This window comes from Lygodium microphyllum, chromosome 26 (assembly GCF_053477565.2).
Source record: "Lygodium microphyllum isolate KBCC chromosome 26, Lygodium_microphyllum_v1.1.10, whole genome shotgun sequence".
In the NCBI taxonomy this organism is placed as follows: domain Eukaryota; kingdom Viridiplantae; phylum Streptophyta; class Polypodiopsida; order Schizaeales; family Lygodiaceae; genus Lygodium; species Lygodium microphyllum.
In genome coordinates this window covers 51,727,544-51,871,722 of record NC_141160.1, presented here as the reverse complement: position 1 = coordinate 51,871,722, position 144,179 = coordinate 51,727,544, and the positions used below count along the sequence as shown (strand labels likewise).

General features: G+C 38.1%; 1 protein-coding gene across 1 annotated transcript; it reads right to left on the bottom strand.

Moving 5' to 3' along the window:
• Positions 1 to 77,460: 77,460 nt before the first annotated feature.
• Positions 77,461 to 81,031, bottom strand: LOC148013262 (O-fucosyltransferase 20-like). Its single transcript, XM_087668201.1, has 6 exons — positions 79,866 to 81,031; positions 79,605 to 79,773; positions 79,388 to 79,477; positions 78,992 to 79,275; positions 78,395 to 78,653; positions 77,461 to 78,298 (listed from the first exon to the last, which is right to left on the bottom strand). The coding sequence occupies exons 1-6, from the start codon at positions 80,546 to 80,548 to the stop codon at positions 78,053 to 78,055; spliced, it is 1,731 nt and encodes a 576-aa protein (XP_087524327.1). The 5' UTR covers positions 80,549 to 81,031; the 3' UTR covers positions 77,461 to 78,052.
• Between the last annotated feature and the right edge of the window lie 63,148 nt (positions 81,032 to 144,179).

Below are 144,179 nucleotides of genomic sequence, written 5' to 3'. Positions count from 1 at the left end.
GCAACACAAGGAGTTTCACGTTCCCCTATTGTCACTACCATTTCAGTGGTAGCTCTAGCCCAATGATTTCTTGTGTAGTGACTTCGAGGAATAAATCCTAGAGTCTCTTCTCCATATTTTTGCATTTGCCTTACTCCACCATGCATATTGCTACAAGACAATGCATTTTCAGCCACTTCCTTCTCTTTTCCACATGCTATCCATTGATTAGTAGCATCCTGCATAGATAATCCAGTACTTACTTCATGCTCATATTCAGCTCGAATACCCAACAAACCAGTTTCCTCTTCAAATTGTAGTAATACACTAGTAGTATCACCAAGAAACTGACACTTCCTTTTAATTATATCAATGATCTCATCACGAAATTCTCGCTTGGCAATACCAAGCACCTCTCCCAAGGTAAATTCCACCTGACTGTTTAAGATCCATTCTTCAAGTACCTTCTTAAGATCTGTGGCTGTCTCAATGTCAGATTACAACTTATATCCTGGCTGCTTGCCCTTCTTTTTTCCCTCTTGTTTGTTATCCTGTTTTTCCTTCTGACTGACCTCTTCTATAACATGCTCAGGAGGTGGCTGATTTGCAGCTTTAGGTTGATCCATACTTCTTTTTGCCATTCTTTTAGATGTCCCTGCAATATTTTCATCTCTTTTTCGTTTTTCTTCCACAAGTACATCTATGTTTTGTACCTTTGCTAAATATGCATACATTGAATATGCATCTACCAATGATTCCCAACCAGTTATGCCACGAATGTCTTGCCCTATATGAGACATTTCACTATCAGTGACCTTTCTCTTTTCAACTGCATGTAAGGCATATGTCCATATTTCAGCCTTTGGACCAACCATCACTTGGCCATGCATTCTATCCAACTGTAGACCAAAAGTAGAAGCATGTACTACCGCATAAGCATTTCGAACAGCCAAGTCTTTCAACAACTTCTGCATACCTCCCTTTCCAAAATTCAAAGCAAGAGGCAATCCCGTTTCTTGTGCATGGATCTTGCCATCTTTCCAAAAGATAAGCTGTCGTGCCAAGGCCTCCTAATGGGCAGCACAATCCTTTCTCTCGTGTTGCAAACTGTCACACCACATACATCTTTTTCCAGGCTTAGGGGCTTCTGCCTGTCCCCTTTCCTCTTGTACTTTTTCATCCAATTTTGCAACCTTCAATTGAAGATCCCGCATCCCTTTGACCAATTCATCTAAGACATATTCCCTAACAGAGGGAACAATAGCAGGTACAGCCATAGGGTTAGCCACAGAAGCGGGTGGCTTACTGGATACTTCAACTGTCTTACCCATAATAGTGGGCAAGCTAGAGACATGCAATCTTTCTATTCTTCTATGCTTCTTCACAAGCACAGTAACAGCTTCCTTGACATGTCTCCACTTTGTTCTCTGTAGCCTGATCCTCTAGCAAATCATCAAGCTTCTCTTGAAGCTTAGGATCAGCTGCCTGTAGAAACAATTCAATTTTTTAACTTGCAAGAGCTTGCTGTTCTGCAAGATCCAACTGCTCAAATCTACTTTCAAATTCTCTTAACAATTCTGTAGCCACAAGACCCTTATTGGGTTGTATAACCCACTCCTGAAAAGTCTTGCGCGTAATCAAACTGGTGTCCTCAATGTAAAATTCTTCCTTGAGTGTCTTCTTGAAGGCTACCCAGTCAGCATTCTGCAAGTATAATTCAGTGATCCATGCTTTCAGTTCATGAACAGTAATACGTACAAAATACCGGCTCCATGTGGATTGAGCCACTCCAAAGAATTCCATATTTTGAGCATAGGTATGTACATATGCAGATACATTCCTGCCATTGAATAACTTCACCTCATGCTCAACTGCTTGCAAAGCATTCATCACAACACTTTCTGTTTGAACTGAAGCTTGCATCACCTGTTGTTGTTGTTGTACCTGCATAAGTATATTCATATTTTGCACCAACTGTTGCAAAACATCACTAGAGAATGTATTCAAATATTCTCCCATCTTATCTTTCCTTCTTCTGTGTCGACCTTTCACGTTGAGTTCACCAATGTCAGAGGGGTTTTTATCGAAAGGTCGAATCCACCGGGGATCAGAAGTAGAAGGAAGTACCCAAGTGGTAAACACGACAAAAACAAATCACAATGAATTGAATCAATATGTATTGAAAGAACCTGGAATCTTTGCACTACTTATAAGCAATCTCCAGGCATTAGTTTTCCTAGAGCTCCTTCGTAGACCAAAAACGTGGATCAGAAAAATCAGCTCTTTCTCTACTGTCCGGAACCCAAATTTGATTGCTCTGTTGGCTCCGAAAGGGGGGTAAAATCAAAGGACACCTGGTTACGGATCTCCTAGATCACTCATTCTTCTTCTTTCAGTTTAATCTGCAGTTTTCAGCCTGTTTATAATGATCACGACGCACGCGATTTTGTCAATTTGTCTTTTTTATGAAAAATCTCCTAATTGGCTAAAAAAGCAACTAGCTTTTTGTATGCCACCCTAATCTAGAAGCTTTTTCTAAAATTTTCAAATTTTTACAATAAATAATATAAAAAATAGACTAAAATTATCCAAAAATCGAGTATTTTTGAATAATCCATGCAACTCACACTAGTATTAATGGCTCAGATCACATTGACTCTCTAGATCAATAGAGAAGTCAGATGATGCATTCCATACTTTTTCACACAATGTCCTCATAACATCACGACACTGTCCCTTAATTCGAAAGGCATATGCCTTACTTTTTGATGTATAGAATGGCTACCTTCCTTTAGAGGAATAGTATGAATAGCTAGGCTGGGAGGATTTCCTCTTAGCTCGTCACATAACTCCAAGCAAAGATATCACATAATTCCTAAATCAAGGACTCTTAGTCCTCCCTTTCTTCAAACTAAGCATGGACCCTGATTTAATTGGCCATGAATCATTCATCATACCAAGGTCGAACTCAATTACAATTTCCTCTCTTATCGTCTCTTGAGCCTCTATTGGCTCATTCAAAGTTATTTAATAAATATCCTTTGTAGTGGACCCCTCGTTGGGTATGTCACATGATAATGACTCACTAGTAGATGGAGTATATAATATAGTCTAGAATGCATTCCACATTAGCAATGATCACATGGACTTTAGTAATGCAACCTTCGAGTTGTCTTAAACTGTCATCAGCCATTTGGAGAATCGTGGAGGCATCTTTTTTAATGTCTAATCCTAGCCTCTTCCTCAATTCTAAACTCATAATGTTGATCGTGGATTCTGTATCCACAAAGGCATGATCCACTAATATTCCATCAACATATGCTTCCACCCTTGGACAATGTTTTGTAGCATGCTTGAACCAATCATCTCCTGCTCGCACAATTCCCAAGGGCTCAACGATATACCCAGTGCAAAGAATCTTCTTAAACTCTTTATGCACTCCTAGAGACAACTTAATCAACTATAGGAGAGGTTTACATCTGGCTTAACTTCGCAAAGAAAACTTACTAAATCAACTTCATAATAGCTAGCAAGAGCTCGCTTTTCTTGCCAAATCATTCTCTCCTTTGGTCTTTAAACATGCTTTGGTGTCTCCTTCTTGGCTTTTTTCTTCTTCTTTGTTGGTAACACCTTATCCTTCTTAGGGTTGGCTTTACCATCAATGGCTTTCAGAGGTTTGCCTTCCCTATCGGGGTTAAGGATTTGCGTCCCCTTATCATCTTGCTTGGGGTTTCCCTCAATAGGTTTTACCTTGTCTTTATTAGCTTCTTTACCCTTTTGACCTCTTGTAACTCGTAGGTTAGAAGCTTTAGTGCCATTGACACAAACAACTTCAATAAGGGTGGTTGCACTGCCACTAGGAAACTCTTCTACCATAGCTTTTCCTCTATGTAGTATTTTTTTTCGGTCCCTCATCTTACTAGATATTATTTCCTTATGCTTGATGATTGACTAGACCTACTTGTTTACTTCCTTGTTGGAGAGACCTAATCTTGCTCCAACAAGTACTAGCTAAGTGGCTAGACTTTCCCATATGTCACATTTGACATTTGGACAATTCATGGGAAAATATTGGCCGTAGCATCACTTACAACTAAATCTTGAGAGGGCACCCTCTAGGGTATCAACTCCCTATCAAATTCTGCTACTTCTTAAGAAAATCAGCATCAATGGCTATTTGTCTATATTGATCATTTCAGTATAGTGCTTCATCATATTTTGAACTTTACCAAGGACATTCGAGGCACTTGACTCACCACGATCGTCTACTTGTTGTTCCATTGGCCTAACCACTTGATTATGAATTGGTTTGTTGATTTCCTAGAACAATGGTAGGATTTATCATTTGTCTTTCAACATTTGGTGGAGCCATCTGACTAGCCATAGGCATGGTCACACTGGGAGGAGTTGGCAACATGGAAAAATTTTGAATCATGCTTCCTCTCCCATGGGAGGTACTTATGGGCATCACTTGACCTCCATTTGTCAATGCTAAGTATTTCCAACACCTAAACTCGGATTCTAGTTTGCTCTAAAGGTATAGGCTGCTTGTAATCTCGATTCTACCTCCTATGCTCTTGTAATAGTCATATCAATGTCAACAAGAGCAACACTGTTCAACTACACTTGAGTGTTAAAGTCTATCCCATTCAAAAAGTATTGCAACTAAGCAGTAGCTGGAATAGAAATATAGGTTTGCAACTTACGAAATAATTCATTTTCTTGGCATACCCACCATGAACATTCTCGTGAGGTTCTTGATGTGTTACATTGAGAACATGTAGCCAACACTAAACTTCCCTTTTAAGGGAAAACTCTCTTCAAAAGGCTAGAAAGAAAAATTCAATCGTAGTTATGGTTCCAATCTCGTCTATGATACTATACTATAGCTTGTCCTTTCAAAGTCATATTAAAGAGCATCATCAAGTGTCCTTTATCCTTGAATTCGTTAGTTAAACATTAAATTTTGGAATTCATTAAGATGAAGTTCTACATCTTCCTTTGCTAACCCATTAAAAATGGGTAGAGGAAACCCCAAGGCTGGCAAGTTTGACATTTCTACTAGGATCGCAATGGGTTGCACCATGGTAACAACTAGATTCGCTAAAGGAGTTTTCATGATGGGAACTATTACTCCACTCAAAGTGGGCTGACTAACTAGAAGAGGAGAAGTACTCAAAATTCCTCCTCTTAATGGACTATGCCTAGGATTAGGGTTGCTGAGACCCCTCCTTTTTAGGGATATTGGACCACTCCTTTGCAGAGAATATCTTCTAATTATTTCAGCCTGTCATCTCACTTGGTTCAGCTCTTTCTTACTTCTAGAGCTCAGTTTGACGGTCTTTTGAATCTATCTCACTACCTTTTGGCATACACTAATAGACCAGTCACTATATTGACCAAGATTTGAAAACTGGCACCACTTATTAGTGGCTCCTAGAAAGGGTACCACTTGTCAAGACCTTGAAAAAACTCAACACTGGCTCTATGGACTTACCCAGCCTCTACCACTTACCTCAAACCACCCCACATGGCCTTGCAGCCAACAGGAGTGTTTAAGGGGTATACTACCCTAACCTCGAATATAGAACTTTGCATTTGTAAGGTTAGTAATCCAATGGATATCTTTCCCCATACTCCTCAAAGGAAATCCCTAAACATATTAATGTTATACACCACGCAAGTATACACAAAGGGAGCACCCCTTGGCTAATTACTATGGCTCCAATATGGCTCTTCTAGACCTCGATGATTGACCCCAAGATGCACCGTAAACATATAGAACAGATTTGAAACAAGATCCACTCTTTTGATTTATCAATCTAAGAGATAATGAATAATCCTCATTGGATATCCCCTGAGGAGTTGAATCTCTAACCCTAGAACTTAGGGTACCTCACACTCTCAACATAGGTCATTGCTCATACAAACAGTTGCTATTCATCCAGGATGATACCATATGGTGCGTTGTTGAAGGGGCTTTTGTTGAAAGATCATATCCACTAGGGATCAGAGATAGAAGAAAGTAGAGATAGGAGATGAAAGAGAAGAAAAAGAATAGACGAGAGGTAAACATGACAAAGACAAAGCATAATGAATCGAATCAATAATATGTATTGATAGAACCTGGAATCCCTTGTCTAGCACTACTCAGAAGCAATCTCCAAGCATTAGATCTCCTAGAGCTCCCTCGTAGATCCAAAATGTGCATCAAAATAATAGCTTCCTCTCTGCTGCTCGGAACCCAAATCTGATGGCTCTGTTGGCTTCGAAAGGGGAGTAAAACCATAGGACACATGCACACTTGGTCTAGAATCTCCCAGTTCACTCCTTCTTCTTCTTCTAGTTCAAAGTATTGTTTTTAACATGTCAACTGTGACCGTGACATGCCTGATTTTGCCCATCTTTCTTTTTTATGAAAAATCCCAAAACTGACTGAAAAAGTAACTTGCTTTTTACATGCAATCCTAATTTAGAAGCTTTCCTAAAATTTTAGGATTTTAACAATAACTAATATAAAAAATAGGCTAAAATTATCCAAAAATCTAATATTTTTGGACCATCCATGCTATGGACACTAGCACTAATGACTCAGATCACATTGACTCTCTACATCAATAAGAAAGTCAAATGATAATGCACTCCAAAGTTTTTCACACTGTGCGTGCATAGTGGCATAACATCCACCCCCTCTAAACCTGTCCATCCTCCGGTATATGCCAAAATTCTAGTTGTCACCAAATTTTGAGTCCTCCTTATATTCTACAACCATATCCTTTGCTTCTTTATCTTCCATATCTTCCTAGCTAGCCCTTGTATCATGGCAACTATTTTTTTCCAATTCTAGCAACTCATAAGCAGTAGATTCCCACCTCTTGAATAATTTGATTCTTTTTCTTGCTATCGGAAGTTTTATGGTTGTCCCATCCAACTCATTTAATGCTTAAGTAGCATTATTAAACACATGTCTTAACACATAGGGTCCAAACCATCTTTTGGAAACTTTACGCATAGCACTATGTTGGTTGTCTAAACTGCTATCATAAACCAATACCCAATCCCCATCTTATATGGTTATTAGTCTCAATCTATGTCTTTTGTCCAACCGTTTCTTGTTCTGTATCCTTGTTGCCCTTAATTTTGCAACTGCTTCCTCTATGTCTTTTGACTTTCTTTCCAACTGTCTAATGTGCAAGGCCAACAACTCCTCTCGATTCAACTCCTCTTCCCAAGGTAGCACACTTCATGTGAATGCCATCTCTTCTATCGGCATGGCAGGTTTTTGACCATACATCAATTCAGCAGGCATATATCCTATAATGACATTATGAGTTTTTCTGTCAACCCACAAAGCATAAGGCACCAATCGTGGCCACTCTTTTACCTTGGGTAAGTTATTCATGAATATATGTGTGCATCACGTGGGTTCAAAATAATGTATTTTTTAAATACCATTTTTATACATTTTTTACATACAGAATGGTGTAATATAAAGGGGTTATTTACAGATTGAATAGAAAAGGGTTATGCTTTATTTAGGAAAAATTCACAAATAAGGATTTATAAATAAGCCTTGAACACACATGATGTAAAGGATATACATATAGTAACTTCCCCGAGTCTTTTACCTTCTCTTCACATGCTTTTGCCAATGCCTTCACAATAGGTGGGTGATCTCTTTCACTTTTACCATTTCCTTCAGGGTTATAAGCTGAAGTCAAAGTAAGCTTTATCCCCAACCATGCAAAGAAATCATGAGCTTCATCTACATTTAGCTCACCCCGATCTGCTGTAAATTTTTCTACACAGCCATATCAGCAAAAGATCTCTTTTAAGAGAAAAGTTCACACTGAATTTGTTGTCTTAGTACACAGAGCTCTGCTTTCTACTTGATTAGTCAAGTCTTCACGAGTAAGTACAAGATATCTCATTTTCCAAAGACCTGTAGGCATTGTGATTAAATCCACCCACTTAAAATGAAGAGACAATGGATATGTGGGCTGCAATCCATCTCGATGTCTCATAGATGAATACATTTGACATGTCATACATGTTTCCACAAAGTAAGCAACAACCTTATACATACCCTGCCACCAATATCTTTCTTTGATCTTTGAAAAAGTACCCTAAAAACCTCTATGGCCACCCCATAAGCTTTCATGAAATTATTGCATAACATTTACTTATGAAGCTCTGTCACCCAAAACTCGCAATGGCATACCCTGTTTCTTTTTAGCGTGTTTCCATAAGTATCCATATTTTAATAAAAACCCATAGGCTTTCCTCTTGATTTTCTTAAACTCCTCATCTCACCATTCATCTCTCTTTGTCAATGTAAAAAGGTATTGACCAATTCTCAGTCACTCTCCTGCATATTTTTCTTCTAGAAACACTTCTACACAAGATACAAAACATGTAAAGTGTCTTCTCTTTGTTGTCCAAGATTTTGTTAATGTTGTAGCAACTCCTTGCATTGCTAAATTCACTCTTACAACATCATTTTCAGCCACAAGAAAGTCATTTTCTTCCTCCTCATCCATCATCCCATCTTCATTCTCATAGCGTGCTCGAGATAACATGTCTGCCACTAGGTTATCTCTTCCTGCAACATGCTGAAATTCAGGGTTCAAAGATTTGATGTATGCAATCCACCGGAGCATAGCAATGTTCGGGGTAGCACAACTAGTAATCATACCCAATATTAGCAAACAATCAATCTCAATGACTACATGAGCACCCATAAAATACTCCTTATCACATTTAAGGGCTGTCACAATTCCCCATAATTCTCTTTTTACCTGTGGATACCTTCTCTGTCGTTCAGCCAATACTTTAGTACCAAAGCAAATTCCATATCTTTGCCCTTCCTCATCATCTTGCCCAATCGCCCATCCAATCCCGATTGGGGGGCTTGTATCAACAATAATAATGATAGGCTTTCCATGTGCATAATCAGCATTTCTCAATGTAAAAGCAGATTTCAAGAGTTGCTTCAATTTTTTCATTGCATTCTGATGCTTCCTTTCCCAATGAAACCTTTGATCTTTCCTCAAGCGCTGATATAGAGCATGAGCTACATGTGCAAAGTGAGGAATCCATATCAAATAGAACACACATGCACCCAAGAATCTATGCACCTCTGATACATTTATGCATAGATCTTGCATTCTATCAATCCCATCTATTTTTGCTGGTGATGGTCTTCGCCCATAGGGCGTGACATATATGCCCAACAATCAAAACCTCTTTAACTCCAAAGACATGCTTTTGTCTAGAAAGAGTTAAATGCACCTCTTCTAGACATGTCAAAATCCTCTCACAATCCACAATATGGTTTGCAACAAACTATCTGCACCCCTGAGCATCCATCTCTTCATTCTTTTCATCCACTACACACCCTTTGATTGGAACATCATCCAAGAAGGGCATTGTCGATTGTGGTATAAAATCCTTGAGTACTCTATTCATAGCACTCGTCATGTGTGTGCCACTGAGTTTGTTGCACCCTGGGGGAGAGTACACATCCTTACTAACCCCAAAGGAGTCTTCATGGTTGTGATATCCCTGCTTTCAATTGCAAGCTGAAACTGATCATATCCCGAGTAAAGATCACCCAAAGAATAGATCGCTCTACCTGCAAAAGCCTCTACAAATTCATTAACCACAAGACCTGCACCCACATTTCTTATGGTCACTTTATTGACCGGTTGCATGTCTTAAATAAATCTCAAAGCCCCATTCTTTTTTGGTATAGTAAACCAACAATTTGAGTACGGGATTGAAGAGGGATCCAAGATCTTCATGTGAATCTTTTCATTTAGCAAATCCATTAGCTTTGGAAAGTAAGCTTTAGGCACTGGAGTAGGCCTCAAGATCCATGGTACATGTGGCATAGTAAATATTACCATAGGAGAGACAACATTTGGATCCACACAACCTATTTCAGTTGGCTGAAATGCAAATGCCTTTCCATGCCTAGCCAACATCTGTATAAAACAGTCTCTTTCAACAGGCAAAAGAAACCCTTCTACACCAACTTTCAATTCCTATAATGTTTTACATGTAAACTGATGACCTATTTCTTTAGCATCCCCTAAGCTTGGCTGCCTTGACACTTTTTCATAGGAACCCTCACTTTCTGGTGGAAGTGGCAAAGCAATTGGTTTCACCTTTTTGTCAACAGTCTTATACTTTTTCTCCACAAGTTCTTCAGCCCATTATAATCTTTCTTGCTGAGTAAACAATGCTAAAACATCATACATGTCCAAGGAACATACTAACAACACTCTGTTTTCAGCCTCATTTCGTGCATCTATAGTTGCTAAAATTTTAGCCATACTGTCATTTATATTCAGCCCATAAAAGATTCCTGAAATGCCTTCATTTTCAGCTAATAGTCCCAATGCTTTTAGTTCCTTAGTAGCATGTTTCATAGATATATGTTCAGCCTTGCACATAGCTTAGGAACCAATAGTAAATACATGCTTCATTCCATCAAGAGGCGAGTACATCCTCTGAAAGCAACACTAATGTAGCCCCACATTACAACAGTGCTTGATGAAAATCCAAGTCTTTGAATTCCCTTGCATTTGGAGGCAAAGGAGACTCTTGAAGCATATCCCGATTTCAAGGATGATTAACACAAACAATAAGAAATTGGACTGCTTTCTTCCCATCCTTGCTTCTGACTCTAGAATAAGTAGAACCATCATCAAGCACCTTTATTTCCATATGCACTCCTATAATATAGGGCTGTCGCAAAATCACTGCATATGAGGAATTATCTTGCATAAAGAAGTGTTTCTCTTCTTGTACATCACCAATTGTCACTTTTACATTAGGATATGCTGTATAGAGCTCTCCCGAAGAATTATTTGCAGCCCTCATATGCCAACCATGATCAGTGTCCACAGGCCATGCACCATTCTCATAGAATCTATGCTTAATGACATTAATCTCAGACCCATGTCAAGCAAAGCAACACAAGGAGTTTCATGTTCCCCTATTTTCACTACCATTTCAGTGATAGCCTTGGCCCAATGATTTCTTGTGTAATGACTTCAAGGAATAAGTCATAGAGTCTCTTCCCCGTATTGTTGCATTTGCCTTACTCCACCATGCATATTGCTACAATACAATGCATTTTCAACCACTTTCTTCTCTTTCCCACATGTTGTCCACTGATTAGTAGCATCCTGCTTAGATAATTCAGTACTTACTTCATGCTCATATTCAGCCTGAATACCCAACAAACCAGTTTCCTCTTCAAATCGCAGCAATGCACTAGTGGTATCACTAAGAAACTGATGCTTCCTCTTAATTATGTCAATGATCTCATCATGAAATTCTCACTTGGTGATGCCAAGCACCTCTCCCAAGGTGCATTCCACCCGACTATTTAAGATCCCTTTTTTAAGAACCTTCTTAAGATATGTGGCTGTCTCAATATCAGACTATAGCTTATATCCTAGCTGCTTGCCCTTCTTTTTGCCCTCTTGTTTATTATCCTATTTTTGCTCCTAATTGACCTCTTCCATAACATGCTCAAGAGGTGGCTGATTTGGAGCTTTAGGTTGATCTACACTTCTTCTTGTCATTCTTTTGGATGTCTGTGCATTATTTTAATCTCTCTTTCGTTTCTCCTTCACAAGTACATCCGTGTTTTGTACCTTTGCTAAATATGCATACACTGAATATGCATCTACTGGTGATTCCCAAACCAGTTATGTCACGAATGTCTTGCCTTGCATGAGACATTTCACTATCAGTAACTTTTCTCTTTTCAGTTGCATATAAAGCATGTGTCCATATTTCAGCCTTTGGACCAACCATCACTTGGCCATGCATTCTATGCAACTGTAGACCAAAAGTAGAAGCATATACACCCGCATAAGCATTTCAGACGGCCAAGTCTTCCAACAACTTCTGCATATCTCCCTTTCCAAAACTCAAAGCAAGAGGCAATCCTGTTTCTTGTGCATATATCTTGCCATCTTTCCAAAAGATGAGCTGTTGTGCCAAGGCCTCCTAATTAAGCAACATAATCCTTTCTCTCATGATGCAAACTATCACACCACATACATCTTTTTCTTGGCTTAGGGGCTACTGCCTGTCCCCTTTCCTCTTATCCTTTTTTATCCAATTTTGTGACCTTCAATTCCAGATCCTGCATGCCTTTGACCAATTCATCTAATACATCTTCCCTAACAATGGAAACAATAGCAGGTACAGCCAAAGGTTTAGCCATAGAAGTCTGTGGCTTATTAGATACATCAATTGTTTTGCTCGTAACAGTGGGCAAGCTAGAGACATGCAATCTTTCTCTTCTTCTATGCTTTTTCACAAGCACAGTAATAGCTTCCTTGACATGTCTCCAATCTGTTTTAAGACTTGTCTCTGTAGTAATATCCTCTATCAAATCATCAAGTTTTTCTTGAAGCTCACGATCTGCTTCTTGTAGAAACAATTCAATTTTTTTACTTGTAAGAGCTTGTTATTCTGCAGGATCTAACTGCTCAAATCGACTTTCAAATTCTCTTAACAATTCTGTAGATAGCCACAAGACCCTTATTGGGTTGTAAAACCCACTCCTAAAAGTCTTGTGCGTAATCAAATTGGTATCTTCAATGTAAAATCCTTCCCTGAGTGTCTTCTTGAAAGCTACCCAGTCAGCGTCCTGCATGTACAATTCAATAATTCGGGCTTTTAGTTCATGTATAGTGATCTGAACAAAATACTGGCTCCATGCAAGTTGAGCCACTCCAAAGAATTCCATCTTTTGAGCATAGGTCTGTACATATGAAGATACATTCTTGCCATTGAACAACTTCATCTCATGCTCAACTGCTTGCAAAGCATTCATCACAATAGTTTCTGTTTGAGCAGAAGCCTGCATCACCTGTTATTGTTGTTGTACCTGCATAAGCATATTCATATTTTGCACCAACTACTGCAAAACATCACGGGAAATCGTGCTCAAAGGTTCTCCCATCTTGTCTTTCCTTCCGACGACCTTTCACGTCAGGTTCACCAATGTCGAAGGGGTTTTGGTCAAAAGGTCATATCCACCAGGGATCAAAGATAGAAGGAAGTAGAGATAGGAGATGGAATAGAAGAAAAAGAATAGACAAGAGGTGAGCACGACAAAGACAAAGCATAATGAATCGAATCAATATTTATTAATAGAACCTAGAATCCCTTGTCTAGCACTACTCAGAAGCAATCTCCAAGCATTAGATCTTCTAGAGCTCCCTCCAAAATGTGCATCAAAACAACAGCTTCCTCTTTGCTGCTCGGAACCCAAATCTGATGGCTCCATTGGCTTCAAAAGGGGGGTAAAACCATAGGACAATTGCACACCTAGTCGAGAATCTCCCAGTTCACCCCTTTTTCTTCTTCCAATTCGAAGTGTTGTTTTCAGCTTATCAATTGCGATCGCAACACACCCGATTTTACATGTCTTTTTTTTCATGAAAAATCCCAAAACTGACTGAAAAAGCAACTTGCTTTTTGCATGCCATCATAATCTAGAAGCTTTTCTAACTTTTTAGGATTTTTACAATAAATAATATCAAAAATATTAGGCTAAAATTGTCCAAAAATCTAGTATTTTTGGACCATCCATGCCATAGACACTAACACTAATGACTCAAGTCACATTGACTCTCTACATCAATAAGAAAGTCGGATGATGATGCACTCTAAAGTTTTTCAGACTGTGCTCGTGTAGTGGCACAACAGCATCCAATGCAATTGTGTATGACTATCATGCTAAAACAAGTTTATTCATTAACAATCAGCATTGTGAAAGTCCAAAAATGGTTCTTTTCATGCTTTTCTTCTAATCCACGATTATTGTGTTGCTTACGACTAGTACCGAGCATTCTTGTGCTACTAGACCCTTTTAATTTTAGACAACAACGTACCCTACCTACTATGCATCATGAAACATTAGGATTTTGTGTATTTTAAATACCCTACACCCCCTTCTCCCTACCGTTTAGAGTTATATATGCGTTGGTAAGTTTAAGGCGTATTTTTTATGTATTTTTCTTTCACAAAAGCAATAAAAATCCACTTTAACATAGAGATATGAATGAAATAAGGCTAAACCTCATTCTTCAACTCTACCATACATTCACAAATATAAATATTATTTTTTCTTATTTTTTGAATATGAGAAACTAATTTTTTTCATTTTTTCTTAAATTTTTTCTATTTATTTATAGATAGTTAATGATATTTAGCGATTTAATGATTTAAATTGATTTATCTTACTAAGAATTATTTTCTTATCATATTTCAACCCATAGGAACAACATACACAGGACAAAACCCCCAAAAACACATAATTCTCCTTAAACTGCATAGTCTCGAGTTTTGCATGTTTAGCATGAAATTATTATATGATTGATCGATAAACGGAGACTTGCGTTGGGTTCTTGGCATCGAACTCCATCTAGGAAAACTTTAGCTCATTGATTTGCAACTATTTCATTTTGCATGAAAATTTGGTATTTTACGGCCTCTCGGGCTCTTTTCCACTTCAAAACGAGCTCTAAAAATCTGCTCTCAGTAATAATATGGCAGAATACAAGGCCTTTCAACATCATATTTGTTGGACATCCCTTGTTATTTATGCAGGGGATTGGCCAATAATTTGATGCACTTAGGGTAGGGCCTAAGTAGCCCATACCCTTGGTCTAATTTCCTGCTTCAGTAGAGTTATGTGGGGATCAAAGGTTTTTTTTCCACAGTAAGATGCTAAATGGTGTGGTTAATGTTTTATTTTATTAGGCCAAGAGATCCAAACAATGTTTTCTTTCATTAGGCCAAGAGATCCATGTGTTTGTAGGATGCAGGTGTGATTAATGTTTCATGTTTTAGTGTTGTACCATATAGATTTGATGGAGTACTTGGAGCGAGCCTCTTGCTGTAGTGATACTTCTTGTGGCTAAGTCTAGGTGATATCCCTCCTTTATTAGTCTTTCATTTATACTAAATGGTTACATGTATGTGGGGAATTTCCTTCTTTTGGGGAACTAGTAGAGTCAAGGCATGAAGTCTCAAGATTAAGTTAGGTGTGTCTGGGGAGGTCCAAGTAGTTGTCTACCTCTTGTAAAGACATTATCGATCACTTTAAGAACTATTTAAGAAGGTAGTCTTTAGTGACCCTGTTTTGCTGGCTCTGTTAGTTGTGAGGCAATTAGAGAACCCTGCCAAACAATGGAAAGAGAATAAACAGTACCTATACCTGAAGACTATAGTATACTGAGGTGTGTAAAAAGGGGTTTTAACCCTGAACAAAAGGAAAAGAAGTGAAACGAAAGAAAAATCAAAGAGTAGATAATCATCGCCTTGCGAAGGCTTGGTAGGTTTCTAGGGACAAGTCAAGACCCAAGGCCAATGCCTTGTTAGACCCAGGTAGGTTTCTAGGGACACGTTAGCCAGACCCAGGGCCAATGCCTTGTCTTCTTGGGGGTGATGTGTGACGTGCCCTGCCTATTGACTATCCAAGCATGTTTTAGCGGTCCATCAAGAAATGAGTCTAAGCGTTGATGCCCGGCACTCCCATGGAATGTTTCGGGGTTTGTCACTAGGATTTCTTGAGTTTGCCTCGCAACGAAACGTTCGCGGACAAACCCATAAGGATCGACCTAAAATCTGGGTCTCTAGTGGATAGGGTCTCCTAATAGCGTTCTGGCGTCAGATTTTGAACATCCAACTTTACATAGGGATACCCAAGCCAAAGTAGATCCATACCACACTTGGTTCAAAGAGAATGGAAAACAAGAGAAATGTGCTGCTCACTCTGCCCGTGTAGGGCATAGTCCTATTCCTCTCCCCTAAAAAAGCATGAATTAGGTCACTGGAGCTTGTACAATTTCATTCCTTGTAAGTTCAGGTTCTCTTTTGAGTCCTGTTGTGACAATTGATGTGGTTATGTCCAAAGTTGTGGTGCTCAGAGCGTCGATGTTTAGGGTGCTTTGGACATTGCCTTTTGAAATGACCTAGCTCCTTGCAATAGAAACATCACGAAGCTTTATCACTTGGAGTCACAAGATTTCTGGTCGTCTTTGGCAGGATTTTCTTCTTTAAACCAAATTGTCCTAGGATCCTTTCAGTAGACTAAAGTGGTCCTTTATCGTGGAAACTTTGTTTTTGAATTGTCCTCTTTTTTAAATCTGGACTGAGGTCCATGGTCAATCAGCTTTTCTTGTAATATTAAAGGATACTCCCAAACTTCGACATTCTGGCAAGACCCAATCTATATTAGTCGAGAAGAACATCGAAGGAAAATTCATTGCAAGTTATAACTGCCATTCCTTGCTAGAGTTTCTTTAATCATTTGCAAGTTCTAGGCTCAAAATAAATGCAACTTATATTACTTGGGTTAACTGTAGTTACAAGAGTAAGTTTTAGCCCAACACAAGTTGTACTACATGTCGATAAAATTTCTAGGATTTCTAATCATCCTGAAGAGGTGTAGTGGGTTCTAGGTCTTCGTCTTCATCTGATTCCTCTATATATCCATAGACTGTGCTTGTGTAGCTTGATTTTCTTGGAGGCTCAATATCTTTCGGATCTTCTAGACTTAAGTTAGTAGGATAGTCTGCTTAGACGTATCCTAGCTCATTGCAATGGAAGCATTGATGGTAGGGACATCTCCTACGGATGTGCCCTATCTCTTCGCACGTGTGGCATCTCTTGTCCTGATCTCAGAAATCATCTTTGTCACAATTGCCCAAATTAAGTTCTTGGATGATTGGCTTTGCTTGAAGTAATGCATCTTGCAAGTCCATTGGAAGCATTGCTTCAAGACGGTAGTCTAGAGGAGTGTTCAGGCCATGGAAAAACGTGGATACTTGCTCCGCAATATCCATAGGTGGTGCGTATTTTAGCAAGGTTACAAACTTCAAGTAGTAGGCTTCCAAGGTTAATTCTAGTTGCTGGAGCTTGAAGAGTTCATTCATCCTCAAAGTTTGGTAGGTTGATGAAAGGTATCATCCGCGTATAGCATCTTTTAGCTAAGCTCAAGTAACAGTGGCTTCAGAAACTCCTTGATCTTTGAACCATTGCTTCCACCATATTCGAGCCTGGCCAACTAACTTAAGTTTGGCTATCATTGCTTGATTGGTAGAGGCAGTTCCCAAAGCAGAGAAATAGTCATCCAACGACTCAATCCATATCTCTGCCTCTATTGCGACATTTATTTCTTCTCTGTCAAACTCGGGTGCCTTAATTTGCTTGAGAAGGAATTTCTTCTCTTGCATGTCACCATTCATAGGTGCAGAAGGTGCCTAACAATCAAGCCATACCACTTAGGTTATTTTGTTTAGGATGTATCTAAGAACCGTACATTAATCAATCACATTACGAAGTTTTGCTCTAATACCTTGCTCTAATACCAACTGTGACATGATCTCTTATCAGCTGTCCAAGCACAACGAGTCTAAGCGTTGCTGCTCGGCACTCCCGTGGAATGTTCCGAGGTTTGTCACCTAGGGTTTCTCGAGTCCACCTCGCAACGGAACATTTGCCGTTGAACCCACTAGTAGCAACCTAAAATCTGGGTTTCTAGTGGACATGGTCTCTTGACAATATTCTAGCATCAATTTTTGGACATCCTACGTCACACAGGGATACCCAAGCCGAAGTAGATCCATACCGCACTTGGTTCAAAGAGAATGGGAAACGAGAGGGATGCACTGCTCAACCTCTTTGAATGTAGGGCATAGTCCCATTCCTGTCCCCAAAAACAGCATGAATCAGTTTCTAACTTAACATTTCCTAGAGATCAAATGATGGTAAAACCTTGTGAGAAGCCTCCTAGATCTCTAGGACCACCCGGATGTATGACAGTTCCGCCAAGGTTCTGTCCACTTGCTTCTCTTGATAGCTTTAGTTTTCTAATTAGTTCCTATCACATTTATGTGCAAAATTTAAAAACAGCTTCCTTAATTAATCCTTTCAGGGAACAAGGTTTGTTTGTGTAATTTACAGCACAAACACGAATACAAAGCAAACAATCCTTTTGACAACAAGTTCCTTAACTTGTTTTCTAGTTAATCTTTGTATCCTACCCATGTTGTAGAATTATGTATCCCTTTTGTCCAACAAAAGTACCCGGTCCAAATCACATGGCACCATAATTTTCATCCGGTATCTAGAATAGGATCTTCCAATGCCCCAAACATTGGACTTACGGCAGTATATAACTCCATCCCGGACTCAGCAAGGGGTGTCCAGAGCTCCACTGACCCCAAGTGATCTAGGATTGAGACACAATTTCTGTGGTTGGCCTTTTCACCACTCAACCTTTGGCCCGTGAATCGAGTAGTGCCCTCTCGGGTTGAAATGCGGCATGACCTTGGAGATGATCCACCTACACAAAATATCCTTCCTTAATTAATCCAATTAAGAATCAAGCATAATCACGGCAATCAGTGTGGTATCATCTTCCAAGAAAACATTCATTTATTTCCCACGGTGACTTATCATCACAGACCCCTGCTATGCATTTACCATCAAGCACAAGTGCTTGGAATAATCATCCAAATCACATCCCAACAATTAATTTAATGCAAAAAGCATTTAAGACCATGTTGGATCAATCAACAAAATAATGATATCCTTTTTCAACATTGCAGGAATAGTCGCGATAACCTTCTATAGCATATTCATTCTCCCCCTTGGGATCAGGAGCCATTCCATGTAAAATTTACTTAACACACCCTTCTTTCGACTAAGGCATATGTTAGGGTTTCAAACACTGTACAAGACATAAGTTCTATTAATCACTTACATTGATTGATAACCCTGCCTTTTTCCCAACAAGTACAAAAGCATCGGTCTTTCCTTCGACTTAGGGTTTCCTAACCCTTGAGCTCTTCGCTTTCCCTAGAGTTGTTGTTGCATGTAGCCCAACCCCACATAGGATTGATAAACATAGTCACTATCGGCAGATCTCAAGGTACCGTAGTTTTAATCCCCATGATTGTTGTTTGTACTAGCTATCCACAGCTTTGAGATCCCAATAAACTAATAGTTCCTGATATTAGCAAGACTTTAATGCAAGATTAATTTGTGTACCATTGATGTATGTTTCATATAATATTTCCCATGCATCCACAGTCTAAATGCATAACCCTTAAGTAGCCTTATATGCTCTTTATGCTACGTATGATTTTTGTCGTGTAACACTGGGATGCGATGATTGTATTTGGAGACAAGGGTTGGTGAGAGCCTCAATGAGTATGAATAAATCTACGCACGGTCATCTATGGTTACGGAAAGAATTTCCTAAAATCCCCTATGAGTTTATTAACTATTGAAAAATAATTTTGGTTACTTATTTAAAATGAACTCATGCATATGCCAAGGTGATATAACCTATGTCCTAATGAATAGCAAGGATGGCAATTAATACCTGGATATTCGGATATGAATTATCCATACCCAACGTTGTATTCGTATTCGCAGAAATGCCCGACCGGTGGCTCCGTTGTTGGATGCGGGATTATGGTTGGTGCGTGTCTCCCTCTGTTTGGGGGCATACTTTTGACTTATAAATCTCTTCTCTCTCTCTCTCTCTCTCTCTCTCTCTCTTTGTGTGTGTGTCTCTCACATCGACGAGGTAGCATGCTGGGGTGATTGTTCTCTATTGCAAAGGGGGTTTAGCCAGTAGAAAAAGGGAATAAGTTGCGGGGAAGGGATGGAGTGTGTGGTCACCCTCTAAGGAGGGGAAGGCAGGAATCTCCTAAAACCTTCCCTCTCTCTCTCTCTCTCCTTCTCTCTTTCTCTCTCTCTCTCTCTCTCTCCCTCCTCTTCTTCTTCTTCTTCTCTTCTTCTTCTCTCCCTCTCTGTCTCTTTCTCTCTCTCTCTCTCTCTCTCTCTCTCTCTCTCCCTCTTTCTCTCTCTCTTTCCTGCAGCGTCTTGGCCCTCTTCCTTTATTGTGATTGGGGGGGGGGGGAACATGATGGAGGCCCTCCCCTCCACGTGGGTGGCCAGGGTGGAGCTGCCGCCATGCAATCTACCCCATCTTGTCATCATTGCCTTCTCCATGTTGGCCTCTTTCTTCCCCTCCCCTGATATCATGGTCATCTCCTTCTTCTCAACATCCATCATCGTCATCCTTCTCCACTCCTTTCACGTCATCATTGGCAGCTCCCTCCACATTGATGACCTCTATCCCCCCCTTGAAGCTATCACCGCCGCCATCCTCCTTTTTCCTCCCCCCCCACTTGTTTGGCGATGGCGGGGGGGACGGGGGAAAGCATAAAAAAAATTTGAACTATTTTTAATTTTCTAAGGGGGGATTCTATGCGGGCAGGTGCGAACATTACATGATGTCTAGCCAGACAAAATAAATAAGGATGGTTGGAGTGAAAATAAAAGTGACCGAAAGGGAAAAAGAGTTTGTATTGCCTTGCAAGGGCTTGGTAGGTTCTTGGGGTACTGACTTAAGACCTGAGGCGGATGCCCTATTCTCCTTGGGTCACAATAAGCTCAATTCCCTCCTTTTTACACACCTGAGTATAAGGTCCTAACATATTAAAAAGTGATGAATCGAAAGTAGTTGAAAATGGAAGATCAGGCTATAGGAGCCCTCACCTAGTAGGAGCTCCTGGTCTAGTTGTCATAGGGTAGGCAGGTAGTTGAGACCACCATTTAGGATGACTTCTTTCATAGTTATTTTCAACCTATCTATGTTGGAGTAGTTGGTTAGTGACTAGATCCAGATCTCTATTAGTTTACATTTTCCTATCCCTTGTGGATCTTCATGCCTTGATTTGGTCAGGGGGTAGGGTGAGAGCTATATTTATGTTTTGTTGTGTATTCTTGTTTGAAGTAGCTTGATAATTTTTATAAATTCTTTATGTGTAGATCAATTCATGGATTCAACAGGCTGAGTCACCCTATCCTGTGGCCACCAATGAGAGTGGAACTTAAACATTGTGGAAATTCCAGACAATTGCCAAATGACGAGAATTTAAGGCAGAATTCAAAGCTTGAAGAAAGCAAAAGATGCGAATCTGACAATTTTAAGTGGACGTGGAAGATGGGAATTCAAATTACTTTAAAAGATGGACCTAGCAATGGTTTCATATTTTTTATAAATTTTTTGAGTACAGATTGAAGTAGACAAGTTTCAAATAGTTTGAGACTTCAAGATGCATGAGCAAAAATCTTTGGATCAGGAATTGGGCACCGGACGTAGAAGTTGGGAGAGGCTAGGCATGAAGAACCAAGGAAGAGTGTAAAAAGAACTTTAGGATTGAAGGGGTCTAGCCTTTGGGCCCTCCCCAAGTGGGAAAAATTCATGGTGGGAGATGGGGGGGAAGCCCCGCGATCAGCATGAAGGCGCCATCATGACGATTGATTGAGAGGGGTTATGGGACTGAAATTATCCAACCAATTTGATCCAATAATCCTATTTCTCCATTTTTTTGCTCTCAATCACTTGTCTCCATGCGGAAAATGATGGCTTGAAGAGGAAAAATAGAAATATGTATTTCTCTCTCCTCCCTCTCTCTCCTCTTGAAGGTGGTTTATGCACAAGTGAATGGGAAGCGATTGGAATGAATACCAGTTGTCCAACTAGCACTTGATTATGATGGGATCATGTGGATAGCTATAGAAACTCAAGAAAGGGTGGTAAGCCATTTTTCAATGAAACTTTAAATCTTTTTTGGCAATTTATGATGCAATTCTCGTTCATGTGTAATAAAAATTTGTTTGATGCTTAGTTGCAATATATTTGAGGGCTATGTGTCGTAAAATTTAGAATCCATACTCGTAATCATGGGCTATTAATTTCTAAAAATCTGAGAAGTGTATTTTTAAAGAAAAATATTATTTTCATCATTTCAGATAATCAAATTGTGTCCATATATGGGGATAAATTTAAATGATCAGATGGACTAAAGTGTGTCTTAAATTGTTGACTTAAAAAAATCAAAGAAATATAGAAATTTATTTAAAATAAACCAAGAGAAAAAATGGGATTTTCAATTTAAAAATAGATTTTACGCACCAAAAATTTATAAATGTGTTTGTGGATGCATGGTAGGCCTAAGGCATGAGGTTTAGCCTCAGCTTATTTCCATTTCCATATTATAGTGTGTGATTTATTGCTTTTTAAACAAGAAAACAACGTGCCAACATTCTCTACACCTATTAGCGCAAACATAACAATAAATTATAGTGAGGGCAAAGGTCATGAGTGTTAAATATAGACTGAAATCTGATTTTAATCATGCAATTTACATATAAGATATGTTTATTTTAAGAGTTAAAGGGTTCAGTAGCATGAGTATGCTTGGTGTTGTCCCTTATGCAATGAAGCAAATACACTAGTAGTATGGAAATCATGAAAAGAATTGGTTGTGCACATCCACATTGTTGATTTGATTAAATAAATTATTTGTGCACTCGTGGGCATTAACCTTTGCATTGCATTCAAAATATATGGTATCAAACGAGCATTAGCTCATGGGTTGCATAACACTTGGTTTCATAAATGCTGACCCACATTGAGATTGTGAGAAGTCCCAAGCTATAGCTTTAGTATGTTCATTTCTTTGGGGATTGATTTAGTGAGGAGTACATCTCTTGGAACGATTTTTATAAAGGGATGACTATGTGTTGTATGTGCTTTATGTTTGAATGACGCATCTGGGGGTCAATCCGGTAAGAGAGCTATAGTGGGGCCGTGACAGTCAGCCACCACCGATGGGTGCTCCTCCCTGTGTATGTACTACAAGGTGCTAGAAACCATTGTGCTTGGGTACTCTTTGTGAGGAGTGGGGGAGGGATCCGTTTGACTATGAACAATACAAATATGTTTATAAAGTTAGATCAATGTGGTTAGCCTCTAGATGCTCTTGGCTATGAGGCCATGGGGTGTTTTGTTTGAGCATAGAGGCCCGACTAGAGCCTTATATCATAAAGTAGCTTATGCAACCAAGCTACCTCACATGCAGCCATTGCTGCACCCCTGTACTCAGCCTCTGTGCTCGACAAGGCAACTGTAGGCTGTTTCTTGCTGCTCCAAGTGACTGCAGCACTCCCAAAAGAGAACACATATCCACTGGTAGATCGTCTATCAGAAATACTACCAGCCCAATCAGCATCAATGTATCCATGCAACTGTATCTGAACCCCAGTCTCATAAAATAGTCCATACTGCAATGTGGACTTCACATACCTGAGTATGCGTCTAGCCGCATCCAAATGTGGTTTCCTTGGAGCCTGCATAAACTGACTTACCAATCCAACAGCATAGCTCAAATCTGGCCTGGTAATAGTCATATAAATCAAGCTTCCTACTATGCGTCTGTACATAGTAGGGTCTTCCAGAAGCTCACCTGCATCTGCGCTCAGCTTCACATTCTGCTCCAAGGGAACTGAAATAGGCTTACAGCCTGTCATCCCATATTTGGACAGCATGTCCAATCCATACTGCCTCTGCAAGAGCTGTATCCCACTTGGTGATCTAATCACCTCAATGCCCAAGAAATAACGCAGCTCTCCCAAATCCTTCATCTCAAACTTCTGCTTCAATAGCATTTTCACATGAAGGATATCTTCATCACTGTCACCTGTCATAATCAAATCATCAACATAAATGACAAGTAGCATAATACCTTTCTCTGTTTTTCTCACATAAAGTGAGAAATCTGCCTTGGAAATCTGAAAGCCAATAGTGACAAGATACTGTCCTATCTTGTCAGACCATGCTCGGTGCTTGCTTCAAGCCATACAAAGCTTTCTTCAACCTGCAAACAAACTCAGGATGAACAGCATGCACATAACCTGGTGGCTGCTCCAGATAGACCTCTTCTTGCAAATCACCATGCAAGAAAGCATTCTTTACATCCATCTGATGTAAAGACCATCCCTTTGATGCAGCCATAGCAATGACTGCTCTTACGGTTGCCATCCTTGCAACCGGACTGAATGTTTCTTCATAGTCAATGCCATATGTTTGTGCATACCCCTTGACTACTAATCTTGCCTTGTATCTGTTCACAGAACCATCAGCATTGTGCTTCACCTTATAAACCCACTTACAGCCAATTGCATTCTTACCTTTAGGCAAAGGTACCAATTCCCATGTAGCATTTGCTTCCAAGGCATCCATTTCTTCATCCATGGCTTTCTCCCATTTTTCTTTTCCCATGGCTTGCTCAAAAGAAGTGGGTTCTGGTTCCTGTATCACCTTGACCATATATGCATAGTGAATGACTGTAAATCCATCATATTTCAGCCTATCCACAGGATACCTAACTCTGGTAGACCTGCGCAAAGTGGGTTCACTCCCAGGTGCTCTCAAAACATCCCTGGTCTTCCTTACTCCAGGTGTAACAATAGAAGGAATACCCAACTCATCATCAATGCTCTGTTCTGAGCCACTGGATTCACCATCCACATAAGAGTGACCTGCATTCACATCAAACATGGGCTGATCAACCTTCTCTTTTCCTTTTCGTGATACCTGCATACCACTATCTGCATTACTTTGAGAAGATTCTCCTGATCTCAATCTGCCTGTCCATGGCGAAGAATGTGAACCACTGTTAGAGGACGCTCCAGGTCCACTAATATTTTGTGACTGCTGCTGTGAATTCTGTGCAGCATTACCATTTTGTGCATCTACATCATCAATCACATTTATTGGTTTATACCAGCTACTCATCTCATCAAAAACAACATCTCTGCTCACTGTAAACTTACGAGTAGAAGGGTTATAGCATCTATACCCTTTTTGCTGCAGAGAGTAACCAATAAAGATGCACTTCTCAGCTTTTGGATCCAACTTGGATCTCAACTCATCTGGCACATGTACATAGGCAATGCAACCAAAAATTTTCAAATGAGAAATATCTGGTTTCCTACCAGTATACCTCTCCTCTGGAGTCATTCCATGTATTGCTGCAGTGGGAGTCCTGTTCATTATGTAGACTGCTGTAGCAACTGCTTCAGCCCAATAAAAATGTGGCAGGTCTTTTTCATTGAGCATGGCACGAGACACCTCTCCAATATGTCTGTTTTTTCTTTCTGCAATTCCATTTTGCTGTGGGGTATGATTGCATGAATATTGCTGCTTTATGCCATGCTCCTACAGGAACCTTGCAAACTCATTTGAGAGGTACTCTCCCCCTCCATCTGACCTTAGGCATTTTACTTGCAGACCTGTTTCTTTTTCAACCATAGCTTTAAGAGTTTTGAAATGCCCAAAAACTTCACTTTTCTTTTTCATAAAATACACCCAAAATTTTCTGCTATAATCATCAATAAAATTGGCAAAATAATGACAGCCTCCAAGAGATGCAGCTTTAGTAGTCCACACATCAGAGTGGATTAATTCCAATGGCTTCTTACTCTCTTGAACATGTGTAGGAAATGGTTTCCTTGCCTGTTTTCCAAACTGATAGGCTTCACATACCTTATGCATTTCTGCAACCTTGAATTTAGGCAATCCAGCAACAATATTTTGGGCCTGCATTGATTTAAGTCGCTGTACATTAACATGACCAATGCGTTTATGCCAGATATCAATATCTGCAACTACATCGGTCCCATGTGCAAACATTGCTGCACTCAATTCAGACATGTCTGCATCCAACGTAAACATTCTGCCCTTCTTCTTTCCTTTTGCTATCAAGCGACCTTTATTTTTCATATCCTCAACAAAGCATCCATGAGGATTAAATCTGACCTGCAAGCCCTGTTCAACCATTTGACCAACAGAAACCAGATTCTTGGTGATATTCGGGACATGAAATACATCGGACAGGTATTTCTTTTTCCCATCCTGCATAGACAAAGGAATTTTTCCAATCTGCACAATCGGATGTGCAGTATCATCACCAGTCTCCACAAATCCTGGTTTTTCCATTTTCCTTGCATCCTCCATCCATTCTGCATGACCTGTCATGTGGTTTGATGCACCTGAGTCAACATACCATACATCATTGGTTTGTTCTGCACTTGTCACAGAATTGTTCATATGCTGCACCATAAACAAATGCTCATTTCTGTCATCACCCTGTCTACTAAAAGATGTATAATTTCCTTGTTGCAGTTTTCCATTCATGATGTCATTCTGCTTTTTATAGCAGTCTTTAGCCATATGACCCATTTTACCACAATAGTAGCATTCAACATTACTGTTTGCATTTTGGCCTCTTTGCCATCCACCACGACCTCTTTGGCTCCCCCTGCCTCTAGAGTTACCACGTCCTCCTCCATAGGACTGGTTTTCTTGAGTTTGCTGCATATTCTGATTTCTACCACGGCCTCCAAATCGGCCTCCTCTACCTCTGCCTCTACCTCTTCCAGCATTTGAGTAGAAGACAGTTTCTTTTGAAGTTCCTCCTGAAGAAGATGCACCACCATTTCTCTGCTCCTCAGAAATTAGAAGAGCAATCAACTCCTCAAAGTCAGGAAATCTTTCACGAACGGAAATGGATGTTCGAAACTGTGCATAATCCTTTCCTAGACCATTCAAGGTCACGGAAACTAAATCATCATCTTCCACTGGCGACCCAATGGAAGCAAGTGCATCTGCAATCTTCTTCACCTTCATGTGGTAGTCATTGATGCTCATATTTTCTCTTTGCACATTATGCAACTCTTGCTTGAGCTGCATTTTCCTGGCTTGCGTATTTGTGCTATACATTTTTGACAAAGTATCCCATGCCTCCTTTGGCGTACTTGCATCCTGAATATGCACAATCATAGAGTCTGAAATACTAATAGACAGCCAGTACATAACTTTCCTGGCTCTCTCATGCCATGCCTTGAATGCCTGCATTTGCTGTTGATTGGGAACATCAGGAAGAACTGGTTCTTCTTCATTTCCTGCAACAAATTCCCAATATCCTTTTCCGATAAGGAAATTCGTCATTCTAAACTTCCATGCTTGGAAGTTGTTCTTGTCAAGCTTTTCAGTGACAATCTGTGAGAGAGAATCAGACGCCATTACAAAACACTGCGAAAAATTCTGTCACTGCAAAAACTCAGCTTCACCCTCACAAGGGCAAATCTGCAAAACTGGCGAAAGTGGTATTTGACCACACAGTCACTTCCTAGTGACGATTTTGCATAAACAGGAACCAAGGATGATTCTGTAACTCCCAATGTCTCTGTGCACAAGCATACGATGCAATTTCTACAGAAACTTTTCATCGACCTGTCGAACAGTGGCTGCACAGCATAAAACTGGGCCTTTTCCTGAGTGCGTGCAGAAAACTTCCGCCTCCAAAACAGGCCCCAAAATGGCCTCAAATCAAAAAAATAAGGTCGCCAAGAGCTAAAGCTCTCTCCCGCAGCATATACTGCCCTCTTGCTTCAACGCGAAGGGCGTCTCAACCAGATCACCGCGAGCTTGGCTTGCTTTCTTGAGCTCCTTACCATGAACAAGGCTCTGATACCATGTCAAGATTGTGGGAGAGAAGGAAGGAGTCTCACTTGTAGCTTTCTTGCTTGCACAATGGGGGAAGACACACAAGGGTGGAGGCTGAAAACAATTTTCCTCTTCTTAGTTGTGTAAGCCAAAAGAACTCTCATACAAAGAAATAGAAGAACCCTAGATATGGGTCTCAAACCAAACTCAACTAACTAAGGTGGCATACTAACTGAGCCACGAACTAGAGTAGATAAGGATAGCTATCATGTAGCTATTATTCAGGAGCGGTGTACCAACCGCATCTGCAACTGACAAGTCGGTGACATAAATACACAACGGTCACCCTGGCGTATCACGAGTGGAGCTCGATATGTCAACATAAATATCAAAAAGCTATAGACAACTTCTAGAATAGGATGACATGTAAAAAAAAACAAGTGGCACCCATTTTTGGGGGATTTTATGCAAAAAGAAGGATTGGCGAAATCACATGACGCGTGATTGCAGTTTACAAGTAGCAAACAATACTCTAAACTAGGAGAAGAAGGAGTGATCTGGGAGAATTCTGATAAGATGTCGTAGTATTTTACCCCCTTTTCAGAGCCAACAGAAACATCAAATTGGTAGTCTAGGCAGCATAGAAGAAGCTACTGTTTGAAGCACATTTTTGGTCTACAAGAGATTGATCTTCTCAGGATGGAGAAATAAGTTGATAGACTTCACACCTATGAGTATTCTTCTACATCTTCTATTTCTTTGAAGCCCTTCTCTTTCATCAATTGCTCTTCTTGAATCTCCCTTCGCCCTACTATCTCTTACCCCCGTAGAAGACTTTCTATCCCAAACATGTCAACAGTGGTAAACTCGATGTGAAAGTCGGTTAACAGGTGTGTAAATATGGGGGATTCTGCAAGTTCAAGTGGTGGTGATCCTTTATAACAAATGATTTCTTTATTGCAGTAACAACAACAATAGCAGTAATTGTTGTTGCAATAGCATATGCGAACTCGCCAGCAGCAGCAGAAAGTAAAAAGAATTGGTTACTTAGCTGTGAATGCATTGCAGGTAGTGGGACATGAATTGAAGTAGTTTAAGAGTCAAAATGTTTTAGCCTTCATCTAGTTCTATGAAGAAAAGATGTTGTTTCATGGGGTACCGTAGTATACATGGAGTCGGTATTTCTCCTGTTCGGCCATGCATGCATTGCATGATCGGATTGATGAGTTACATAGAAGAGATGCTGATTGGGCAGCTTTTAAGAAAGCTTTGAGAGAAGAGTTTTTCTTGGAAGATGCAGCATTGATAACTAAAAAGACATTTACAGATTGGATTGAAAAGCCCAATAAAGGGTTGGCTACTACAGTTTTGCTCCATGAATTTGAAAGTCGGTATGTGCAATTGGATGCCGATGAGCAGCAATCATTAGAGAGTCAGAAAATTGCTTTGTTTTTGAAGGATGGAGATCCTATCTTGCAAGAGAAGTTAATTGATGGTTTAGAATATGCCTCTTCTGAAATGGGGCTGAAATCAGATTGGGCTAATGTAATTGAGGCAGTGCATCTGTTGGTAAAGAGAGAGTAGATGAAATTAAGATGGGATATAAGCACCACACTTGCCAGTGCTCAGAAGGGGGACTAAAATTGTAGCCAAGGAACCTGTGGCTATGGCAGAACAACCAGCTATACCTATTGGTCCGGCTCTTAAAGGTGATGCTCTGGATGAATTAATCAAAGGTATGCATGATTTGAGGCTGAATGTGACAAAAATCTATACAAAGGTCAAAAAGTTGGATATTAGGGTAGAAGAGAAGGGTCGGGCAATAGCCCAAAGACCATAAAAGAAGGACACAAGAGGAGATGCATTTGATGTGATAGTTTACTGCATGAAAAGCGAGACTGTACAGCCTACTGTGAAGTGGAAGCAAAAAGGTTAGTCTTTTGGAAAGATGGCAAAATACATACAATAGAAACTGATCTTCCAATAGAGCCAAATTTTGGAAATGGTGGCATGCAGAAGAGGTTGGAAGAGATGGCATCAAGGACATCATTTGTTGCCATAGATGTAGCCACATATAGGTTGAGAATTTAAAGGACCAAAGAAGCTTGTAAAGGAGGCATGACTAAAGCAAAATATCACATTTGGATGAAGGCATTAGATTGCATGGAAAAAGGCAAAACAACAAAGTTTGAATTGGCTAATGCAAGTCAGAGTATACAAGGGAGAACATGATGGAGTGCACTGGTGAATTCATTTTTAGCCTACGCTTCTTTGACTGAGGTTCATAATCAAGAAGCTCTTGTGGAAGAAAAGAGAAAAAGAGATAAGGACACTATTGGTCCTTCCTCTTTAGGCCTATCTAAATGTATAACACGAAGTAAAATGGAGCAACAAAAAGAGGCTGAAAAGGCCATACCTGAGCATGTTATGGAGGATGCATCTCAAGAGAAGAAATAAGAATGGAAGAAAAGGGCAAGTAGCCCGGTTGCAGGTTAGAATCAGATCTTGAGATTGCCACAAACTTCAAAAAGGTCCTCGAAGATCGCATACTTGGTAGTAGAGTGGAATTCACACTTGGCAAAGTTCTTGGAATCGTGAAGCATGAATTTCATGATGCAATCATTGATATGCTGAAACAAAAAAGACAGTTTGATGGTGAAGTTTTGCAAGCATTGATGCATGTTGACAAAGACATAGAGAAACAACTTCAAAGGGAATATGATGATACATGTAATGCTGATTTGAACGAGGTTGATATTGAAAATGGGTTAAATGGAAGTGTAGTCAGCAAGCTTGTGACCAAAATTGGTCTTATGGGCAGTAGTAAGCATAGAGAGAAGGCTATGTATAATGGGATTGTCCATCAACAAGTACATGAAGAAGAAGATTCTCATTTTATTCCAAGCAATCATTATTCATGAACACATTGGGCTTGTGCTACAACAAAGACAATTGTTAAAGTGGGAGAAAGAGAGACGCCTTGCATAGCTCTCTTGGATCATGGTTCCGAAATCAATGTTATGTCATGCAGCTTGTATGAGAATGGAGGTTAGCCGATTGATGTGGATCTGGGATGGTGCATGTGGGCAACAAATAATTCATCAAGGGATCTTTATGAAGCTTGTCCGAATATACCCGTGACTATTGGAGATGTTAGGGATGAATATCATTTTTTTGTACAGGATTCATGTAGTTATCCGGTGATTTTGGGGCAGCCCTATATTTCAGAATCAAGGCTAGAACAAAAGCCTTGGATGATGATTCTTCATATGCTCGGGTTCGGAGTAAAGACAATACAAAGGTGGTATAGTTTCTGATTGTTTGTGTGAATCATCCCCACAATAATCAAGATAGACTGTGGGATAATCCCATGCCACCTAATGCACAAGAGTTTAAGGGTTTTTAGATAGCACCATTGTAAGTGCACACTATGACAGTGCCTCTAGGAAGATAATTATGCCTCCAAGAAAGGGGGAAACTATGTTTGTGTTTGGATTGCATAAATGGATAGCATGTAGTCTTGGCAGTTTTAAGAATATTTCAGCCATGTGGAGGGCTGAAAAGAAATATGTAGGATGGGTTGAAAAAGAGCTAAAGGCATATGGTTTGATGGTTGCAAATGAAGGTATTTTAGGTCTATTTTTAGGGTTGGTTGATATTGATACTATGGTTGAAATTTCTATATCAATTAATATTGAAAATAGGGCAAAAAAAGAGGTTATTTATGTTGACACTTTAGAGATGTATGAAGTCATTCAAGGGTTTGCTGAGTATGAATGTTATGGGTTGCAATATGGGATACAAAACACGGTTGAAGCAAGGGTAGATACAAATTACAAAACACTTGCAAAGAAGGTTAAGCCTGTGGCTTTTGCCTTTACCACCTGAAAGTGATGGGTTGGTTGAAAAAGTGACTCAAAGGCCTAGTTTACGGGATCCACATGGAGTAGGACATAAATTTACAGTTGAAACTTTAGAAGAGCTGAAAATTGGTGATACAAGAATTTTTTTGCTTGCAAAAAGAGCTTATTTTCAGATGTTGGCAAGGCATGGGAAAGCCTTTCCATTTCAGCTAGATGAAATTGGATATGTTGATTCGACCATAGTTGCACCTACGGTGATCTATATAGTATCTCATGTGCCATGGAATTTAAAGTCTATTCCAGTGCCCAACATATTTTCCTAAGCTAATGGAGCTTTTGAACGAGAAGATCATAATGCGGATTTTGGAGCGTTCTTCAGCTCCATATTCAAATCGGTGGTTTATTGTTCCAAAGAAGAATGGTGCTTTGAGGTTTATACAAGATTTACAATCAGTTAATAAAGACACCATAAGGAATGTTGGATTAGGTGCTCGATAGTGGATGAATTTGCAGAAGTATTTTGCAAGCAAGGAAATTTACTCTATGGGTGATTTATATTTAGGATATGATCAGTTCCAGCTTGCATTGGAAAGCCAGGATATCACTACCACATGAAGACACCGCTTGGATTGGTTAGGATGTGTACGCTTCCACAAGGAGCAACCAATTCAGTGGCGCATATGATGAATGCTATGCGTAAAGTTTTGAGGGAGTATATTCCTCAATTGACCTTACCCTTTCTTGATGATACGCCAATCAAAGGATGTGATATTTATGAGAAGAATGAAGAGTTGAATGAGCATGGATGTAGAAGATTTGTGGCTGATTATATTGCTGATTGTGACATGATTTTGAGCCGTCTTGATTGTGAGAGGATGTAGATGCCCTCACCAGTAAAGATTGATGCCATAAGCAGGATGTGGGAGATATGTTTGAATGTATCCAAGGTGAGAATATTTTTGGGTGCATGTGTCTTTCACTTGATATGGATTCCATATTTTTCTCATGTGGCTAAAAGTTTATATCAACTCTTGAGAAAAGGGCAAAAGTTTTGGTAGGATAAACAGCATATGAAGGCAGTTTAGAAGTTAAAGAGCTTATTGATTTCAGCCCCAACACTGACAGATGATTTTTGATGCCGAGAAGTGCTTAAAAATAGCCAAACATTACGAATATTAGGAAAAATAGACTTCGTCAAAGGTGGCGGTGGCAATCAGTACGATTTTAAGCGGCAAGTCCCTAAAGCACTAATGCTAATTCTCATGGGAAATCAAATGGTGGCGGATGGCCGAGCTGGAGTTTTCCTAGTTGCAGAATGACGTTAGGAATCCAACGCAAGTCTCGAATATCAATTCCAAGGTCATTTGATCCCCCATTTAATCCCCGCAAGGTTCGGGGTTATGAAGTGGCTACTGGATCTGGAAGTCGCGAAGAGCATGACAAAGCCCAGCTTTGTAGATTTCGATGCCATAGAGCCAGCCGTCCAATCGGATTGCGAATCGGAGTCCATTTGCACCCCTAAACAGGCTGAAAACCCTTCCATAGTAGTGTGAAAGTGGTTTTTTTTAAAGTGGACATTTTATAGATGAAATGAAATAAAACTCTAAATGAAGAAAACATGCAAAAACATGTCATTATGCAGGAAGGAGTGTTTTTTGATTGACGCTCCATTTTTTGGGGATGTATGTGCCTCTTGGATACTCAATCATGTAGAGAGAGAAGGGAAGATCCCTGATCCATGCAGAGAGGGCAAGATTTTGATGGTAACCACGTGCAATATGATGAAGGGAATGAAATTTTGATTTTTAGTCTTTCTCTCTCCTCCCTCTCTCTCTTGCATAGAGGCCATTCATGTGCAAGAAATCAAGAAGAAGAGGGGCTGAAGAATGCTTGTCCGGCTGTGATCGGATTGCTTCGAGATGAAGAGGAGGCTGAGGAAAGAGGTTCAGCACTAAAGAATGGTTGCTGGTCAGTCTGTGGGCTGCCTAGAATGATTATTAAAAAACCCGCAACATGCAAGACACGCGGTATGCTCCAATTTTATGAAGAAATTTGCTTGTTTTGTTGTTTGATGGTCCAAATGTTGTTCATATGCGATGAATTTTTGTTTGAACCTTGTTTTCATCATGTTTGAGAGCTGTAATTATAGAAATACAGAACCCATGATGATTTAGAGTCATTATTAATTCTTTAAAACCCGCAAAATGTCATTTTTAATGGAAATTAGTAGTTTTTTCTATTTTGAGTTGGGAAAAAGGAGTGAAAATGAGATAAGATTAGAGAAAACGTTAATTTTCAGTCAGAATAATAAGCCAATACAAATAATTCAGAAAATATCTATTTTCCATGAATAATAAATAGGAAAAATAGTAAAAAATAGAGAAAATTGAAGTTTTTGCGTTTAAAAAATATGGAAAAATAAGATTTATGTACGTGAATGTTTGGTGAAGTTAAAGCATGAGGTTAAGCCTCAGTTTGGCCTTGTCCTTTGTGTTATAGTACATGTTTATTGTTTTTTCATACAAAAATGATACAAAACAATCATTTACACCTATGCATCGCAGCAACACCTAAACGGTGAGGGGGGGGAGGGATGAAGTTTGTGCAACGATCTAATTGCTAAAAAGATACAAATTTTGATTTCCCTCTTTGTGCATAGCATTTAGGGATCATTCCATAATTAAATATAGGTGACTAGTAGCACGAAAGTCCCGGTGCTAGTCCCTAAATCAGCGCAGCACGTAATGCTTAGTTGAAATTCATGAAAGGGCTGTGTTTTGCACCTCACATTGCTGTTTTTTTTTTAATCATAAAATGGTTGTGCACAGTTGTCATACACCTTGCATCAAGCATTCCACATGGTATCTCCTGGAATGCATTGCAATTGATTGATAAACTTTGACCAATGCTGAGAGGACAGGAAACCTACGCTGTAGGTTAGATCGGTGCTTCTGTTGGGAAAAGTTTTCTAAGGCAAATCAAAATCTCCCGGAACGCTGAATTATGAAAGAGTGGAGTTTGTGCGAATGGTATATGTGTTAGCGACTCATCTTGGGGCTAATCCACGAGGTGTAGGAGAGTTGAAGTGGAGCCGCGGCATTCAGCCGAGAGGTGCTTCCCTATGTGTGTATTACGAGGCATTATCCCTATATGTTATGGGATCTCCCTCTGAGGAGAAGCAAAGATGAACGTTGGACTACATATTGGATACAAATGCAAAATTGTCATAACTATTTAGTGCAAAGTGAGTTTTAGACGCTCCTGGCCCGCGAGTCCGTGTGGTGGGGTTGTCTGTTGTATGCATGAGGTCCGTCTAGTGCCATAGCCAGTGCCGGCCCATTCTAGGTCCTATCAATGGTGCATTTGTCAGGAGCTGCCTATAAGTGGTGGTTTCCAAATCTTGGTCTTATAAGGGACCTGTTAGCTTTATTATATAGTTGATAGCCGCCTTGAAGCAGTGGATGCTAAAATAGGCGGGTTAAAGTTTCAGCCATGAGCATGATGATGGAACCAAGGAATCTCCATAACCCTAAAGATGCCTTGTCCATTCTAAATGGTTTAGTAAGATCTTTGGCTAGAAATGTGGCTGATTACTTTACCCTTTGCCTTGAAAGTGACACCATGTTGGAGTTTGGATCACTATGGGAAAATACTCATGGAGTAATCATGAGAGATAGTCCATGGGAGCTAGAGAAAAGATTAGGGAGTAAAAGTGATGTTAGGATGGCACAGTCATTTGTGATCCTCAAAAGCGATAAGTTTTTGAAGGAAAAGACCGTGATGCCATTAGTCAAAGTAATATATGCCTATGAGCAGGAGATACCTCCGATGCTAGGGCCTGATGCAATTGTGTTCCAAAGCGCAATTTTGCAGATCCATAAAGCATTGGATGATATCTACATATGTGGAAAACCTTTATCAAAAAAGAAGGTTCTATTAGGGCCTATCTCCGATTCTAGGGAAACAATAGCAAATGAGGATAGAATTACTAAAACACCAACATCAAGCGATGGAGTAGACTCCTTATTGCGTAGCATAGGACTCCCTAGACCACTCTGTGAGTTGGCAGAAAGAGATAGCAAGGATGATATTAACCTTCCTACACCAATAAAGGTGGAAATGGAAGAGGTTGGAGACCCCAAGACACTAGAGTTAGGTCATGAATATGAGGATTTTAATGGCCCAGTGCTGATCCCGAAGGAAAGGACTAAATGCCCTCCTCCTTATAGGGATCTCCCAGTGTTTCATGGGCTGGTTAATGAGGATCCGATGGTGCATTTAGGAGAATATGGCCTAACTTGCCTTGCAAGTGGGTTCAATGATATTCATTGGATGCTCATATTCTCAAGTACCCTAAAGGGAGAGGCTAGAAAATGGTATTGGAGCCTCCCAAGGGGATCTATTAAATCCTTTGAGGAGTTGAGTGATCGGTTTTTAGATGAATATGAGAAGAAGGTGCCTATGACCCAAGTTTTAGGGCAGCTGATGTAGATTAGGCAAGAGTCCTATCCTTCTGTTAAAGAATATGCTAGAGCCTTTGATGATATTTTGAGGCTTTGGCCAAGAAGAGCTACTACATTGCCAGGTGATGTGCTATGTGAGCTCTTTTTGAGTGGCTTAGAGGTTAACATGCAATTCCAAGTGGGATTGCGGAATCCTAAGTCGTTAAGGGAAGCAAAGATGCATGCCATTGATTATGAAGGACATATTCAGAGATGTTGGGAAAACTTTTGGAGTTTTCCCCGCTCAGTACAAGTACATCCTAGCTTCCAACCATTTCTATAAGGAGACATCTCACTTGTTGATATCAAGATAGCCTATGAGAGGAACCTTGGTAGCCAAAATCTCCAAGCAGGAAATGGAAATAGTAGGGATAATATACCCCCTGGGGATAAAAAGATTCCAAGCCCAGTAAGTCTCATCGAGGCTTGCAACACTTCCATGAGAGGTAGTTGTGACGGTAGAATTGATAGAACCATTAGGTCTACAAGCTTAGATGAGTGCTCTATGAGTGGTGCTAGTTGTGCTCCTAGTAAGGCTCTTGAGAGACCTTTCCAATTTATAAATGAATCATGCTTTCGAGTAGATGCTATTCCTTTTAGTAAAAGCATGGTTACTATGGCTAAGCAGTTGCAGAGTGGACAAAGGCAAGTAAAGACATCTCGTATGGGGAAGATGCGGCATGCCAAAGGTCCACCTGTACTAAATAGAAGCCATAAGGCTGTGAGGCCATCTGGTAATGGTGATAAATCCACAGTGAGTCCATTGGACCAATGTGGGAAAATGAGGCAGTTTGAGAATATGAAAAGGAATATGAGATGGTTTTGGAGGCCCAAAATCCCTAAAAATATTGTTGGTGTCAAATGAAGGGCTAGGAATTGCATGTGGACATGCTTTGATGGATTCCCAAGAGGATGCGACTAAAGGCCATAATGCAATATCTGAAAATAGGGACCGCCACTCTGAGATGCATCTATGTGATGGGTCTAGGCTTGAAGCTCTCTCTAGTTTGGATCATATCATTGACATATGTAATGGTCCAATTAGAGAAGAGTTGAACGATCATAAATCCATGATTCTCCCTGTAGGAGGAGTTATTGGAAAGTTGGGACAAGCGATCCGTTTGAATGATGACCAAGGGGATGAGATATATCAACCTAATGATATCATTCATTCAGCTCATAGTACCCAAGAAGATATGGCCATTATTACTAAGATATCAGTAGAAAGGCTTGGGCTAGTGGATCTACAAAGAGAGTAGATCAAGCTTTTAGCTGACTCGCATGAGGAGCATGAGGCTAGTCCTCCTATTTTATGCTATCCTTGGTATCCTGATTAGTTTGATAGGATGTGATGTATATGCCAAGGAGATCATATATTGCATGGATTAGAATGAACTATCCATTTTAGGCCAAGAGGGCTAGCTAGTTTGCAGTGAAATGTGCTATTTCTTTAGGCCCAGAGGGCCATTCGTCTGTTTGGTGTGGGTATAATTACTGGGGTTTTGTTGTTTTAGTGATTGCACTATACAGGTTGATGAAGTCGTTGAAGGGAGGCATTGTTGCAAAAGAAGCTTCTTGTGGCCATTCCAGGTGGTTTCATTTCCTTTTCTACCTTGTGAAGGCCTAGTAGGTTCCTGGGGACGAGTCAGACCCGAGGCCGATGCCTTATCTTCCTTGGGGTGACATCTTGCCATAAAAGAAGAAAATGGAAGAAGGTTGGAGCAAAAATAAAAGTGAGTGTTAGAAAAGGATTAAGTATCGCCTTGCGAGGGCTTGGTAGGTTCTTGGGTACCGAGACAGGACCTAAGGCCGATGCCCTGTTCTCCTTGGGTCACTACGCTCAGCTCCCTCCTTTTTATACACCCGAGTATGGAAAAATAAAAACGTAAAAGGGAAAAAATGTGCTAAAAGAGAAAATATTTCTTGATCAGGCTATAGGAGTCCTCGCCTAGTAGGAGCTCCTGGTTGAGTTGTCCTTAGTTAGGTAGGTAGTTCAGACCACCACTTAGGGTGACCTCTTTGATAGTTCTTTTTAGCTTGGCTATGTTGTAGCAGTTGGTTAGCGACTGGCTTCAAACTTTCTGTCAGATTATGCTAGGCCTGCTCGTGGATTTCATGCCTTGCTTTTGTCAAGGGGTAGAGTATCAGCTGTGATGTGTTTTGTTGTGTATCTATTTTGTATCAGCTTGATGCTCCGTTTTGTTTTTTATGTGCAGATCCATTCGTGGGATTCGACAGGCTGAGTTGCCCTATCCCATGGTCGCCAATGACAGATGATTTTTGATGCCGAGAAGTACTTAAAAATAGCCAAAAATTACGAATATCAGGGGAAAAATAGACTTCGTCCAAGGCGGCGGTGGCAATCAGTACGATTTTAAGTGGAAAGTCCCTAAAGCGCTAATGCTAATTTTCATGGAAAATCAAACGATGGCGGATGGCCGAGCTAGAGTTAACCTAGATGCAAAATGTCGTCAGGAATCCAACGCAAGTCTCAGATCTCAATTCTGAGGTCGTTTGATCCCCCATTTAATCCTCGCAAGGTTCGGGGTTGTGAAGCGGCTACTGGATCTGGAAGTTGAGAAGAGTGTGATGGAGTCCAGCTTTGTAGATTTCGATGCCACGAAGCCAGCCGTCCAATTGGATCGCGAATCGGAGTCCGTTTGCACCCCCAAACAGACTGAAAACCCTTCTATAGTAGTGTGAAAGTGGTTTTTTTTTAAATTGACATTTTATAAATGAAATGAAATGAAACTCTAAATGATGAAAACATGCAAAAACATATCGTGATGCAGGGAGGGGTGTTTCTTGATTGACGCCCCATTTTTTGGGGATGTATGTGCCTCTTGGATACTCAATCATGTAGAGAGAGAAGGGAAGATCCCTGATCCATGCAGAGAGGGCAAGATTTTGATGGTAACCACATGCAATATGATGAAGGGAATGAAATTCTGATTTTTAGTCTTTCTCTCTTTTCCCTCTCTCTCCTGCATAGAGGCAATTCATGTGCAAGAAATCAAGAAGAAGGGAGGCTGAAGAATGCTTGTCCGGTTGTGATCAGTTTGCTTCAACATGAAGAGGAGGCTGAAGAAAGAGGTTCAACACTAAAGAATGGTTGTTGGTCAGTCTGTGGGCTGCCCAGAATGATTATTAAAAAACCTGCAACATGCAAGACACGTGGTATGCTCCAATTTTATGAAGAATTTTACTTGTTTTTGTTGTTTTATGGTCCAAATGTTGTTTATATGCGATGAATTTTTGTTTGAACCTTGTTTGCATCATGTTTGAGGGATGTAACTATAGAAATGCAGAACCCATGATGATTTACAGTCATTACTAATTCTTTAAAACCCGCAAAATGTCATTTTCAATGGAAACTAGTGATTTTTTTCTATTTTGAGTTGGAAAAAAGGAGTGGAAATGGGATAAGATCAGAGAAAACATTAAGTTTCAGTCAAAATAATAATCCAATACAATTAAATTAGAGAATACCTATTTTCCATGAATAATAAATAGGAAAAAAAAAGAGAAAATTTGGGTTTTTGCGCTTAAAAAATATGGAAAAATAAGATTTATGTACATGAATGTTTGGTGCAGTCTCAGTTTGGCCTTGTCCTTTGTGTTATAGTACGTATTTATTGTTTTTTTCATACAAAAATGATACAAAACAACCATTTACACCTATGCACCGCAGCAACACCTAAATGGTGAGGGGGGAGATGAAGTTTGTGCGGCGATCTAATTGTTGAAAAGATACAAATTCTAATTTCCCTCTTTGTGCATAGCATTTAGGGATCATTCCATAATTAAATATAGATGACTGAAGTCCCGGTGCTAGTCCCTAAAGCAGCACAACACGTAACGTTTAGTTAAAATTCATGAAAGGGCTGTTTTTCGCACCTCACATGGCTGTTTTTTTAAAATCATAAAATGGTTGTGCACAATTGTCATACAACTTGCATCAAGCATGCCACGTGATATCTCCTTGAATGCATTGCAATTGATTGATAAACTTTGACCAATGCTGAGAGGACAGGAAACCTACATTCTAGGTTAGACCGGTGCTTCCATTGGGGAAAGTTTTGTGAGGCAAATAAAAATCTCCTGGAATGCTGAATTATGAAAGAGTGGAGTTTGTGCGAATGTTATGTGTTAGCGATGCACCTTGGGGCCAATCCTCGAGGTGTAGGAGAGTCGTAGTGGAGCCGTGGCAATCAGCCGAGAGGTGCTTCCCTATGTGTGTATTACGAGGAATTATGCCTATATGTTATGGGATCTCCCTCTGAGGAGAAGGGAAGATGAACATTGGACTATATATTGGATACAAACGCAAAATCATCATAAGTATTTAGTGCAAAGTGAGTTTTAGACGCTCCTGGCCCGTGAGGCCGTGTGGTGGGATTGTCTGTCGTATGCATGAGGTCCGACTAGTGCCATAGCCAGTGCCGACCCATTTTAGGTTCCATCAAACACTAAAGAGAGCAAATTATGAGAATGAACATCCTATTATTCTCACCGTGGATGCAAGCCCAATTGGCATTGGTTGAGCAATGGGTCAGGATGATGCTAATGGGAATAGATATGCCATTCGGTTTGGAGAAAAGGTCCTCAATGAACGGCAACGGTGGTATTCTCAAGTCAAAAGAGAGCTTTGGGGTGTAGTAACAGCCCTTAAGTGTGATAGGGAGTATTTTATGGGAGCTCATGTAGTGGTAGAGATTGGTTGTCTACCTCTATTGGGCATGATAGTAAACTGCTCAACTCTCGATATTGCCATGTTATAGTGGATTGCATAGTCACTTAAGCCTAATTTTTAGCATATTGTAGGTAGAGAAAACCCCGTGACTGACATGCTTTCACGAGCTAGGTTTAAAGATGAAGAGGAGCTAATGGAAGATGAAGAGAAAGATGTAATAGGTGTCGGGTTGTCCCCAAATACAATGTCCAATAATGAAATATTTAAACCTGCGTCCATGCACACACAAAATAATAAATATTTATCAAGCGCTTTAATAAATAAGCATACCTAAATAAATATTAGTGCCACACCTTTAATGACAAGATGTGCGCCCATCAAAAATAATAATTTCTTTTAGGTATTTTGAATGCACATTATTGCCCAGTGCTTTCCAATGCCACCGCCACCTACTCTACACATCAATTGAAGCATTCACAATTATTAGAAAATAATAAAATTAAACCACAAAAAGTAAATAATTAGCAGTCTTCAGCTACAAAATAAATAAATATATTGGAACTTTGTCCTAACCTTAATTTAATATGAGTGCACTCTAAACTCATAAATGTCCATTAATTTAAATATGTATTTTACGAAATCACCCGCTGTGGAGTCACCTACGTGCACATTAAATTAACATGACACCCGAAAAGGATAGGCATCCCCGTCAACTTCTGGCACAAGGAATCCACCTTGTGTACGAGGCCCGGCAAATAAATATAGTTTTACATAATCCACCGCAAAACCTCACGAAATCCACCGTGGTCTCATGGAACCTACCATGGAATATGCCTGCTGGTATCATACCCTGGGGTGGGATAGCAATTGTCCTCAATTGCTATTAGCTCAATGTGGAGCGAGCAGTAAGGGGTAAGCACTTAGGTCATGGGCGTGCATCCATTGGGCCTCTTCAACAGGATGATCTTTAAACTTAACCAAATATCTAGAATATCTACGACCAGTTCTAGTGGTCATAAAGTCAGTGTTTAGAATAGTTTCGAGTTCAAGGATTTCAGTTTGTTCTTCTAACAAAGGAGGGTTTTCATAGACAGGGTGAACAGGTAATTTCCCTTTAAAGGGTATTGTGGATTTTCTAGTGTTAGGGAAGTTCTAATTTAAATGCATTGTCATTAATTTTGTGAATGATTTTGAAAGGTCCATAAAATCTAGGGGCTAACTTAACAATAGGGTGTTTCTCAACACTTTGTAATCTTCTCTTTTCAATGTGTAACTAAACATAATCATCAATTTTAAAACTCATAACTTTTCTTTTCTTGTTAGCTTGTTTAGTGTATGATTGTTGGGCTTTCGCAATCATGTCTTTGACTTGAGAAAAAATAGTAGCATGCATATTAGCAATATCATCAGCAGTTTTAACGTTGTTTGACAATGAGATAACAATCTATATCCATAAATGATTTCAAAAGGTGCTTTCTGTGTAGCTGTATGTGGTGTATTATTGTATGCAAACTGAAGTAAATGCAAGTATGTATCCCATGTTTGTGGTTTTAAAATTGTGTATGCATGCAAAAGATCTAAAATTGTACTATTGGTAGCTTTTGTTTGGTCATTTCTTTCAAGATGAAATGCAGATGAGAAATAAATCTTTGTATCTAAATTAGCAAATAAAATAGTCAAAAAATTATTGCAGAATCTAGAATCACGGTCAGAAATAATAACTTTTGGCAAACCATGGTTACTGAAACAATCTTCAAAAACACATTAGGACCAAAAACGTTTCAAAACGGCACTCGTAAGAAAATGATTAAGTTGCTAATTAGAAGAGGTTTAAAAAAGAAAAACCCTCCAAATTTGGCTGCCTAGATGTGATTAATGAGAGAATATATGATTCATTTAAGAGGTCGGGTATTAAATATCTTTAATCTTTAATGGACGTTAAGTGTCACCTTTTCAGTCTTATTCTCTTGAAAATGGTAAAATCTTGTATTTTTGAATTTTTGCACCAAAAGACGTCGCTCGTTTGTGTTCCTCGACGTTCATTTTCTACACCTCTCTTTCCTATGGTTTTTATTTCATGTGATATTGTTGTCCCATTTAGAGTTCCCTACCAAAATGTTTACCTCTTCTAGCAATACAAGCGCAGCCCCACCACGCAAGTATAAACTTACTATTCAGTTAGATCCTGTCTATTCATCTTGGAGGAGTATACACCATCAAGCATTGTTGGACAAGGATGAAGCTAACAGGTTGTGATTACAAGGAAAGAAGCATGTAGACTTATGGATGGATGGAAATATTTATCCTTCGGACCCTTCTACAAGTAAGCATCCTCCTTTTTACAATATTCACAACTTCATAAGGTATGTTGGAGATGGTTGTGATGGGATGCTTGGCTATTGCATGAGATTATATTCTGCATCTTTTACATTTACAGAACAAATACACGAAATAAAGGAAGCATTAACATTGGCATAAAAAACTAATTCTGAGCTAACGAACAAGGTTGATAATCTAGAAAACTCTAATCATTCATTGCAAGAAAAATTATTGCGCTTGAAAGAAACTCCAATAGGGTTTAGATAGAGAAAAAGACCACTTAAAAACATAATGGACTTGTATAGTCGGGTGAAGAAAGGAGACTAAATCTTGCAAAGAGATGTGTCTCTAATATTTCAAGTATTAGTATTCAAGAGAACGATGAGAGGATTAAGCTTATTAAAGAAACCATGACAAAGAAGGACATTATAAGGATTCTTAAATCATCTGAAAATGTAGACTTGAGAAGCCAAATTTTGAAAGAGTTAGTGAAAGATTTAAAAGGAATAGTTAAACCAGATGAAACAGTGGAGACATGTGACAATATGGGTATTAATCGTAGAGGTTATTGTGCTCTCTCTAAATTGTGGTTTACAAATCTTAAATGTCATAGAATAAGTGCATTTGGTTTGCCTCGGCCTCTTGCAATTTCAATTGCTAGGTCAGCTATGAATCGTAGAATTCCATATGTTTTTGGGAAGTATATACATATAAAAGGATCCATGCTCTATGAAAAACATAAAACAAAGGCCTTTTTTGAATACAACACATTTAATAATATTTGGATTGATCTTAAAAGAGTCCAGATTGCAATGGTCCATATGTATAAATTTACTGTCCAAGAATGTTGTGGTATTTTGAAGTTTGCACTAAAATTGGATGAAGCACAGATTCAAAAGGGATAAAAGATGGAAAGAGTCAGCATCTATATCATGAACACGGCATTGGATTACAATACCGACAAGGAGCCAGAACAACAATTTAAGATACAATTCGAGATGGAGCTTTGGTGGATTGGTGCGGCCCAAGTACCAACTAAAAGTCATGAAATCTTGAAATGGTTATTCTCTCATACAGGTATTCCTGATATTATAAAGTCTCAAAGTGAAGGTGAAATGTTGATAGTCGATGGTGTTGGTAGTTTTAATGTGAAATGGCATTTGAGTGCTAACTTAAAAACTATCAAATGTATGCTTGGAGTAAGTAATGGGGCCAATGCAAAATATCCTTGTATTTATTGCATGGAGAGTTTGGGATCCAAAGAATGGAGTACTTTGCGGCCAGCAAGAAGAGCCCCGACTCGAAACTCTATAGATTTGAGTAAGTTCAAAAACGTGGATGGCTTATGGGATCCTATTCTCTCAATCTCTCTAAGGAACATTCATATTTGTACATTACATGCGGAGATTAGAATAATTGATAAGTTGCTTAGATTGCATCTTGACTATGCATATTCAATAAAACCAGTATCTTTGTCAGATGACTGTATTGATAAATGTGAGGCTTTACTGTCAAAAACAGGTTTTCATGGAGGTCAAGTTCACCTAAGAAAGGATCCAAAAGCCTCAGGGAAAGCAAGAGAGGTATTAGCAGATGTCTCTATGGGGGGTGCAAAAGCTAGACGATTTCTAAGAAATCATACTGGTAAAAAAATGAATGCATTGTGGGAGTGTTGGAGAGAGTTGTGTGCAATCACAACAAATGTGGCTAGCACACCATGAATTGCATTCCTACGAATGGAGGTTTGGAGACACCTTTACATATTTTTAAAAATGCTCAAAAAACAAAAGATAACATCTAACTATTCGGAAGAGTACAAATGTTCAATTGTGAATCTTGTTCAAGAAATCAAGGAAGCTTGGGGAGAAAAGGATATTACTTTCTACTTGGTAAGATGACATAAATTTGAACCTTTCTGTTTTGAAAACAAGGTTTAATGATTTAAACTTATTATTGCGTGTTGGGTTGTCACAGCATATTCTTCTTATTCATGGGCCTTTTTTTGTGGAAGAGCAAGGGCCCTTAGCAACTTACAGTAGCCAAGGTATGGAGAAATCTCACTACCAAGCACACCTGTTTCTTTCGGAGCACTAGATGTGGAGGAGGAGCAACAAAAACCAATGCCCTTCAGGAGTTATTCAATTGGTTTTTTCAAAGACAACTTCAAAGAACACAATAAATACGGTGGAATCTAAAATGCCGATACTATTTTCAAAATGTTATATACATGGCTAGCTTTTAAGAGCCATTACATCCTCTTCCTCCTTAGGCATTTGTCCTCTATAGCGTAAAAACTTTCTTCTCTTGTATCCAGCTATGGATTTGATATCTGTTTTGTTTGCTGCTAAAACATAAGATGAGTATGCAAGGAAGTATCCAACCTTGGAGGTAGAGAAGCCGGGACCATAACCAAATATTCAGATGGCTGCTGTCTTTTCCAAAAATATAACTTTGTGCACATTGTATTGCCATGAGGCCTCCTCTGAGAAAGTGCTATGCAAATCCAACAAAATATTGGGATCAATCCTCGATATGTAATGCCCAAGTGCAACATCCTTTAGGAAACTACCACCAACTCTCGATCCTTTGGCTCTTCCCAAGAAATTATCCTCATCTGCAATCTCCAATTGTAAAAGCAATAGTCAGAATGAAAAAAACAAAAATATATATGTGATTCCACAAAAACAAAAGAATGCATTAGCATTTGATTTTCATCACTCTCAAGTTTTCTTGGATTCCATAAGTTGATTGATGTCTCCTTGATATCCTTGAGCTCCTTTACATATTCTGACTCCTCCCTTCCAAAATTGGAGATTCCAAGCTTCTCTTGAAATTAGTCAAACTCTTTCTCAGCAGGCTAGTAACTCTCTCTCAACATCTTTAACCTTGCTTAAACATAAGGATAAAGCATTTGAAGCATCTATAAACATATCATCGGACATTTGAGTATCTAATTTAAGTAAGTCCTCCTTGGACTCATTTTCAACATTCACTATGCCTTTTGCATCTACGGATGCCTCTGGAATAACTGCCAAGCAATAATCTTCTCTCAAATTGAAAAGAGTTTGGAGATCAAACAATAATATATATTCCTTGTCTTTAATTGGGAAAGTAGGCAAAGATGGAAAAATAAGGCTTGAAGGACTATCAGATGGCTCATCAACCTCTATAGTGGTTTCTTCAATTATAGTCTCTACTTTGAATTCAACAACATCCAGGTCCTTTGAAACTAGTACTTCCATCTGGATGTCTAGTTGCTCCTCAACATCTCCATCAACTATCTCTTTAAGAAGACAACAACTAGATAATTTTGAGGTTTCTTTATGCTTTTCATCAGATCTAAGAGGGTATTTCACAAGGGCAAATACAATGAATGCAGTAGACTTAAGCATAAGCCTACATTTTTTTGGGTGTAAAGAGCATAACTCAACTGCAGTTCCGAGTGGCGCCTTTGGATTTGAGAAACTTGGCATCTAGACCAGTTGATGTGGGACAAAACCTAACATGGGATAAGACTCACATGGGATAAGACTCACATGTGGAGAGAAAAAAACCTTGCGAGTGGAGATGTGAATACCCGTGGAGACGTGAATATGAAAACAGAAAGATAACAACCTGGGGATGGACTTTGGGAATCTGCTCAGGCGTGTATGGAAGGTTCTACGGCGGGTTGGGAATGATATTGGACGTAATGTTTGGATGGAGTATAGAATGTGATGGCGACGTAGTTGTTGACATCAGGCGAATGGAATTATGGACGGACGGGCGTTTGTGATAAGGAAGGGAAAGGAGCTGAGCAGAGAGGAAGAAATTTGGCGTAGGAGAAAATGGGGAGGAAAAAGGCGGAAATTTTTTTGAGTGGGCTTAAATAGGCACGAGGGGGAGGAAGGAACTTTCCAAAAAAACCCTAATATCAGGGCGAATGGGAACGTGACACGTGGACATAAGCAACACAAGTATATAAGCACTTCTCATTTGGCGAGAGCGCGAATTCAAAACATACGTCACCACTACCATTCGTACGACAAAACCTTACATCACGATTGTCGTACGATCGACAGTACTGTTGTACGTCCGCGTTGCTCATTCACTCCCGGTTTGTTGTAATCACCCAATATGAAGCGATTAGAGGAAAGGAGGAAATCAAATTCGCCAAATCGCATTGTATTGGGCAGTTTTTGCGAGGGAAGGAACACAAGTCCAAGGGCTAATATGAAGCGATAATGTCAATGCAGAGGGTGTCAAATTTTTTGTATCATGTTATATTGGAAATTAGAAGCAGGGATAAAGGGTTCAAGGGACAACATCATTGCGGCTCTGATACGAAGCGATAAGGTGAAAGTGTAAAACTCAGATCAGCGCTATCGCGTTGTATTGGGCCAAGCATTATTTCGGCTTTCATATCATGCAAGAGGAGTAAGTCGCCTTTATATTCAACTTCCTAATCACACCGTGTTGGTTTCAATGGCAAGGACAAAACAAACTGCAAGAAAGGTATTGGTGAAGAAATCATCTGAAGAAGGTGCTAAGCTAACTGTTGAGGAGACAGTTGAAGAAATTGTTGTCCCTGTTACACTAGCTAGTAGTTCAGGTGAATTTCCCTCAGAGAATAAGTCATTTGGTGAGTTTGAGCCCTCAGCTTCTCCTCAATCTGGTGCGCAGATCGGATGCTGTATGCTCGCGTAGTGAATGTCGGAAGGTCCCCAAGAACAATGGAACTCTACTTTTTGCACAATTTACAAGGTAAAAAGCATGAACGACAAGAGCAAGAGACCAATTGGGTGCAATCTCCCCCCATGCATTGTGTGAGCGCTCACAAAGCATGTATTTTATGTATATTTCATCTTCATGCTCAAATAATAGCCCAAATTACAAAATAGCAAGCTTTTAGCTTTTGAGTTTGCTTTTACACAAAAATAAGAATAAAGCTAATGGACGGTGCCCAAAGAGTCTGGCACGCCCAATACAATGTCCAAATAGAAATAACATAACCGTGCGCCCATGCGCATACAAAATAATAATAAATAATCGATGCCTCAATAAAAAGGCATGACAAAATATAATCGTGGCACCTATCAAAATATAATCCATAAATCGAATACTCGCTATCCTCCAATGCTTTCCTCCGCCACACTGCTGCTATCTCTACACATCAACTGAAGCATTCAAAATTGTTAGTAAAATAATACAATTAAATCGACAAAAGTGAATACCTAGCAGTCTTCAGCTACATAAATAAATCAACTGGTTAGAAATAAATCCTAACCTTAATTTATTACGAGTGCGCACTCTAAACTCATAAACGTTTATTAATTTAATATGCATTTTGCAGAATCACCCGCTATGGAATCGCCTATCTATGATAGCTTCGGGTTCAAGTATTTCATTCTCTTCCTCTAACAAAGGCGGATTTTCATAAACAGGGTGTACAGGTAATTGGCCTCTAAATGGTCTCAATAAACTAATGTGGAATGTGTTGTGAATTTTCCAATGAGGTGGTAATTCTAACTTGAATTCATTGTCATTAATTTGATGAATGATCCTAAATGGTCCATAGAATCTAGGGGCTAATTTCACAACTGGGTGTCTATCTACACTTTGTAGTCTACGTTTTTCTATTCTCAACCAAACATAGTCGTCAACTTTGAAATTCATTGCTTGTCTTTTCTTGTTGGCTTGTTTGGTATATGATTGCTGGGCTTTAGCAATCATATCTTTAACCTCATCAAAAATAGTATTATGCATACTAGCAATATCATCAGCACTTTGAATTCTATTTAACAAAGATGCAACAGCTGTAGATAATCTATATCCATAAATCACTTCAAACGGTGCTTTCTTTGTAGATGTGTGTGGTGTATTGTTATATGCAAACTGTAATAAATGCAAATGTGTGTCCCATGTCTGTGGTTTAGAGATAGTATATGCACGTAAAAGATCTAGAATTGTGCTATTAGTGGCTTCTATTTGTCCATTAGTTTCTGGATGAAATGCAGATGAAAAATCAATATTGGTGCCTAGATTAGCAATTAGAGTAAAAGTTGTTACAAAATCTAGAATCACGAATGAAATAATGGCTTTTGGCAATCCATGGTTAGTGAAAACAGTTTTCAAAAACAATTGTACTGCTTGTGATGCTGTTAAAGTTTTCTTACATGGAATGAAATATGCTTGTTTACTAAATCTATCTACGACTGTCCAAATCATATCATGGTTAGATTTAGTATTAGGTAAACCAGTAATGAAATCCATAGAAATTTGTTCCCAAGGTTTAGATGGAATAGATAAAGGCATAAGTAATCCATACTGTTTACCATGATGTCTCTTAACTCTTTGACAAATCAAACATTCAGAAACAAAGTTAGATACATCAGTGTCCATATACGGCCAATAAAAATCTTCAGTTAATGTACGTAAGGTAGATATGATACCTCTATGACCTTGATATGGGGGACAATGAATCTCATTCAAAACAAAAGATCGGAATGGAATTGTAACACACAATCTCTTTTCATAAAACATAAATCCATCATTATATGACAATGAATCAATAGGAATCAAATTATTTTGGACTAATTTATTCCAATCAGCATGAAAAGTAATATCCTGATGATAAGTATCTTTCATAGCAATCAAAGAATCAAAAGATATAACAGAAATATTATGAATGGCATGTCTTCTACTCAATGCATCAGCCACTACATTTTCTTTTCCAGGTTGGTATTGAATGATAGGATAAAAACTTTGAATAAAGGATGCCCATTTGATATGATGGTAAGAGATTTGGGGTTGGCTAAGTAAATGCCTAATACTTTGATGATCGGTCTTAATCATAAATTCTGAACCCATTAAGTAGTGTTTTCACTGTCTTAATGCTTGTACAACTGCTAATAGTTCTTTGTCATATGTGGAATATTTCAATTCAGAAGGTTTCAGCTTACAACTAGAATAGGCTATAGGATGATTGTCTTGCATAAGCACAGCTCCTATTCCTGATCCACTAGCATCGGTCACTACTAGAAAGAATGGTCTATTAAAATCAGGCAACTGTAGAACAGGGGCATGGGTTAATGCATGTTTCAATAAGTCAAAGGATTTCTGTTGATTTTCGGACCAATGATAGACAATACCTTTCTTCAGAAGTTTAGTCAGTGGTAAAGCAAGTAATGAAAAATTACGTACAAACTTCCTATAGAAACTAGCAAGACCAAGGAATGAGCGTAACTCATGCACGTTTTTAGGTACAGGCCAATTCAATCTTGCATCTATTTTCTTAGGATCAACTTTAATTCCATCAGATGATACAATATGACCTAAATACTCAATTTCTGTTTTAAAGAATTCACTCTTTTCAGGGTTTGCATACAATTGATTATCTTTTAGTAGCTGGAAAACCAATGACAAATGCTCATAATGTTCTTTCTCATTTTGACTAAACACCAAAATATCATCAAAGAAGACAATTACACAATACTGATATTTCAGAAATATACGGTTCATCATTCTACTAAATGTAGCAGGTGCATTAGTCAATCCAAATGGCATCACTAAAAATTCGTAATGACCAAACTGTGTCCTAAATGCAGTCTTGAATATGCCTGACGTATCTAGTCTCACCTGATGATAACCAGACTTGAGGTCTATTTTACTAAATATAGTAGATCCTTGCAGTTTGTCCATAAGGTCATCAACTCTAGGAATGGGATACCTATTCTTTACAGTGATCTTATTTAAAGCTCGATAGTCAATGCACATACGATAGGTATTATTCTTTTTCTTGACTAACAGAACAGGTGCACCGAATGGAGAACTACTAGGTCTAATCAATCCTCTATTTATTAATTCCTCAACTTGACTCTGAATTTCTTTTTGCTCTATCTGGTTATGCCTATATGGTGCTTTGCAAGGTGGTTGTGTGCCAGGGATCAAATCTATCTTATGGTCTTCTGGACGTGAAGGAGGTAAACCAGGTGGTAGGTCTTCTGCAAAACAGTCCTTAAAATATGCAAGAAATTCTTTATGCCTAGGATGCATATGATTTTCTTTTACTTGCAATTCATTCACCCAAATGAGATAGGATTTACTACTCTTGCGTAATGCACGTTTAGCTTGAGTATGTGAAAGCAGTGGAAAAACATTAGATGCATGCATACCATATAATGTAATAGATTTTCCTTGAAAATTAATATTCATTGAATGTGTGGAATAGTCTATATTTGGGTTATGCTGATGACGCCAAGGCATTCCTAAAATAATGTCACTCGACTGTAATGGAACAACTAGGAAATTTCTTCTTTCTGTATATTGACCAATTTGAATCTCTAAGTCTTGCACTTCCTGTGTACCATTATACCTAGTGCCTAAGAATCCAGCTTTGATGCGATAATGCGTAGGTACAGTCTGTAACTTCAATTCTTTTACTAATTTTGCTGAAATAAAATCATGAGTGCTACCGTCATCATGCAAAATAATCTTTTCCTTTCCATGCAGCAAACATTTCATAGTCAATAAAGAATGCGGAGTAGGCATACCTGGTAAAGTATCCGAAGGTGTAATACTGTCATCCTCATCTTCAGTGAAATCAGGCATATCTTCATGTTCGTCTTCGTCCATTGTTCCAAGGTAGTTGATATGGGCAAGTGGCTTCTTTGAATGACAATTTGCTGCTAGATATCCAGGCTGGTGGCATTTATAGCATACTATTGGCTTGGCTTTGGTTACATTGTTTGCAATGGCGGGAAGTCTAGGTACATTAGGATTTGGCTGTGGAATAGGCTTAGGGTTTTGATTGACATTGGATGGTAATGCAGGTGGTTTTGCCCAATTTTTGCGGAAAGATGATGAAGAGAAACGACCTGGATTAAATCTTCTAAAGTTGGAATTGAATTGCTTAGATCCATAATTACCATTGGCTTGGAATTGCTGTGGACGTCTGTCTCTACCTCGTAGCTTGTCTTCAGTGTCGTGAGCTAGTGAAATGGTGTCTTCAAGAGTAGCAGGCTTGAACATGTTAACTTCAGCGTAGCAATGCCCAAGGAGTCCAAACATATACTTACGCTTGTGTATCGCTTCAGCTACGTCTTCAAGCATGCGTAGCTGGAGTAATGCATTCCAAAAATACTTTGTATACTGAGGAATAGGTTCACGATCCCGTTGCTGGAGAAGATCCCATTGCTTAATAGCTTTCTCCTGAAATTGTGGTGGAAGGAAATTCTGCATGAACTTCTTCTTGAAATCCTCCCAAGTAACAGGACAATCTATACTCTTGCGTACTACAGTCCACTAAAGAGATGCTCTGTCTACTAAATGATTAGTGACACACTTGATTTTATCTTTTCTGCATAGGTTTCCTCATGGAAATAGTCATCAAACTGACTAATGAATGCTAGAACAGTTTTTCCTTCTCGTATGCCATTGAAAGTACGGAATTTGAAACTTCTTTTACTTATCTTTGATTCCTTGCGGATGGTTTGAGCTTCAAGAGTTGCGTCGATGGTACATCGAATAAGATCTTCAGCTTGAGGTTCTTCTTTGTCGGTAGACGCTCTTTGTAAATTTGCCAGTTGAACTTGCAATGCTTGCCTAGCCCTTCGTTCTTCATCCAATTGCATCATGATTAAGTCCAGCTTTTGCTCCATCGTAGGTTCAGGTAAGTCGCCTCCAGCCATAAGATCATCCATATGTGGTTCCGTCATCCTGCAAAACTCAAAAGACCTTTCTCACTTAAAATCAAGTTAGTGGGATGAGCGTAGCTCAAGTTCGGGAATACAAGGCTTATGTGTTTTTGGGTATAACTTTCTCAATCTTCGAAAAATCTGCGTTTTATTCTTCTTCGTATGCTGAAAATGCTTCAGCAAACCTGTGTATGGGTAGAGTACCTTCCAATGAACAACTTTGCAGTTCGGAGTTTCTGCGCAGGAACAGTCCTTCTAGGAGTTTTGAGCACAAGTCAGTTCTGACTCAGTTGACTAGTCTGACTTGCAGAGTTGCAGACTTATGTGACTTGCAGAGTTGCAGACTTGCAGAACTTAGTCGATTTATCTAACTTGCAGAATTTGACTTGAAGATACTTGCTGAACTTGACTGTTTGGGTGTGACCTGGAGTTAGTTGTGACTTGCAGGATTGAAGAGCTTTATGTGACTAAGCTTAATTGATTAAGCTTGATACTTCATGACAAAAAACGGCGCAAAACGTGGGGGGGGCCGTTTTTTCAGCCATGGCGAAAAAATCGAAGGTATTTCGATACCTCACGATGTCAAATCGAAGCTTTTTTCAAGCTTCTTAAAGCTTAGCAAGCTTTAATGCTAAGCTTACTAATAATAAAGCTTTGAAGTTTATGAGCTATGGAGGATTTCTCACTGTTTATCCACGACTTGATGAAGGAGATGTAGGAGTGGTCCTCCGCCTCTGTAGCCCGGTCCTTCGCGATCCAATGACGGAAACATGGGTTCTTTATCGCCAGAAGTGTGCCTGTATCGACGGTTCGCGACGAGATTGACCGTAGAGCCCGATCGTTCCAGGAGCTCCGCCTTCGCACGAGATGGGTAGTGATTGGAAGCTCTTGATCTCAGCTCTGCTCTGATACCACTAGTGCACAGATCAGATGTTGTATGCTCGCGTAATGAATGCCGAAAGGTCCCCAAGAACAATGGAACTCTACTTTTTGCACAATTTACAAGGTAAAAAGCATGAACGACAAGAACAAGAGACCAATTGGGTGCAATCTCCCCCCATGCATTGTGTGAGCGCTCCACAAAGCATGTATTTTATGTATATTTCATCTTCATGCTCAAATAATAGCCCAAATTACAAAATAGCAAGCTTTTAGCTTTTGAGTTTGCTTTTACACAAAAATAAGAATAAAGCTAATGGACGGTGCCCAAAGAGTCTGGCACGCCCAATACAATGTCCAAATAGAAATAACATAACCGTGCGCCCATGCGCATACAAAATAATAATAAATAATCGATGCCTCAATAAATAGGCATGACAAAATATAGGCGTGGCGCCTATCAAAATATAATCCATAAATCGAATACTCGCTATCCTCCAATGCTTTCCTCCGCCACTGTTGCTATCTCTACACATCAACTGAAGCATTCACAATCATTAGTAAAATAATACAATTAAACCGACAAAAGTGAATACCTAGCAGTCTTCAGCTACATAAATAAATCAACTGGTTAGAAATAAATCCTAACCTTAATTTATTACGAGTGCGCACTCTAAACTCATAAACGTTTATTAATTTAATATGCATTTTGCGGAATCACCCGCTATGGAATCACCCATGTACACACTAAATTAATGAAACGTCTGAAAAGGACAGGCGTCCCCATCAACTTCTCGCACAAAGAATCCACTTTGTGTATGAGCCCCGGTCATCAAAGTTTACGGAATCCACCGTAAAACCTCACGGAATCCACCGTGGCACGGAATCCACCGTGAAATATGCCTCCTGGCATCACAATCTCAACCTGCCAAGGAAGCCCCTATCAGGAAAAAGAGAAAGTCAAGATGGTTTTACATGCAGAGGTGTTTTGCAGAGATCAGGAAAGCTCAAAAGTCAACCAAGCACCTCATTCCTAAGGCTGCATTTTTCAAACTGGTCAAGGAGATATCTGATAGTTTGTCCCTTGTTGCTTCTGTGGATGGCCTCAACAAGAGATGGCAGCTGTCTACCCTCCTTTGCTTGCAAGAGGTAGCAGAGGATTTTTTTTATAGATTTTATGAATGATGCTTATATTACAGCTGCCCATGCACATAGAATTACATTAATGAATAAAGACTTTAGTATGGTTAGCAGACTTAGATATATGTTTGACAAAGTTTTGAAGCCTCTTCCATCGATTGATCAAAAGGCATTTGAAATCCTCAATGTTCCACCCAGGAGAAAGCAGAAAGAGCCACCAGCACCGAAGATTGAAGAGGTTACACATTTGTATCCTACAAGGGTTGCAAGTGAGCAGGAATTTGTCATGGAGGAGAAAAGGAAAGAGGCAATAGAAAATGAGGATTTGATCTGCCAAAGAAAGATTTTGACTCTTGGCCCAGTGAACTACGAGAGGATGGGGAAAGTGTACGGCTAAATGGTCGTGAATGTTTATGTTAGTCCTGAGAAAGAAGACTACCTCAACATTTCTCCAGAGGATAAGATCCTATTTGAGAAAAAGGATACTCAACTTACAGATTCAGTAGTTTATTGTTGTTTGAGGTAAGGTCTTTTGCTTCTTTATTTATAATGAATTTTTCAAAGGGTCCTTATATTGTACTCATTTTCTTATTCAGTCTTTACTTTGTATACAAGTCATATGTTGCTTCTCTTAGCATTAATATTGCTAAGAGTATATTTGTTATTGATCCACTTCTCTCAGTGGATTTATTTTCAAAATCAGATTCGAATATCGCAAGATTTTGTAAGGACTTCAATAGTGTCACAAACCATCATTTTTTTTTCCATATATTGAAAGGTACTTTCTTTAACATTCTATCTCTTGATGATTTGTCTTTAAGGTTATTATAGCTCACTTGTGTTCTGGTTTACAGAGGTCACTGGAGCCTAATCTATATCGATATTCTTGCAAGAGATGTCATTTTTATGAATTCTCTTTTAGGAATCCATGGCCAATCAAATATGTATTGTCAATAAGCACTCTTTATTTTATCTTTATTGGATAAAGTTTATAATATTCACTAATAAGTTAATATGTGCAGAGCTACTAGACTTGACTTGTTACTACCCACTTGGACACTAGCTTTGAAAGCATTGCTGATTCTCAGAGACCTTTCAAGTTTCTGCTTCAAGAGGTCCCATTGCAAAATGACGTACATACTTGTGGCTAGAGAGTTGTTTCAAATGCTTCGAGGATAATAGATTCAAAGTTACTGAATGTAGAGGGGGTGAATGTAAGTCTCCTGTGCTTTATCCTTTTTATAGTGAAAGTCTCTTGCTACTTCAAATAACTTATGTGCTTTGTTACAGTGCAGAGACTACCCTGAGACATACATGTGGTGGATACGGGAGAGGTGTATTGAACTAGATTTGGATAGGGAAATTACACTGGTGGACCCAAATTCCCCTCTCCTAGCAGCTAAAAATTCCAAAGAACAGGCAACAACGAAGGGCAAAGGCAAGAAAATGGCAACCACCAAGGAAAAGAAGTCTCCAAGGTCCAAACAAAAGGGGCACAAAATGAAGGGCATGCCTAAGCTTTCCCCATTGAAATTTAGTCCATCTCCTCTAAAGCCTAAGGAGAAAAGAGTGCCTGAGGTAATTAAGTTCTTCGAACAACGAAAGAAAACACCTAAGAGGAAACTAGTGATGATGGATAAAGGAGAAAGTCTTAAGGATGGAGAAGCTAAAGAATAGACTTATAATTATCAATTTGTTTATTTGTACTGAAGTAACATTCCCCTTGTATATACATCTGTAGTGCAATATTCTGACCCAAAATGTACTGATATGTCATATTGATCTTACCCATGAAAGACAATTTTTTGTTCATAGAATCATTGAGAATTATAAAGCTTATACCAAGTCTTTTTTATTAAATTGTATTGCAATTTTGTAACTCATGATATAATGAAACCATTTTGGTCCACAAACGATGATTTTTTATTCACAGAATCATTGCAAAGCTTATACTAAGATTTTTTTTAATAGTACTTCTCAATGTGTATAATTCCATGTTTCTGGCAGCAATATTTGTGAGTAAAAGAAAGATTCAAAATTATTTGTACATGCATATTTATGGTCCGAAACTCACAACACTAGGAGGCAAACACCTCATACATGATACATAGCTCTCAACTCTTTTTCCAATTACAGCACCATTTACCTTGAACTTATATCTAAGAGTAACATTGTCTAGAAACTCCAAGGTGTCTCTTACATCCTTAAGACTCTACTTTGAAGCAATGTTCACCTCTTTTACTTCTTGTGTGGTAACTTGTAGTGTAAATTTCAATGTCTTACAATCAATATCTGAATCTAGAGGAACCCAAGTACCCAATCTAAGTTTGTATATTCTATAATCAAAACCTATGATAAGAGATTGTCGAGATGTATCATAGGATAAACCCAATGATTGAGGGCACACATTGCATCTTATAAAGTCACATTTGTGGTCAGATTCCTTGACTTTCCAACATAGACCTAAAATTTTGTCCAAATCTTCCTCTGAAAATTTTCTGTTTAGCCATGAAACCTTCGTCCATTGTAAACATACTATTTTAAAGAATGCTACAAAAACATGCAAGGGTGAAAACCACGATAAGCGTATTCTTCTGGAGATCCTTCGAGGAGTCATAGCCTTTTGAATATCTTGAGCAATTTTGAGTTTAAAACTCTCCATTGTTGCTTCATCAAGCATCTCCCATTCCAAAGATGAGAGGCTTGATAATTGCAGATCTTCAAGGTATCCATACACACCTGCTCTCGAAGGAACCACATATTGTGCATAATATATAAAAATTCCACTTTCATGAAAAAAACTTGTGGTTTGATTAGCAAAAATAATGACTGCAAATTCTTTATGAATGGCATGGAATGTTTTGCTGAGGCTCTCCACAGGTTGCCACTCGAAACTTGTTGATGGAAAGATATTTACAACTAATAATCCATTATTTAGCATATCCTTCAAACAAAACCATATACTCACGTATATTTTACAACTCAAACTTACAGTGTACTTGTTGGAAAAAACATTCCCGTGGAGCCAAGTGCATATCTCTAGCCATGTAAACATGTTGTACCAAAGCAAACCAGCCTTGAGGTGTAGTTTTGAAGGCAAAGATACGTCCCTTCCAATGATATTTGATATCCCCTTATTTTGTTTTTTTCACTCTGTGAGAACCCCTACAAGATGGTAGCATGGTAACCCAAACATTTATAGTAAATGTTTTGGGCTCTTATTCTCCATTTGAGCTCTTGCTATACATGGTGTAAGAGTTTATAGAATGAGAAGGACGTCTTGTGGATGCCATGTAAAAGACAATGAGTATGCAGACAATGTGCAAAGAAAGAAACCTAAAGATAGAGGTCAAGGATATAGATTAAAAATACTACGAGTGCCAAGAACTTTGAAAATTCTCCCAAGAAGGACGTCTTGTGGATGCCATGTAAAAGACAACGAGTATGCAGACAATGTGGAGAGAAAGAAACCTAAAGAGAGAGGCCAAGGAGACATATTAAAAATACTATGAGTGCCCAGAACTTTGAAAATTCTTTTGATTCTCAAAATGGTCTTGATTAACTTAACTTTGTCACGTCTATGTCAGAGGTTTTGTTGCCGTTGGGACTACCAAAACTTGTCAGGGTTTGAAGATTTTGGCTAAATATGAGGGGAGAACCACAAAATGAACTCTACTATCTCAAAAGCAGAGGAGACAAGAATACCATATTTTTGTTCACGTGGAAAAATCTCTTTGGCCCTTTCCTTAATCCATGGATTAACAAAAGTGTCATTTTTAACATTTTTTGGCCCTAATGATTGTGCAGCTTGAGATGCAGTTAGTGTTTTTTTGCATGGAATGAAATATGCTTGTTTGCTTAATCGATCTACAATAGTCGAGATCATATCATGATTAGCTTGGGTGTTAGGCAAATCAGCAATAAAATCCATTGAAATATGTTCCCATGGTCGTTTTGGAATTGGTAAAGGCATTAATAAACCATATTGCTTACCATGATGTCGCTTAACTTTTTGAAAAATTAAACATTTAGATACAAAGTTAAAAACATCAGATTCCATCTGTGGCCAGTAAAAATCTTCAATCAATGTACGTAAAGTAGAAATAATGCCTCTATGGCCTTGGTATGAGGGACAATGAATTTCGTGCAACATAAATTATCAAAATGGAACAATTACATACAATCTTTTCTCATAAGACATAAATCCATCAGCATAAGACAATGAATCAATTGGAATCTAGTTATTTGTAACTAATTTATTCCAATCAGCTTGAAAACTGGGGTCTTGATCATAGGTATCTTTCATAGGGATAAGGGAATCAACAGATATCACAGAGATATTATGGATAATCGGTTTTCTACTCAAGGCATCAGCAATAACATTCTCTTTTTCGGGTTGATATTGGATAAGTGGGTGGAAACTTTGAATAAAAGCTGTTCATTTAATATGATGGTCAGAGATTTGTGGTTGACTAAGGAGATGTTTGATACTTTGTTGGTCAGTTTTGATTATGAATTCAGATCCCATTAAATAGTGTCTCCATTGACGTAAAGCCTATACTACAGCTAGCAATTCCTTATCATAGGTAGAATACTTGAGTTCAAATGGTTTAAGTTTGCAACTAGAGTAGGCTATGGGATGTGAATCTTGCATAAGGATAGCTCCTATTCCAGATCCACTAGCGTCATTGACTACTAGGAAGAATGGTCTATTAAAGTCAGGTAATTGCAATATAGGAGCATGTGTTAAGGTATGTTTCAGTAAATCAAAAGACTTTTACTGATTTTCAGACCAACGATATACAATACCTTTCTTTAATACTTTTTTCAAAGGCAATGCAAGCAATGAAAAATATCTCACAAATTTTCTGTAAAAGCTAGCAAGACCTAAGAAAGAACGTAATTCATGCACATTTTTAGGTATCGGCCAATTCAAAATTACTTTTATCTTTTTAGGATCAACTTTAATACTGTCAGATGAAACAATATGTCCTAAGTATTCAATGTGGGTTTGGAAAAATTCACTCTTTTCAAGATTAGCATATAATTTATTCTCTTTCAATAATTTGAAAACCAAGGATAAATTTTCATAATGCTCGTTCTCATTCTTGCTTAAAACCAATATGTCATCAAAGAAAATAAGTATACAATGCTGATGCTTTAAAAATGTGCGATTCATCATACGATTGAATGTGACTGCTACATTAGTTAAACCAAATGGCATAACAAGGAATTCATAATGTCCAAATTGAGTCCTAAATGTAGTTTTGAAAATATCAGATATTGTGGCCCCTTGTAGCTGATCCATGAGATTTCCTATCCTAGGGATCAAATATCTATTCTTGACAGTGATCTTATTCAGAGCACGATAATCAATGCATATCCTATAGCTGTTATTTTTCTTCTTGACTAATAGGACAAGTGCACCAAAAACGAGAACTACTGGGCCTAATGAGTCCTCGGGTTAACAATTCTTCAACTTGGGTTTGAATTTCTTTCTATTTAATTTGATTATGTTGATAAGTTGCTTTACATGGTGGTTGAGAACCTGGAATTAAGTCTATTTTATGATCTTCAGGACATGTAGGTGGTAAGCCAGGTGGTAAGTCAGCAGAGCAAAACAATCTTTAAATTGTGAAAGAAATTGTGTGTGCCTAAGATGCATCTGACTTTATTTAACTTCAATTTCATTCACCCATACTAAATAGGATTTGCTACCTTTTCTTAATGCACGTTTAGCCTATGTGTGACTAAGGAATGGAAAATTATCAAAAGTGTGTGTACCATGTAATGTGATTTGTTTTCCATTAGAATGAATCTTCATTGAATGCGTGGAATAATCTATATCGGGATTATATTTATGACGCCAAGGCATTCCTAAAATAATGTCACTAGATTGCAAAGGCACAACTAAGAAATTTCTATGCTCAACATAATTGCCAATTTTAATTTCTAAGTTGACATGCACTCCCTGTGTTCCATTGTATCTAGTACCTAAGAATGCAGCCTTGATGCGATAATGAGTCGGAACAGTATGTAAATTCAATTCTTAGATCAAATTTACAGAAATAAAATCGTGTGTACTCTCGTCATCATGTAAAAAAATCTTTTCTCTACCATGCACAAGACATTTCATCGTTAATAAAGAATGAGAATTTGCATAGCTGGTAAAGTATCTGAAATAGTACCGGTATCATCATCGTCTTGTGTGAAATTGGGCATTTCTTCATGGTTTTCATCTTCAGTCGCTCCTAAGTAGTTGATGTGAACAGTTGACTTTTTGGATTGACAATTCACCGCTAGATGTCCAAGTTGATGGCACTTGTAGCAGACTATGGGTTTGGCTTTGGAAACATTATTGGTAATGGCTGGGAGTTTAGGAATGTTGGGATTTAGCTGGAAAGATAGCTTAGAATTTGGATTTGTGTTTGATGGTAAAGTAGGGGGTTGTGTCCAAGATTTACAAAAAGAAGATGGAAGAAAGCGATTTTGATTGAATCTTTGAAAGTTAGAATTGAATTGCTTTGTACCGAAGTTACCATTAGTTGGGAATTGTTGTGGTTGCTTCTCTCGTCCTCGAATTTTGTCTCCAGCATCGTGGGCCCCATTTCTCGCACAAGGAATCCACCTTGTGTACAAGCCCCGAATAATAAATATAGTTTTACAGAATCCACCACAAAACCTCACGGAATCCACCGTGGTCTCATGGAATCCATCATGGAATATGCCTCTTAGCATCAGTAAATGACCAACCAAGTAGATGTCAATGCATTTTTTTCATCTCCAGATTTCAATCCTCTGTTACATCCAATGCTCTCTTTAGTCTTCCAAGCATTCAACATACATATATCAAGTCGTACAAATGACAGGAGCTCCAAAATGACATGTAATGCTTCAGTAAGAGACAATGCTTGTTGCCTACATTCAATGATAGTTTCCAGCCATTAAAAAATTCCAGATCTGAATATTTTTCAACATAAACTCCCAACTCCAATGCATGACATCAAGTCCATATGGCTTCCCAGCATATACCTATGCTTCAATGGTACTCTTGATGAATAAGTTTGAGAGCTCCAAGCTCATGTCAGAGGTGCATATATGCTGTAGGTTGTCTGTATATAGCAGACTGCTGTTATTTCAGATCTGTAATCAATTCTTCAAGATCCCAGATGAGATCTCAGTCAATCAAGGATGCTATCACCTGCTGTTTATTGTAGTTAACAGCTAGTCTGCACAGGTTTGTGCTGAATACCTCAAAATCTGTGAGGAATTTGGAAAAAGTTTATTCTACAAAGTTGTAGACCATGTCAAAACAGTTAGGTTTAGTAGGATGTTTCTCCAAAATCCATTTCTATAGCAAGATATAGCTTCTGCAAAAAAAAAAAGGCTGCATGCACAGTCTCCTTTTACGATGTTTTCTTCAGATCTGATGTCTTGATGTCAAATGGCCACTGCCACACCTTTAGGCTTCAGGCGTTCAGGCTTTGATACCATGTTGGCAGAGAGGGAGAGAGACAGAGTGGAGCAAAAGATAAGCCTCATCTCATTGTTGTTATTCTTCCATTATCCTTTCATCATACACACAGAAAGAGACTTGCACACATAAGTATGACTAACCAAGACTAATTGTGGTTAAGTCACTAACTACACCAACTTATTGAATGCCACACACGTGTACAGTTGTATCCATCTAATATCAGTCACACATATAAAGATAAACTGATTGAATAATAGCGAGAGCTTGATATTCTAACAGAGAGTCAATGCCATATTAGTCATTAATATCAGTGTCCGTAGTGTGGATGGTTCAAAAATACTAGATTTTTGGGCAAGTTTAGCCTATTTTTTATCTTTTGGATTTTATGTCTTGTAAATATCCAAAAGTTGTATACAACTTCTAAAATTGGATGACATGTAAAAAAAAGCAAGTGGCTTTTAGCCATTTTTGGGGGATTTTATGTAAGAAGAAGGATTGGCGAAATCACGCGATGTGCGATCGTAGTTTACATGCAGCACACAACACTCCAAACTGGGAGGAGTGATCTGGGAAAATTCTAACCAGGTATCTTGATATTTTATCCCCCTTTCAGAGCCAACGGAAGCATCAGATTGGCAGTCTGGGTAGCAAAGAAGAAGCTACTATTTGAAGCACATTTTTTGTCTACAAGGGATTTTTCTTCTCAGGATGTAGAAATAAGTTGACAGGCTTCACCTCTATGAGTATTCTTCTACATCTTCTATTTCTTTGAACCCCCTCTCTTTCATCAATTGCTCTCCTTGAATCTCCCTTCATCCTATTGTCTCTTACCCCTATGGTAGACTTTTGACCCCAAATGCTCCGACTACGTGCACTACAACAAAATATCAGCCTTTTTCACATATTGTACAATTTGCAATCTGTATACAAATTCCTTGTGTCTGCAATCCAGTGAATACCTGAAATCTTAGAGATTCAAAATTTGTAACTTGTGCATCTATAAATAGCAGACATAGCTGAAACTGTAGTATATCCAAAAATTATTGTCAACTTGTAAATCCAAAATGGAGGCTAAAATGAATCAGATAACAAAAATCACAATGATAAGTCCTAAAGGGCTTATTTGTAATATATACACTATTATTTTTGCTCACTAAGTTTCATTACAATCGGAGACCATAGCCCTGCTAGCCTTAGGAGCCTCTTATGATTATAACCTAATGCAAATTAAGCAAGGTGGAAGAGCTTCTTACATGTTGCTTGTTTGCTTATTTTTGTGCTCTAAAATCTTCGCCTCAGCCTTCAATCAAGCTTTGTGCAGTCATGAGACATCTCTGATACCATGAAAATAGACAAGAGAAAAGAGAGATGAAGAGATCAAGAGCATACATATAAAATCAAGGGAGATTTGAGCACACATAAAGATAGGACTGAAGTCTTCTTCTTCTTATTCTTTCTTCTTCTTTTACTAAAAAAAATAAGTCTATAACATGATAAAAGACTAATATAAAAGTACCACAATGTACATACACGCAATCACTGAGTGTGAGCCTGTTAAGAAAAGAAGAGGCACAATAAATATGCCATAACCATGGACTAGGTGGGTGTAGTCCAAGTGTAGAATCATTGGTATTTTCTCATGTTGGCTACCTAATATGCTAGTGAATAATATCTTACACCATCACCAAGGCATGTAGTGGATGCCAACTCATATAGGGCTCAACATCTCAATAGAGACATGGATCCATATCACTAAGTGTATATCCCTATGAAAGCATAAAAGTATCAAACTTGTATTACCATTCCCTAGGTGCCTGCTTAAGTCTATAAAGGCTCTTTCTCAATTTGCACACTAGGTGTTTCCTAACTTCTTCCTCAAAGCCCTTAGACTATCTCATATAAATCTCATCATGAAGGTCCCCATGTAAGAATGTCGTCTTTACATTCCTCCAATAAAGGTCCAAATCTAACTATGCAATTGGAGCTAGTACTAAGCATAGGATAGCCATCTTAACTATAAAAATGAAGACCTTATCAAAGTTAACACCATACTCCTGCTTAAAACCCTTTGCAATCAATCTAGCCTTATATGCTAGCTTGGGGTGTCCAAGGATACTCAACTCATACACACACTTGCATGGCAAAGCACGCTTTCCACTAGGCAAAGGAACCAAATCTCACATATGATTTTTCTATAATGACTTATACTTTGATTGCATGGCCATCTCCCAAGAGTGACTATCACCTTTGCGTATGGGCTCATTATAGGTAAGAAGCTCATCAATATTTGTTACCATAACATAGTCCATGGAGGGTGCAAACCCATCAGGCTAATATCTATCTCTAGTAGTAGATTGCACGTTGTGGGGCATATACATCCTATCCACCATCATGATCATGGACCATTAGAATATTGGCTATAAACTATCTACGTGACTATAAGGTAACAGATGCCTTCTCTTGAAATATCACTCTGCATACCTCAAATACCTACTCAAGTTACTTATGCATCTTCTCCTCATGAAAAATAACATCATGGCTATGGATGACCTTCCTAGCTTGTAGATCCCGTAGACAATAGCCCATCTCAACTGCATCCCCATAATAAAAAAAGATGCATTTTACTGATTTAGGATCCATCTTATTGCATTTGTCATTGGAAACATGGAAAAAAGCCTCACATCCAAATATATGCAAATGAGTATATGATAGGGGTTTTCTAGACCATATGTTCTCTACAACTTGACAATCAATAGCAATGCATGGGGATCTATTTATCACATGCACGGTAATAGTAATTTCCTCAATCCAATAATGTTGTGATACGCATGTTTGGCTAAGCATACTATAGACTCTCTCTTGAATTGTCATATTTATGCACTTTGCAACACTATTTTGGGGGGAGATATAAGGTGAGGTCAAATGATGCTTAATATCCTACTCATTGCAAAACTTCTCAAATACTTTACAAATATATTCACCTCAATTATCTAGCCCTAGGCATTTTAGCCTATATCTAGATTGATTCTCAACAAGCTGAGCAATAAGTAGCCAATATATCCGATTTCTGCTTTATGGGATATGCCTAGACCTTATGTGAATAATCATTGATGAAAGTCACAAAGTACTTCATGCTGCCTAGTGATTGATAGGGCTTGGGACCACATACGTGAAGATAAACAATAGTGAAAGGTTCATCCATTCATATAATACCAAACTTCTTATGAGAACTACATGTCTACTTATAATAAAGACAATGATCATATGAATCAAAATATTTGTAGTCAAGGGACAAAAGATACTATAAATGAGAAAGCATTTTCATTATTTTAAGAACATGTGTCCAAGGCAATGATTCCATAAAGATACATGGGGTATGACAACCACAACCACCCAAAATATGGTCAATAGATCCAAATATAAGGGATAGAGGTTGCCATCCTTGGCATCTTAAGCAAAGATAAAATTCCCATGGGTAAACTTCCATGCAAAATCACCAAAAGATACATGATACCCAGCATCATCCAATTGTCTAGCAAAGAGTATACTTTTGGTCATAGTCGAAACATGGCATATATCATGCAAAACAAAAGTGTTGCCCGAAGAAAATTGTAGTCTAACATCACCAATGCTAGTAATATCCAATGCTAAGTCATTTCCTAGTCTCACAGAACCTATCATGGTGTGATAGAAATGAAACCAACCCTTGCGTGGGATAACATGAAAAGAAGCCCCTAAATCAAGTAGCCAACACTGAGAAAAAATGAACTAGGCATCAACTAACCTGACTAGCACAAAGATAGGAACTGCCAAAATCTAATCATCATCTGAATCAGGCTCCAAGGCATTTAATCTATGATAATCAGATTTATCATGAACTTTCCCATTGCCTTTCTTTTCTTGCACTTATTATCACGCATCCTATGGCATTATGTCCTAATATAATCCTACTTTCTACAATAATGACATGTAAGAGAGGCCTTACAACTATGGGACTTACTACGAGACTACTTGCAAGATTGAGATCTCTGTGAGTCTCTACCATAATGGTCATTCCTGCTCTTACCTCATATTTGTCCCTAACATTCAATGCATGAGAAGTATGAGCTACATCCATATTCTTTCTATTTATCTTCTCTATAGGATGGCACCCTCAACATCCTTGAGTTTCAAACCATTCTTAGGTATATTAGCATACATGGCAGTATGGAAAGTATCCCATGACTCAAGATGTGTCACAAGCAAGAACAAGGGAGGAAGATTATTCTTAAAATCAATGCATTGTGAAGCCAATTAGCTGAAAATCAAGTGAAACTCATTCAAATGCATGAATACACTAGTCCCTTTCTTTGTGTGAAGGATCATGAGCTGTTTCAACCAATACATAAATGAAGCAAGACTTTGTTTATCATAAAGGTAACACATCTTCTCCCATAACTGCCAAACATTATCCTCTGGGGCCAAAACATTGAACTGAACCTATTTTGATAATGACAGTATAATAGTGGATTTACATAGCTCATCCAAATCATCCCAAGTGTCTTGATCAATGCCTTTAGACTTTACACTCTTAGTCTTCAAAGGCCTAACTTTCTTCTTTTGAACCATTACCTGCCATATCTACATCTTTCAATAGATGAAGTTTGTGCCATCAAGCTTTTCAATATTAAAAATAATACCATCATTTAAAGAACTAGCCATAATGATAGTATATCAATGTAAAATCCAAGAAAATAGACTACTATAAATGGTTTCTAATCAGCCCCCCAAAACTCATTCAAAACAAAGGGAAAATGAGAGAGAATACCAAAGTGTAGAGCTATCTACCAACTACAAGCAAAATATTGTAAAACTATAATGTTGGCTCTTTAAGATAATGCTTAAAACTATAATCATAGCAATGCTAAAATAAAGACAATTTGCTCTCTAAGATAATGCTCAAAACTATAATTATAGCAACACTAAAATAAAGATAGTTGTATACGTCAATCCAACTATGGACAAATAGCCAAGAAAGAAAGCTCCAATTGCCAATGATATCCAAGTAGCAACTGGGATATAAAGAATGCAACTAGCAATGACTAAGCATAGACCACTGATACCAAACACTATCACAAACTCAAATTGTTGGTAAGCCATACATCCCATAAGCATATACATCATTGACAAACTATTGATAGAGGTAAGTATCAATGTCCAAAGCATATAGAATTAAATCAACCCACAAGTAGAGATAACTACATCGAATAGCATACAAGAGAGCATATACATGAACCAAGAGTCCCATTATCTCAAAGGACCAAGTTTTTCCAAGTAATAACAAGTGTCTCACACTAGAAGTGCATTTGGAATGCAACGCGAGCAAGTAAAACTCAAGATATATACATCAAAGTATCTGAGAATCCAAGCGCATCACAAATACATCTGCGATAATAAGTGTCAAATGAAGTTTCAATACTTGTAAGTAAGCATAAAAGCTCAAAGCAACATACCAAAGCCCAAGCACATCAAATATAGCTCAAACCCAAGTACCAAGGCACGTCATAAGTATATCTAGGCTTATATATCAATGCTAGACATCACTGTAGATAGGTAGCATACTTGAAATACCAACTAGGCACAATAGGCATTCAAAGCATGAAGCTCACTATTGTATACTTGATGTCCAAACTACTATGACAGCAATAAACCTCTGCAAAACTAAGCTAATCAAGGTCTAGAAAATCCAAACAGAATTTCAAAATCATAGCCATACCATCTGGGTATCAAAATAGCATCCTCAGCATCAAATATGCATTATGGAATTTATTTTGTTGTCGAAACAAGAATTATTCTATCCTATGAGAATAGAGAATAGAAAAATGCATAGAATCAACTTTATTGGTGCTCATATTTGTCTCTCATTGACTCTTTCTTTCTAGCTATAGAACACTTGAATCCGATACCATATGCTAAAGTTATGACCAAAATACCATAGTGTTATCAAGCTACCATAGCTATCCCCATGACTTCTATATCATGCTCTGTATCCACTTCAAATGGATAGAATAACTACTCCTTAGCTCAATAAGCACTCAACAAGGATCTCAAAAGCTCCTTGTTGCTTTTTGAATGCACTTATAAGTATTAAAGCATTCATTTAACACTTAAGAAGTGAACCAATGTTGGTGATTTGTATGCTCACTTGCAAGTGGTGTGCCCAACTTTGCATGCATCTCTTTGTTGGGAATCACCAAAAGTGGATAAAGTTAGTGCATTCAAAAAGCAAGAATTGGTAGATGGCATTCAAAAAGTGGATAAGGTTAGTGCATTTAAAAAGCAAAAATGCTTGGAGTGGTAACCTGATTTTGTGCTGCAATAACCTTGTTTCTTACTATGATAACCCTGTTTCTTGTAGTGGTCTTACGGTGTCTCATAGCAAGGTTACAATCACCTTCATCAAGATTGTAGCTTCCTACAACATGAATGATATCTGTTTTGTCCATTTAAGAAAAATAAATACAAGTGACAACACTTAAATATCACCAACATAAGTACAATGAGATATTGTCAAAGTTTGAGAACTATTCATAAATTTGACAAATAACCATAATATCCATAGAATTCCACACGATTGCTGCTTCAAGCATTGCAATTGTGACTTGCATAAAATTGATTTTAACTACTTGCTCAACTTGTGAATCCTTCTATGGCTCATCATAATCAACTTGAATTAGCATTCAAAGCCTAAATCCATTAATTGCAAGTTTAACAATGACCCCTTTCATTATAGCCAGAATGAAAGTAGCTGCAACTTCTAACAGCTAATAAGCCATAGTTCTATAGTACCACCATTTCAATGAAATATACCAAACTCATCATATATAATGGCATCCATAATATATCAGAGGATAAAGATATAGAACCATAACAAAATAAGTAGATTACTACTCCAACTACAAAGAATAATTGCATTGGCTTGAAAAAATGTCAATGATGCTCTAGCATTTTCATCATAATAAATGTATCGCAATGTACCACCCAATTCGGATCTTGAATAAGACATTGCATCCTGAAAGAAATATGTAAGACAATCCACAATAACATGTATTTGTTGATTTTCAAGTACTACTTGGAACCAGTAATCATCATGTGGTTGTCGTATTTGTTGTTTTTGAGGTTGTTGTAGCACTTCAGATTGTTTTTAAACTTGTAGTACATTTTGTTGTTGTAGGAAGTGTAGGAATTCAGCTTGCTACTATAGGTACTGCAAAAATTCAGCTTGTTGTTGTAGGTATTGTAGAAATTGAGCTTGCTGCTGCATGAAGTTTGGTTGTTGCTGCATGAAGCCAAGATATTGTTGCAGGAATTCATAATTGAACAATAGGAATTGCTAAATTTTAGGTTCTTGCAGATCATTCTGAAGCTTTCTTGATACAAAAAATTGTAACATACACTAGCTACAAGCATTCACCTCATACAACATCAACACTTTCATTGTTAAAAACCAATCAACATGAATAATATCAACCATTATTGCTGTTATATGAACTGCATAAACATCCACTGTAGGTACTTGCATAATTTCGGATAGTGCAACTTCAATGATATACTGATCAGAGTCCTCAAAAACTTTAGAAATAGTAGTTTGAATCAAAACATCGACACCTAATCATTCAATAGATAGAGATCCTCAAGAATAACATTACATTCCTCAAGAGCACCAATGACTATGTATTTTCTCAAGAGCACCAATGACTTCAAAATAATAAGAAACTTGGAAATCCATTACATTCCTAAGTTCAAAAACCTCCTGTTGTAGTAATGCTTTCTCTTATTGAAGCTGATTAATAACAAACAGAGCTTCAATTGCTGCAACATTGGCTGCATTTCTCTCCTTTTCAAGCTCAATAGAAAACCAATGAATCATCTCAATTAGAGATTGAACCATAGAGTGTACCTCATGTAGAACTTCAAAAAAACCATGCAAACTTATTGCATTCTGCAATGCTTTATATTCAACCAACTCTTGCAAAGGAAATGTAGTGCAAATCTTGAAGTCTTGCTCTTCCTGCAAGGGATTATAGTGCTAATCTTGGAATTCTGCAATTCCTGTAGAAAAACACTGACTTGTTCTTCAGATCGAGCAATGCAATGGCTTGAATTATTATCTTGCATGTTGAAAACAGCAGTATCTTGAACAAATACATCCAAATATGGTGCATTTTACACTATGACTAGTGGCACTTCTTCAAGTTTTGGCAAAGGTCCTTCATTGAAATCCAACTTAGTAGCCACATTATCTTCCTTAGCATCAATAAGATAACCAAGAAAATCACGCACAATGACATCTTCATTGCAATAACCATAATCCTCAAACTTATAATCCATAACAATATCATCTTCTTGAATACATAACTAATCTTCTTGATCATCAATCTGATCATCTTTATTGTTCATAACTGCTAGCTTGTGTTCTTCTCGATTAAATCTTATTGGAGATTAACTATGGCTAAAAAATACAAAAGTATGGAAAATACCTTGAGATTATTGATGAAAAGTATGTGATGATCCACTCTCATGTCTGCAAGTTGCTTTGTTGGGTTTGGGATACTCGAGGATTCTTGGCTTCTTTGGCTCTTGTCCCATCTCGCTCCCTTTACCTCAATCTTTGGCAAGATCATGGGTAAAGAGCACCAATCATCATCATCACTTGAACTTGAATCAGAATATGAATCGAAATCCAAAACATCTTCATATCTTTCCTTGAGCTTTTCAATTGTTGTAAGCAATCTCCCAATATGCTTAACACTTGAACAAGACCTAACTTTCTTGCCTTCATGATCATCATGCCATTCACAAGCATCATGAAGAATATCCTCAAAAAATCCAACTTCTCCCATGCTTCATCCATCTTTGAAATTGAAGCCCTCTTTACTGTTGGAAAACCTCTCTTGGATACCATCAAACTCATTGCACAAATCAAACATGCAGAAACACTTGCAAGATTTTTCTTCTTCACAAGACCCATCAACATAAGAGCAATGTTTTGAAGTATGTCCAAAATCAAAGTAAACTCGGCACTACTTTTTCTTCTCCTTTGACTTACCCATTGCTTCAAATAGTTGTCACTGCTTCAAGCAGTTATTACTACTTCAGGTAGTTTGCCCTACTTCATGTCTTGATAATAATTTCAGATTTAAGACATTTTGCTTCATACAAAAACTCTACCTCATGTAGGAATTTTGTTTGCTTCATACACAACAACTCTACTTCATGCAGGAATTTTGCTTCATGCAAGAACTTTGCTTCATGTAGGAACTTTGCTTCATACAAGAACTCTTCTTCATGCAAGATTTTTGCTTCATGCAGGAAATCTAAATTTCTACCATCAAACAAAGTCATTTTTGCTAGTATTTTAAACTAGACATATAGAGAATCAATGGTGGGGTGGTATACAAACAGAAAACCCTTCGAAATCCATACATCAAATTCATTTTTTGTTCATAAAACAAAGTTTTTTTTCACAAATCTAAGGTACTGCTTCAAGTCTCTGCACAAATTTCACACCTAGAAAACCTTTCAAAAATTGCATACAAGAAATTAGGATTTATTCCCTAAAAAATGGTCTTTTTTGACATAGCTTCAAGTTTTTGGCATCAATTGAAGTCATGTTGTCGTTAAACTTCCACACCAAAGATTCAGAAATTAAAAAATTTAGCCAACCAATGAATATTAAGCACCAAAATTATACTTATGCAATGATGGTAGGTGGCAAGGATAATTTCATAGCAAACAAGACATCAAATATGTTGAGATATTGGAACCACAAAGATACTACAATGCTAAACCTACAAAAATATACATTCTATCAATTTGAATAGAAGTAGCTACTATAACACTATTCTAAAGGACTTGAATCATTAATGCTTAGCAATTTGTATGTTCCATTCTAAAGAAACAACTTCCAAAATACAACATAATTAAAACCTATGATATAGTGATTACAAAGCTCTCAAGTAAGTCTAACATGTGAATGCCTCTTTGTAAGGGGATATCTTGCAAAAAAGATCATTCAGTTTGCACTTGAGGGTGCACACATAAGATATCATCCATATCACATGAGTTCAAATGCTATAAAAAATACAATTTTCTTACATGTTAAAAGGCAATAAAACAACCCCTTTTTCCCTAATAAATGTACGTGTTTGTTCAACATTGTAATTATGGCATCATTATAAGTGCAAAAATATTGCAATAGAAGCAATTTAATAATATTTAATGTCTAGGAATGACAAGACTATTCAAAATATGATGTCAACATAAAAATCACATACATTCATTATCCTCTATAGAGCACTTATAGTTGTGCAAAGCATCTGCAAGGCTTGGTAGAGTGTACAAAGGCTTTGACACACCCATTTGTAAGTGAGAAGAATTACTTAGGTTTGAGTTACAATATGCCTTATCATTGAGCTTGATACTTTGGTTAAAAAGACCAAGGTCACTCCAACCTTGCGAGAAAACAAGCAATCCACTTTGCTATCCAAACTTAATATAGTATCACTCTAAGTATCCCAAAGTAGATCATATCGTTAACCCTACATATACAATATACTTTTAAGGAGAAAGTGCCCCAAGGCATGTAACAAAGGGCATTCAATAGTAGCAATCTATATATAATAGAGTTGTATAAATATAAGAGAATTTTTGAGAAGTAAGTGCCCCAAGGCATGCAAAAAAGGGCATTGAGTAGCAACAATCTATGAATAAGAGACTTCAAGGAGAGCAAGTACCATGAGGCATGTATCAAAGGGCATTGAATAGCAACAATCTATGAAGATGTGGGTGCCCAAGTACCTATTCAAAGCCACTAAATTCATGTCATCTAAGTCTTGTGCTTACTTGTACAAACCCATGAACTCCTAACTTTATTAAACTAATCTAGAATTGGCTTATCTATAAGATCGTAATTGTGAGTTTACTTTATGTAAAATATGTTATTTAGATTTTCCAAGATAGAAAAGTAAGTGCTTGTTGGATTTAGTAACAAGGCATGAGTGCTTTGTAGTTTATAGAAGACAATAGGAGCATAAATGGCTAACAATATTGCGTAGACATTTCCTAAGATGATCCTCAATTCTTTTTGAAATTTTACTTGATTCATTATAAGGAGATGGACTAAAGTTAGAAATTGGTACACTTTTTCAACACAAATACTTTCTTTTGGCTACATATGACACATAACAAATATAGATTTATTTAGTCACATAAGCTTATAGATACCCTCATGTTTTCAATTGATGAAGAAGCATTTCCAAACTATCTACAAAAAGATGGCATTTACTAAACAATCTTGTAAAGAGAAAGGCAATTCGTGTTCCCATTTTGTTATATTATCCATTCTAAATTTACACTCAATTATACAATGTTGGAAAGAGAAAGGCACTTATACCTACCATCATTAGGATCTAGAACCACTTGTTTGATCCTCTAAATAATAAGCCCTAAAAGTCATCATGTTAAGTTTGTGATTTTTTAATGAACTTGGACAATCTAGCTTGATGCTAAAACAACTCATCCATAGGCATCATACTTCTTTTGAACCATCAATAAATTTGGATTAATTGAAATTGTCTATTGACAACCCTTTCCTACTCCTAGTATCTTGAAGGTTGCACCCTTGTAGTTTATGTATTGCAACATATTCAAAACATACATATTGAAAGAAAAAATATTGGCATAATGAGATCCTTTAATGAATCAAGAATGATGGTGCTCTAACTAAAAGTGTAAGGTCTATAGTTTGATAGCTTATTCCTAAAGAGTAGCTACATAAAAAATTTATGTCATGCACAAAGCATAGTACAAAAATATTTGACATTTCAAAGAGTAGTTAAGACTTTGAAGTTTAAAAGAAGTTATACGTCATGTAAAAGCCATGTGCAAAGCTTTCCATGACAAAGATTCTTCCCTACCAATGTGCTTGCCAGAAACTACATGGAGCATCTTTGTTCTATGGTTGAGAGTATCCTTCAATTCAAGGTGAGACTAGCCTATGAGTTTTTATGGAGAACATAAGCTCGTCAAAAGTCTATAGTGTTTTGTATTGTTTTTTTAAAACAAAGTATGTTGCCTAACTACTAGCATATGAATTAAGGGGAGAGAAGTCTAGTCTACAGTTTGAATATTATATGATAAATAGTAGTCTTGCCACATATGCTAAGTCAATACTAGCACATGAACTGAGGGAAACACAATGAGCATTTATAGCATGGTTGTAAGTGGATAATCCTTGACAAACTACCAACATATAAATGGAGGAAGATAAGGCTCATTTACAAGTTGAGTCGTATTTTCACATCAATAATGTATATCACATGTTTTAAGGACCTACTAGTCCTGTATAGATTATGGACAAGAGAAGGTCTATATGTAGTTTGGATGTTAAACTAGAGAATCCTTGCCAAGCATTCTCTTTCTCTTTCTAAAGGAGAAAATTAAATTCAACTATACTCTATGAAAGCTATAAAATAATTTTCTATGAGAAACTACAAAAACGTTAATCTACATACTTCTTAAAGTGTTTTGTAGGTTTCTTTCATAGCACAAATCATAAATCTCCAAATCCTTGTAAAATGTTCAATGCTTTCCACAATCCAAATGGCACTTAACCTTTGCTTTTCACAAAAGTGGTGATATTATGAATTATTAAATCAACTTCATGGCCGCGCCTTCGAGAAATAACCAAAACTACGATTTTGAAATGAGCCATATTTTTCTTCTTTTGTCATTTTAGCTATAGTCATTAAAAGAAGAGGTAGGTACGAGGCCAATCCAAGTCAATGGCCACCATCAACAAAAGACGCAATGAGCCTTGACTTTCTTCTCGTGTCGTATTAATTGTGTCCATTGAAGAAGTGGTAGGCACAAGGCTAATCCTTTAAACATTTTGGTACAAGGCTAATCCTTTGGAGTATTTTGTATGATGTCAAAGTAATACACAACTCATTGTGATTACGTTTAAAAAGGTGCACTCATTCATTTACAATGGGCATGTTGTCTAGCTCATAACTAATGATGTGTAGCTTCTTCTTTGTAGCAAGTTTTCCTATGTGGTGTACATACTCATACGTTTTACTCTTTCTCATTACAAATGGACACGTTGTCTCTTTCAATAAGAACGTGTGTGATTGAAGGAAATAGCTTCAAAAAGTGGTCCTTTTGATTGTGCATAAACCGAACCCTTGACGTGGTTGAATGAATTCATATTCAACCAATGCCAATCATCTTGAACCTCTTTGATATTTCAAGTATCCTTTTCACATACGAGCACATTAACTTCTAAAATAATGATAATCGCTATTTTAGGCAACACAAACCTCAATAGAAAATCACAAGTTTTGTTGTGGTCATTTTCTGGTGACCTTTGGTAAACAACTTTGATGTTCCAAAATAAATGCTTGAAAGGCTTCTTTCAAAATAATGTTAGTGTCACTTAAGGAGACCTGTAGAATTCAAAATTATTTATTACATATCAATGTAGTGCAAAGAATTTGGATTGTAATATGCACATGATTTAGCATGATGCATACATTTCACATTGTACTTTTCAACTTCGTCTACAACTCGCTATTTAAGCACATCAATTGCCACATCATGAAGGGATTGGAAAATAATTATCTAAAAAATAAGCCTTGTCAAGGTTGGTCTTTAAGAGGAAGGTGGAGCCTCAAATTGTTTTATGAGTCTAACATATACTTTTTCACATGCTAGTCACTTGGAAGCCATCAATATTAAGATGTTTGGTTCCTTCAAGTCTATGATATCACTCATATTAAAGCTTCCCTTGTCGTTATCAAGAATATTAGGGATCTAATAGTGCTTGGTTTTGGTTGGAGGATTGTCGTGTACAAGTGAATTAGTGAAGATTATTTAAAGATTAATTACCTTCATGAGACCTCCTACAAAGAATGAAGGGATCAACAAATAGGCAATCCAATTTAGTTCTAGTTGAAGTGGTTTGATGCATGGTCACAAGAGCTTATGATTTGATTGCTAAGGCAAGTGCATATCTATAACTTTGGATACATCCCAAATGATTAAAGGCTAACAACAAAAAGTCAAGGTCAAGCCCTCATCAAAGTATTCAAAGAATACAATATTGTTTTCTTCAACTTTGTGTAAGGGCTAGGTTGCCCAAGGAGTGAGCAACATCAAAAGGCCAACCAAGACGCTCATCATATTCACACGAGTGGAAAAAAATGAATAGAAGATGACAAATAAATTCAATGATGGTCTCCATGACAAATGATTATAATTAAAAATGTTTTAAAAATATATCTACTTGGCTCCACTAATGCAATGAACAAAAGGACCTTTTGATTGGATTGTTGTCAGCAGTGTCTGACCAATCAAATATCACAAATAGATGTCACCCTACTAGCAACAAGTTAGCACTCCCTTTTGAGGAGTTGCTAGCAAAGGAAGGTGAGGGTTAACGTAAACCCCTTCCCCCCTAGACCTAATGGTGTAACCACTAGATTAATGGGGGGAGTGACATTCTACATTCCCCCACTATTTGTAGGTGTGACATGCCCTGAAGTTCCAAGTCAAGCTGGTGGTGGGCAATGAACTCAAGGAGAGGGCAATGCATATGTAATGACAACTCACATGAGTCAATGGAGTAGATGTTTTGAGCATGTGAAAAGTTTACTCAACTTGATCTGCATAAAACAAGGAACTCTTGCAATTTACAAACCAACATCGTATCCCAAAAACATGAGAGTATTAGAGGGCCTTGACACAAATTTTTCCTACATGTTTGTGAGGTGTGCCACATTTGTGCTTGTGCATGGCCAATTTTCTTTGAATTGACCTATCTAGGGCTCAATTATGAATGTGTTTGGATGACATCGAAACTTTATAAGTGAGCTCATGTAAGACTTGCAAACGATTCCAAACCATATTAGAAAATATGGGAATTTCCCATAAGTTTGTGATACGTAGCCAAATTTTTGGATTTGTCATAACTTGAACACTATAACTCCAAATCGAGCGCTCCATAGCTCAATAGATTCTATTTTTCAAACGCTTTCTAATGATAGGTCACATCATATGATTTTGAAAAATTGATGGGCATGTTATTTGGGTGTCACTTTTTTAATATTCAAAAAATAGTAATTGGGAGATTCCTAAACTCGCTAATATTGTGTTCGTAACGGTGACGGTGACCATTGGAGTGTGAGTTCCAAGTTATGGTGGTGGCAAGCAATAGAACCTTAATGTGTTCAGCTAACAACGTAGTTACTAACGGCTGAGGGTTTGTATTCTCCTATTTCACATGTTATCAAAAAAGGTGTTCAATCAGTTTTCATGTGGTAGTGTGCATGGTTCCTTGTGTGCACAAATGGATCGGTTCCAACGTCCATACAAACTTTTTCTTAGATCAAAATATTTCTGCTGAAAATTCAAGACTGCCTTCCTGCCATAGGCATGCAAGCTAGGTAATCTTGCTGTGTCCACGCCAAAGATACAGCCTGATAAAGACCAATGAGCCAATTATTTATTTTCCATGAAGTTAAGGGTTTGCTGCTGTTGTACATGGGTTTTCTACAAGCAGGTCCATCCCTTGATTTTATTGTATGATTTTGGACCTAAAAATACAGTAGGAAGCAGGTCGCTACAAGCCTTTCTGTACAGGTATGTGCGAAATTGTGGTACACGCAGCACTCTCGGTGCCGGTATTGATCCCTGCATCGAGGGTGCTGATACTGGTCCTGGTCCTGGTCCCTGTATGTAAACAATGGCGGATAAGAATATCACGTGTGTATCACTAAGGATCTATCCACAGATGCAAATGTTTCATCGAGTCTCCAGCAAAGAGGCTTGATCGAAATTGCGCAGAATGGCAAATCCCCTCACACTCATTAAGAAGTATTGCTGTTTCTGTGTCTGCCTGCTGACACATATATTCTCGAAATCTGGCAGCATGAACAGAGCTATTGAGTGCATGCCACTGCAGCGGCATCTTCTCGCGACCGGCCGCCTGCAATCTGAAAAAGTTGTCTGCCAGATGGTGAAGAATTTTGTTCCCCGACTCATCTCTACGTCTCTTCTCATCACGAAACTGAACTCACATGATGCTCGCTGCAGAGGAGGAGCTAGCGCACATGCACTCTGGCGCGGGATAAGCCAGTACGTCCCTCCCTTTCTTGTCTGTCCGGAGGGCCGGCTGCCCGAACGAGTCTCTGTGCAGATTCCTTATGATCAAATCCAGCTTGTGCTCATCCGTACTCAAGGACGCATTCAGAAAGTACGGAAACATCTCTCTCTTGTTTGGCATTATGTGCTTCCTGTAGCCTCCGTAAGCCCTGTGCCCCTGTCCACAGGAAACCCATGAAAATTTCTTCTGTATCATTGCTTGAACAGCTTGACATAACAATGATGAGGCCATTGATTAACTTAGGCAACAGACCTGCAGTGCTCGGGCCATGTTGCCTCCGTGCGATGGCATGAAAACATCACTGTGTAAGCAAATAAGGTAGTCGATGGCAGCTAAAACTGAGGCCTTGTTTGCAAACGCATCTAGCTCCCCCGGAAGAGCAAGGCTTTTCTTGTTGTGAAGAGGCCCAAACTCATCAATCAGGGACCTCAGAGCGAGTTCTCCTGCCAAAGGCTCTCCTCCTGCCCAGAAAATCCTCGTGTTCTTTGGTGCACCCAGGCCCTTCAGAAGCCTGCATCATTTGGGACCAACATTTAGCACAAGATAGAGATGTTCTAATGCCGTAATTAACTCACAAGAAGTTTAGACATTTTCGCAGACATGAATCATGATTCATCATTCATGAATCCTTGTTTCTCGAAGTCTGAGAACTTCGATGACATTATGAGCTGCTGTAAGTGAGTTGCAGCTCACGATCTTGATGTAGTATGATGTTGACACTAGAACAATGACCATCATACCTCCAAGTTTCATATTTTCTTCGCGAATTATCACACATTTTGATCATTTTCGCTATCATACACAACCCAGGTCATAATACATACAAATTCAGGGCCATGTTCTTTTCACCTTGCAACTTCTGCTGCATTCAAAGGACACAGGCCGGCAAGCTTCCGTTCTTCATAGGTCATGTTGGAACGCGCTGTGAGGAGGCTTGGATTATCAATCCTTTCATGTCGAACAATTTCGTCAAATTCGGGACCCAGCCCGGGCAGACAGCCTGTCCTCACCCAAACGTCCTTCTCTAACCTCAAGTGTAGAGCAACATAAGGACCTCCCTCCCACATTCTCCTGGCGAATCGTGTTCCTATCTCCATTATAGGTGCAGTAAAACGTAGAGCATGAAAAGCAACCTGATAAGTCGAAAGACCAATTGATTAGCATTACCGCAGCAGAAAACCAGCATTTATGTCTTGATAACCAGACGGGATAATAAGAGAAAACCTACTCATTGAGCTCAAGTACCTTGCATCTCAATTTCTGAAGATCGAGCGGGAGATCCTTTGAAAGCCTACCATCTATTCCCCGCAGTAAAAGCACTCCTTCTCTGCTGAACTGTTCCAAACCAATAAACAAGGCAGCGTCGGAATCAGCGATAAAGTAAAAATTTGCTGTTTCCAAACTCCAATGGCACAATCTTGTTGTTTCCATATGCACCATATCTCTCAGAGACTTTCCTTACCCGCTTCATGTAGTGGCTCCGAAACCATTGCGGACTCGCATTCAGAGGTGTGCTCCTCTCTTGCACGGGCCTGCTCATCAAATGCGTCGAAGGAAGCGAAGATACCACCATTACATCATCCTTCAACACTCTCTTGAAATGTTCCACATCAAATATGTCCGAGAACTCACTGTAATCAACGACGGCCGCTTAGACATTTACACACCATTGTTAAGGAAAGGCACAGAATTGAGTAATATGACTAAGTAGCGGCTGGCCTACCTGTGATCATTCCATACTTGATTCACTTGCAGAATTGGAACCACCAATACAGCTTCTAGAATCCGCGCGATAACCACAGCGTCAACAATCTGATTTCGCTGCTGGTTCAAGCCCCCCGAGACAATGACGAGAAGGTATTTCTGCTTGCGTTGCGATGCAATCCTATTCGTATCTTGGACATAGCGAGAAGTGAAATTGAGGCATGGTTTAAAGGCTTGATTATCAGGCTGTTTCCAGAACTCTGCTTCCTCATTCGCGGTTTCAGAATCGAAAGAATGAGGAGAAAACGGCTGAATGAAATCCGCGTTGGGACGATCATTGACAGGCTCAATGTAGTGCTCCTCGGTGGAAGCAGCAGCGCCCATGGCCAAATGTGGCTCATGGATAGCTTGTAAGCTCGACATCAAACCGGTATCTGAGCTGTGCGTGAGAGAGAGTGCAGGACGTCCACAAGTACTGATGTTGTCCATCATTGGACGGGAGACGAGGACGAGTTTCACCAAACTGAGGAAGACGCAGACAGCCAGGAGGCTCAACCAGAAGCTAGGGGTAGTGGCTCGGTGGAGGAGCCTGTTCGCGGTGTGCTTCTGGTGAGATTTCTTGGGGGAAGCGGCGAGGAGCGCGCCGACGACGGCGGAAGGGGGGATGATGACGGACGGAATGGATATGTACGAGAGCCTCATGTTACTCCTCTCTCCTTCTTCTTTGCAGAAGCTCGGGGGGGAGCAGGCGAAGAGGATTAATGGTGAAGGATGGAAGCAGAAACGCGCGGGGGAAACCAAGAGCTGTCGAGGTTAATTTGATGGAGAGGGATGAAGATGATCAGGAAAACAGGAGAGAGAGAGAAAGAGAGAGGCGGGGGGAAATCAAGCGTTCGTGAGCTTAATGTGATGAAGACTATCGAGAGGGGAGGGGGGGGGATTGAGCAAGCTTGTTTTGTATGAAAACAGGCGATGAAGAGAGAGTGTGTGTTAATACAGCCAGACGACCATCGATGAGAGGGAGAAGAGAGAGTGTGTGTTAATACAGCCAGACGACCATCGATGAGGATCTGATGAGAAACCGCGTTTTTCCTTATTGAGGAACACAGCAAACCGGGTTTCCTCTCATCTTCCCTTCCCTCCCGAGTCCCCCCCCCCCTTCTCTCAAATTCATTGATGAGAAGAGGAAAGAAGCCAGGTTTCTCCGAGTCTTATTACAGCCCTTTTAATATTCGCATTTGCTCCATATCGAGTCTCGACCACCCCAAATAAGCATTTTCTTTTTTCTTTTTCTTTTTCTTTTTCTTTTCCAAAGGAGGCCTTTTATTTCGTATACGTCTATCAGCCACCCTGAATAACCCCTCTTTTTTTTACATCCCATAAACCTATTCGAAATGCTTTTTGCTATTTGCCACCCTAAAGCCTTCCGAGTGCAATGTAGGATGCAACTTGTAGAGGTGGGTGCAAGAGCCTCTCCTAGTTGGAAGATCAAATCCTCCCAGCTGCTATGCCCAACTCGGTACTTGCCAGTGAAAGCTATTCCATATGCATTTCTTTAAAAAATGTAGGATGCAGGTAATATGTTCTACTCGTGTTAACCAAATTTCTGTTGAGAGAGAGAGAGAGAGAGTACGAGAGAGATACACAAGACATGCTCCCAAAGAATGATTCATATGGATGTAGAGTTAGTATATATAGGTGAAACCCAAGTCAAGTGAGAGATGATATATATAGTTGTAACATCCCCACTCAAACAAAGGTCTCTAGCTGCGAGTGAAAAAACCCTTGGGGAGAACAAAGAAAAAACCCGAGCTCCTACACATACCTACGATACAAAAATGATTTACTATAAAGTTTTCTTAAATACAATGATACATGCCTCAATCAGTGAGACAAGAACTTGGAACAATACCAAGTGCATGTCTTAATGAACTAAAGCGAGCTTCACTAAGAGCTTTTGTGAAGATGTTTGCAACCATTTGATCACTGGGACAATGCTCCACCATAATGGAACCTTTCTTGACTTCATGTCGAACATAATGATAACGAATAGCAATATGCTTTAATTTACTATGTTGTATACAGTCTTTGGTAAGACTAATAGCACTTTGGTTATCGCATCGAAGAGGTGTACTAGATGATGAAGGATGTCCCAAATCTGCAAGTAGTTGTCGAAGCCAAACTAGCTCGCAAGCTGCTAATGATGCAACAACATATTCGGCCTCAGTTGTAGAAACTGCAACACATCGTTGTTTCTTGCTGGACCAAGAAACCAAACATCCATTTACAAAGAAACAATTCCCACTTGTAGATCACATGGATAAATGTGAACTTGCCCAATCAGCATCTATATATCTAATAAGGTCAAGAGAAGTTGAAGAAGATAAAGAAGAATCCTCTCGACGACGATAAATAAGACCAAACTCCTTAGTACCCTTGAGGTACTTAAGAATACGTTTTGCAGCACTCCAATGAATAGTGGAAGGGGAAGAAAGATACTATCCCAAAAACTTAGCTGCAAATAAAATATCTGGTCTTGTGTTTAAACCAATAAATTGAAGACAACCAACAAGATTAGCAAAAGGTTGATGAATGGCTAATTCTTCATTGTGTGTTGTAGATGTACCCTTGGTAGAGCTCGAAAGAATGGGAGTGTTGGCAGAGTGCGCATTTGTCAACCCAAACTTCTTAACAATATGATTAATAAACTTTGTCTGGCGAAGAAGAAGAATGCCTTGTTGTCGGTGTCATTGAACTTGAATACCCAAACAAGAATGTATCTCACCAAGATCCACCATTTCAAATGCAGTCGACAAAAGCTTCTTCATAGCATCCAAGAAAGCAATATTATTTAACACAAGAATAGTATCATCAACATATAGAGCAAGAATAATAAAACATTTGTCCTCCCTTTTGATGTAAAGATTTGGGTCAGCAAAACATGCAACAAAACCTTTAGATGTGAGGAACTGATCAATCTTAATATACCAAGCATGAGAGGCTTGCTTCAATCTATATAATGCACGATGAAGTTGGCATACAAGATGCTCCTTTCTTGCAATCATAAAACCTTCAGGTTGCTCCATATAGATTACTTCTTCAAGATCTCCATTGAGAAAAGCAGTTTTAACATCCATTTGGTGAATTTCTAGATCAAATAGTGTTGCAAAAGCCAAAAGCATACGAATAATTGTGGAGCGTACAATGGGAGAAAATGTTTCTTAATAATCTACTCCTGCAATCTGCGAGTAACCTTTTGCAACAAGTCGTGCTTTGAACTTATCAAACGAGCCATCAGCTTTGGTCTTGATTTTATAAATCCATTTACATTTGATAGGAACACGATTTGGGGGGAGTTCAGTAAGAATCCATGTACCTTTGGAGATTAAAGAATCGTACTCAGCTTGCATAGCTTCTTGCCATTGATCCCTTTGAGACGAATTGATAGCTTTCATATATCATCTCTCACTTGACTTGGGTCTCACCTATATATACTAACTCTACATCAATATGAATCATTCTTTGGAAGCATGTCTTGTGTATCTCTCTCGTACTCTCTCTCTCTCTCTCTCAACAAGATCAAGGTTTATGCAAAATGAATTGTAAGATTTTCAAGAAAACCTTCAAAATTTTAAAAAGAATGTTTAAAATTGTGAACTTTATAATAACTTTTACTATAAAACTAGTCAAAAGATGCAATTTGACACAAAAATCGTTCAAGAATCTTGAGTTCATGGTTTTTATATGTAGTATCAAAAATGTTTTTGGTAGACATTAAGTTAACCATATTTCCCCAAGTACTTAACACATCGACTACCATAAAGTGACATGTCAAAAGACAAATAGGTATCTGAGTTAATTATAAGAAGAAGGCTCGCTAGAGCCATGCCACACACTTACTTACTTGACTTTGAGCAACAAAAATTATCTTCCATTACAATAAGCTCTAAGAGTATTTGTCAAGTTAAACATGTGGTCACAAAATCATCTACAACTCGATTGCACAAGGAAAAGATGGTTTATGCCACCATGATAAGAATGTGGTAGGCCTCCACTATCTCATTGCCATCTATATGCAAGGGTACGCTTGGTGTAAGAACTTAATAAGTATCATGAAATAAATCCATTGTTTGAACTTAAATACAATTGATGGAGTCATCTTATCACCATGACTCTCAAAGGTGTGTTGACCTCATCACTTTGCCATGAATGAACTTACTAATCATTATGGCCAATGCTATAGTGAGAAGATCTAGTGGTATAACACATTTAGAACACCAATCTAGGCAAAAAGAGTAACATCAACCTTTCAATGTCGAGGAGAAATAATTGCGACCACGTATGTGGTGACAATATCCAATTGTATAATACATTCAAAATAGAAGCCAAGGCCAAAAGAGTAATATTTATCGTTGAATATCTAGGACAAATGGTTATCTTACCATGAATTAGCACATGCTATTTGAAATCTTTACCATCATTAAAGCTAAGTAATCAAATATGTCCCAACTCGAGGCTCGAAATTTCCACATGTAAAAAACTCCTATGTTTGATGGTTGATCCTCTTACCCTTAACTATCTTTAGGTGAAGTTCCTCTTTAGAAGTTGATTACTTAAATAGAATAACTTTCTCTATCTATAGTGATAGCATCCCAAACCAATTTAGTAGTTCATCAAGAGGGGGTTTTTAACGAATTCTAATAATTAATCGAAATACCATCTACAAGAGGGGGCTTTATAAACTAATTTGGAAAAAACCCTTAAGCTTATGAAGAAAATGGGATTAGATATGTGAAGGTAAGATACCTCTTGAACAAACATGATATATGTAAATAGAGTACAATAAAAAAAGTACACTTTTAAAGGTGGATTCTAGTCAAGATGATGGACTAATAAACTTGAGTGGTTTTCCTAATGCGGTTTTAATGCAACCTAGTCAAAGTAAAGGTCAATTTGAGTGGGACTAAGTTGTTAGCAATATGTGAGGTTGAGTTTTTTCCTTTTAGATAGAGGTAGTCACCCTCTAGATGCATATGAAAAGGCTCGGGGGGTTTACTATATATATATATTCTCTATATAACGTGTGTTCATCATGGCCTATTTATAAATACCCTAATTTGTGAAAATTTCTTGAATAAAACACAACCCTTTTCTATTCAATCTGAAAGTAACCCCTTTATATGACACCCTTTTGTATGTAAAAAATGTATAAAAATAGTATTTTAAAAACCCCTTATTTTGAACTCACGTTATATATACATATATTCATGAGTGACCCCCCCATCCCGAGTGAAAAGGCCATCAAGGTGATGATAACTATGAATGCTTTGTGTTTACCTAATTGATTAGGGCACTTAATCAAGGTGACAAATGTGAGTCAAGATGAAGGATCACCTTGAAGGGATTTGTCCTAATCTATGTGCTCAATGCAAGCTATATGTGCATTGCCTTAAGTGACATGGAATCTCTCAAGGTGATAATCACCTTGATCAAGATGATGAAATTCCAATTAGGATGATGGGTTATGACCACCTTGAGTGGGTGAAATGCAGTTTGTAAAAATTTTATAACTTTAAACATCTTTAACAAAAATAAAAATAGGAAAAGATCTCAAAAATTCAAAAATCTATAATTTTTTTATCAAAATCATAAAGTATATTTAAAATGTTAAAATAAATTTTCATTTGCATTATGTTAAAAAATAAATAATAATAAATAACTATTTATATTATCAAAACAGATCCTGTGGTTGTTGGGTCATGTGGAGAGAGGTGCAAAGTGAGAATTTGATATTATTCCCATAATAGTGAAATCTCCACAATCAAGGTTTTATGAATCCACTATTCTTTACTATACTTATCACTTCTATAATGACACAAATAAAACATCTATCAAATCTGATTTTGGTTCTTCAAGGTTGTATCAATGCAATTAGGCCATAGTGCCATAGCCAATGCAATTAGACCATACCATAGCCACCCCTAAGAGAGCACATTGTAATTTTCTTACAACACAAAGAAGACACATTGTAGTGTTTAGATCTCCCATATTTTTAATGATGTTTCGGCTTGTTGCATCACCTAGTTAAGCTACTCTTTAGGGTTGCAACAATGCAATGAAGGCACACCATAGACATCACACCCCCCCCCCCTCCCCCCAAAAAAAAGAAAACACCTAGAAAATGTGTTGTTTTGACCTCTATCCCAAAGAATCTTTCATTTTTCCTTCTTCCCAATCGCCTCTTTTGCTCTGCAATTTTTGCCATTTCTACTCAACCCCCATGGCTAGGCCAAAAAAAAAAGCTTGCAAAGTGTCTATTTCTAAGGACACATCACCAAGTCCCCTAGTAGATGACTGACAAGAAGGCCCAATGCAACTCTTCCAACTATGGGAAGGAAGAGAGTCAAGATGATGCTACATGTAGAGATGTTTTAGAAAAAAACAATCCTTGAAAGCAACTTGTCATTTGAATACCAAGGTAGCATTTATAAGGCTTGTCAAGCAAATTTTTTACATGATTACCAACTTGTCCAAGAGTGAACCCTCACAAAAGGTAACAAGTATACTCCCTTGAACTAGTATATTAGAGCCAACCATTCGAGGAGCTTCTTCATCCTTTGCTTTAGCTCAAATTCAAAGCTTCAACTCAAGGTTTCATTGCATCCATTCTTTCTTTCTCTCGAGGTATGCATTGAGTCTTTCTTTCTCTTGGCTTGTTCCAGCTTGCTCCGTGCTTGTTGAGGAGATTTCCAAGGATTAGCTGAGCCATATTGAGTGCTTATTGATCTGAGGAGCAATCATTTGATCCATTTTGAGTGGATATAGAGTATGCTATAGAAGTTGTAGACAACTATGATAGCTTGACAACATTGTCATATTTTGGCCATAATATTTGCATATGATATCAGATTTAGGTGTTCTATAGCTAGAAACAAAGACCATGATGAGAGCTACAAATCTAGGCACTCATAGAGTTGATTCTATGTAGTTTTCTATTCTTTATTTCACACAAAATAGAATGGTTCTGGCTTGGACAGTAAATAACACCATATTGAGGAACATGGGAATTTCCCATAAGTTTGGGACATGTGGTCAAATCTTTGGATTTGTCATAACTTGAACACTATAACTCCAAATTGAGCGCTCTATAGCTCAATAGACTCCATTTTTCAAGTGCTCTCCAATGATAGGTCACATTATATGGTTTTGAGAAACTTATGGGCATGTTATCCAAGTGCCACCTTTTTAGTATTCGAAAAATGGGAATTGGGAGACTCCCAAACTCACTAATATTGTGTTAAATAATAAATTCTATGTACCATATTGGATGTACGGTGTCGTGTTACTACGCACACCATGTTAAAAAATCTAGAGTGTGGCTAGAGAGTCAATGCCATTTTAAACATTAGTGTTAGTGTCCATGGTTCAAAAATATTAGATTTTTGAACAAGTTTTAGCCAAATTTTGATATTCTAGATATTATCTCTTGTAAAAATCCATAAAACTATAACCAACTTCTAGATTAGGATGACATGTAAAAGAAAGCATGTAGCTTTCAACCAATTTGAGAAGATTTTATGTAAAAAGTGAGATTGGCAAAATCGCGTGACGCATGATCGCTGTTTTCAGGCAGTGAACAACACTCCAAAGTGGGAGATGAAGGAGTGATCTAGCTAATTCTAGCCAAGTGTCGTGGTATTTTACCTCCCTTTTGGAGCCAATGGAGGCATCATATTGGCGATTTGAGCAGCATAGAGGAAGGTATTATTTTATACATATTTTTATCTATTAGAGTTTTATCTTCTCGTAATGCTAAAATAAAGTGACAGGCTTCATCTCTATTAGTATACTTCTACATTTTCTAATTATTTTTTGGAGTATTCTTCTACGTCTTCAATTTCTTCGAACCCTTTCTCTTTTGTCTACTCCTCTCCTTGAATCTACCTTCACCCTACTATTTCTTACCCCTGTGGTGGACTCTCAACACCAAATGCACCAACACCATGTTAGGGGAAGCTTATGCTATCATCAGAGGTGAATTTTGGAAGATATTTGGGCTGATTTGGTACTGATATCTTTAGCCATATTAAGAGAATTAGCTATAGCATTGTTCTTTTAATTCATTTCTTACTCTACAGAAGATATCTTGTCAAAATATACAAGTATTATGTGCCCCTATGGTAGGGCAATGTTTGTAGATCATTCATAGATGCTCTGAGTTGAATCAAGAGGAGTTTTTTCTCTTATTTCTTGGCTGTGGTAACTTATCCTTATCAAGAACTCAATTTGAAGCTCTCTTGAAGCAAGTCTCTTTGCCCTACAAGCCTTGTAATTGACTCATAAACTTTTATCCCTAACAGTCTACATTGAATGTAATCTTGCAAAGTTGATTCATGCTATGGCATCATGTATGAATGATGGGATGCATAGTTATTTATGATACATGACAGCATATTGTACATGATTTTATAATTTGTGATTGCTCTTACAATAAAGAAAACAAGCTTGATTTGAGTTAGAACTTATGAGATAATACTCTTGTGATCTTTGCTAAGAACATGCAGTTGGAAACTCTATTAACATCTTCAAGAGCTTGGCTTCTCTTATCTCTACCATCTCCAAAATCTAAGATCTTGAACCCCCATACATTCTTCTTTCTCAAACCCCTGTGATTGACCGTGAAGTATCTCTTGAACCTTTAAACATTCACTGTAATCTACTTATCTCTTGAAGACACATCTCCATCTATCTTGTCCAGTTTTCTTGCTAGACCCCTGTGGTGACCTTCAACCCTACGCGCTGCGACAACGGACACTTTTCTTATCATGTATGCCTATAGAGGATATTTATGACATGCTCCTAAGATGAGATTGGAGCTTGGATGCTTTGACATTTGCTGTCATTCCTATCCTTGGATGCTACTTGGATGTTACAGTCAGAGTCTTGCAGACTACTTGGGTTCAATGCTTTCGGATGTATACTCTTTGGATCTTGGATACTTGGATGTCATTCACATGATGTTTTGAGCTTGCTTGCTCATTTGGCATTCAACTTTTACTTCAGTGGGAGCTACTCAACTTTGTGTACTAAGCCACATTAGCACTTGGATGTACTATAGAGCACTTGGTTTATTAATTGAGCTTGAGCTTATTATAGTGAGATAGTGGGACTCATTGTGACATGTACATGCTTTATCAGTATTTATTGGATGTAGTTACCCTATCATGTACTAATTTGATTCTTCGCTTAGACCTAGTACTTATGTCTATTAGGATGTTGTCAATGGTAATGTGCTGAGTCAGTTATGTATTGAGCTTTACCAAAGGGTTATGCATCTGGCAATTCTCTTAATGTGCCTTTGAGACCTACCATATGCATGATTTATATGCCTATTTCATGTATGGTTACCGATACATTGCAGTTATGATAGTCTTTAGTGTCGGTTATTCCTAGCTTTTTCCTTCTTGGTTGCTCATAGTTGGTTGGCATATTGTTGCAATTTATTACAGCCAACTATCATGTCAGTTCTATGCATTTTATTTGAGGGAAATCACCTGGACTTGACAACATTTCGCTTATAGTTTGTGGACAACTTATTACTTTGGTAGTATCTCCTGTCTCCCACTTGATTTAGCAATGGTTTTGGGGTTGATTTATAGGGTATTATAGTAGCCCATCTTGCCCTTCTATGTACTTGCTTGGTATCATTATGGCTAGGATTCTTGCGAAAATGCTATCTTTAATATTGAGAAACTAGATGGGACCAATTACAACTATTGGAAGACCCAGATATGACAATTTTTAGTGCAAAAATTGCAAGTTAGACCACTCAAAAATGGGGGTGCCAACCCAAAAACATTGCAACTGAGGATTGGGATGAACTGGATGAGCTATGCAAGTCCATGATCATTTTATCAATTTATAAGCAAGTTCAATGCAATGTTGTAACTAGAAATCAGATTGGGCATGAGCTTTGGACACAGATTAAGAATCTTTATGACAAGTAGAGTCTTGCATCTTAAATGTATTGGTTGAAATTGTTGATGGACCTTTGCATGAAGGAAGGTACTTCTATGTCTGTACACTTGAATGAGTTTCACACCATCATCAGCCATTTAGCTTCACAGGAGATTGAGTTCAAGGATACTTTGCATTGCAAAGTCCTACATCTCAAATGTATTGGCTAAAATAGTTGATGGGCCTTCGCATAAAGGAAGGGGCTTCTATATCTGCATAGTTGAATGTGTTTTACTCCATCATCAATTGTTTATCTTTGTAGGATATTGAGCTCAAGAATATTTTGCATCCTTTATTTCTACTTGGTACTCTACTTGAGTCATGGGACACTTTCCATACGATCCTTTGTAATAAGGATGGACTGAAATTGTAGGACATTGAGAGTGCTCTCTTGATAGAAGAGCTGAATAGAAAGAATATGGATACTTCCCATACGTCTCATACATTGACTATGAGAGGCCATCAGGATGGAAATGGCCATTGTATAGACTCTAAGAGGTCTCAATCTAGGACATGTGGACAATCTCATAGTAAGTCTCATGGCTAGAAGTCCGGTCTTACTTATCATTATTGTGGGAAAGTAAGTCATATTCGGCCACACATTGTGATTGTTGGAGCTCTCGCATCTTGTTTCTCTCTCTCTCTCTCTCTCTCTCTATATATATATATATATATATATATATATATATATATATATATATATATATATATATATATCCATCCACCATAGTTCTTTCTTTCACTCATGTGCTTCCACTCCGACCTCACTCCCTTCACCTATTTGAATCAACAGGAAAATGGAATAGTCCTTATGGCTGAAATTTATCTAGACTAAGTTGGTTACTCATATTATGGTATGGTTTTTCCCAATGAAGTATCTTACTAAGGAGGTTAGGGTTTTATTTTTTAAGGTTTAGGGTTTAAGCTTTAAGAACTCAGTGAGCTACGGGTCTTCTTCTCCTTTTGCTCTTTTCTTGGTGAGGACTTTGGGAGCCTGTGGTTATGTGCTAAAATTGAGAAATTAAGTGATAATATAGAGAATGGAGAGACTCTAGTGTTGGGTAGCCATGCATGCATGTTGGACACGCATACATGCAGGAATGGTGGCAATGCATGCGTGCATGCATAGTGGTCATTCACTATAGATGCAATGAGTATAGGGTGGTCATCATCCTAGTACGATGGATATTGGTGGATAAAAATTCATCAACCATGTTCCATTATCCTAAGATCAAACCTTATATTAAAACATGACAATATATTATCTTTTAATATTATTTATATTGAAAGGAGTTGGATAAGTAAATAAATTTTTATGAGGATCCACAAATGGTGTAGCAATTCGATCTTGGTGATTTATCTTTATATCTATATTAGAATTGATCTTAGGGGAAGGCCACTCAAAAATATGCAAATCTATAATGTGGATTCACTAAAATGGATTTGTAAGTTCATTTTGAAGATAATTTTCATATGTAGAAAGGTGCCATTTAAAAGGTATATCCAATATTGAATATGAAAAGAGTGCGTTTTATTCATTAAAAATTCATAGATAAGGGGTCTTTAAAACGTACCTTAAACACACATCATAGGGAGATTTTGCATATAGTAAATGCCTGAAAGAATGGATTATACTAGATTGATTGTTAACCAATGGTATGCTACATAATCTAAAATCTTGTATAGGATAAAGTTGTGTTTTTGTGTGTAAATTGGCCTTTGCATGCCATGGGGTATGCATGCATGTATAAGGTGATGGTCCACCATGCATGGTATGTCTATGTGGCTTGAGGACATATCACCCTCTCATACCACATCACTACCATCATGTCACCACGGTGATAAGATTGTTTGATGACATGGTAAATTAATGACAAGGCATGTGATGACATGACAAAGGTGACGAGGATACCCTATTAATGCCATCTCATGATGGTGAGGTGTCAAGGTAAAGGGATCATCTCATGGTCTTACAGCATGTAAAGAAAGAGTATTTCTTAAAACCCTTTGAACAAACATTACATAGATGATTTCTTATAAGTGCACCCCTCAAGGTGGGATACTAAGTTGGTGTGATGAGGTGGCATTTGATGACATTGTATGTACATGTGGATGATGCGGCAAGAGTTGCCTAAGGCAAGGCTCAAGCAAGGGAAGTGTTTGAAGCTCAAAAGGTGGATTGCCACATCACCATCAAAGCCTATAGCCAACGTTAAATCTAGGTCTAGGAGAAAGGCTCCAACCCAAAAGAGGAAATTCATCTTCTTAGGATGTAAGTCATACTTCTAGTATCCAAATTCACCCAAATGTTTTCTCTAGGTAGTGCATTACTAAGATTAGGTCCAATTTGTTGTTCAATTATTATTTTTTGTCATTTAAATATAAGTATAGTTTAACCTCTCTAACATTGGAAGACTGAATTTGGAGGATGTATACTCAAAATCTAACTATTGAAATTTTGATTAGGTTTGTGTCTCACAAGTATCCACCTACTATCTATTGGCCCTTATAATTTGCATAGTAAACAATGTACATTACTTAGAGTTATTAGATGTATATCCAAAGTTTTCTTTCTAGCCTAGAAATATGCCTCACATATTTTCAATTAAAATATTGGTTTTAAAAATATTAAAAAATCAAGACAAATGCTTTGGAATGTGTAAAACATATGTACAAAGTTTAAGAACCATTGGCCACACTATCATAAGGGAACTAATATGTATAATGTGTGCCTATCATTTTCCTATTTTTGGGATGACATAACCACATAAATATAAGTCTACCATGACATTTAAAAAGAATTTGTGCTTGAAATTATAGTCATACCACATAGTTATGGAACACATGTTTTATCAAGAGTGAGACATTGTCTCCAAATTCTTTGCAAATATAGGTGAGATTGGAAATTTTATATTAAAATTTTTTATTGAACAATAGATATGGGAGAAGCACTAAGTGTTCAAGGTGAGATTAGCTATTTTATTTCTAAAAATTGGTTGTACAATAATCATGGGAGGAGCACCAAGTGTTAAAAGGGGAGACCCTTACCTTGATACAACCCTTTAATCTAAGCTATCAAGATCTTCAAATGATTAAGTATGCATAACTATATTTGTGATGTATCAAAAACGTAAACTCCATAGGTGATGGATATTGTTATATTACTATTTTGATTGGAGATTTGTAGTACCATTATTTTCTATGATAAAAGGATGGGTATGTATAGTCAAAATGAAGCCCAATATCTGGCCGCCCAAATAGCTCAATAATTATTGGTTAAAAAAGGTCAAAGAGAGTTAGATTGATATTTGAGACTATGTTAAGTTACCTAGCTATGGTACATTGAGCCTAGTAACTTGAAAAGAGTGCTATGAAGATTAGAGGAGGCAAAAGTGATGCAAAGAATTTGACCTTTAAGTATACTTTGTATATAGCTAATGTGGCTCTCAAGGGGCCATCCCTAAATCATCTTCCTAGTCTCCTATGCATGGGGATCTATGTCGAATTGCATGGTGGAGAGAGTTGTTCGAGCTGCTATGCCAAATAGACATGACACATACAAGAATAAGCTCACTCATGAACACAAGAACAGAGATGGAGACCAAAATGTTTTTTTTCTGGTTTTTTATTTCTTCTTCCTCACACTATACAATGTATACAAAGTATTGATAAAATACAACAATAAAGAAAAGTGTCCTACTAAGTCAAACAATGCATAACTAACTATACTAATCAACTAGTGGTATAACTATGTTAGTTATAGGTAGGTGTAACTAACCAAATACAACAATAAAGAAAAGTATCCTACTAAGTCAAACAATGCATAACTAACTATACTAATCAACTAGTGGTATAACTATGTTAGTTATAGGTAGGTGTAACTAACCAAATGCAACAAGAAATGAGCCAATGGCCATGTGAGGATCATAATGAACACCAATGCGCTAAGTATAGATGTGTGGACCCATCTAGGTAGACAATCCATCATTAATGTTTGTACATATTGAACTTTCCATCTTACTATTCCCCCTCAAGCCCAACTACATCTCTACAACTCCAAGTAAACTTTAAAATTCTTAAAGGTTCTTTACACCCAGTGCCTTGATGAAAATTTCAAATACTTGATCCTATGTGCTGAAATATACCAAGTCAATCTCACTTGCAAGTACCTTCTCTCTCAAAATGGTAATGCACCTCCATGTGTTTTGTCTTAGCATTGAACACAAGGTTCCTAGCCAATTGTGTATTGCTCGTGCTATCATAATGAATATCAATTAGGCCATCTTCTTTTTACATCCAAATTACCCAATAACTTATGTAGCCAAACCATCTTACATGATGTTGTAGCTACACATCTATAGTCATCCATTGTACTTAATAAAGCAACCATTGGTTGCTTTTTACTACTCAAAGCAACCACTACACTACCAAGAGAAAAGATGAATCCGCTAGTAGATCTTCTATCAGACATGCTACCAACCAAATCTACATCACCTAAATACCCAAACACATATACATCCTTAGATACCTCAAAAAAAGTCCATAACAGTAGGTGGAATTCATATACTTTGATATGTATTTGACTACACCCAAATGATGCTTCCTAGTACTTGGATAAACTAACTCTTAAGCCCAATAGCATAGCTCTAATGCCTTGTCATAGTCATATAAGTCAAACTCCCTACTATCTGTCTAAGCATAGTAGGGTGTTCTATCTCATCCCCAACAACATCAATACTCAATTTTACATTTTTCTTCAATGGTAGTAAAACAGGTTTACATTCTGTCATACCATACTTATATAACATATCCAAATCGTACTGCCTTTGGAACAACCATATACCATAAGCACATTTGATCAGCTCAATACTAAGAAAGTACATGAGCTACCCAAAGTCAACATAGTTGCAAACCTTTTGGGTAGGTTGCATGTTCCTCCTAAGGAGATTCTCCTGGATTCTCTCAAAAAACTTAAGAAACTGACTCTTTTTTATGGGTGAAAAATAACATATAGCTTTCTAAAAAAATTTACTTTTATACATTTCTAAATAAAAACTACTATAGTGATAAGATTTTATTTTAAAATTTATATTATTTTTTAAATAGAAAAGCTAGTATCTTGATATCATAAAGTTTACATGGCATAAATTTATTTATTTTTAAAGGTAATGATTAGTTAAGCTTGATACATGATAATGATCTTGAAACTAAAAATTTTAATGGAAAAAAAATTCAAGGCTTCATTAACAAGAAAGATCTTCTTTTAGTTACTTACCAAAGTGTATAATCATTAACCAATTCATATCTTTGATCAACAAAAAAGACCATTTTAACATGCTATCGTTTCAAAAATATACTATCAACTTACTTTTACATAAGTACAGCTTTAGATTATCAAACAAAAATTAATAACTACACAATAATCTTGTACGATAAAATATGAAAATTGAACTTTTCAAATCCTAGTATGAGTTAGTAAATCTATAAGTACTATTTAGTATGTGACACAATTAAAGAGATTTATATTTTTCATAACATTCTATATTTAAATAGAAAATATAATATTCAAACATAAACTATTGAATATACTAGTATGAGCTAGTATATTTTGTCAAGATTGTGGGAGAGAAGGAAGGAGTCTCACTTGTAGCTTTCTTGCTTGCACAATGGGGGAATACACACAAAGGTGGAGGCTGAAAACAGTTTTCCTCTTCTTAGTTGTGTAAGCCAAAAAGAACTTTAGTACATAGAAATAGAAGAACCCTATATATGGGTCTCAAACCAAACTCAACTAACTAAGGTGGCATACTAACTGAGCCATGAACTAGAGTAGATAAGGATAGCTGTCATCTAGCTATTATTCATGGGCGGTGTACCAACCGTATCTGCTGACAAGTCGGTGACATAAATGCACAACGGTCACCATGGCATATCACGAGTGGAGCTCGATATCTCAATACTCCCCCTCGAGCTCAATCCCAATTCCTGCACACCAAGTAGGTCTCTGAACTTGCGCAGCTTCTCTGCGCCCAATGCCTTCATAAATATGTCAGCTACCTGATCCTCTGTGCTGACATAAACTAGATCAATAAGACCTAGTAAAACCCTCTCCTGCACATAGTGATAATGCACCTCAATGTGCTTTGTTCTAGCATGATAGACTGGGTTATTTGCCAAGTGTATACTGCTCATGTTGTCACAATAAATGACAACTGGCCCATCTATAGGCTGATGCATATCATAAAGTAGCTTATGCAACCAAGCTACCTGCCATTGCTGCATCCCTGTACTCAGCCTCTATGCTCGACAAGGCAACTGTAGGCTGTTTCTTGCTGCTCCAAGTGACTACAACACTCCCAAAAGAGAACACATATCCACTGGTAGATCATCTATCAGAAATACTACTAGCCCAATCAGCATCAGTGTATCCATGCAACTGTATCTGAATCCCAGTCTCATAAAGTAGTCCATACTGCAGTGTGGACTTCACATACCTGAGTATGCGTCTAGCCGCATCCAAATGTGGTTTCCTTGAAGCCTGCATAAACTGACTTACCAATCCAACAGCATAGCTCAAATTTGGCCTGGTAATAGTCATACAAATCAAACTTCCTACTATGCGTCTGTACATAGTAGGGTCTTCCAGAAGCTCACCTGCATCTGCGCTCAGCTTCACATTCTGCTCCAAAGGAACTGAAATAGGCTTACAGCCTGTCATCCCATATTTGGACAGTATGTCCAATCCATACTGCCTCTGCAAGAACCATATCCCACTTGTTGGTGATCTAATCACCTCAATGCCCAAGAAATAATGCAGCTCTCCCAAATCCTTCATCTCAAACTTATGCTTCAATAGCATTTTCACATGAAGGATATCTTCATCACTGTCACCTGTCATAATCAAATCATCAACATAAATGACAAGTAGCATAATACCTTTCTCTGTTTTTCTCACATAAAGTGAGAAATCTGCCTTGGAAATCTGAAAGCCAATAGTAACAAGATACTGTCCTATCTTGTCAGACCATGCTCTAAGTGCTTGCTTCAAGCCATACAAGGCTTTCTTCAACCTGCAAACAAACTCAGGATGAACAATATACACATAACCTGGTGGCCGCTCCATATAGACCTCTTCTTGCAAATCACCATGCAAGAAGGCATTCTTTACATCCATCTGATGTAAAGACCATCCCTTTGATGCAGCCATAGCAATGACTGCTCTTACGGTTGCCATCCTTGCAACCGGACTGAATGTTTCTTCATAATCAATGCCATATGTTTGTGCATACCCCTTGACTACTAATCTTGCCTTGTATCTGTTCACATAACCATCTGCATTGTGCTTCACCTTATAAACCCACTTACAGCCAATTGCATTCTTACCTTTAGGCAAAGGTACCAATTCCCATGTAGCATTTGCTTCCAAGGCATCCATTTCTTCATCCATGGCTTTCTCCCATTTTTCTTTTCCCATGGCTTGCTCAAAAGAAGTGTGTTCTGGTTCCTGTATCACTTTGACCATATAGGCATAGTGAATGGCTGTAAATCCATCATATTTCAACCTATCACAAGATACCTAGCTCTGGTAGACCTGCGCAAAGTAGGTTCACTCCCAGGCGCTCTCAAAACATCCCTGGTCTTCCTTACTCCAGGTGTAACAATAGAAGGAATATCCAACTCATCATCAATGCTCTGTTTTGAGCCACTGGATTCACCATCCACATAAGAGTGACTTGCATTCACATCAAACATGGGCTGATCTACCTTCTCTTTTCCTTTTCATGATACCTGAATACCACTATCTGCATTGCTTTGAGAAGATTCTCCTGATCTCAATCTGCCTGTCCATGGCTAAGAATGTGAACCACTGCTAGAGGATGCTCCAGGTCCACTAATATTTTGTGATTGCTGCTGTGAATTCTGTGCAGCATTACCATTTTGTGCATCTACATCATCAATCACATTTACTGGTTTATACCAGCTACTCATCTCATAAAAAACAACATCTCTACTCACTGTAAACTTACGAGTAGAAGGGTTATAGCATCTATACCCTTTCTGCTCTACAGAGATTAACCAATAAAGATGCACTTCTCAGCTTTTGGATCCAACTTGGATCTCAACTCATCTGGTACATGAACATAGGCAATGCAACCAAAAATCTTCAAATGAGAAATATCTGGTTTCCTACCAGTATACCTCTCCTCTAGAGTCATCCCATGTATTGCTGCAGTGGGAGTCCTGTTCATTATGTAGACTGCTGTAGCAACTGCTTCAGCCCAGTAAAAATCTGGCAAGTCTTTTTCATTGAGCATGGCACGAGATACCTCTCCAATATGCCTGTTTTTCCTTTTTGCAATTCCATTTTGTTGTGGGGTATGACTGCATGAATATTGCTGCTTTATGCCATGCTCCTGCAGGAACCTTACAAACTCATTTGAGAGGTACTCTCCCCCTCCATCTGACCTTAGGCATTTTATTTGCAGGCCTGTTTCTTTTTCAACCATAGCTTTAAGAGTTTTGAAATGCCCAAAAAATTCACTTTTCTTTTTCATAAAATACACCCAAACTTTTCTGCTATAGTCATTAATAAAAGTGACAAAATAATGACAGCCTCCAAGAGATGCAACTTTAGTAGTCCACACATCAGAGTGGATTAATTCCAATGGCTTCTTACTCTCTTGAACATGTCTAGGAAATGATTTCCTTGCCTGTTTTCCAAATTGACAGGCTTCACATACCTTATGCATTTCTGCAACCTTGAATTTAGGCAATCCTGCAACAATATTTTGGGCCTGCATTGATTTAAGTCGTTGTACATTAACATGACCAATGTGTTTATGCCAGATATCAATATCTGCAACTACACCGGTCCCATGTGCAAACATTGCTGCACTCAATTCAGGCATGTCTGCATCCAACATAAACATTCAGTCCTTCTTCTTTCCTTTTGCTATCAAGCGACCTTTATTTTTTATATCCTCAACAAAGCATCCATGAGGATTAAATCTGACCTGCAAGCCCTGCTCAACCATTTGACCAACAAAAACCAGATTCTTGGTGATATTCGGGACATGAAATACATCGGACAGGTATTTCTTTTTCCCATCATGCATAGACAAAGGAAATTTTCCAATCTGCACAATAGGATGTGCAATATCATCACCAGTCTCCACAAATCTTGGTTTTTCCATTTTCCTTGCATCCTCCATCCATTCTGCATGACCTGTCATGTGGTTTGATGCACCTAAGTTAACATACCATACATCGTTGCTTTCTTCTGCACTTGTCATAGAATTGTTCATGTGCTGCACCATAAACAAATGCTCATTTCTGTCATCACCCTGTCTACTAGAAGATGTATAATTTCCTTGTTGCAATTTTCCATTCATGATGTCATTCTGCTTTTTATAGCAGTCTTTAGCCATATGACCCATTTTACCACAGTAGTAGCATTTAACATTACTGTTTGCATTTTGGCCTCTTTGCCATCCACCACAATCTCTTTGGCTCCCCCTGCCTCTAGAGTTACCACGTCCTCCTCCATAGGACTGGTTTTCTTGAGTTTGCTGCATATTCTAATTTCTACCACGGCCTCCAGATCGGCCTCCTCTACCTCTGCCTCTACCTCTTCCAGCATTTGAGTAGAAGACAGCTTCTTTTGAAGTTCCTCCTGAAGAGGATGCACCACCATTTCTTTGCTCCTCAGAAATTAGAAGAGCAATCAACTCCTCAAAATCAGGAAATCTTTCACGGACGGAAATGGATGTTCGGAACTGTGCATAATCCTTTCCTAGACCATTCAAGGTCACAGAAACTAAATCATTATCTTCCACTGGCGACCCAATGGAAGCAAGTGCATCTACAATCTTCTTCACCTTCATGTGGTAGTCATTGATGCTCATACTTTCTCTTTGCACATTGTGCAACTCTTGCTTGAGCTGCATTTTCCTGGCTTGCGTATTTGTGCTATACATTTTTGACAAAGTATCCCATGCCTCCTTTGGCGTACTTGCATCTTGAATATGCATAATCATAGAGTTTGAAATGCTGATAGACAACCAGTACATAACTTTCTTGTCTCTCTCATGCCATGCTTTAAATGCCTGCATTTGCTGTTGATTGGGAACATCAGGAAGAACTGGTTCTTTTTCATTTCCTGCAACAAATTCCCAATATCCTTTTCCCATAAGGAAATTCATCATTTTAAACTTCCATGCTTGGAAGTTTTTCTTGTCAAGCTTTTCAGTGACAATCTGTGAAAGAGAATCAGACGCCATTACACAACACTATAAAAAATTCTGTCATTGCAAAGAACACAGTTTCAGCCTCACAAGGACAAATCTGCAAAACTGACGAAAGTGGTATTTGACCACACAGTCACTTCCTAGTGACGATTTTGCATCAACAGGCAACAAGGATGATTCTGTAACTCCCAATGTCTTTGCGCACAGGCATACGATGCAATTTCTCAATAACTTTTCACCGATCTGTAGAACAGTGGTCGCACAACATAAAACTGGGCCTTTTCCTGAGTGTGTGCAGAAAACTTCCGACTCCAAAACGGGCCCCGAAATGGCCTCAAATCAAAAAAACAGAGCAACCAAGGGCTAAAGCCCTGACCCGCAGCATATACTGCCCTCTTGCTACACCGCGAAGGGCGTCTCAATCTGAGACAATACACTCTTGCACTTTCCGACTGTGCTACCTGCAGAGACTTGCTCCCAGAATAGAAAAATGAAAGCAACACTGGTCCTCTTACCAGAACACCGCGAACTTGGCTTGCTTTCTTGAGCTCCTTACCACGAACAAGGCTCTGATACCATGTCAAGATTGTGGGAGAGAAGGAAGGAGTCTCACTTGTAGCTTTCTTGCTTGCACAATGGGGGAATACACACAAAGGTGGAGGCTGAAAACAGTTTTCCTCTTCTTAGTTGTGTAAGCCAAAAAGAACTCTAGTACATAGAAATAGAAGAACCCTATATATGGGTCTCAAACCAAACTCAATTAACTAAGGTGGCATACTAACTGAGCCGTGAACTAGAGTAGATGAGGATAGCTGTCATCTAGCTATTATTCATGGGCGGTGTACCAACCGCATCTGCAAGTCGGTGACATAAATGCACAACGGTCACCGTGGCATATCACGAGTGGAGCTCGATATCTCAACATATTTTGGTGAATGGTTAACTACAATACAAAAAATAGTATGATAGATTGAGACATCACTTCAAGAAAAGTGAAAATTATTTTCAGCTACAAGACCTATAGTGATCTAATACATAAATAGCTTATCTTATACATCCATAGCATGTTTCTCTTCAAGGTATTTCTCTTGCTCTTTGGCATTTTCCCCATCATCACTATTATTATCATCATCATCTTCATCATCATTCTCCTCAATTACTTCAACAATTTCAATATTAGCAAGCTCTACAAGTTCTCCTAGTTCATTAGATAGAGGAGGTATGGGATCCTTAGATGTATGCATGACCTTCTCAATGTCTGCTATGACCTTTGTACCTACTTCTTGATCATCATTTGGCAATTCAAGGACACCTTGAATTCAAATATTAATAAATATCACTTGAAGGTCATCCTTCTTCACTACAATACAATGTCTTCCTTTTTTAATAGTGTATGCGATTGTTGTTTCTATCATTGATATAGAATTTAAATATATTATTTAAATACCAAGGACTATATGCAACTTTATTATGTTATTTAGATATTTTTTCTTAGTAGAATAACTATATACGCACATGTCCTTGAAAATAAATCAAGCACTCAATCATCTTGTGATGAAAATAAGTTAAGCAATCTATTGATCAACCTTTGTGGCTTTTGATATGAGTTCACTATAGACTTGCTACCATCCACATGCTTTAGTTTTCTTATGATGGCTAGATACTTAAAGATTTTCTCTATATTTCTTTCAGTTGCATGTGCTTTGACTCTTTTCTTCTCTACTTTATCCTAGTATCCTACGATGATAATCTCAAAGCAACTCTTGAATCAGAATTGAGGCGTGTGGTCACTATTAGTCTTCTCTCTACATAAAAATATAGTTAGCTTTAGCATATAAAAACAACAACGTATACAATACTATAAAATATTTTGAGTATAAAGTAAAGAAATTTTACCAAATAAAAGATTATGCTCTATGTAATGCATTTTTGAAAGAAAATGCCATGCACTACAAGCTTCGCATGTATAGTGGAAGATAACACATCTAAACAATGGAGAATTTATTGTTTTCTTGAAGTTTTTTATCATCTACGAGACTTCTTTGAATGTGAAAGCCGTATCATCATTAGTAGATCCCAAAATGTTGAATCCATATGGTACATTTGTAATTGTAAGGATAAAGTAATGTGGATCTACCAATTTATCTAAGTCATTCACATCACTATGAATAACTTTGTAACATATCTCCTATAGTGGACATTGTAGATGATAGAAATAATGCATCTCCACATCACCAGGTTATGCGACATATTTCTCCTTTAGTAATCTCTGTGATCTGTCTTGCTTTGCTCTCTCCAAATGGATCAAGAATTGTGGAGGGCAATCATCACCCTGCAATTTGCCTTGTCCTTTTCTATCACTTTTTGCCTTTGGTTGGTTTCTTTGATAAAAAAAGAAAACTATTACCCTGTATACACTACAAATAAGTTATATTTCAAGATAAGAAGCATCAATACTTATTCAATTCTTGAATGCTAGGAAAAAATATTTTAGCACATTCATAGAGATGGACTCTAGATATTCACGAGTAACTTAATCCCATAAAAAAGAACAATTGAGATGCTTTGTCATTGTCTCTTGCATTTTCATATAAACTTTATGTCTACAAATAGAAGTATTTTCTTAGTATTTGAAAGAGTAGACTATAAAATAAGATAAACATATTGAAAAGAAAACTTACTAGTTCAGCTCATTAATAATCTCACCTAAGGAGAGTTCCTTTGCTGTTACCCTAGATAAGGTGGATGTAAGCACCCTCTCAATCTTCACACCTTGAAGAGAGAGCCATGGTAATAACTTCATATCATTATCAAGCTCTTCAATGGATACGTCTACCTTCTTAGACTTTCTCTTCAAAATTACATTTGCATCATCCAAAGCCTTCTTTAACTTCTGACCTTTTGATTTCTTATCTTTCCACATGTAGAAGATTTGATCCTGTAACTCCCAAATTTGGCCCATTCTAAATGCAAGTTGGAACATTGGATCATACTTACGAAAACTTTCTCTCTTTGTGTTCTTATCAATTACCACACCAACCTCTAATAAGCATAGTCTTCTAAGATTCATGTCTACCTTCCTATACTTTTGTATATACTCCTCATACTCTATATAAAAAAATCTTATCTTCTCGATGAAGGACATTTTTTTCTTAAAATCATTGTCATTATTGTGATCCTATGACTTGGGGAAGTTACTATATGTATATTCTCTACATCACGTGCATTCAAGGCCTATTTGTAAATTTCCTTATATGTGAATTTTTCCTAAATAAAAAAAAACCTTTTCTATTCAATTTGTAAATAACCCCTTTGTATTATACCATTATGCATGAAAAAATGTATAAAAATGGTATTTTAAAAATACCTTATTTTGAACCCATGTGATGCACACATATATTCATCAGTAACTTACCCAAGTCCTAGGCCAAAGCCTTCACTTCTTTAAAACTCAATCCTACATACACTGTACGTTAATATATTTAAACAAATGTGTATGAGGATACTCTTCTAGAAGCTACCTTCTTGCTTTAGTTGAGTGTGAGTCACCTATGACATAATAGGCATATGTCTCTGCATTGGACATATCAAAGTTTTTTTTTCTAGACACTGGTAAGGATTTATTATAACCACCAAAGGAACAACTATAGCATAAGGATTTATCTTCATTTTTCTCTTTACTAACATGTCCTTTGATGGATTCTTGCACTTTTAATGGGTTGAGCCTAGTATTCTCATCTATGAGGCATGATGTATTCACCTGATTGGAATGGAGATGAAATTATCTTTGACAAGATTATGTTCTTTTATATGTCTTCTAAGCATATTTTTTTCTGAAGGTAAGATACCTCCCCACCTAGCATTATGAGTTCCTCTCCTTCAATAGTTGGCTCATCCTTGAACTCCTTGGAATCAACAATAGTACTTGGCTCAAGCTCCACCTATTTCTCTTAGATTTCTTTTGTGGTTTTTCCTTCTATGGAGGTATTGGCCTTGGTGAACTCCTCTTATTTTGTATAGAGCTACCACCTTCTCTCCTACTAGTCTTGATTTATGTAGGATAAGGGGTCTTTTTGGCTTGAATAGACTTTTGAGATGTATGTACAACATGTGACAGTACATTGCCTTGGATAAAAGAAGATAATGCTACAATAAGATTTTCTTCTTGTTGAATTTCATCTCTCAAATGCCCTGCATTACACTGATTTTTAACTTATTTTGTTTCATCCAAGCCAAAATCTTGGACCATTGAACCATTAGAAATTGTCAAGTAAACCATGGAGCTATCTAGATCTACATAATTACATGACATAACCTTTCTACGTTACTTTGGCTTGTCAATTGGACAACATCTTCGACCCAAGATTTCTTGTAAGGCACAAAATAAGATTTCCTTGGGAAGAATATGATAAAAAATATTCATGATTAGGATACTCTCTTGAGACATCCTTTGTTGAAGGCCCTTCAACTCTTTACAAGAAGAGGTACCCTAGCTTATTGTGGCTTTTCAATAAATTGGATAGTTTACTTTGTTCGAGGCAGCAGTGGATCCTCCTTACTACTAGAACTATAATTTGATGTCAAAGAGTCAAATCTAGACTCTACAGTTTTACGTATTTGTGGCTCATGTTTAGGTTTTCATGTTATATATGAGGACTTTGATGGTAGAGGAGATTGTGGTTGAACACTAAGGGTTGATCCTCAAGTCCTTCATTATTCTTCTACCTTGATGCTTGTGTGATCTTACATTGTTTAGTAGAAGCACCACTTGGAAATAGTGCTCTCTTGCCATGGGTTTCATACTTTAGTGGCTTGCCCAATTTGTCACCATGATCTCTCTTGCCACCTTTCTCAACTTGAACTTTGCTACCCTTCTTCGTCATAGTAGTGGGGGGAGGAGAATCAAATGGACTAGAGATATCCTCTTCAAGATATACTATTGTGTCTTCTTGGACTTCTTGCTACTCTATTCCTAAAATCCTGGCCATGATAAAAATTGTAAAAAGAGAAAGAAGACGATACACAACATAAAGTTAGTGAAACATTGTGCTTAAAGTTTGAGCTAGTTCCTAAAAATCAATAACAAGATGTAAGAATTATTACATAAGATACATTAAACATGATGCATTCAATAGAAACTCGAAGAAACATCCAACAAAATTGATGTATTGCATTGAGTATATCATTAACAAAAAGTAAAATATAAGCTCATAGGAGAGGACAAATTCTAGAAAAAATACAAGCATAAAAGTCAGCTATTTGATTCAATGCATGAACTATCAATGGGAACTTCCATAGTATCAAATGTCAATTTATTCATGCTACAAAGTTCAAGCTAAGTACTTTCATTTATTCTAGCAACTCAATGCACTATATAAAGTTGAAAAAGAAATTATACAAAGTTTACTCAAAATATATACCTACTTGATGCAATGGTTCAAGTGGATGATGAAAGTGTCAAAAATTTTCATAAAGCTTGATGCATTCTATGTAGTCAACAAAACATTTGTATCTACTCGATACATTATATCAAATGAAGAATAAAATTATAGAAAAATAGAATGAAATGTGATGATGCAATACATCAAGCTAATACAATATTTACTCAAAATTCAAACCAATTTGATAAAATGCATCAATTAAAGTATAAAACTATTACTAAATACAAAAGAATTGATATATAATGCTAAGTAGGTATCAAAAACATACTGAAAAGTCTAAAAATTTGATGCATTGCATTAGCTGTAGCTAAATAATAAATTTAGTAAAAAGTAAAAGATAAAAAATTTCCAAACAATATAGATAGCTCCTCTAGCTTTGCATGAAAGGATGATGTGTAGATCAATGAAATGTATTTGAGAATTGCCATGGTTATTGACAGTAATAAATATGGTGTGTTCTAAAGCTACTATGGTTGCTGAAACGATAGTGTTAATGGCTATGAAGTAGTATTGATCGTGACTATAGCGAGTAGACATCATCATCCTGATGAATTTGAGTATAAAAATATCAATAATAACAGAAATAAAGTGTGAAACCTTACTCTTCAGGTAGTAGCAAAGAACCAAACATGCAAGGAAGAGAACTTGATGCGCTGCATCAACTCGCTTGAAAAACTTGTGATTTTGGAGACCTCTTCAAAAACCTTGCCTCAACGATGCAAACTTGATGCATTGAATCAAGTTGGTCAAAAATACAGGATTTACCACTTTTTGAACTTGGTGAGAAAGCACAATAAAAAAGCAAGTAAGAAAGATGAAAAAGAAACGACAACAAATAAATTTAGTCTATTCTCAAAAAATTACATCAAAATGCCATCGTTAAATTTCAACAAAATTTGGCTTCGAGGGCACTGCTCCCAAACCCCCACCAAGGGGGGCCCCAAAAATTATTATTGCTACCCCTTGACCCCCTTGGCGATAGTTATAAAAAGAGAAAAAAAAAACTTGATGAACTAAGTTTGGGGGCTCCATTATTAGACATTTGATGCCTTTTAGTAAGATTAAGATAACATATATAGACAGATTCATGGTAATTTTGTCTAGCACAATCAAGTTATTAAAATAAAAGAAAAATTTCTAAGAAAATTTATGTGTTGTATCAAGCTTACTATAACTTGATACATTTCATCAAGTGTGGCAATTTAAAATGATCCAAAACTAAAGTTCACTTGATGTACTACATCAAAACTTGATAGATTACATCAATTTAACTGAAAAGATAATAAGATTTCAAGAAGACTTAATGCATTACAATAAGTAAGAAAAAATAATTATATTGAAATTTAAGTAAACTTACTCATGATATAAACTCAACCAAAATATTAGCTAAAATTTAAGGAGACATGATGCATTACATCAATTCGGTAAAACAATTAATAAAGTCATAAAACTTGATGCATTGCATCAACTTGGTTGAAAAATTAGCAAATTTTCTGAGAAAGTTGATGCATAGAAAATTAGCAAACTCTTTAAGAAACTTGATGCAATGTATCAAGACAAAAAATGATATAAATATCAAGTGACCTTGATGCACTATATCAAGTCCTCCAAAATATTAGCTACAACTCCATGAAAGTTGATGCATTGAATCAACTTAGTAAAAAATTTAACTAACTTTCTAAGCTGCTTGATAGATTGTATAACCTTAGAAATAATTTAATAAAGTTTTTTTGAAACTCAATACATTGTACCAATTAAGACCCAAAACTAATACAAAGAGTAGATAAAATTGATGTATTGCATCAAATAAAATGAAAATTTGAAAAAAATATAGGCAGCATCAAGCTAGCTTCCTTTTTTAACAAAATTTCAAGGAAACTTGATGTAATGCATTAAGTAGAAATAAAACTTGGTAGAATATTTGTGTTAGATTGTGCATTATATAAAGTACACCAACCTATTAATATAATTTCTAAGAATCTTATTGCAAAATCAAGTGAAATTGGATATTATAACATTTTCTCAAACTTGATGCATTGCATCACATTGGAGGAGATATTGAAAAAAAATCAAAATAATCCATCAAGTTATCTTTAAGAAGTTAAAAGTTTCTTAGAACATTGATCTAGTACATCAAGTTCTCTATAATCTTAGAAAAAAATATTTCTTGATTGATCAAACATATTTATTGTATTCAATATAATTTGATGCATTGCATCAAGTTGACCTACTTTTATCAAATCAAGTCATTACCTAAATAGAAGGCTTATAAAATCCAACTATTTATACCTCTTACAACTCAAATTTTTACTTCAAATTTTTTGATAATTTATCATTTCAATAAAATGAAAATTTAAAATCTTTTAACACTAGCCAATAATCACTTACATTGACATTTTTTATTGTTACACAGTTATTGCACTACTGTGTGGGTTGGTAATGCTCCTTCTATAATGCTCCTCCACTTTAGCTTGTTAATCTCTTGCTTGCAAATGAGAGAAATGAGGTATACATCCCTTTTTATAAACAAAAATTTTCCAACAACTTAGCAAGTCCTTAACCCTATGACACCTTTACACTAAGCCCTGTGCTTGACCTAACCTTAACCGTAACCCTAACCTAATTCTAAACCTAACCCTTACTCCAACTACTCTTCTCATAAAAGACCATCAAGCCTATTATTCCACTTTGCTATCCTGACTTAGTTATAGTATTAGACATACTTTTGTCATTATGGCTTTTTTATCGAGTTCAAAGAATGCATTTTTCAATATTGAAAATCTTGATAATATAAACTTTTCATATTGAAAAGAGGAAATGTACAATATATTGGTCCACGATCAAATGTATTGGGATTAAGCAGCATGAGGACATGGATGCAAATGGCAGAAACTAGATGAGCTAGCACACTACTCTATTATTATATTGACACTCTCAAATTTCAAGTATTTTACTATATGAAAGACACGACAGGTACAATATGGTGTATAGAAAAAGCTTGGTGACCTATATAAAAAAGAATATGCAGCCTCACAAGTTTATTGGTTGGAAAAACTCATTGGTCTTTGCATGAAGGAGAGGGCTCCAATGTCTAATCATCTCAATGAATTTAACACTATTTTTATCCATTTGAAATATCAAAATATTATCTTTCATAATTTAGTAAATACCTTCTTTTTGTTCATCACCTTGTTTGAGAGTTTGGATACTTTCACGATTACCATTAGTAAGTCTATAGTTACAAGTGGTCTTACAAGTGCTAAAGTTAAGAGTAGCTTACTCACACCAAGGAGGTGAATAGAAAGAATATTGCAAGGTCAAAGATCTTGAATGTCCTTATGGTGAGAGGAATGTCAACTGCTAAGGGAAACTCTCATGAGACGTATAAATCAAAAAGCATGTCATGTAGCAAAAAGAATGTGTCTAGTGAAGGTCTATGAGCCACCATAGCTGCCATGCTCTAGATCACGTGTTTTCATAGATAATGCATGATCTGCTTGCTATATAATTTACAATTGTGAATGTTATCCTTCTTATTATATCAAAGTACTATAATATGATCAATTCTTCCATAACAATGACAACCAATACTGTAATAATTAGAATCTTTGTTCTGCCATCCACCTCTTTTTTTAGAGCTCTCCCTATCTCTAAAATTACAATGGTCTCTTGAAATTTACATGTCAGCAAATTATTTATTTAACATGTTTTGTTGGTTACCACTAGTACGTCCCAATTCATGACCTCTTGAAGAGGATCTACCAAGCCTTCTTCTTGAACTTGACTAAAATGCTTGGACTATTTCACCACTTCTTTTTTACGATTCACTCTATATGTTGATCTCTTTAGTAATCATGGGAGAGACTAACTCATTAAAAATTTATAAACAACTTTTGTACATACATAGAAGTAATAAAAGATTTTCAAGTCTTCTTAGTAGGTGAAACCAAATCATTATCATCAAGCATTGCATTAATGGCTACCAAAGTATTAATAATGCTCAGCTTCAAAATATAATCATTTATAAAAGTTCTCTTTCTTCAAAGTGTTTAACTCTTGCTTGAGATAAATCTTTTATGCCTTTGTATCTATAGAAAAACATATTTTCAAGGTAGTCCAAGATGCATGGGAAAACTTGACATTTCTGATATACTAGAGTATGGTGTTATCAATGACTATAGAAAATTAATACATCACATTTTCACCTTTTGCATTCCATTATTTTCATGCCTTTAATTCTTCTGCAGTCAAAGGATCACTTAGCTCTGGTTCATTTTCTTCACCTAAAACAAACTTGTAGAGGCAATTTTTAAATAAGAAAGGTCATCACAAAAACTTCCACGATAGATAGTTGTTTTTGTCTAGCTTCTCAATGTAGGAGTTCCAGTTTTCTTAGCCATCATTACAAAATTGAGTGCCAAACAATAACTAAATCCATGTGACTGTCATCTCTTTTGTTGGCATGATAGGTTTTTGACCATACATCAATTCTGCAAGCATATATCCTGTGGAGCAATTGTGGCCACTCTTTTACCTTCTTTCCACATGCTTTTTGCAATGCCTTTATAATAGGTCGACGACCTCTTTCACTTTTTCCATTTCCTTCAGGGTTATAGGCTCAAGTTAAAGCAAGTTTAATCCCCAAACGTACAAAGAAACATGAGCTTCATCTGCATCTAGCTCACCCCTCAAGTCTTCATGAGCAAGCACAAGATACCTCATTTTCCAAAGACCTGTAGGGAGCCTGTAGGCATTGTGATCAAATCCACCACCCACTTAAAATGAAGAGATAATGGATATGTGGGCTGCAATCCATCTCGATGTCTCATAGATATTCACATTTGACATGTCGTACATGTTTCCACAAAGTGAGCAACATCCTTATACATACCCTGCCACCAACATCTTTCTTTGATCTTTGCAAAAGTACCCCAAACACCTCTATGACCAGCCCACAAGCTTTCATGAAATTCTTGCATAACATTTACTTGTGAAGCTCTGTCACCCAAAACTCGCAATGGCATACCCTGTTTCTTTTTAGCATGTTTCCATAAGTATCCATCTTGTAAGAAAAATCCATGGGCTTTCCTCTTGATCTTCTTAAACTTCTCATCTGACTATTCATCTCTCTTTGTTAATGTACTGAGGTATTGACCAATTCTCAGCCACTCTCGTGCATATTTGTCTTCCAGAAACACTTCTACACAAGATGCAAAACATCTAAAGTGTATTCTCTTTGTTGTCCAAGCTTCTGTTAATGCTGTAGCAACAGCTTGCATTGCTAAATTCACTCTTACAACATCATTTTCAGCCATAAAAAAGTCATCTTCTTCCTCCTCATCCATCATCCCATCTTTATTCTCATAATGTGCCCGAGATAACATGTATGCCACTGTGTTATCTCTTCCTTCAATATGATGAAATTCAGGGTTCAAAGATTTGATGTATGCAATCCATCGAAGCATAGCAATGTTCGAGGTAGCACAACTAGTAATCGTGCCCAATACCGGCAAACAATCAGTCTCAGTGACTACATGAGCACCCATAAAATACTCCTTATCACATTTAAGGGCTGTCACAATTCTCCACAATTCTCTTTTTACATATGGATATCTTCTCTGTCATTAAGTCAATACTTTAGCACCAAAGCGATTTGCATATCTTTGCCCTTCCTCATCATCTTGCTCAATTTCCCATCCAATCCCGATTGGGCTTGTATCAATAGTAATAATGATACGCTTTCCATGTGAATAGTCAGTCTTTCTCAATGTAGGAGCATATTTTAAGAGTTGCTTCAATTTCTTCATTGCTTTTTGATGCTTCCTTTCCCAATGAAAATTTTGACCTTTCCTTAGAAGCTGATAAAGAGCATCGGCTACATGTGCAAAGTGAGGAATCCATATCAAATAGAACACACATGCATCCAAGAATCTATGCACTCTGATACATTCATGCATACATATTGCATTCTATCAATCCCATCTATTTTTATTGGTGATGGTATTCGCCCATAAGGCCCAACATATGCCCAACAATCAAAACCTCTTTAACTCCAAAGACAGACTTTTGTCCAGAAAGAGTTAAATGCACCTCTTCTAGACACATCATAATCCTCTCACAATCCACAATATGGTCTGCAACAAACTGTCTGCATCCATGAGCATCCATCTCTTCATTTTTTTCATCCACTGCACATCCTTTGATTGGAACATCATCCAAGAAGGGAATAGTCAATTGTGGTATAAAATCTATGAGTACCCTATTCATAGCATTTGTCATGTGTGCCACTGAGTTTGTTGCACCCTGTGGGAGAGTATGCATCCGTACTAACCCCAAGGGAGACTTCATGGTTGTGATATCCCTGCTTTTAATTGCAAGCTGAAACTGATCATACCCCGAGTAAAGATCACCCAAAGAATAGATCGCTCTGCATGCAAAAGCCTTTGCAAATTCATCAACCACATGACCTGCACCCACATTTCTTATGGTCACTTTATTGATTGGTTGCATGTCTTGAATAAATCTCAAAGCCCCATTCTTTTTGGGTACAATAAACCAACAATTTGAATACGGGGCTGAAGAAGGCTCTAAGATTTTCATGTGAATCTTTTCATTTAGCAAATCCATCAGCTTTGGCAAGTAAGCTTTAGGTACTGGAATAGGCCTCAAGTTCCATGGTACATGTGACATAGTAAATATGACCATAGGAGAGACAACATTTGGATCCACACAGCCTATTTCACTTAGCTGAAATGCAAATGCCTTTCCATGTCTAGCCAACATCCGCATAAAACAGTCTCTCTCGGTGGGCAAAAGAAACCCTTCTGCACCAACTTTCAATTCCTATAATGTTTCAGATGTAAACTAATGACCTATATCTTTAGGATCCTGTAAGCTTGGCTGCCTTGACACTTTTTCATACAAACCCTCACTCTTTGGTAGAAGTGGCAAAGCAATTGGTTTCACCTTTTTGTCAACTATCTAATACTTTGTCTCCACAAGTGCTTCAGCCCATTGTAATCCTTCCTATTGAGAAAACAATGCTATAACATCATACATATCCAAAGAACATACTGACAACACTCTATTTTCAGCCTCATTTTTTGCATGTATAGTTACTAAAATTTCAACCATAGTGTCATTAGTATTCAGCCCATAAGAGATGCCTGAAATGCCTTCATTTTCAGCTAACAACCCCAATGCTTTCAGTTTCTTAGTAGCCCGTTTCATAGATATGCGTTCAGCCTTGCACATAGCTTCCATAGGCTTAAACCAACATGAACTGTTTGCTATAAACTGAGAATAACTAATAGTAAATACATGCTTCATTTCATCAAGAGGCGAGTACATCCTTTGAACAACACTACTGTAGCCCCACATTACAGTAGTGCTTAATGAAAATCCAAGTCTTTGAATTCCCTTGCATTTGGAGCCAAAGGAGACTCTCAAAGCGTATCCCGATTTTTAGGATGATTAACACATAACAATAAGAAATTGGACTGCTTTCTTCCCATCCTTCCTTCTGACTCTTGCATAAGTAGAACCATCATCAAGCACCTTTGTTTCCATACGTAATCTTGTAATATAGGTCTGTCCCAAAATCACTACACATGAGGAATTATCCTGCATAAAGAAGTGTTGCTCTTCTTGTACATCACCAATCGTCACTTTCATATTAGGACATGCACTGTAAAGCTCTTCGAAGAATTATTTGCAGCCCTCATATGCTAACCATAATCAGTGTCTACAGGTCATGCACCATTTTCATACAATCCACGCTCAATGACATTTATCTCAGACCCATGCTCAAGTAAAGCAACACAAGGAGTTTCACGCTCCCCTATTTTCACTACCATTTCAGTGGTAGCTCTAGCTTAATGATTTCTTGTGTAGTGACTTCGAGGAATAAATCCTAGAGTCTCTTCCCCATATTGTTGCATTTGCCTTACTCCACCATGCATATTGCTACAAGACAATGCATTTTCAGCCACTTTCTTCTCTTTTCCACATGATGTCCACCACTGATTTAGTAGCATCCTGCATAGATAATCCAATACTTACTGCATGCTCATATTCAACCCGAATACCCAACAAACCAGTTTCCTCTTCAAATTGCAGCAATGCACTAGTGGTATCACCAAGAAACTGATGCTTCCTCTTAATTATGTCAATGATCTCATCATGAAATTCTTGCTTGGCGATGCCAAGCACCTCTCCCAATGTGAATTCCACCCAACTGTTTAAGATCCATTCTTCAAGAACCTTCTTAAGATCTGTGGTTGTCTAAATGTCAGATTGCAACTTATATCCTGGCTGCTTGCCCTTCTTTTTGCCCTCTTGTTCGTTATCATGTTTTTGCTCCTGTTGACTGAACTCTTCCATAACATGCTCGGGAGGTGGCTAATTTGTAGCATTAGGCTGATCCACACTTCCTCTTGCCATTATTTTAGATGTCCTTGCAATATCTTCATCTCTTTTTCATTTTTCTTTCACAAGTACATTCGTGTTTTGTGCCTTTGCTAAATATGCATACACTGAATATGCATCTACCGGTGATTCCCAACCAATTATGTCACGAATGTCTTGCCCCGCATGAGACATTTCACAATCAGTAACCTTTCTCTTTTCAATTGCATGTAAAGCATGTGTCCATATTTTAGCCTTTGGACCAACCATCACTTAGCCATGCATTTTATCCAACTGTAGACCAAAAGTAGAAGCATGTACCGTCGCATAAGCATTTCAAACTACCAAGTCTTCCCACAACTTCTGCATACCTCCCTTTCCGAAATTCAAAGCAAGAGGAAATCCACTTTCTTGTGCATCGATCTTGCCATCTTTCCAAAAGATGAGCTGTCATGCCAAGGCCTCTTGATAGGCAGCACAATCCTTTCTCTCATGATGTAAACTGTCACATCACATATATCTTTTTTTCGACTTAGGGGTTGCTGTCCGTCCCCTTTCCTCTTATCCTTTTTCATCCAATTTTGCAACCTTCAACTGAAGATCCCGCATGCCTTTGACCAATTCATCTAAGACATCTTCCCTAACAGAGAGAACAATAGCAAGTACAGCCATAGGGTTAGCCACAGAAGTAGGTGGCTTATTGGATACATCAACTGTCTTGCCCATAATAGTGGGCAAGCTAGAGACATGAAATCTTTTTCTTCTTCTATGCTTCTTCACAAGTGCAATAACAGCTTCCTTGACATGTCTCCACTCTGTTTTCAAACCTGTCTCTGTGGTTTGATCCTCCAGCAAATCATGAAGCTTCTCTTGAAGCTTAGGATCAGCTACCTGTAGAAACAATTCAATTTTCTGACTTGCAAGAGCTTGTTGTTATGTAAGATCCAACTACTCAAATCGACTTTCAAATTCTCTTAACAATTCTATAGCTACAAAACCCTTATTAGGTTGTAAAACCCACTCGTAATCAAACTGGTGTCCTCAATGTCAAATTCTTCCCTAAGTGTCTTCTTGAAGGCTACCCAGTCATCATCCTGCAAGTATAATTCAGTAATCCGTGCTTTCAATTCATAAACAGTAACACGTACAAAATACCAGCACCATGCAGATTGAGCAACCCCAAAGAATTCCATCTTGTGAGCATAGGTATGTACATATGCAGATACATTCCTGCCATTGAATAACTTCACCTCACGCTCAACTGCTTGCAAAGCATTCATCACAACACTTTCTGTTTGAGCAGAAGCTTGCATCACCTGTTGTTATTGTTGTACCTACATAAGCATATTCATATTTTGCACCAACTGTTGCAAAATATCACTAGAAATTGTGTTCAAAGATTCTCCCATCTTGTCTTTCCTTCTTCTGATGACCTTTCACGTCGGATGCACCAATGTCAGAGGGGTTTTTATCGAAAGGTCGAATCCACCGGGGATCAGAGGTAGAAGGAAGTAGAGATAGGAGATGGAAGAGAAGAAAGAGAATATACAAGAGGTATACACGACAAAGATAAAGCACAGTGAACTGAATCAATATGTATTGAAAGAACGTGGAATCTTTGCACTACTCAAAAGCAATCTCCAGGCATTAGATCTCCTAGAGCTTCTTCATAGAACAAAACGTGCATCCAAATTACAGCTCCTCTACTGCTCGAAACTCAAATCTGATGGCTCCGTTGGCTCCGAAAGGGAGGCAAAACTGCAGGACACCTGCTCACGGATCTCCCAGATCACTCCTTCTTCCTCTTCTAGTTCAAACTGCAGTTTTCAGCCTGTTTACAACGATTGCGACATGTGCGATTTCGCCCATCTGTCTTTTTTATGAAAATCCCATAATTGGCTGAAAAAGCAACTAGCTTTTTGCATCCCATCCTAATCTAAAAGCTTTTCTAACTTTTTTGGATTTTTACAATAAATAATATAAAAAATAGGCTAAAATTATCCAAAAATCTAGTATTTTTGGATAATCCATGTAACTCACACTAGTACTAATGAATCAGATCACATTAACTCTCTTGATCAATAAGAAAGTTGGATGATGATGCATTCCATGCTTTTTCACACTGTGTCCGCATAGCATCACGACAACGATCCATTACTCATCCATGTCTACACATGTTGAGCAAATATTAGTATGCCACACCATAGAGTATATCCTCTGAAGAGTGCTAGTATGAAAATTTTCAAAGGCTATAGTTAACTCTAAATATACCCTTAATTCTCAAGTTAATTGACTATTATGGAGAGATCTCAAGTTGGATCATCAATTTTAAAATGAATGTTAGAGTATCAAGTGACCACAAGAATCAAACAATGATGGTTGATTTAACATGGGATGTTAGAAACAAAAATATTTTATTGTGCAATATCTTAAGCTATTCGTAAAATAATCTATCAAAAATTATGATGGTTGCTATTTAATGTTTATCAACCATTAACGGCATTCATAGTGGCGTAGTCACTGTAAAACTCCTCTAAACATAGTCTTTGCATGATTTAACTAGCTACTACTAATATATTGCATGTATCAACCAACTATCATATCACATAGGTCATCTTGCATACCTTAAAAAACAAGAAAAAACTTTCAAAATGTTTCTTTGAATCAAATATATTATTTTCATAAATAAAGCCTAAGAGCCCATGTTTTGATTCTTGCTATTGTTGTGGGCTAGATCTACTCTTGATTGAGTTCTAATGATAAGCGGCATGTGGTCCAAGAAACAAAGTAGATACATCTCTCTTTAGATTATTGGATGGTTTCATTTGCTAATGCTAGGTGCTATAGTTAATTGACGTCACTGGTGTTTTTTTTTTTCAAGAAGCTACAAATATGGTTTCTTGTCTTGTTATTATGTTTGGCTACTTAAACAACTTCATTTCTTTGAAGTTAATCATAAGACTTCCAGTTGTTCTCTCCCTCTTTTCACAACTCTTTTATGGAAATTATTCATATTTTTTAAACCACAAAAAAAACATCAATTAAAGGCATCAATTTGCATAGATTTTGCCATTGGAAAGATTAAACTCTTAATCTAGGCCTCAACTAGGCGATAAGCTTTAACTAATTCCTAGTGTAGGAGCTCTCTCATATGTTAAAGTCCTTTGTGAAGAGCCTACTATAATACCACTTTGATTCCATCTAAGCATTTTACACAATTCCTTTTCTCATTAAATAAGGTAGCATAAAAAATCCATTCCATTAGTCACCTCTTAACTTGGTTAGGTGCAACAAAGTTTCTTTTCAAGTAGTGTACTTGAAGGAGCATCCCAAGTTCAAGAAAGCTTCCTTTCAAGCCTAGTGCTTGAGAAGCATCCCAAATTTGCCCTTCCTTTGAACCCAACTGGATTCTCTTTGCCTTAGTGATTTATTTCCTCTTGCACTCTTAGTATGACTTAAGTGTGTGTCACCATGACTAACTAAAACAACATATTCTAAAGGAGCTCGTGGCCCAACATTCGAGTGTGAAGCCCTAGCCTCAAAACCAACAAAGAATCGCAGCAAAAGCAATGACTAACAACTAGGCTTAAAGGATAACAAAGAATTATAACACGAGGCTCCAAGGTAACAAAGAATCATAGCAAAAGCAGTGTATGACTTTGCAGGTTTTTTGCAAAGGTGACGTGCAGGAAGTGGATGACGAACGTCTAGAAAGAAGGCTGCGGGGCCGCGGGGGGGGACGCGGGGGTGCGCTGCACTTTCCTTCCTTCAGGCTTCAGGCTTTATCCCGTGGCAGGTCTACCTCCCCAGAGAAACCTCGTGTGCAATGGTAAAAGCTTGTATGCAGTCCGCTGGAGCAAGGTTGGCTGGCAGCAAGCGACAACTAAGGTATAATTATTAATAATGCTTATAACAAAAGCAACCAATCAAAAGATTGATCACACGAACTGATGGCAGTTGAGAAAAGGGGCTATAATATAATGTACCAACTTCCAAGGGTGCAGGGAGTTCATATACTGAGATTATTTTATGTTTTAGTGATCTATAATAATCACCTTCCGTTCACGGGTCCTTATTTTTCAATACTCTTTCCTCTGATAGTAAATTTTGGCAATGCCAAACGTGCAAAATTTTTATCCAGGTCGTTGAGAGGAACGGCAGACAGGCCCACCGGCGCAGCCTTTGGAAGACTCAAGAGTCAAAGCTGACTCCTTCTTTTCTCTTTTACGGCTATAATCGCTGTTATTATTATGATGAATTTTATTATTGCTCGATGGCGTGCCCGCTTTGGTGGCGCTGCCTATCACGAACTGAGCTGTCGCGTCTCTGCGTCGGGGGAAAGCCCTCTTCCTAGCTGGCTGCTTAGCTGGCACCAGAGGCCGTGTGGACTCTGCAGCTGCTTATCGCTCTGCCTCGGGGGACACGCCGACAAGACCCCGTCGGCGATCCACGAGCCGGTCGCCAGTACACATACATGAGCTGTATGCCATCTTGGCGGCGGTTGCCTCAACCTCTCGCAACTTGCAACTTGCAAGACGTGAGGCTGGCCCGCCTGACAACCGGCTGGCCGCCCGCAGCTTTGCTCCTCCAAATGCGCAAGTGCGTTCACATGCTACTCGTGGTCTGTGTGCTCCGTAAGGTCGTAGACCGGAAAAAGAAAGGTCTCTACATGCCACGGAGCAGCCCAAATCAACAAACATGGAACTAATCCATTACAAACTTTCACAATTGAACAAGTCAGCTTCACATGCCTCCAAATGCAATATAATCGCTCCAAAAGTCTCCCATGTTAGTTGTATAGTCAATAACAATACAAACCTTGCAAATATTAGGAGAAATATGGACTCTCTTTTTTTCCCTTTAAAGAGTGAATAAATAAAAATAGGCCTAACCAATGAGAGAGTTGGGATTCACATTTATCTTTCCTTGTTTTTTTTTACTGATGAAATTTTATAGCCTCATTGTTGCTTGTCGTGTTTCTAGTCGTGTGAAATTTCATTGTCTCTATACAAATATAAAGTGAGTTTCTCATGTTTTATGAGAGTGGAGCTTATTCCACAAAATAAAAATTTAAAAGTATATTATTCTCTTCCATGGATGTTCTATGGTAAAGTTTTATCTCGTTTGGGAAAAACCTGTGTAAGTTATGTGCACACTCTGACATGAACTTTCATTTGTTTTGGTACTCTAGGAGTCTCTCACAGTCAAGAACAATGATATTTTAAACACTCAACTTCTTTTTTAACATCTTTGGGTTTCTCTGTAAACAAGGTTACATGTATATTGTCTGTTTTTTAATTGCTCCACAGTTAAATTTCGTCTCGTGTAGACAAAATCTATGCAAGTTATATGTATACTAAGCTTTTCTTTGCTTTTGTACTCCAAGAATCTCCCATAGTGAAGAACAATGATTTTCTAAAAACTCAACTTCTTCAACATCCTACAAAAAGAACTAGATATATATTATCATTTTTTTCTATTGCTCCATGGTTAAATTTCAACTCATTTGGACAAAGCCAATGTAAGTTATATGTATACTTTGACATGAGATTTCTTTTGTTTTTGTACTCCAGGAATCTCATTGTGAAGAAACAATGATCTTGTAATAACTCAACTTCTTGTTCAACATCTCTGGGCTTCTTTGTGAAAAGAATTACAAGTACAATGTTCTTTTTTAAAAACTACTTTATGGTTAAATATCATTGCACTCAGAGAAAACATTTACAAATTATGCATATTTTGAGTTAAGTTACCTTTTGCTATTGTATCCTAGGTCTCCATCTCATCGAGATACACTTATCGTCCAGAAATTGACTTCTTTTTTAATAGCCTTAAGATTGAGGGCTACAAAGTTTCTTGAGTGTGTTACTCTCTACAATGATTAAATGTAAAATTTTGTTTTAGCTGTAAGTATTTTTTATGAATTATTGTTGTTGACATTTAGTTAGGATCAATAGAAATAAATATCTAGTATAGATTTGAACATTAAGTTTGCAACATTAATACTTTTTATATTTTGAAGTCCATAACTAAAATGCTATAAATAAGGAAAAAATTTGTTAGTATTTTATCTTGTTAGGATAATTTTATTTAGATTCTAAAACCATGGAATAGCATGAGATAGCATCAGTGTTGTAGTCTCATAACATTGCATAACATTAGAATTGTATATGTGAAATGAAAAAGGGATACTTGTGCATGAAAGTATTATTATACTAATGATTCTATATATGGACAAATTCACTTACATGTAATAATAAAAGCACATAAAACTTTATGAGAGGTCACTTTTCTAAATTTTGGTTAATATAGATGTCTTCACAGAGGAAAAACATCAATAAAATACTTGCAATGGAGGTCTTCAACCGGAAAGATAGTAGTAGTTATTGAATTTGTGATAAATATTATAAGTTGGATTGGATTTTGATGTATCCAAGTACTCAAGGAAGTTTCAAGGTCAAGCATAAGGATGTTGCAGAACCTAACAAACATTAGAAAGATAGAATTTTAGAGTTCAAAAAAGTGTTTAATGGGACGAGGATAGTAATAGAAGTGTTGATCCAATATGTTTATACACATAAATAAATTTGTGTGCATGGCGATAACTACATTGCAAAATATAAACAAAACAGTAAATTTTAAAATTTTATCATTGTTTATTTTTTTGCATGAGAGTTATTTTGTATAATCTTTGTAGTGTTCTAATTCAAATGTGTTTTACTGACAACTCTATATCCATCAACTCTGCATGAATGACAGAATGTGGAATGTTTGAGTAGCAATATACATGTTTGACATGAAAACATAGGTTCTTTGATCTATGATAATGACTTTGCAAGTCAACTTGTAAATCAAAATATCATTTTTTATGATTCATTATATGTAGTAGAAAGTCAAAGATTGCAGCATATCCCATTGTTGCCATGATCTAGTTGTGAATGGTTGATTGGTAGCTTAGAGTTGTCAAGAGTATGTAAGTCAAAGATAAAATCTGGCATCAATAGTGTTATGAAACCTACCATAGACTCCAAAGATGTGCATCTTAGTTGGTTTATTCCATTTTCATTATTTGCACATTTGTTTGGTTCATGTGAGGTTCTGAAGAAAACTAAGATTACTTATCAATGCAAGTATCCGTCTGAGAAATGGATAAGTCAGCTATTGGGCGAGTCATGGTAGGTCAAAAGAACACATTATGATGAGACAATCAAGTGCAAGGTCAACCAATCAGATCTTTCATTTAGGTAAATCTTTCTTACTGAATTGTATACCTTGATTAAATTGATACAGGTATTGCTTAGATGAATTGTTGTGTTAGTCACTTTTACCTACCATATTTGTTATTTTAATTATAGTTATTTCATCGCTAGACAAACTCTATGCATTCGCCCTCGATATAGAAGTTGACGACTTTTGCAAGGGTAGTGGATCAACTTGGATCAAGATACCCGAGATGAGACACATACAACTCTCATAAATGTGGTTTTCTTATGGAATGGTCATAATCCTTTTGTAGTCAGCGTAGAGAGTCACTGAACCATTTCTTTTTTGACACAAGAAATCCAATTAATTTCCAATGAGCCCCTGTGCAACTTCTATTTCAAGTTAGATAATAGAAAGTTCAGGACTTGTAGTGAACAATCCTTGACATGTAAGCAATGTGCTTCTTCACATATCCTTGAGATAGTGGAATCCTTATAAAAAGTCTTATAAAGAGCGAATACAATTTTTTTAAAAGTTTTGTGCACTTTTAATTTTGATAATTTTGGTTTATTGTGATCCAAGTATGTGAGTATATAAGTTGTAATTAGTCAATTGCACTGGTTAAAATCACAATTAAATTACAAGCTGGAACTCTGTAGCCTTTGGAATATTGTCTTTGCATAATGATATATTTCAACTTATCTCTTCTACTCATTTTTTGAGCACTCGTTCTATTGTTGGAAGGAATGAAAATAAGTGTTGAAAGTATTTAGATTTCTAGTTGTTGTGTTTGAAGGGCTTTTAGATTTTTTCTAGTTAGACTTGAACATACTCAATGATCCAAAAATATTTGAGGATATAATGAACTGTAATGAAGCATTTGTCTATTTGAGTAATTTTGATGGTGGCTTTCAATTATTGAAATAAAGTATTTATGGTTAGGGTTTTAATTTGAAACTTTAGGGTTAAATTGTTTTATAAGAATCTTTATTTAAAACCTTTGATACACAAAAGTTAGATCTCCAAACTCAATTTCACTTTCATTCTCTACTTCTCTATACCTGTGCTTTTCTTTATTCTCTCTTTCTCTGTGCCATGGTTATTACTTCTTCCTTCACCACATGGATTAGCTCCACACGATATGTGCCTATAGGGGGCCAGATTTACTCGAGGTTATGCATGATCTTGAATCTAGAGAGCTCACTTTCCATGGTAGATCCTAGCTCTAGCATATTGGAATTATTTTGTGATGAGGTGAATTCACTCACTTGCTCCATCCCAAACTTTGCTCTTAGGTGGATTTCGATAGATTTTTTGTATAGCCCATGTGCCGAATCGAGCCATGTAAAGGTAATAAACTGAGCTTTGGTGCATGTGGGGCAACAACTCCGTGCTAGAGTTGTACCCACCTCATCCTAGGACCACAACACGATGGATCTCATTGAGCGTGATGTAGCCTTTGCCATCTATGCTTTGTGCACTGATGTGCAAAAAAAACAATGAGAAAGATATCGGCACACCCTCTCAACTGCTGTCACTACAAGAGCTACAGTATTTTGAGAGGGAGCATGAGGAAATCATTCTCGATCTAAGTAAGGAGGTAGCACAAAGCTTAGCTATTGTACACCCATCTCCCTACCCTACTGAGATGCTAAGCAATGAGCCACCCCTTGCTTCTCTCCATACTGTCACCATTGAGGGGGTTGAATATCTATTCATGCAAGATGTATTAGAGGTTTTTGAGATAAGAGAATACGAACTATACAATATCATAGCGCGTGATGCATCACATGATTTTATAGATTTTGATGTATAGGATGTACCACAATATATGGATGAGGTAGCTCGATATGAAGGTACAAGCATCAATGACATCTTTGCCATTGTGAGCATCCAAAAGCAAATTAAGGATGCGGCGCTAAAGTATGACATCTCCGACTAGGATTTTGAGCGCTTAGAGGAAAGCCTTTTTGGACGTACTCGACCCGACTACACCATGCCTTTCTAGGAGAGAGATGAAATTGACCTGATTGCAAGAGCAAACATGGATGATCCATTACAACACATATAGATGACATGGAGAAGGTAATGTTTTGGGTTTTTAGTATAACTTGACCCATAGGGCCTTGAGGACATAAGAACTGACATCCTCAAAATTGATTGGGATCGGACCTCTACAGGAGCCCTGTCCACAGGCTCACATCTAGGGGCCTAAATCTACATTGCCCTGTCCATATGTTTGAATATGTACTACCCTAAATACGAGCCTACAGATAGGGCACCTGCAGGGGTCAATTTGAGGATGTCAATCCTTATGCCCTTGAGGTCATATGGGTCATGTTGCACGCAAAAGTGAAGTATATATCTTTAATAATCCATGAATAGTGAGTTAGATACTGAACTTATGTGACGGAGGGCATTATCTATATAGATGAGTTTTCATCTGAGCAAGGTGACCGATCTGGTGGCCAAGGAAGCATACGTGACTTTGCATTGAAAGAGTACATTGGCCAGCTTGTCAGCGACAAAGTAGTATTTCATAAGACATGTTTTATTGCTTTCACTAAGAACTTCTCGAAGCTGAGGGCACTAACGAGGGCTGGCCCCTTCAAGACCATCCCGACCAACTCCAACTTGGAGAAAGTGGTGTTGCTTTGATGTTCAAAGCTACTGTACTTATTCACAACTAATAGGTCCGGCCCACTTTTCTCCATGGTGGCTCCTGGTATGGTTGTTGGAGTTGAAAACCCCAATGTCATTAGGCAGGAAATTCTGGGGCAAAATGTATTGCTACCTATGATAAAGAGTAGCTTTGACCATGGGGAGCCTAACTCCAAGAAGCCTAGGATAGATTAGATATACTTATTATCCACCAATGATGTTTTTTTTTGCAATGTAACACAGTTTGTAATCTTCTCTTGTATTAATAAAAATCTATGTTGTTGGATCTACATGCAATGTAGTTTGTGATACATGTAATTTATTATTATTTGTATTTGAATATAATACTTATTTGTTGGATTTATACGCAACATGATTAGTCATTTAAATTTAATACACAATGCTTTATCAAATTTTTGTGTAACATTTATTTGCCCAATGATACATAAGGATAACTTAAATAAATTAATTAAATAAATAACAAGCAATTAAATAAAAATAAGATGTGCCAAAAAATTGTATTCATATTCATAACAATTTACAAAGGATCTGATATAAGCATGGTTTTATAAAATCGTTTTAGAAGCTAGCTTCCATAGATGTAGGCCCCTATTGTTGTTGCTCTCCACAAGGACTATCCCTCCATCGTCGAAAAAATCTCACTCTTCATAGATCCTTGTTAGTGATGGTGACCCTCCTTGCATGCATTGTTGCATAGATCGAGTCTTCAAATAAGTCAATTAGGAAGGCTTCTTATAGTGCAAGGAGAGTCTAGGCAGTCCACCAATTAGGTCTGCAGCTTCTTATAGTGCAAGGAGAGTCTAGGCAGTCCACCAATTAGGTCAATCTACACTTGAACTATCGGAGAAGTGCCTCTTGCTATTTCTAATTAGCATGTTTTGCATTGTTTCTCACACCACCTTTTGGAATGCAGCCTTTGGAATTAAGATCTGTGTGGTATTCTAATAATAGCGGATTTCTTGGAGGGCCACTGTGTCTGGCTTCCATCAATGCCTGCGACAAAATTCACAGATTAGGATATTTATAAATAGGCCATGAATGCACGTTATATAGAGAATATATATACAGTGAACCCCCCAAGTGGTGATGTAGCAAGGGGAGGTTGCCTCTACGTAGAAGTTCTTGGGGGGAATCTCCGAACTGCTTGCTTGGTACGTGCCATATCTTCCAGGAGTGAGAATTGCTTGCTTGGTACGTGCCATATCTTCCAGGAGTGAGGACTTGAAACAAAGAACTCAAATGGGTAAAATGAGATGAAACTTTCAACTTATAGGTAAACTTTTCAAAAATCCATAAACTTAAATTAATGTATCTAGATTTCAGGAAAAATATGACTAGTGATTGACTTGAAATTTTACCTATGGACTTTTCTAGGATACATCAACCACAAAAAAAAAGGCCCCATCAGAAGCATTTGGGACACCTTCCCAAATGCTCACGTGTGGGGCCCTGATTCTGGAAAATCAGGGCTCCACACGCAAGTCTCCGATCAGGTGTCCCAGAGACTTTTGATGGAGCCAAATTTTTAGTTTTCATGAGTTCTTATGATGCCCGGTACATGGGTGAAGTTTCAACATATTCCGATTTATAAATGGTGCGCAGATCGGACGCTGTATGCTCGCGTAGTGAATGTCGGAAGGTCCGCAAGAACAATGAACTCTACTTTTTGCACAAGTTACACGGTAAAAAGCATGAACGACAAGAGCAAGAGACCAATTGGGTGCAATCTCCCCCCATGCCTTGTGTGAGCGCTTCACAAAGCGTGTATTTTTATGTATATTTCATCTTCATGCTCAATAATAGCCCAATTTACAAAAATATAGCAAGCTTTTAGCTTTTGAGTTTGCTTTAATACAAAAATAGGACTAAAGCTAATGGACGGTGCCCAAAGAGTCTGGCACACCCAATACAATGTCCAAATAGAAATAACATAACCGTGCGCCCATGCGCATACAAAATAATAATAAATAATCGATGCCTCAATAAATAGGCATAACAAAATATAGGCGTGGCGCCTATCAGAATATAATCCATAAATCGAATAATCGCTATCCTCCAATGCTTTCCTCCGCCACTGCTGCTATCTCTACACATCAACTGAAGCATTCACAATCGTTAGTAAAATAATATAATTAAACCGACAAAAGTGAATACCTAGCAGTCTTCAGCTACATAAATAAATCAACTAGTTAGAAATAAATCCTAACCTTAATTTATTACGAGTGCGCACTCTAAACTCATAAACATTTATTAATTTAATATGCATTTTGCAGAATCACCCGCTATGGAATCACCCATGTACACACTAAATTAATGAAACGCCCGAAAAGGACAGGCATCCCCATCAACTTCTCGCACAAAGAATCCACTTTGTGTATGAGCCCCGGTCATCAAAGTTTACGGAATCCACCGTAAAACCTCACGGAATCCACCGTGGCACGGAATCCACCGTGAAATATGCCTCCTGGCATCATACCCCTGGGGTGGGATAGCAATTGACCTCAATTGCTATTAGCTCAATGTGGAGCTAACAGAGTGGGGAAAGCATTTAAGTCTCTAGCGTGCATCCATTGTGCTTCCTCTACAGGATGGTTCTTAAATTTAACTAGATATCTAGAATATCTTCGGCCAGTTCTAGTGGTCATAAAGTCGGTGTCTATGATAGCTTCGGGTTCAAGTATTTCAGTCTCTTCCTCTAATAAAGGTGGGTTTTCATAAACAGGGTGTACAGGTAATTGGCCTCTAAATGGTCTCAATAAACTAATGTGAAATGTGTTGCGAATTTTCCAATGAGGTGGTAATTCTAACTTGAATGCATTGTCATTTATTTTATGAATGATCCTAAATGGTCCATAGAATCTGGGGGCTAATTTCACAACTGGATGTCTATCTACACTTTGTAGTCTACGTTTTTCTATTCTCAACCAAACATAATCATCAACTTTGAAATTCATTGCTTGTCTTTTCTTGTTGGCTTGTTTGGTATATGATTGCTGGGCTTTGGCAATCATATCTTTAACCTCATCAAAAATAGTGTTATGCATACTAGCAATATCATCAGCACTTTGAATTCTATTTGGCAAAGATGCAACAGGTGTAGATAATCTATATCCATAAATCACTTCAAACGGTGCTTTCTTTGTAGATGTGTGTGGTGTATTGTTATATGCAAACTATAATAAATGCAAATGTGTGTCCCATGTTTGTGGTTTAGAGATAGTATATGCACGTAAAAGATCTAGAATTGTGCTGTTAGTGGCTTTTGTTTGTCCATTAGTTTCTGGATGAAATGCAGATGAGAAATCAATCTTTGTGCCTAGGTTAGCAAACAGAGTAATCCAAAATTTGTTACAAAATCTAGAATCACGATTTGAAATAATAACTTTTTGCAATCCATGGTTAGTAAAAACAGTTTTCAAAAATAATTGTGCTGCTTGTGATGCGGTTAAAGTTTTCTTACATGGAATGAAATATGCTTGTTTACTAAATCTATCTACAACTGTCCAAATCATATCATGGTTAGATTTAGTATTAGGTAAACCAGTAATGAAATCCATAGAAATTTGTTCCCAAGGTTTAGATGGAATAGACAAAGGCATAAGTAATCCATACTGTTTACCATGATGTCTCTTAACTCTTTGACAAATCAAACATTCAGAAACAAAGTTAGATACATCAGCATCCATATGCGGCCAATAAAAATCTTCAGTTAACGTACGTAAAGTAGATATGATACCTCTATGACCTTGATATGGGGGACAATGAATTTCATTCAAAACAAAAGATCGGAATGGAATTGTAACACACAATCTCTTTTCATAAAACATAAATCCATCATTATATGACAATGAATCAATAGGAATCAAACTATTTTGAACTAATTTATTCCAATCAGCATGAAAAGTAATATCCTGATGATATGTATCTTTCATAGCAATCAAAGAATCAAAAGATATGACATAAATATTATGAATAGCAGGTCTCTACTTAATGCATCAGCCAACTACATTTTCTTTTCCAGGTTGGTATTGAATGATAGGATGAAAACTTTGAATAAAGGAGGCCCATTTGATATGTCGGTCAGAGATTTGGGGTTGGCTAAGTAAATGTCTAATACTTTGCTGATCGGTCTTAATCATAAATTTTGAATCCATTAAGTAGTGTTTCCACTGTCTTAATGCTTGTACAACTGCTAATAGTTCTTTGTCATATGTGGAATATTTCAGTTCAGAGGGTTTCAGCTTACAACTAGAATAGGCTATAGGATGATTGTCTTACATAAGTACAGCTCCTATTCCTGATCCACTAGCATCGGTCACTACTAGAAAGAATGGTCTATTAAAATCAGGCAACTGTAGAACAGGGGCATGGGTTAATGCATGTTTCAGTAAGTCAAAGGATTTCTGTTGATTTTCGGACCAATGATAAACAATTCCTTTCTTCAGAAGTTTGGTTAATGGTAATGCAAGTAATGAAAAATTACGTAAAAACTTCTTATAGAAACTAGCAAGACCAAGAAATGAGCGTAACTCATGCACGTTTTTAGGTACAAGCCAATTTAATATTGCATTTATTTTCTTAGGATTAACTTTAATTCCATCAGATGATACAATATGACCTAAATACTCAATTTCTGTTTTAAAGAATTCACTCTTTTGAGGATTTGCATACAGTTGATTTTCTTTCAATAACTGGAAAACCAATGACAGATGCTCATAATGTTCTTTCTCATTTTGACTAAACACCAAAATATCATCAAAGAAGACAATTACACAATACTGATATTTCAAAAATATACAGTTCATCATTCTACTAAATGTAGCAGGTGCATTAGTCAATCCAAATGGCATCACTAAAAATTTGTAATGACCAAACTGTGTCCTAAATGCAGTCTTGAATATGTCTGACATATCTAGTCTCACCTGATGATAACCAGACTTAAGGTCTATTTTACTAAATATAGCAGATCCTTGCAGTTTGTCCATAAGGTCATCAACTCTAGGAATGGGATACCTATTCTTTACAGTGATCTTATTTAAAGCTCGATAGTCAATGCACATACGATAGGTATTATTCTTTTTCTTGACTAACAGAACAGGTGCACCGAATGGAGAACTGCTAGGTCGAATCAATCCTCTATTTAGTAATTCCTCAACTTGACTCTGAATTTCTTTTTGCTCTATCTGGTTATGCCTATATGGTGCTTTGCAAGGTGGTTGTGTGCCAGGGATCAAATCTATCTTATGGTCTTCTGGACGTGAAGGAGGTAAACCAGGTGGTAGGTCTTCTATAAAACAGTCCTTAAAATGTGCAAGAAATTATTAATGCCTAGGGTGCATATGACTTTCTTTTACTTGCATTTCACCCAAATGAGATAAGATTTACTACTCTTGCGTAATGCACGTTTAGCTTGAGTATGCGAAAGCAGTGGAAAAACATTAGATGCATGCATACCATATAATGTAATAGTTTTTCCTTGAAAATTAATATTCATTGAGTGTGTGGAATAGTCTATATCTGGGTTATGCTGGTGACGCCAAGGCATACCTAAAATAATGTCACTCGACTGTAATGGAACAACTAGGAAATTTCTTCTTTCAGTGTATTGACCAATTTGAATCTCTAAAATCTTGCACTTCCTGTGTACCATTATACCTAGTGCCTAAGAATGCAGCTTTGATGCGGTAATGCGTAGGTACAGTCTGTAACTTCAATTCTTTTACTGATTTTGCTGAAATAAAATCATGAGTACTACCATCATCATGCAAAATAATCTTTTCCTTTCCATGCACCAAACATTTCATAGTCAATAAAGAATGCGGAGTAGGCATACCTGGTAAAGTATCCGAAGGTGTAATACTGTCATCCTCATCTTCAGTGAAATCAGGCATATCTTCATGTTCGTCTTCGTCCATTGCTCCAAGATAGTTGATATGGGCAGGTGGCTTCTTTGAATGACAATTTGCTGCTAGATGTCCAGGCTGGTGGCATTTATAGCATACTATTGGCTTGGCTTTGGTTACATTGTTTGCAATGGCGGGAAGTCTAGGGACATTAGGATTTGGCTGTGGAATAGGCTTAGGGTTTTGATTGACATTGGATGGTAATGCAGGTGGTTTTGCCCAATTTTTGCGGAAAGATGATGAAGAGAAACGGCCTGGATTAAATCTTCTAAAATTGGAATTGAATTGTTTAGATCCATAGTTACCATTGACTTGGAATTGCTGTGGACATTTGTCTCTACCTCATAGCTTATCTTCAGTGTCGTGAGCTAATGAAATGGCGTATTCAAGAGTAGCAGGCTTGAACATGTTAACTTCAGCATAGTAATGCCCAAGGAGTCCAGACATATACTTGCGCTTGTGTGTCGCTTCAGGTACGTCTTCAAGCATGCGTAGCTAGAGTAATGCATTCCAAAAACGCTCTGTATACTGAGGAATAGGCTCACGATCCCATTGCTGAAGAAGATCCCATTGCTTAATAGCTTTCTCATGAAATTATGATGGAAGGAAATTCTGCATGAACTTCTTCTTGAAATTCTCCCAAGTATCAGGACAATCTATGCTCTTGCGTACTACAGTCCACCAAAGAGATGCTCTGTCTACTAAATGATTAGTGACACACTTGATTTTATCTTTTTTTGCATAGGTTTCCTCATGGAAATAGTCATCAAACTGACTAATGAATGCTAGAACAGTTTTTCCTTCTCGTATGCCATTGAAAGTACGGAATTTGAAACTTCTTTTACTTATCTTTGATTCCTTGCGGATGGTTTGAGCTTCAAGAGTTGCGTTGATGGTACGTCGAATAAGATCTTCAGCTTGAGGTTCTTCTTTGTCGGTAGACGCTCTTTGTAAATTTGCCAGTTGAGCTTGCAATGCTTGCCTAGCCCTTCGTTCTTCTTCCAATTGCATCATGATTAAGTCCAACTTTTGCTCCATCATGGGTTCAGGTAAGTCGCCTTCAACCATAAGATCATCCATATGTGGTTTTGTCATCCTGCAAAACTAAAAAGACCTTTCTCACTCAAAATTAAGTTAGCGGGATGAGCGTAGCTCAAGTTCGAGAATACAAGGCTTATGTGTTTTTGGGTATGGCTTTCTCAATCTTCGGAAAATCTGCGATTTATCCTTCTTCGTATGCTGAAAATGCTTCAGCAAACCTGCGTATGGGTAGAGTACATTCCAATGAACAACTTTGCAGTTCGGAGTTTCTGCGCAGGAACATCCCTTCTAGGAGTTTTGAGCACAAGTCAGTTCTGACTCCAGTTGACTAGTCTGACTTGCAGAGTTGCCGACTTATGTGACTTGTAGAGTTGCAGACTTGCAGAACTTAGTCGATTTAATTGACTTGCAAAATTTAGACTTGAGCGACTTGTTGAATCTGAACTTTGCAGACTTGCAGTACTTGCTGGATCTGAGAGACTTGTATGTCTTGCAACTTAGGTAACTAAGCTTTTTAGCTTAGCCTAGGAAAAATCACAAATCGTGGGGGGGGGGGGGCCGTTTTGCTGACGTCGCGGAAAAATCGCGACGTCCTCAGATACCTCGCGGGTTGATTCGAAGCTTTTAAGCTTCTTAAAGCTTATAAGCTTTATTATTAAGCTTATTAAAAAGAAAAGCTTTTAAGCTTATTGGCTATGGAGGATTTCTCACTGGTTTTTGACGACTTGTATATGAGGATGTAGGAGTGGTCCTCCGTCTCTGTAGCCTGGTCCTTCGCGATCCAATGACAGAAACAGGGGTTCTTAATCGCCAGAAGTCTGCCTGTATCGACGGTTCGCGACGAGATTGACTGTAGAGCCCGATCGTTCCAGGAGCTCCGCCTTCGCACAAGATGGGTAGCGATTGGAAGCTCTTGATCTCAGCTCAGCTCTGATACCACTGATGCGCAGAACGGACGCTGTATGCTTGCGTAGTGAATGCCGGAAGGTCCGCAAGAACAATGAACTCTACTTTTTGCACAAGTTACAAGGTAAAAAGCATGAAGACAAGAGCAAGAGACCAATTGGGTGCAATCTCCCCCCATGCCTTGTGTGAGCGCTTCACAAAGCATGTTATTTTATGTATATTTCATCTTCATGCTCAATAATAGCCCAATTTACAAAAATATAGCAAGCTTTTAGCTTTTGAGTTTGCTTTGACATAAAAATAGGAATAAAGCTAATGGACGGTGCCCAAAGAGTCTGGCACGCCCAATACAATGTCCAAATAGAAATAGCATAACCGTGCGCCCATGCGCATACAAAATAATAATAAATAATCGATGCCTCAATAAATAGGCATAACAAAATATAGGCATGGCGCCTATCAGAATATAATCCATAAATCCAATACTCGCTATCCTCCATGCTTTCCTCCGCCACTGCTGCTATCTCTACACATCAACTGAAGCATTCACAATCGTTAGTAAAATAATACAATTAAACCGACAAAAGTGAATACCTAGCAGTCTTCAGCTACATAAATAAATCAACTGGTTAGAAATAAATCCTAACCTTAATTTATTACGAGTGCGTACTCTAAACTCATAAACATTTATTAATTTAATATGCATTTTGCGGAATCACCCGCTATGGAATCACCCATGTACACACTAAATTAATGAAACGCCCGAAAAGGACAGGCGTCCCCATCAACTTCTCGCATAAAGAATCCACTTTGTGTATGAGCCCCGGTCATCAAAGTTTACGGAATCCACCGTGAAACCTCATGGAATCCACCGTGGCACGGAATCCACCGTGAAATATGCCTCCTAGCATCAATAAAATTCATGATTGAATCTTTTTTTTAAAAGTGTGTGCGAGAAGCGAGCTTTTTGAGCGAGCGTTTCTTGGCAACCTCCATTTCTTATTCCACATAGTCCACTTATTCCACCTCTTGATTTTTTTGACCTCCACCACCACTACCACAACAATTTCCTCCACCACCACTGCCATCACCATTGCTGCCACTGCCACCACTGTTGCCACCACCACTATGCTACCTCCATCACCACTACCACCATCTCTGCTGCCACTGCCAATACTGTTGCCACCTCCACCACCACTACCATTATCCCCACCACCTCTATGATTGCCACCACTACCTTCATTCACTCACCTACTCACTCACTCACATACACACACACACTCTCTCTCAGACGTGTGAAAATCTATTGTCATCGTGTGGGATGAAATTGCAACTTGTCTAATCAGAGCAATTGGCTTCTTTGTCGCAAAGGTGGTCATAACAAGAAGAAGCTTCATTTTCTATCAGACTAATAATCTATGATATTGAAAAACCAATGCTGTCCTATCTCACATGTAATGATTAAACTCCATCAAAATGGAGATTTTTGAGAGAGGTGGTGCAATGCATGCCCTGAAGAAAAGCTATAGATTGGCCTTGAAGAAGATAGAGATTGTATAAGGTGTGAGCTAAACAACATATACTGTGTATGAAAGGTGGCAGCATAATATTTTTTTGAAAAGCCTTAAGGTTTTTTACCAAAAGCATCTTCAAAAAAGCAATAGAGCTTTTGATAAGGTCGAAACACAAAAAGGAAAGCCTCATGGATTTTAGAAAAGTAAAACATAATGAAAAGTAATTGAGATTTTCGTGTTTGAGTGGAAAACCCTATATAAAGGAGAGAGTTATGAAGAGATAGGGGTCCTTCTCTTGCAATTATTTTCTAGTTTTGTGAGGAGAGGGCAGTCAACTACATTCGGAGCGTTTTGTGTAGACCTTATAGGCTTATTCTTGCAAAGGTATGAAGGTATTGTGTAAAGTTTCTTTCTTCCAAAAGACTTTGCTATATCTTTTGAGGTTGAAGATGCTTAAATTTTTGTGATATTTTTTATGCATTTGTGGTCATCAGAAGTAATTATATTGGCTTGTAGGTTGAATGTGCTAGTGTTTTGATTGTAAATGATTCAAATTTATTTTTAAGTGTGGTATTTAGACAAATTCAATCAAATAACTAACACTCATTGTCTCATTTTTGTGTTGTGTGTGTGAGGATTATCTTTGATCATTGCCATGAAACAATATATTCGGAAGGATATTGCGGGCCATGGGGATTGGCAAAGCCATAGGAGCCAGCCACACTACCATGCAGCAGGAGAGTGTCAAGGTAGGGTTGCTATTAAAGGCCAAGAAGAGACAGAAGCAGGTCCATGAGAAAATCAATCTCCTGAAGATGGCCTAAAACTTGTATTGAGCTCTGACATTCTAAACATAGTCTTGTAAAGGAAAAGCCCTTTGTACTTTACACTATAACACAAATATATTTTTCTTACGATCTATCTCTTGAGCATATTGTCTATTTTTTATGTAATGAGCGGGGATCACGGGAACATTGCATGGGAACATACTAGTCACACTGACGATATATAAGGTGTAAGAGGGTATTTTGAGGCATCACAAAAATTATCAAGAAACTCTCTTTTCACCTTCTCAAGCTTCCATGGCTTCTTCTTCCTTTTCTTCTTCATCTTCCCTTTCCTCTCTTTCTCTCTCTTCTTCCTGTATTTCTCTCTCCTCTCCCTCTTCTCCTGTAGTCCTTCTCTCTCTTCTCTCCCTTAGTTAGGACAGTTAGGTCTCTTTCATTACAAGTGGTATCAGAGCTTTGTCCTTGATTCTTTTCTTTTCCCATAGATTTTGGGCTCATAGTTTTCCCACAGTTAGAAAACCCTAGTTACATCTCTCTCACAGGTACACAGGAGTACTCAAGCAGGCTGTCAACCCTCTTGAAGACTATGGTAGCCTTTCTTGGAGGTTTCCCAATAACTATGGACACATCTGGAGGCAGGCAGACAAATTTGACGGGTCGTCACTAATTTTCATTTAAGTTTCTTGAGGGTTTTGGTCAAAAGGAGTGTAGCACAGTTACAGAAGACCAAAAGCTCAGTTACTTTTCAAGAGGACCTTCTCTCTCCTCCTTCCTTCAAGCTGCCATGAAACCTTTAGCCCAAGAACCTCAAAGGTCTTCCTCCCTCCTCTTCCTCAACAGGAATGGTTTGTCCCAGTGCTTCCCCTTCATCTTGCTCAGCATCTAGAGCAGCATTGAGCCTTGCTTGCCTTGTCTGGAGCCTCTAGGGAGCAGCCCGAAAAACATGACTCATTTTGCGCTAGTCTTCCTGGCTTACTCCCTCTACTCCAGCTCAGTCCTAGCCCTCCCTTTCTTCATTTCTCAGCTTTGGCACACCCTTGGGCAAGCTTGAGCACGGGTATTGAGTCCCCCCCCATCAGTTCTTGGAAGCACCTCAAATCCTACTGTGGGTAGCAACCATGGCAGCCATGGAACCTTCAGCCCCAGCTCATAACACACTAAATCCCCTTCAATTTACTCTTCCCAGGAGCCTTGGGAGAAGCCACAAGCTTCAACAAGTGAAGATATACGACATTGAAGACCCCATACAACCACAGGCAGCAAGAAGATGGGCAACCACAAAGCTCTTGAAGGAGGCAGCCAATAACTCTTCCCCAGGCTTGAACAAGGTATGGCAATTAGTTCTTCCTCTCTTTTACATCCAATTGTTGAGCTCAGCCACTTGATGAGAGAGATGGAAGAAATGCTTGGGTTGAGATTGCCAATGGAATTCCCACCCTCAGCCCACACCCTGGGAATGGATGCATAGCTGGATAATCTTCAATTTCTTTCCCATTGATCAAGATTTTACTCTAATCCTTAACTGTGCTCTTGTTTGATTCCTATTGATAAAAAATTTGTAAGAAGGTTAAGTCATGCAATTAGTGAGTCACTAAATTGCAGAGGTAACCCCTTCCCCATCCCATTTTCTTATTGATCATGCATATCATGAAAGGCCCAATCCTCAATTTTTAAATGCATATCATGCTGATTTCTTAATAATAAATGTCTTCCATGTATATCCTGGGTGAGGAAAAGCCCGATGTCAGACGAGGTGGAAAGACAAAAGAGGGGTGACCCCCCCTTTCCATCAAATACCCTGAAGGGGTGCACAATCCGGCCCGGGGGAAACTTTGCCCACCTCCTGGTGATCCAGAGCCCAAAGATTATTGCAAGTGCAGGTACATTTGATGGAATAGCCCGAGCCCTGATCATTTAAGTCTATAGCCCTCTACATGCATTAGTAATATCATGTATCACTTGGAAATGTATGGTGGATGCATGCAAGAAGAGCAGGGTATGCAGTCATGGAAATGGTCTCAGCAATAGAACTACGGATGCAAAGGATGTATGGCTCTATTTGGCATTGAGAAACACTATTGAGGCCCTGGATTTCTTGGAATAAGCTCCTCACCATTGGGATAAGGTATGCTCCTTGAGGGAATCTTTGCAGGGTATTGCAGACAATCAGTCCCACACAGTTAGCCCACAAAAATTGATTAGAGCAAAGCCTTCTTTTGTGATTGAGCACGGGCCCCAAAGCTTGATTCAAAGAGGGCATCCCCCCCTTTGATTTGAACTAAAAATCTCCCCATTCCACCCTATAGTTTGGGAGATAAGCTCAGTTTTGTGCTCAGAGGTACTGTGGGATAGGCAGCAGTCCTACGCAATCAGCCCACAAAAGTCTATTACAACAAAGCCTTCTTGCGTGAGGGAGTGTGAACCCCATAGCTCGATTCGAAGAGGGCATCCCCTACTTTGATGTGAACCAAAAATCTCCCCATTCTACCTTATGGTTTGGGAGATATGCTCATTTTTGTTCTCAAAGGTATTGTGGGGCAAGCAACAGTCCTACACAGTCAGCCCACAAAAAGTGATCACAGCAAAAAGCCTTGATCATTTACTATCAAAGATATTTTTACATAGCCTTGTAGAGGGATTGAGAGCTTTAATTTGAATCAAAAATTTTGGCAATCAGAGCTTCCTAGCTCAAGATATTGTCATTTCTGTAACAAGGGGTCTGGTGGACTACACTTGGGATGGCAGGCCACAAGGGTAAAGCAAAGGCCCACGAGGACTTCCAACATGAAACAAGGGACTCCCATGCCTCAATGAACGATCCTAGCTCAGCCCAAGAGGATTGTGAAGACATGTTTGAAGAGGGTGCCCCCGAGATGGACCCCTTATCTATGCTCAACCAAACCCTATGCCAACATGAGACCCATCATGCTGAACGACATCGAGAGATGGAACAATGCCATAGGGAGATGGAAACCCACCAAGATCACTGTCATTCCGAGATGATGGCCACACATAGAGCGCATGGGCACCCTCATCCCCACCATTGCCCCCCCTCGGATCGACCCAAGGAGTATGTTCCTCCCCGTGAGGCTAACTGCCCTCCCCCCTTCGAGATGGGCATAGCCCACAAGGTCTTGGTGGTACCCATGGCATTCCCCCTAGCACTTATGAAACAGGTGAGCCTTCCACCTGACATGATGAACCCCTCCTTCCCTCCCCCATTATGAATCCTTCAAGCCCATCCTTGGTACCACAACTTCCCCGTAACGGAAGCTATATGCACGCTCATGGGAATGGCTCTAGTGAAACTCTTGGGCAACATGGAATGCAAGGAGTACATGGGCAGCATGCACATGGAAATGGGCATCATGTATATGGCAATGGGCAGCAATGGGCAGCATGCACATGGCAGTTTTGGGCAGCATGGCCATTTTGGACAGCAAGGTCCTAATGTGCAATTTGGTGCTCATGTAATGCATGGAAAGCATGGCCCCCATGGAAATTTTGGACAGCCAGGGATTGGACAACAAGGCATGTATGGGCAACATGTAGCACATGGCATCCATGGATAGCAAGGCCCAAATGAACTGCGTGACAAGATTGTGTTTACTACATTTAATGGGTAGTCCTCATCCCAAGCTGAATTAGAGGAATTGACCTCTAAATTGGAAGCCTATTTTCTCATTTACCCCCCATACCGATGAGGCAAATATTATTTCTTCCTCCCTTCATTTGGAAGGTTTTTCCCACACATGGTTGGTGCGCAGATTGGATGCTGTACACTTGTGTAGTGAATGCCGGAAGGTCCCCAAGAACAATAGAACTCTAATTTTTGTACAAATTACAAGGTAAAAAGCATGAACAACATGAACAAGAGACCAATTGGGTGCAATCTTCCCCCATGCCCTGTGTGAGTGCTTCACAAAGATAAGGATAGCTATCATCTAGCTATTATTCATGGGCGGTGTACCCACCGTATCTGCAACTGACAAGTCGGTGACATAAATGCACAACGGTCACCCTAGCATATCACGAGTGGAGCTCGATATCTCAACAATTTCACCTCAATAGGCAAAAGAGCCTCTTGTCCATAAACTAGATGAAAATGTGTGAACCCTAACTAACATGGTTTTGAAGGAGGTTCTGTAAGCCCATAGAGCTCCACTAAGGTGCTTGTCCCAATCCCGGGGCCTTGAATGTACCTGTTTGCTGATGATTTTGCAAATCATTCCATTTACCTTTTCCACCAATCCATTGCATTGAGGGTAGTAAGGGGTAGAGTGTCGTCGTTGAATATTTAGCTTTTGCATGAGTTTACCCACCACATTAGCTCTAAACCCTGGTCCTCTATCTGATAGTATTTCAAGAGGGGTACCAAACCTACAACAAATGTGGTCAAAGATGAATTTACTCACTTCCTTAGTAGTGATTCTTCTAGTTGGCATAGCCTCGGCCCATCTAGTCATGTAATCTACCCCTATGATAATATATTCTTTTCCTGATGGAGTGCGTGGTAGAGGCCCTATGGCATCAATTCCCCACTTCTCAAAGGGTCCATAGACCTTGATTGGGGTTTGGGGTTCTGCTATGAGCCGGTCCTGATTTCTGACATTCTTCACATGTTTGACACCAATATTTGATATCTCGATGTAGACTGGGCCAAGTAAAGCTGGCTTGTAGAACCTTTCTACTTGTAATGTCGTGTGCAAAGTGGCCTCCACACACATCATCATGGCAAGCTTTTAAGATTTCTTCAATTTCCCATTTTGAAGGCACTTTCCTAAGCACCATCCTTACCAAGACAATACAAACTGTCATTTACCATGCGATATCTTGTAGCCTTCCGAGCTAGCCACTGTCTTTCTCCCTTAGTCAGGTGTTTGGGAGCTTCTCCTTGTTCTAAGAGATGTAGAATATCTTCTAAGTCTTCCTTGCCTTGTCGAAGTGGGGGTTTGATAGCCACTGCTCCCACCATTGACTCATTCAGCTTTGATGATGCTAGATGGTCGGCATCTTTGTTCTGATCTCTTGGCACATGATGTACTTGTGCCTCCCTAAATCTTCTCATAAGAGATTTGGCCTCTCTCATTTTACTAGAGAGATTTGTATTTTTGCATGCCCATGTACCTTGCATCTACCTTACCAATAGCATGGAGTCTCCAAAAGCATTCAATCTCTTGATTGAATTACTAAGACACCAACAAAGACCATGAATTAAAGCTTGATATTTTGCCTCATTGTTAGAGTGGACACCTTCCAAGATGATTCCTTCACCATAGATTTTCTCTCCTAAAGGAGAGAAAACAACGATGCCTGCGGCTGCCTTATCCTTAGTTCTCTTGTATGCACCATCAAAGTAGAGGCTATAAGCATCTACAAGAGTTTTTATGGATGGGGGTGGTGGAAGGTTCTTTATTTTCACCATGAGATTTTTCTCATAGCACCTGTTTGTCAAAATATCAGCCAAGTTGCCCGAGTTGTTTTTTCAACCTGCACTGTATAGTCAAACTCTTGAAGTCGGACCACCCACTTTGCTATTTTGTCAGAGATTTCCATATATTGTAGTGCATAGGGAAACATATCCTCCATAGTGATGATCACAAACCTCTTTGGAAGTAAATATGGCCGAAATTTGGTTACTGCAAACATGAGGGCCAACACTAGTTGTTCCATGGAGGTGTAAGCCTTCTCTGAGGCTTTCATGAGGCCACTGGAAAAATACACAGGCCTCATGAAGGATGTTTTTGGATCTTTTTGTAGGAGAGCAGCACCAATGGCCTCTTCTCCCACACTAGGGTTTACAAAGAATGTTTCTTCCCAACAAGGCTAGAGGATTATAGGAAGTGACCCCAACATTTTCTTTATCTCCTTAAAATGTCCTTCACTTTGTTCACTCCATACAAGTGTTTCTTGGCGTGTCAGTTGTTGCTGCAGGGGATATATGGCCTGAGAGAGTAAGTATATAAATCTACCCAAATTTCTTAGCTTTTGTAAGAAGGAGACCAATTGTTTGATGGAGGTTGGGGAAGGTAGAGCTAGCAATGTTGCTACCTTACTTGGATCTACCTCAATTCCTTCAATTGACACTACATGCCCTAGTAGTGTAACCTTGCTTTCCCCAATGTGACATTTATCCTTATTTAGTTGTCCACCCAACCTAGCTAAGTGAGTAAATCCTTCATCAACCTTGCGTAGATGTATGTTCCTTGAGCTGTAAATACAAAAGTCATCTATGAAAACCCTTATGGACTTACCAAAGTAAGGTTGGAAAACCATATTCATGAATCGTTGAAAGGTTGTTGGGGCATTTGTGAGACCAAAGGGCATGACCCGAAAGGCAAAACAGCCCCATGGTGTGATGAAAGTGGTCTTCTTTTGATCCTCCTCTGCAATGCGAATTTGGAAGTAGCCAGAGTAGCCATCACACACCGTATACCGCTCATGTCCCGCTACTTCATTCAAGATTTCATCCTGAAATGGGAGAGGGAAGTGGTCCCTCTTTGTTGCAGCATTTAGTGGCTTGTAATCTATGCATACTCGCCACTTACCATTTTTCTTTGGCCTCACTACTACTGGGGAGACCCATTCTAAATCTTCCACTGGGTATATGAATCTTGCATTCAAGAGTCTCTTCACCTCCATCAACAGTGCATCCTGTTGCACAACTCCCAGTCTTCTCAATCTTTGTACTACAGGTTTGCTTCCTTCTTTGAGTTGGATGTGATGCTTCACTGCAGTGACACCTGTAATGTGAGTATAATCAGAAATAAACAATGATGCATGCTTCTTGAGAACATTCACATAACCCTCCCTTTCTTCATCCTTTATATCCTTGGATATCATCTTCTCTAGGCTAGCATCCCACACATCTTCTCCTTGGATTCTTGGGTTGTCTTTTGATGAGGTAGGTTCCTTTAAGGTGACACCCATAACTTCGAGAGTGCTATCACTCTCTCCACTTGAACTCTCTTCCTCTTCTACTACCGATGAGGAACATCCACTTGAGCTCCACTCATCGGCAGACGTTTCTAGTTCAAGGTTCTCTTGACGTCCACTCTTCAAGTTGTAAACCACCTTTTGATCGTGGCCACCCACCTTACGTGGCCTCAACTCCAGATCTCCTGTTTCCCAATCTTGCCTAGCTCCGATGCCCATAAGACAAGGTCTCCCTAGGATGAGGGGATATCCTTCCCCCTTTACTGGCATCACATAAACATCCACTGCTGCAGTGATTCTAAAAATAGAAACTCTCAAAGCTTTCACTACACCCACACATGTGACCCCATCATTGTTGGCCATCTTTTCCCTAAAGGTTGAGGATTCCATTACTTCTAAACCTAATTGATACATAAGCTTTTTTGTCATGACACAAACCTCTGCTCCACTATCGATGTATGTTTTTCAAATCCGTTGACCTTTGATTTGAGCCTCCACTAAAGGCACTATATCTTTGAGGCCATATGCCTTGATTGCACTAACCATTTTACCTTGCCTTGCCCTTGTGCTTACCATTTTTGACCATTGTCATCATAGCTTTGGAGAGACATGAAGTAGTTGTGGCCAAGTAATTTTTGGCCCTTGAGAGCTCATGTCTACTACCAGATCATAAGGTGGTGTCTGAGAACCCAAAGGGAAGTCGAAGATATCAATTTTAGACCTAGCTCAGGTCTTTCACTTCTTTCCTTCATCTCTAGGTGCCCGTGATGTACTTGCCTCATTGGTTGCTTCCTTGCTTGCCTCAGTTTGGACACATACCCACTTGATAGGCATGGTCTCTACTACATCTACCTTCATCTTACCTCTTGCTATTTCTTCTTGGAGCCTTCTATCCCTGACCACCTCCTCTATTTTTATGACATTAACATTTGGTTGAACAGCAGGGGTTTCAGCTTGAACATAAGGTGGTTGTAAAATTGTAGGTCATGACTGCTCTTGCTCTTGAGTCCTAGCACGAGGAGGGCTTACTTGTTGTCGAGGACCTCTGGTAGGGTGATCATATCTTCTAGGGTGAGGACAATTGTACATGCCATGTCCATTTTCTCCACAGTTGTAACACAACATCTCCCTTGCTTGTCGCCGCATTTGTGGTCGATTCCCACCATTCCCCTCGATAGGTCTTCTTGCACCTTGCACAAGATTCACTCTCAAACCCTCTAGTTGATTAGTAAGATTGTTTATTTGTTGGATCATGTCTTCTTGACCTTTAACAAGGCCTGGTGCATTAGATACATTTGGGGGAACTTGAGAGGCCTCCATAGTTGTGATATTGTTTCCCAAAACTGCTTGGCTAGCTTGGGCTTGGTAGAGAATCTTTCGATTCTTTTCCCTAGTGATTCTCAAAGCATCTTCAAAAGTGTTTGGAAATTTTACATTTACCTTCTCCCTGAGTAAGGGATACAAACCTGAAATAAATCGATCCTTTTGAAGGCAGTTTGGAGCTCTCTCTCCAGGGTTTAGTGAGTCTGACCACTGCCCCCAAAGCTTCAAAAACCCTTCCTCATAAGTTGCATAACCATAAGGATCACTTTGATGGAGGGTCAAAAGCTGTTGCCATAACTCTTCACCTGAGTTAGTTTGTTGAAATCTCTGCAAAAAAGTTGCCTTCAATCCCTCCCATTCAACTCTTTGGGCCAGATTTAGAGTTTAGAACCACATTCTAGCTTCTTCCTTGAGTACCAAAGGAAAAGCCCTCAACTTTAATGCTTCATCATCCCTCCTAGAGACAAGGAAGGCCATCTCAGGTTGTCCAAAAAATCCACTGCATTTTCTCCATTGCGCCCAAAGAAGCTTGGAAATGCCATGTTGCCTTAGTAGAGTACAAAGATGAATACGTCTAGAATTAAGTTGTATTTTATGAGGGGAAGGATGAATGGGTTTACAGATGCATTAATTTCAGCAAGACGTCTAGGCCCCATTATGCTTCTAATAATGCCTTGGAATCTAAGCTTTGTGCTGGCTACAATATGCACAGTTTGCATAGCAAGTGCACAGATAGGTCCATACAACTCGTTGTGATTCATGAGAAACTATTATAATAGGATAAAGACATGTACATTGAAGGATGCATTGTAGTCTAGCATTGGGAAGATTATAGGTTCTGGTGATACAAGAATCTCCCTTAATCTTTCAGCCCCAAAGTACATGACAAGACGTTGTTGGAAGAAAATCTTCCTACTGATGCATACATCAACTTGGATGTTTTGTACAGAGTGGAAGGTGTAGAAATTCGGGCCATTATTATTTTTCATGAGTGGAAACTACTTAAGGGAGTAGAGGGAATGCACTTTTTTGAATTATGAAGGATTTTTCCCAGAGTGTTTCTTTCTGGAAACCCACCAACTTTGCTATACGGAGAATTTGCTCACCAGTGATTGTTCTTGCCTTAGTGTGTCCATCCTCGGTGACATATATTTCATAAGGTGTGATGGCCACCTTTTCAACCACACCCAACCTTGAAGGTAGTCTTCATACTTTGAACTTCTACAAAACTCCACACAGTTCATGCATAGTTGTCCTCCTTTGATGTGGATTAGGCCAGAGAGAGAGAGGAATTTGATGATTTGGAGACGAGGACCTCCCGGAAGGGCCTTTACTTTGTTTGCAAAACACTCACCACAATTATGAGAACCTAGCAATTGATGGCAACATGATTTTTTCCATTGTGAGAGAATGGAATTTCTAAGGTGAACACCTTTTACCCACATACGTGCCGTCATCCGATAGGCATATTTCCTTTCTTGGGCTTCCGTGGGAGACCATTGTGGGAGTCGTGGACTTCGACCAGCTTCAAAAAGAGTTGGTGAAGGCATTGGAGAAGAGCCACTTGAAGCACTTGTTGTAGAATATAGAGCATACATAAGCTATAGTAAGGGAAGGAATTGCATAAGATCATGAGGAAGAATGGGGAAGGCTCAATAGGGCTAAATAAGGCCTCTTGGCTCTCTCTCTTCTTGCAAATTAAAAAGGAGAAGGCCTCTTTATATAGGCCTTGAGGGTTTTTAGGGAGGAGGTTAAGATATGATAGGAATTATCACCACCAAAGCTACATTAAGGCGGTTCCACCAATGTGGAAGTTCCATCTAGATGTTTTGTTGACCAATTTGTACTTAATCAAGATCCATCATAGGTGAGTTGTCTCCATTCTCCCCCCCATAGCTTGAGTCCAAGATCTCTCCTATAAAAAAA

What these genes read in the sequence shown, in the direction of transcription:
- LOC148013262 (XM_087668201.1), bottom strand. Translation starts at nt 80,548, where the DNA reads ATGAGGCTCTCGTACATATCCATTCCGTCCGTCATCATCCCCCCTTCC. An exon ending in CAAGTATGGAATGATCACAG is followed by an intron (nt 79,774 to 79,865) that starts GTAGGCCAGCCG and finishes CGTTGATTACAG; the next exon opens with TGAGTTCTCGGACATATTTG. An exon ending in ACATGGCCCGAGCACTGCAG is followed by an intron (nt 78,299 to 78,394) that starts GTCTGTTGCCTA and finishes TCCTGTGGACAG; the next exon opens with GGGCACAGGGCTTACGGAGG.